Below are 139804 nucleotides of genomic sequence, written 5' to 3'. Positions count from 1 at the left end.
ACAATGTATGCATTCGTACCATTTCACGTCCTCATCATCTAGATGCCGTGCGTTAATGTGACCTTTCAGACTGCTTTTATCTTTGCACTTGTAAGGACACTCACTACAATGGTGCCACTTGATTTCGTTCATGTCCAAATGCCGCCGATTTATATGTTTCTTTAAAGCCTGAGGATATTTGGTTTTGAATTGGCACTTTTCACAATCATACCATTTAATGTCATATCGTTCCAAATGCAGCGATTTCACGTGCTTCGTTAAGGTTGAACAATCTCTAGTCTTGTATGGACACTGTTGACATTCATACCACTTGCCGTCCTTTTCGTCCATATGACAAACGTCCACGTGTCTCGTCAAGGACCTGTTGTGTTTACATCTAAATGAGCACTGTTTACATTCATACCACTTGGCGTCTTGGTCGTCCAGATGCCGTGCGTTAATGTGCCTTTTCAAACTGGTTCTGTCTTTAGTCCGGAAGGGACACTCAGCGCATTGCTGCCACTCTATTTCGCCCTCGTCCAAATGGCGCGCATTCATGTGTTTATTTAAAGCTTGTCGGTATTTGGTTTTGTATTGGCATTGTTCACAATTGTACCATTTGAGGTCGTGTTGGTTCGAATGCCGCGCATTCACGTGTTTATGCAAAACCCTCTCAAAGGTTGTTTTAAATGTACACTCGTTGCACTGATACCACGTGATACTTTTTTCATTCGAATGCTGGCTTATCAGGTGACGCCTTAAGTTCGAACAATCTCTAGTCTTGTACGGGCACTGTTGGCATTCGTACCACTTGCCGTCCTTTTCGTCCAAATGGCAACGGTTGACGTGTCTCGTCCAGGATGAGTTGTGTTTACATCTAAATGAGCACTGTTTACATTTGTACCATTTGGCGTCAAGGTCGTCTACATGGCGTGCGTTAATGTGCTTTTTCAAACCAGCTTTTTCTTTACTCTTGAAGGGACACTCAGCGCACTGGTGCCACTTGATTTTGTCCTCAACCAACTGACACTCATTCATGTGACATAACCATTTAAGAGAAAAATGCGTCTCAAATCCGCACTTTCCACAAACGTACTTTTCATTATTGTATTGTAGAATTAAATCGTCGTTGTTTTCTTGTTTGATTCCATGACGGTCTTTAATGTGTCGCTTCAAAAGCAACGTTAGTTCAGTTTGAAAATTGCAGTGTTTGCAATAGTAAGAATCAAGGGGGTTTTCACAGTTAAAAGATGCCAAGGGCGACTGATGCCGGTGAATGTGGTCCATCATCAGAAAAACCGATGTTGTAAAGAATGGGTAAATTTTACAATCATAGACTTTTTTTCCGGGGAAGGATTCTTGTCTGTCGTGTACGCAACGGAATATCTCAAAATTTCAGTTTCAACTAGTCTGAAATTCATGCGGTATTGTTACGTCAAAAGTTTTTTATAAAAACGAATCTTGTGTTACGTACCTGTAAATTAAATTAAAAACAATTCAAATTGTTTTCGACATAACCTAAAAATGTTGGTGCTTTTTACTTTAGTTGTTTTATGTTGGTGATAAATTCGCTAAAATGATCGAGACTATGCAACACGTTATACACGTTTGTTAGCATTATTGTGTTTATATATTTTTTTTTATTTCAAAACACTTGACAGCTTTTTCCTCACTTTGTTTTCCATAGTATATATAACCGTTACCTCTAAATGTACTGTACAACAGAGACTCCATAATTTTAGCTGTTGTTGTAGTCGGTCTAAGTTTGTAAATACGTCCAAAATTTGAAGCCATAACCCTAATTTCTCTTTCTTTTGCCCAAATGTGCCTGTTGCCTAGTATCTATTTCAATTTGGTCTAAATTCAAAGATAATTTTCTCAAAAAAACCTCTTTGGCTGTAACAAATGTTTCTACATCCATGTCAGGATTATCTAAAAAATATTTAAACAATAATCGCAGTCGGGACCACCATACATACATTTTTTTCCGACATATTTTTTTACGAATACTTTGTCTAAGACGAGCTTGTTTCATAGACGAACAATATTTTTTTGTTATTAAACAAGGACCGTTTTAATCACAATATATTTACTTATCCCCTCTAAAAAATTCATCACGTCAACTCAAAATTTTGCTGAATAAATCCTATCTAAAATCTACAAAATATGATGAGTCTCTTCTTATAATTTATCATCCCATTCATATTTTTTGGATTCGGATATTTAGGGTGACTCAAAAAATTTAATGAATGCGCAAATTTATTTTATTAGTTTAATCAGGAACTACAAAACCGAATGCTTTGAAATCTTGGAAATGTTTTAAATTTATCATAAGCATGGTAAATTTTTGATCAAAATATATTTACTCATCCCTCCTAAAAAATGGATGACGCCACCCCAAAATTTCGCTGAATTAATCCTATATCAAATGTATAAAATATGATGAGTCTCTTCTTGTGATTTATCATTCCATTCATGTTTTTTTGGATTTGCATTTACAGGATGACCCCAAAAATTAATGAATGCGTAAATTTATTTTATTGATATAATCAGGAACTACAGAACTTGATGCTTTGAAATCTAATGTGAAAGAAAAAACATAATAGGCATGCAGTCGTCACGTTTCCGATAGCGAGGGAAGTACTGTCTAAACTCTTTAGACTGATTTTTTTGATTTTCCCATTTCTCCATTTCTCAATTTTTCAATATTTCAATTTGGGATTTTTTCACTGTTTCGATTCTTTAATTTTCCTTCCAATTTTAGGTTTTTCAATATTTCAGCTTTGGATTTTTGCAATATTTCGTTTCTTCAATTTTTCAAATTTTTGATATTGTGTTTCCTCGGTTTTTAAATTTTTCGATGTTTTAATTTTTCAGTTTTTAAAGTTTTAGGTTTTTAGATTTCTCGCTATCTCGACTTTTCGATTTTTCAGTTCCATAATTTTTCAATTTGTCGAATTTTTAAATTTTAGATGTTTTGTTTTCTTTGATGTTTTGAGTTCTCGATCATTCGATTTTCTGAGTTTTCAGGCTTGGATTTTTTTTGTTGTTCAATTCTTGGATTTTTAAAATTTTTGTTTTTTAAATTTTCCTATTTATCAACTTACTGGGATTTCAATGTTTTGATTTTTTGATTGTTCAATTTCTCGATTTTTTGAATTTTTAGTTTTTGATACGATTTGTTTTTCAAAAATTTTCAGTTTTTCAGTTTATTAACTTTACGATGCTTCAGTTTTGCTCGATTTAGATTTCTCAATCTTTCGACATATTACTATTGGGATTTTTCAATTTATCGATTCTTCGATTTCTCGATTCATCGTATTTTCGGTTTCTCGAATTTCTTCATTTTTCGATTTCTCAATTTTCCGATGTTTCAGTTTTACGATTTTTAAATTTTTTTATTTTTCAGTTTTCAATTTTTGACTTTTCTAAATTTTTCGATTTCTCAATTTTTCGATTAACTGATTTTTTTATTTTCCCATTTCTATATTTCTCGATTTTTCAATTCTTTCTTCAATTGTGATTTTTCAATTTTTCGATTTCTGAATTTTTCAATTTTCAGTTTTGGATTTTTTCACTTTTCCGATTCTTCAATTTTCTTTCCATTTTTCAGTTTTTCAAGATTTCAGTTTTCCTTCCATTTTTCAGTTTTTCAGTATTTCAGTTCTGGGATTTTGCAATGTTTCGGTTCTTCAATTTTTCCATTTTTTGATGTTTTGATTTCTGGGTTTTTCAATTTTTCGATAGGTATTTTAATTTTTCAATTTTTAAGTTCTAGATTTTCCGTTAATTTTTTTGTTTTCCTTGATGTTTTGATTTGTCGATTATTCAATTTTTCAAGTTCTCGGTTTAGATTTTTTGGCTTTCCAGTTCTTCGATTTTTAAATTGTTTAATTTTTAGATTGTTCAATTTCTCGATTTTTAGATTTTTCAATTTTTAGATTTTTCAATTTTTCGGTTTACCGATTTTTTCTCATTTAAAATGTTTCAGTTTTTCAATTATTAACTTTTCGGTTTTTCAATTTTGGTCTAATTTGATTTCTTAATTTTTTGATTTTTTGACTCCTCTACTGTTGATGTTTTGATTTCTCGATGTTTCAGTTTTTGAACATTCCGATGTTTCGAATTTTCGACTTTTTGGCTTTTCGAGTGTTCAATTTTTTGATTTTTGAATTTTAGATTTCTGTTTTTTGATTTTTTTGGTGTTTCGATTTCCCAATTCTTCAATTTTTCGATATTTTAATTTTTCAATATTCCGAATTTTTAAATTTTCGATTTTTCCTTTCTTTTATTTCTCAATTTTTGGATTTTTAAATTTTACATTTTTCAATTTTACTATTTTTTGATGCTTGGATTTCTCAATTTTTCAAGTTTTCAATACTCAATTTTTCAGGATTTGAATATTGAGAACTTTTCAATTTCTGGATTTTCAATTTTCAGATATTTTGATTTTTTGATTTTTTAATGTTTCGATTTTTGGGTGTTTTGATTTTTCGATTTTTCCGATTTGTTGTCTAACCTTCTGTGACGTACATACTTTTGCCATTAAAAACGCATTTTCAAAAAGTATAAAAAGGAACTACAAAAATGTAAAATAACAATAAGAATAAGTGCATTGTAATGACATAGTCATTCTCACCGTGTTATTATAAACGACCAAAAGTAATAAATAAACTACAGTTAGTGTGACGTCTAGTTATCAATCCCATACCAACTCACTACATAATGTAAGCCTACACGAAAAAAAGGTGTATAACGTGTTGCATAATCGTGGTCTATTTAACGAATATACTACCAATATGAAACGACTAAAGTAAAAAGTACCAACTTTTTGAGGTTATATCGAAAACAATTTGAATTGTTTGTAATTTAGTTTACAGGTACGTTAAACAAGATTCGTTTTTATAATAACCTTTTGATGTAACAATACTGCATGAATTTCAGACTAGTTGAAACGGAAACTTTGAAATATTCCATAACGTACACGGCACACAAGACCTCTTCCCTGGTAAAAGTCCACGATTGTAAAATTTCCCCATGCGTTACAACCTCGTTTTTTCTGATGATGAACCACATTCGCCGCCATCAGTCGCGCTTGTCATTGTTTAAGTGTGAAAACCCCCTTGATTCTTACCATTGCAAACACTGCAATTTTCAATCCGAACTAACGTTGCTTTTCAAGCAACACACTAAAGAACATCATGGAATTAAACACGAAAACGACGATTTAATCCTACAATACAATAATCAAAAGTATGTTTGTGTAAAGTGCGGCTTTGAAACGCATTTTTCGCTTAAATGGTTATGTCACAAACGAGTGTCAACAATGTAACGAAAAAGCCGGTTTGAAAAAGCACGTTAACGCACGACATGTAGACGACCTTGACAGCAAATGGTACAAATGTAAACAGTGCTCATTTAGATGTAAACACAACTCATCTTTGTCTCGACACGTGAACCGTTGTCACTTGGACGAAAACGACGACAACTGGTATGAATGCGAACAGTGCCCGTACAAGACTAGAATCAGTTTGAACTTAAAGCGTCACCTAATAAACCAACACTCGAATGGAAAAAGTATCACATGGTATCAATGCAACGAGTGTCTATTTAAAACAACTTTCGAGGGGGATTTACAGAAACACGTGAAAACGCGACATTCGAACCGACACGACATCAAATGGTACAATTGTGAAAAATGCGACTACAAAACTGAATACCGGCAAGCTTTAAATAAACACGTGAATGCGCGCCACTTGGACGAGGACGAAATCGAGTGGCACCACTGCACTCTGTGTCCTTTCAAAAGCAAAGACAAAAGCGGTTTGAAAAACACATTAACGCACGGCATCTGGACGACCAAGACGCGAAATGGTACGAATGCGAACAGTGCTCATTTAGATGTAAATACAACAAGTCCTTGACGAGACACGTGAACGTTTGTCATTTGGACGAAAAGGACGGCAAGTGGTATGAATGTCAACAGTGTCCATACAAAACTAGAGAGGCTTCGACCCTAGCGAAGCACGTGAAATCCCTGCATTCGGAACAATATGACATCAAATGGTTTGATTGTGAAAAGTGCCAATACAAAACCAAATACCCTCAGTCTTTAAAGAAACATATAAATCGGCGCCATTCGGACGAGAATGAAATCAAGTGAGTGTTATTACAAGTGCAAAGATATGAGCAGTTTGAAAGATCACATTAACGCACGGCATCTAGATGATCAGGACGTGAAGTTGGTACGAATGCAGATATTGTCCACACAGAAGTGAGAGTTGTTCGAATTTAAACGACCACATAAAAAGGCGCCACTTGAATGCGAAAAATGTACTTTTGAAACCATGAATAAAAATTATATTTATTATTAAAAAGCGAACAAGATTGAAAAATTAAAGAATCGAAAAATCCCAACACTGAAACGTTGGAAAATTTAAAAATGCAACTCTGCATGTCTTGGGTAAAAATTCAACACAGAGTTATAAACCAGAAGCAGGGCAGTATGCCATTTTTTACAATTTAAGTAACATTTACTACTGTAAAATTTTTATATTACGCCATCTCATACGACACTCCTAATAAATATACACCTACTCTTTCGTACTCTGAAAGTCACGAAACATCAAAAAAATATGAAAATTGTAGTTTGTCCGATGAACTCGATTCGAACATGAAAATGACAAATCATGTATAACGTGTTGCATACCCTGGATCTATTTAACTAATTTACTACCAACATGAAGCGACTAAAATAAAAAGCACCAATATTTTGAGGTTATGTCGAAAACACATTGAAAACAGTTTAAATTGTTTTTAATTTAATTTACAGGTACGTAACACAAGATTCGTTTTTATAGTAAACTTTTAACGTAACAATACTGCATTAATTCCAGACTAGTCGAAATGGTGACTTTGCAGTTTTCCAAATCCGTCACGGCCCCCAAGAAACCCTCTCTGGTTAATGTCCACGCCTGTAAAATTTGCCCATACGTTACAACATCGTTTCTTCTGATGATAAACCACGTTCGGCGCCATCAGTCGCCTTTGGAATCTTTTAACTGTGAAAACCCCCTTGATTCTTACCATTGCGAACACTGCAATTTTCAAACTGAACTAACGTTGCTTTTCAAGCAACACATTAAAGAACATCGTGGAATTAAACACGAAAACGACGATTTAATTGTACAGCACAATAATCAAAAGTACGTTTGTGGAAAGTGCGGATTTGAGACGCATTTTTCGCTTAAATGGTTACGTCACAGGAAAGAGTGTCAACAACCAAATTCGAAATTGCAGCATTTTTTGGTTGAGGACAAAATCAAGTGGCTGCACTGCGCTGAGTGTACTTTCAAGAGTAAAGGAAAACGCGGTTTGAGAAGGCACATTAACGCACGACATTTAGACGACCTTGTCGCGAAATGGTACGAATGTAAACAGTGCTCATTTAGATCTAAATACAACCACTCTTTGTCGCGACATGTGATCAGTTGTCATTTAGACAAAAAGGACGGCAAGTGGTACGAATGCCAACAGTGTCCTTACAAGACTAGAGAATATTCGAAATTAAGGAGTCACATGATAAGCCAGCATTCAAATGGAGAAAGTATCACGTGGTATCAGTGCAACGAGTGTACATTTAAAACAACCTTCGACAGGGTTTTAGAGATGCACGTGAATGCGCGACATTCGAACCGACACTTTGTTAAATGGTACGATTGTGAAAAATGCCAATACAAAACCAAATGGCGGTTTAAATTAAATAAACACATGAATGCGCGGCATTTGGACGAGGACGAAATAGAGTGGCACCACTGCAGTGAGTGTCCATACAAGTCCAAAGACAAAGACGGTTTGAAAAGACACATTAACGCACGGCATCTGGACGACCAAGACGCGAAGTGGTATGAATGTACACAGTGTCCATTTAAGACTAGAAATTGTTCGGCCCTAAAGAAGCACGTGAATTCTCAGCATTTGGAACGATTTGACATCAAATGGTATGATTGTGAAAATTGCGAATTCAAAACCAAATATCCCCAGTCTTTAAGGATTCATATAAATCGCTGGCATTTGGACAAGAATGAAATCAAGTGGCACCATTGCAGTGAGTGTGCGTTTAGGAGCAAAAACAAAGCAAGTTTGAAAAGTCACATTAACGCACGGCATCTTAGCGACTACGATGCGAAATGGTACGAATGCACACACTGTTCACACAGAACTAAACATCCTTCAAATTTAAACTACCACATAAAAACGCAACACTTGAAAGCGAAAAGTGACCATCTAATAGCAGACAAAAATCGAGTTTGACGTCACAAATTAAAATAAACTGATTAATTGAAAAATCAAGAAATTGATCCAAAATTTAAATGTTTAAAAATTGTGAAAACGAAGACTCAAAAATTAAAAAATCGAACCATTGAGGAATCCCGGAACTGAAATATCGTAAAATTGACGAGTGAAAAAGTCGAACAATCAAAAAATCTCAAAGTTCGATTGAGTAAAAATTCAAGACGGATTCATAAACCAGAAGCAGAGCAGTATGTCATTTTACTCGGTAATTTCGGGTATTACCTGTCAACAGACTGACAGACGGAAACTGTGATATTTAATTGTTATATATATATATATTATCCCTAATATACTCTGAAGCTCTTTTTTAATTTTTGGATCTTTAGTGGCCAGTATTGCTTTGATTCTGTCTGAATCAGTTTCAACACCTTGAGACGAAAATATTTCACTGACTTAGTTTTCAATTGTAATTTATCTTTATTAAATGTAGCCCCCAAAAATTTTTTATTCATAATCTTGAGACATCCAAATGACTGTAAAAACACTTTTTATGACTTAAATGTTCGACAATACCTTTTAACACTTTTAATTAAATTTAACTTCGTAACACCTAGAATTGGGGTTACAAAATTGTCAATCGCAATAAAATTATCTAAAATCTCAAAATTTTTTGACGGACAATTCAGTGAGATTTTACCACAGACGAAGAATTCCTTATTGGTCTGTGGATCGTGCAAACCCTTAAACGTGCATAAAGAGTTACATAACCTTGATCGGTCACCAATTGACTACCAACATTAAGCAACTAAAGTATCAACGTGGTATCAACAGTTCTAGGTTATGTTTAAACCAATGTGACTTCTTGTTTTGTTTTTAATTTAACTCAGAGGTAAAAATTCAAGATTCTTTATTATGATCATCTTTGAATAAATTTCAGACTAGTCGAAATGGTGACTTTGCAATATGCCGAATCCGTCACGGCCCCCAAGAAACACTCTCTGATCGATGTCCACGCTTGTAAAATTTGCCCGTACGTTACAACATCGTTTTTCCTGATGAAGAACCACATACGCCGCCATCAGTCGCCTTTGGTACCTTTTAACTGCGAAAACCCCCTTGATTCTCACCATTGCAAACACTGCAATTTTCAAACCGAACTAACGTTGCTTTTCAAGCAACACATTAAAGAAAATCATGGAATTAAACACGAAAACGACGATTTAATTGTACAGCACAAAAATCAAAAGTACGTTTGTGAAAAGTGCGGATTTGAGTCGCATTTTTTGCTTAAATGGTTATGTCACATGCGAGAGTGTCAACAAACTAAAGAACAACCAAACTTGAAAATGCAGCATTTGGTCGAGGACAAAATCAAGTGGTACCACTGCGCTGACTGTACCTTCAAGAGTAAAGGAAAACCCGGTTTGAAAAACCACATTAACGCACGGCATCTGGACGACATTGTCGCGAAATGGTATGAATGTAAACAGTGCTCATTTAGATCTAAACACAACCAATCTTTGTGGCGACATGTGATCGCTTTTCATTTGGACGAAAAGGACGGCAAGTGGTTTGAATGCCCACAGTGTCTACACAAGACTAGAGAAAATTCGAAACTAATGCGTCACCTGTTAAACAACCATTCGATTAAAAAAAGTATCACGTGGTATCAGTGCAAGGAGTGTCGATTTAAAACAACTTTCGAGGGGGATTTACAGAAACACGTGAAAGCGCGGCATTTGAACGACCGAGACACCAAGTGGTATGAATGTAAACAGTGTCCGTTCAAAACTAGATATTGTTCGCCTCTAAAGAAGCACGTGAAATTGCAGCATTTGGATCAAAATGACATCAGATGGTATGATTGTGTAAAGTGCCAATTCAAAACCAAATACCCCCATGCTTTAAAGAATCATATAAATCGCTGGCATTTGGACGAGAATGAAATCAAGTGGCACCACTGCAGTGAGTGTTCGTTCAAGAGCAAAAACAAAGGAGGTTTGAAAGGTCACATTAACGCTCAGCATCTGAGCGACCAAGAAGCGAAATGGTACGAATGCACACATTGCCCATACAAAACTAAGAATCCTTCAAATTTAAACTCCCACACAAAAAGGCGCCACTCGAATGCGAAAAGTGACAACGTAATAGCAGACAAAAATCGAGTTTAATTGTGAAGTTCAAACAAAGTGTACAGTCGTGGTGAATGTCCATGCAGACTTACACTTTTCTCGTTCCATTGATATAGAAAATAAAAGAATTAAAAATTAAACGACTTGTAACTGTATAACGTGTTGCATAATTTTGAACTGTCACAAATTTGCTGCCAACAGTAAGCAACCAAAGTACCAACATTTTGAGGTTATGTTTCGACAAATTTGATTTCATCAATTATTTATTATTTAACGAAGAGGTAAAAAATCCAGAATTAGTGTTTATAATCGCATTGAAAAATGGAAACAACCAAAAGTTGAAAGATCGAAAAATCTAAAAATGAAAAATTAAAATCGGAAAATTTTAAAATTTAAACAACCGAAAAAGGAAAAATTGATGACGAAAAATCTAAACGTTTAAAAATCTGAAATAAAAAAAAAGTCGACAAATGAGAAATACATAAAAAAACAGAAACAAATTTTATTTATTTTAAAAAAATCTCTCGCAAAATCAGGTTCCTCCTTCTTCTTAAATCAATGATTTCGGGCAATAACGCGTCAAAGTAAAATCTGCAAGTTTATCTGTCATCTTTTTACATATTTCTTCGTTTTTTTCTATATTAATTCGTTTGGGTGTCCACACAACAAAATAAACTTGTGAAATACCCGTAACAAGCATTGGACTTGAAAGTAGTAACCATGATTTTTTTTACTTTCAATTCTCTGTCTGTCAATGTACAAAATTTGATTTTTTTTTTTCTAACCGCTTCTTCGGGAGACAAATCTTGCGATTTTGAGGGCATTTAATTTCGACTAATGCACTCCTATCCTCTAGCACCCTGTCTGGACTAGCAGCTATGTAAGGAAATTGTTTTGAAATAAAGACACACCATTCAGTTTTTATATTTTTATTTATTTCAAAACACTTGACAGCTTTTTCCTCACTTTGTTGTCCATAGTATGTATGACTATTACCTCTAAATGTACTGTACAACAGAGACTCCACAGTTTTAGCTGTTGTTGTAGTCGGTCTAAGTTTGTAAATACGTCCAAAATTTGAAGCCATAACCCTAATTTCTCTTTCTTTTGCCCAAATGTGCCTGTTGCCTAGTGTCTATTTCAATTTGGTCTAAATTCAAAGATAATTTTCTCAAAAAAACCTCTTTGGCTGTAACAAATGTTTCTACATCCATGTCAGGATTATCTAAAAAATATTTAAACAATAATCGCAATCGGGACCACCATACATACATTTTTTTCCGACATATTTTTTTACCAATACTTTGTCTAAGACGAGCTTGTTTCATAGACGAACAATATTTTTTTGTTATTAAACGAGGACCGTTTTAATCACAATATATTTACTTATCCCCTCTAAAAAATTCATCACGTCAACTCAAAATTTTGCTGAATAAATCCTATCTAAAATGTACAAAATATGATGAGTCTCTTCTTGTAATTTATCATCCCATTAATATTTTTTGGATTCGGATATTTAGGGTGACTCAAAAAATTTAATGAATGCGCAAATTTATTTTATTAGTTTAATCAGGAACTACAAAACCGAATGCTTTGAAATCTTGGAAATGTTTTAAATTTATCATAAGCATGGCAAAATTTTTGATCAAAATATATTTACTCATCCCCCCTAAAAAATGGATGACGCCACCCCAAAATTTTGCTGAATAAATCCTATATAAAATGTATAAAATATGATGAGTATCTTCTTGTGATTTATCATTCCATTCATGTTTTTTTGGATTTGCATTTACAGGATGACCCCAAAAATTAATGAATGCGTAAATTTATTTTATTGATTTAATCAGGAACTACAGAACCTGATGCTTTGAAATCTAATGTGAAAGAAAAAACATAATAGGCATGCAGTCGTCACGTTTCCGATAGCGAGGGAAGTACTGTCTAAACTCTTTAGACCGATTTTTTTGATTTTCCCATTTCTCCATTTCTCAATTTTTCAATATTTCAATTTGGGATTTTTTCACTGTTTCGATTCTTTAATTTTCCTTCCATTTTTAAGTTTTTCAATATTTCAGCTTTGGAATTTTGCAATATTTCGTTTCTTCAATTTTTCAAATTTTTGATATTGTGTTCCCTCGGTTTTAAAATTTTTCGATGTTTTAATTTTTCAGTTTTTAAAGTTTTAGGTTTTTAGATTTCTCGCTATCTCGACTTTTCGATTTTTCAGTTCCATGATTTTTCAATTTGTCGAATTTTTAAATTTTAGATTTTTTGTTTTCTTTGATGTTTTGAGTTCTCGATCATTCGATTTTCTGAGTTTTCAGGCTTGGATTTTTTTTGTTGTTCAATTCTTGGATTTTTAAAATTTTTGTTTTTTAAATTTTCCAATTTATCAACTTACTGGGATTTCAATGTTTTGATTTTTTGATTGTTCAATTTCTCGATTTTTTGAATTTTTAGTTTTTGATACGATTTGTTTTTCAAAAATTTTCAGTTTTTCAATTTATTAACTTTACGATGCTTCAGTTTTGCTCGATTTAGATTTCTCAATTTTTCGACATATTACTATTGGGATTTTTCAATTTATCGATTCTTCGATTTCTCGATTCTTCATATTTTCGGTTTCTCGAATTTCTTCATTTTTCGATTTCTCAATTTTCCGATGTTTCAGTTTTACGGTTTTTAAATTTTTTTATTTTTCAGTTTTCAATTTTTGACTTTTCTAAATTTTTCGATTTCTCAATTTTTCGATTAACTGATTTTTTTATTTTCCCATTTCTCTATTTCTCGATTTTTCAATTCTTTCTTCAATTGTGATTTTTCAATTTTTCGATTTCTGAATTTTTCAATTTTCAGTTTTGGATTTTTTCACTTTTCCGATTCTTCAATTTTCTTTCCATTTTTCAGTTTTTCAAGATTTCAGTTTTCCTTCCATTTTTCAGTTTTTCAGTATTTCAGTTCTGGGATTTTGCAATGTTTCGGTTCTTCAATTTTTCCATTTTTTGATGTTTTGATTTCTGGGTTTTTCAATTTTTCAATAGGTATTTTAATTTTTCAATTTTTAAGTTCTAGATTTTCCGTTAATTTTTTTGCTTTCCTTGATGTTTTGATTTGTCGATCATTCAATTTTTCAAGTTCTCGGTTTAGATTTTTTGGCTTTCCAATTCTTCGATTTTTAAATTGTTTAATTTTTAGATTGTTCAATTTCTCGATTTTTAGATTTTTCAATTTTTCGGTTTACCGATTTTTTCTCATTTAAAATGTTTCAGTTTTTCAATTATTAACTTTTCGATTTTTCAATTTTGGTCTAATTTGATTTCTTAATTTTTTGATTTTTTGACTCCTCTACTGCTGATGTTTTGATTTCTCGATGTTTCAGTTTTTGAACATTCCGATGTTTCGAATTTTCGACTTTTTGGCTTTTCGAGTGTTCAATTTTTTGATTTTTGAATTTTAGATTTCTGTTTTTTGATTTTTTTGGTGTTTCGATTTCCCAATTCTCCACTTTTTCGATATTTTAATTTTTCAATATTTCGAATTTTTAAATTTTCGATTTTTCTTTTCTTTTATTTCTCAATTTTTGGATTTTTAAATTTTACATTTTTCAATTTTACTATTTTTTGATGCTTGGATTTCTCAATTTTTCAAGTTTTCAATACTCAATTTTTCAGGATTTGAATATTGAGAACTTTTCAATTTCTGGATTTTCAATTTTCAGATATTTTGATTTTTTAATGTTTCGATTTTTGGATGTTTTGATTTTTCGATTTTTCCGATTTGTTGTCTAACCTTCTGTGACATACATACTTTTGCCATTAAAAACGCATTTTCAAAAAGTATAAAAAGTAACTACAAAAATGTAAAATAACAATAAGAATAAGTACATTGTAATGACATAGTCATTCTCACCGTGTTATTATAAACGACCAAAAGTAATAAATAAACTACAGTTAGTGTGACGTCTAGTTATCAATCCCATACCAACTCACTACATAATGTAACCCTACACGAAAAAAAGGTGTATAACGTGTTGCATAATCGTGGTCTATTTAACGAATATACTACCAATATGAAACGACTAAAGTAAAAAGTACCAACATTTTTAGGTTATGTCGAAAACAATTTGAATTGTTTGTAATTTAATTTACAGGTACGTTAAACAAGATTCGTTTTTATAATAACCTTTTGATGTAACAATACCGCATGAATTTCAGACCAGTTGAAACGGAAACTTTGAAACATTCCGTAACGTACACGGCACACAAGACCTCTTCCCTGGTAAAAGTCCACGATTGTAAAATTTCCCCATGCGTTACACCATCGTTTTTTCTGATGATGAACCACATTCGCCGCCATCAGTCGCGCTTGTCATCGTTTAAGTGTGAAAACCCCCTTGATTCTTACCATTGCAAACACTGCAATTTTCAAACCGAACTAACGTTGCTTTTCAAGCAACACACTAAAGAACATCATGGAATTAAACACGAAAACGACGATTTAATCCTACAATACAAAAATAAAAACTACGTTTGTGGAAAGTGCGGCTTTGAAACGCATTTTTCGCTTAAATGGTTATGTCACATGAACGAGTGTCAACAATGTAACGAAAAAGCCGGTTTGAAAAAGCACATTAACGCACGACATGTAGACGACCTTGACGGCAAATGGTACAAATGTAAACAGTGCTCATTTAGATGTAAACACAACTCATCTTTGGCTCGACACGTGAACCGTTGTCATTTGGACGAAAACGACGACAACTGGTATGAATGCGAACAGTGCCCGTACAAGACTAGAATCAGTTTGAACTTAAAGCGTCACTTGATAAGCCAGCACTCGAATGGAAAAATTCCCACGTGGTATCAGTGCAACGAGTGTCCATTTAAAACAACATTCAAGAGGGTTTTACAGAAACACGTGAAAACGCGACATTCGAACCGATACGACATCAAATGGTACAACTGTGAAAAATGCGACTACAAAACCGAATACCGGCAAGCTTTAAATAAACACGTGAATGCGCGGCATTTGGACGAGGACGAAATAAAGTGGCACCACTGCACTCTGTGTCCTTTCAAAAGCAAAGACAAAAGCGGTTTGAAAAAACACATTAACGCACGGCATCTGGACGACCAAGACGCGAAATGGTACGAATGCGAGCAGTGCTCATTTAGATGTAAGTACAACAAGTCCTTGACGAGACACGTGAACGTTTGTCATTTGGACGAAAAGGACGGCAAGTGGTATGAATGTCAACAGTGTCCATACAAGACTAGAGATGCTTCGACCCTGACGAAGCACGTGAAATCCTTGCATTCGGAACAATATGACATCAAATGGTTTGATTGTGAAAAGTGCCAATACAAAACCAAATACCCTCAGTCTTTAAAGAAACATATAAATCGGCGGCATTTGGACGAGAATGAAATCAAGTGGCACCGCTGCAGTAAGTGTCTTTACAAGTCCAAAGATATAAGCAGTTTGAAGGGTCACATTAACGCAAGGCATCTAGACGATGAAGACGCGAAATGGTACGAATGCACACTTTGTCCACACAAAACTAAGAATCCTTCAAATTTAAAGTACCACATGAAAACGCAGCATTTGAAAGCAGACAATAATCGAGTTTGACGTTACGAATGAAGTGTACGACTTTTCTCATTCCATTAATAGTATTAATACAGAAAATGAAAGAAATAAATATTAAATTGGACACTGTATAACGTGTTGCATAATTTTGATCTGTCTCAAATTTACTACCAACATCAAGCAACCAAAGTACCAATATTTTGAGGTTATGTTTACTAACAGTTTTTCTCAAAACTAAAAATGTCTCACTGTGCAGTGTCTGGTTGCTCAAACCGCCAACTGAAGTGTGTAAAAAACAGAGATATTAAATTTTATCGGTTTCCGAAAGCTAAAGACTTCTGTAAACAATGGGTTAAATTCTGTGGTCGGAAAGAAATAATTAATGTTAAAAACGGTAAGAAACAGCTATTTGAAAAATAAGTTACAACATATATGTATTTTAGCTCGAATATGCTCTGAGCACTTTACTGCTTCGTGTTCATATAAATCGCTTCAACACAAACTACTGCAGTACAGCCCCAAAAACAGACGAAGGCTAATGCCCGATGCTGTTCCAAGTGAAAAGGGACCTATATCTACAGAGGTAGGAATTGTGGAGCTAGCATCACCAAAAAAAATATCTTGCAGGAAAGACTTATTTGACGAAGTTCGTTCAATTGAGGTTTGCAACTGGGAGGAAAAATATAAGGAGCTACAACAGAAATTTAACGAACTTGAAAAAAAAATGGAAGCAATGAAGGCTGAGAATGTCTTGCTGAAGCAACAATTGCAAAAGAAGACAGACAACGCAGTGATAGCAAAAGCAGTGTCAATAGTGTTCACAAAAGGACAAATAAAGAAATTGTTTAGTAAGAAATAAATACAAGGTTTTCTAGAGACTGTTTACACATTTCGATTTTTTAAATTTTATTTTTTTAAGTTTCTAAATTAAGTCTTGAGTTTGCTTTTTCCCAATTTTTCAACATTTAAATTTTGGATCAACTTGAAAAATTTTTAATTCAAAAAAATTGAAACTCCCAAATGCCGAAACCGGGGAATTGAAAAAAAATCAATATTGAAACAGTAAAAAATCGAAAATGAAAAATTTTTGAAATCCAAACATGGAAAAGTAGGAGCTGAAAAAACGAAACTGGTAGATAAAAAAAGTGAGGAAGTGAAAAGTCGAAAAATGGGAAATTATAAATCCCAACAAACGTGTATGATGTGTTGCATAGTCTTGATCATTGTAGCGAATTTACTACCAACATGAAACAACTAAAGTAAAAAGTACCTGAAGGTACCAACATTTTTAGGTTACGTTTAGACAAATTAGGTTTCTGAGTTATTTTTAATTTAACTAATATTAAAAAAGCTAAAAAATACAAGATTCGTTTTTATAATCAAAAAAAGTCAAAAAATGAAAAGTTAAAAACAAAAAAAAAATAAAATTTAAATCGTAAAATTGAAGAAATGAAAAATCTAGTATTAAAATAAATTGGAAAAGCGAGACACTTAAAAATGTAAACTGTAAAAATCGAAAAATTGAAAATTCGAGAAAGCGAAAAGTCGATAAACCGAGAAATTGGGGAATCGCAAAATTCAAAAAATCACAGCAGCTTAAAATCCAAAAGCGATAAATCGGAAAATTAGAAATTAAAAAAGTTGAAAAATAAACAAATTAAAAAGATCGAAACACCAAAAAACCGAATTAGATTGAAAAATTGAAAAATCGAAAATCAAATAATCACAAACCGAAAGCTAAAAAATCGAATAATTGAAGAACTGACAAATCAAAAAATTGAAAAATAGAAGCAGCTCAAAATCCAAAAAGCGAAACATCGGCAAATTAGAAATTAAAAAACCGAAAAATCGAATAATATTGAAAAATTTAAGAATCGCAAAACCGAAATGTCAAAAAATCGAGAAATCAAAAAATCGAAACACAAAAACGAAAGCAAAATTAAAAAAAAAAAGAAAAATCGAGAAGGCGAAAAACCGAGAAATTGGAAAATTGAAAAATCGAGAAATTGAAATTTAAAAAAATAGAAGCAACCCAAAATCCAAAACGCGAAAACGCGGCAAATTAGGAATTAAAAAATTGAAATATTTACAATTAGAAAAACCGACGAATCACCGGAAAACCGAATTAGATTGAAATATTGAAGAATCGAAAATTCGAAATGTCAAAAAATTAAAACACGGACAAATTAAAAAATTTTAAAATTGACGCGTTGAAAAATAGAAAATCAAAAATATTGAAAATCGAAAAATGGAAAACCAAGATTTCGAAAAATCGAAAATCAAAACATTTGCAAAATCGAAACATCACAAAAACTAGAGCTTGAAAGTGTAGAATTTAAAATATCGAATAATTGAAAAACTAAAAGATCGAAAAATTAAAGAAATTAAAACAAGAAAATTCGAGAAATTGATCCAAATTTTAATTGGTGAAAAACTGAAAAAGGGAGAAGGCGAAAGGTCCAAAAACCGAGAAATTGAAATATTAAAATATATAAAAAAGTGAAAAACTGGAAAATTAGTAATTTAAAAAGTTGAAAAATTTAAAATTTGAAAACATCGAAAAACCGAATTAGATTAAAAAATTCTAAAAATGGAAAAATGGAAATGTCAAAAAATTAAGAAATCGGAAAAATAAAAAAAATCAAAAATTGAAAAAAAAATTAAACTGCAACCGTTTTTCCGGAATCGACCGTCGAAATATTGAGATTTTTAGAAATTCTCAAAAATTCGCATTTCGTAGCGATTCTTTCGAAAATGACCGTCAAAACCCTATATTTTTGGAATCAGCACGTCGAGATCTACGTCCCTAAATTTTTTCAGAATTATTAGACAACTTTTTGAAAAGTGAAATTTTTCCAACCTTCTACACATTTCGGTCAAATTTTGACATTTTCGAAACTCAGCTAAACACATTTTCTTGTAAAGTTCGAGCTCTAAAACTCAATTCCGGCTTCGTTTCTTTGATAACTGCAAACGTTTTTCCGGAATCGGCTTAAAAATCGGAAAACTGAAAAGTCGAAAAAAACTAAAGATTGAAAAATGTAGATTTTAAAAATTCGAAAAACCGAGAAATTTGGAAATCGAAAAATTGAAAAATTGGGAAATTGAAAAATCGACAAATCGAAACATACAAATTTTAAAAAATAGAAGCAGCGCAAAAGCGAAAAATTGGAAAATTAAAAATTAAAACTGTTGAAAAATTGTAAATTTAAAAAATCGAAAAAACGAATCAGATTAAAAACTTGAAGAATCGGAAAATGTCAAAAAATTATGAAACCGGGAAATGAGAAAAAATCAAAATTGAAACATTGAAAAATCGGAAATCAAAAATTTTAAAAATCGAAGAATGAAAAACCAAGAAATCGAAAATTCGAAACGTCGAAATTGAAAAATCATAAAGTTAAAAAATCGAAAAATTAAAGAACCGCAAAATTGAAATATCGGAAAATTGAAAAATAGATAAGTCGAAAAAACCGACAAATATAAGTAAGAAAAATCGCGAGAACAAAAAACAAAAATAAAAAAAATTCAAAGTTTGATTTTTCATCCAAATATCCGGATGTTAACAGTTTAAATAACATATTATTAGTTTTGTAAAATTTGGACATGACGTCATCTCATACGATATTCCTAAAAATTTTCAAAATTCGACAACATTCGATCTGGTAATTTAGAGAGATAGACGGAAACGAGAAACTTAATTTTTTGAGCTTTAAGGGTCACGAAGCATAAAAAAAACAGAAGAATAGTAATTACCGTGAAGACCTCGAATTGAAGCTTATAATGACAATTGACCTGTATAAGGTGTTGCCTAATCTTGACCTATTCACAGCATAGACACAGCATAGATATCAATCAGTAGAGACAGCTCGTGTCGGCGCCTTTGTTCTTTCTGACCCGAATTTTAAGCCGTCATGGGTGGTCGTTGCCTAAACTATTCCTAGATGTCGCCACCCAATTTAAAAAGTATCACTTCATTTACAATTTCAAAAATTGATTCGTGTACGCAATATTGCAAACTGTGTAGTTTGCTCAAATCGTATAATCGTGAATCGCAATAAGAAAAAAAAGTCGGTATTTAAATTATAAACACGATGATTTGTTACAGTTTTTATTTTATTACTTATACAATTTGACAATTCGCACATTCTTTCCCTGAATACTTGAGGTTTAATTATCATTGTAAAAATAATGTAATAAATACATCTAAAAAGAAAGAGGTTTATTTAAGAAAAAATAAATAAATAAAAATTAAATTACAAAAAGGAAAAAAGTTAATGCTGCCAAATTATTTTTTTTCTATTAATTTTTTTACCTTTGGCATTTGTAAATTTAAAGCTAGCATTTACAAATCCGGAAATGGTACACTTTGTAATGGACCGTAGGTAAAGGAGTATTTTATGAGGACTAAATATTTTTCGAGAATAGACTCTTTTAGTTATTAAAGAAAGTATCCATCTTATTTATATATATAGAAAACTAAAAAAAAAGTAGAGATATAAACAGACAGGCATGATAATGTAATTATGGTAATTACTTTATACAAGAATATATATAAAAATAAGAACAGCACCTGTTAAATTGTTTAATAATTTCAAAAATTTTACGAAAAAAACGCATTTTACCTAACAACTTAACCCGTAAGCGTAATATCATATAAAGTAAAATTTTTATTAAAAAAAATTATTACAAAAAAAATGTTAATATTTTTTAGATTTGGTTATACAGAGTGTCTCAAAAAAGTTAATGACTGATTCAATTTATTTTATTGAAGAAATCAAGAATAGCAAAACTGAATACTTTGAAATATTGCAGATGTTTTGAAGTTTTTGTAAGCATGGTAACTTTTTCGAAAATTTGATTAATCAAATATGCGCAAAATCAAAAATCGGAAAAACTGAAATTCACAAATGCAAAAAACAGAAAATCGAAAAATACAAATCGTAAAAATCGAAAATCTAAAAATGGCTAATCAAAAAATCGAAAATTCAATGAAATCAAATACCTAGGTCGATCGAAAAGTGGAAATTCACAAACCTCAAAAATCGAAAAATCGAAAATTGAAAAACGGGAAAACCAAAAAATTGAAAAGTGGAAAATCGAAAATCTGAATAAAGAAACTTGGAAATTCTGAAAATTGGAAAATCGAAAACCAAAAAATCGGAAAGTAACAAAATTGAAGTCTAACAGTTGAGAATGGAAAAATTGAAAAACCGAAAATTCTAAAAATCGACAATGGACAAATTGAAAATCGCAAAATTTAAATTGAAAAATTGAACATGGAAAAATCGATGAATTGAATTCGACTACTCAAATTTTCTAAAAATCATAAAACTGAAAAATCCAAAATTCTAATCATCGAAAGTCTGAAAACTGAAAATCGAAAATTCTGAACAGCGGAAAATAGAATATCTAAAAATTTAAAAGAAAGAAAATTGAAGTCTAAAAACCGAAGAATGGAAAAATTAAAAATCAAAAATTCGAAAAATTCAAAGATTTAAAGAGAAAATCGAAAAATCAAAAATCTGAAAATTGAAACTCGAAAATTTGGAAAATCGAAAAGTAAAAAATTGAAGTCTGAAAAATGGAAAACTGAACAATCGAAAATTCGAAAATCAAATATCGAAAAATCGAAAAGCCGAAAAATCGAAAATTTTATAAATCAGATATGCGAGAAACAGAAAATCTGAAAATACAAAACTGGAAAATCAAAAATCTAAAAATGGAAAAACCGAAAATCGAAAATTCAATGAATCTAAAATCGAAAATTTGCAAGATTGAAAAACCGAGAATTGAAAAATCAAAAAACCGAAAAATGGAAAAATCAAAAATCGAAAAATAGGAAAACCGAAAATTCTAAAATTCATAATATTGAAAACTCTAAAAGTCGACAATTCAAAAATCAAAAAACTGGAAAAAAATAATCGAAAAATCGAAAAGTAAACAAATTGCAAAGCCTAAAATCTGACGAACAGAAAAATCGAAAAATCGTAAAATCAAAAAGTGGAAAATCGAAAACTGGAAATTGAAAAATCGAAGATTGGAAAATGGAAAAATCGAAAATCGGAATATCGAGAATCGACAAATTAAAAAACCTAAAAATCGAAAAATTAAAAAATCGGAAATCGAAAAATTAAAAAAAAACGAAAATTCAAAATTCCAATAATCCGAAACTAAAATAATAGAAAAGTGGAAAAGTAAAAATTGCAAAGTCTCAAAACTGACGAACAGAACAATCGAAAAATAAAAAAAATCGAAAAATATCTATACATGGAAAATCGAAAAATCGAAAATCGGAAAATGGAAAAACCGAAAAATCGAAAATTCGATGAAACAAATACTCGAAAAAGCGAAAAGTAATAAAATTGCAAGGCCTAAAAATTGAAAAATCAAAAAATCGAAAAAACGACGATCGAAAAAAAATCAAAAAATCGAAAAGTGGAAAATCGGAAAGTAACAAAACTGAAATCTAAAAGCTGCAAATTGCAGAACCATAAAAACCGAAACAAACAGAAAAATCGAAAAACCACAAAAGCGGAAAAACGAAAATCGAAAAATCGCAAATTGAAAAATCGTAAAATCAGAAAATGGAAAATCGAATAATCGAAAGTTGAAAAAACGAAGGTCGAAAAATAAAACAACCGAAAAATCGAAAAATTTTATGATTAATGGAAAATCGAAAAATCGAGAATAGAATAATTAAAAAACCGGAAAATTGAAAAATCGGAAATCGAAGGAAATCGAAGAATTTAAAACGTAAAATCGAGAATTCAAAAATGCAAAAAAATTGCAAAGTCTAAAAACTGACGAACAGAAAAATCAAAAAATCTAAAAATGGAAAGACGAAAAGTCGAAAATTGAAAGAATGGCAAATTAAAAAATCGAAACATCGAAAAATCAAAAAAAACAAAAATTAAAAAATCGAAAAACGAAAAAACTGAAAACTCGAAAAATCAAAATACCGCAAATTTGAAAAATCAGAAAATTAGAAAGTAATAAAATCGAAAAGTTGATAGAAAAATGGAAACTGAAAAATCTAATTCGATGAAACTGTTGGTCGAAAAAACGAAAAATCGAAGTGACCTTTTTTTGACACAGGCTGTATAAGCAAATCTAAAAAATATTACTGCAATGATAAATCACAATATAGACTCATCATATCAAATATGATTACAATAACGGATTCATAATCCTTTTCTAATTTAAATTTAAATACATCAAGAACAAAATTATTGAATCGTATTTAATTTAATAATATTAATACATTTTTTTCATTCGCCACAATAATAAATACACTAATTTATACCTCGAACTGTCAAAGTATATAATATTTTTTCATCTAGACTTATTCAATATCACTGGTAAAGTAAATCAGCATAACCTCAATTCTGAATTAGTGTATGGAATTGGAACACACAATACCCAAAAGTTCTCACGTCTGCAACGTTACACAAGCAATTTAATTGATCGGTAATTCTTTCATCTCAAAACATGGAAATTTAGTTTTTCGTGGTGAAGATGTTGTCACATAACCTCAAAAGTTTGACGTTTCATTTATGCAACACACAATACACACCCCAATTATTGCAAAAATTTTATTAACAATATTGGAAAGTACACTTGACGCTTTAGTCCTCCAAATGCCGCGCTTTTATGTGTTTCTTTAAAGATGGGCGCGTTTTGGTTTTGTATTGACATTTTTCACAATTGTACCATTTGACGTCATTTCCATTCATGTGCCACGCATCCACGTGTCTCTGTAAATTCGTCTTCTGTACCGCTTTAAATGGACACTCCTTGCACTGATAACCCTTCACGCTATTCCCAACCAAATGCTGGGTTAACACATGCCTCCTCAAGTTCGAACAATCTCTACTCTTGTACGGGCACTGTTGACATTCGTACCACTTGCCAACCGTTTCGTCCGAATGACAAACATTCACGTGTCTCGTCAAATACGTGTTGCATTTACATCTAAACGAGCACTGTTTACATTCATACCACTTGGCGTCTTGGTCGTCCAGATGCCGTGCGTTAATGTGTCTTTTCAAACTGCCTTTATCTTTGCTCTTGAAAGCACACAAAGTGCAGTGGTGCCACTCGATTTCGTCCTCGTCCAAATGCCGCGCGTTTATGTGCGAATTTAAACATTGCCGGGATTTCGTTTTGTATTCGCATTGTTCACAGTTGTACCATTTGATGTCGCGTTGGTTCAAATGTATCGCATTCGCCAGATGTCTCTGTAAAACCCCCTCGTATTTTGTTTTAAACGGACACTCCGGGCACTGATGCCACGTAATTCTTTTTCCTTTCAAATGCTGGGTTATCACGTGCCTTTTTAAATTGGAAGTATCTCTAGTCTTGTACGGGCACTGCTGGCATTCGTACCATTTGCCGTCCTCTTTGTCCGAATAACAAACCAAGAGGTGTCGTGTCAAAGATTGGTTGTGTTTTGATCGGAATGAGCACTGTTTGCAATAGTACCATTTGGCGTCAAGGTCGTCCACATGTCGTGCGTTAATGTGCCCTTTCAAACTGGCCTTGTCTTTGCTCCTGAAGGAACACTCACTGCAGTGGTGCCACTTGATTTTGTCCTCAGCCAAGTGCCGCTTTCGTATGTGTCTACTTAAATATTTGCGATTTTTGTTTTGGTAGTCGCATTTTTCACACTTGTACAACTTGATGTCTTTTTCTTCGTGATGCACCTGAATGTGCCGTTTCGAATTTGGTTGGTCTTTACTTTGTTGACACTCTTTCATGTGACGTAACCATTTAAGCGAAAAATGTGTCTCAAATCCGCACTTTCCACAAACGTACTTTTGATTATTGTGTTGTACAATTAAATCGTTGTTTTCTTGTTTGATTCCATGACGGTCTTTAATGTGTCGCTTCAAAAGCAACGTTAGTTCGGTTTGAAAATTGCAGTCTTTGCAATGATAAGAATCAAGGGGGTTTTTACAGTTGAAATATGGCAAGGGCGACTGATGAAAGCCAATGTGGTTCATCATCAGAAAAAACGATGTTGTAACGAATGGGCGAATTTTACAAAGGTGAACTTTTACCAGGGAAGACTTCCTGTGTGTCTTGTAAGCTGCGGAATATTTCAAAGTTTCCGTCTTTACTAGTCTGAAATTCATGCAGCATTGTTACGTTAAAAGTTTATTATAAAAACGAATCTTGTGTTACGTACCTGCAAATTAAATTAAAAACAATTCAAAATGTTTTCGACATAACCTCATAACGTTGGTACTTTTAGGGGTTTCATGTTGGTATTAAATTCGCTAAATAGCTTCAGAGTATGCAACATGTAATACACGTACCTGTCATTTACATTTATGCGTTCGAATCAAGATCATTCAGCAGATAAGTAATTTAATGTTTTTTTAAGTTTCGTGACCCTTAGAGATTGAAAAATTATGTCTCTTGTTTCCGTCCGTAAGCCCCGCCCACCCGTCCTATCTCAATTCTGATGATTTTTTTTTCGTCGTAAGCCGAAGGACGGAGCTTAATTGTAAAATTTTTATTTTTCTACGAGAAATTACCATGTGAAATATATTCTTAAGTAATCGTGTTATGCAAAGAAAACTAAATGTATTAATTAAAAAAGAAAACCAAAAGAGAAACTCCACCCATCCGTCTCGATCTCAATCGTGATGAATTTTTCATTCGTTATCAGATCGAGAGGCGGAGCTTAATTGAAGATCATATTTGTCTACAAAAATTTACCATTTTAAACATGTTTTAAGTTTCTTGTTCCGAAAAGGCGACTACGTGTTACTAAGAGAAAAAGGCAAAATATAAGCCCCGCCCACCCACCCCATCTCAATTCTGATGATTTTTTTTTATTCGTCGTAAGCCGAGGGGCGGGGCTGAATTGCAAAATCGATATTTCCCTACACAAATTTACCATTTTAAATATGTTTTAAGTTGCTTGAGGTGAAAAGAAAGAAAACAATTTGGTTTTTCGGTGTTTCGATTTTTTTTAAATTTTAAGTTTTTCAGGTAAATTTTATCCCCAACATTTCACTAGAAATTTACCCTTTTAAACATGTTTTCAATTTATTGTCGTGAAAAGAAAACTATGTACACATATTAGAAAAAAGAAGGCATAATATGTATAAGTTGCTAATTTTTAACAACAAGCAAGTTAAAACATGTTTAAAATGGTAAATTTGTATAGGGAAATATCGATTTTGGAATTATTAGATAGGGTGGGTGGGTGGGCGGAGCTTATATTTTGTCTTTTTTTTCTGAGTATACATAACCATCTTTTCACAACTTACTGGGATTTCAATGTTTTAATTTTTTGATTGTTCAATTTCTCGATTTTTTGAATATTTAGTTTTTGATACGATTTTCTTTTTAAATTTTCAGTTTTTCAATTGATTAACTTTACCATACTTCAGTTTTGCTCGATTTCGATTTCTCAATTTTTCGACATATTCAATTGGGATTTTTCAATTTATCGATTCTTCGATTTCTCGATTCTTCATATTTTCGGTTTCTCGAATTTCTTCATTTTTCGATTTCTCAATTTTCCGATGTTTCAGTTTTACGATTTTTAATTTTTTTTATTTTTCAGTTTCCAATTTTTGACGTTTCTGAATTTTTCGATTTCTCAATTTTTCGATTAACTGATTTTTTGATTTTCGCATTTCTCTATTTCTCGATTTGTCAATTCTTTCTTCAGTTGTGATTTTTCAAATTTTCGATTTCTGAATTTTTCAATGTTTCAGTTTTGGATTTTTTCACTTTTCCGATTCTTCAATTTTCTTTCCATTTTTCAGTTTTTCAAGATTTCAGTTTCGAATTTTTTCACTTTTTCGATTTTTCAATTTTCCTTCCATTTTTCAGATTTTCAGTATTTCAGTTCTCGGATTTTGCAATGTTTCGGTTCTTCAATTTTTCCATTTTTTGATGTTTCGATTTCTCGGTTTTTCAATTTTTCGATAGGTATTTTAATTTTTCAATTTTTAAGTTCTAGATTTTCCGTTAATTTTTTTGGTTTCCTTGAAGTTTTGATTTGTTGATTATTCGATTTTTCAAGTTCTCGGTTTTCCAATTCTTCGATTTTTAAATTATTTAATTTTTAGATCGTTCAATTTCTCGATTTTTAGATTTTTCAATTTTTCGGTTTACCGATTTTTTTTCATTTATAATGTTTCAATTTTTGAATTATTAAGTTTTCGATTTTTCAATTTTGGTCTAATTTGATTTCTTAATTTTTTGATTTTTTGACTCCTCTACTGTTGATGTTTTGATTTCTCAATGTTTCAGTTTTTGAACATTCCGATGTTTCGATTTTTCGACTTTTTGGCTTTTCGAGTGTTCAATTTTTTGATTTTTGAATTTTAGATTTTTGTTTTTTTGATTTTTTTTGGTGTTTCGATTTCCCAATTCTTCAATTTTTCGATATTATAATTTTTCAATTTTTCGAATTTTTTAATTTTTGATTTTTCTTTTCTTTTCTTTTATTTCTCAATTTTTGGAGTTTTTAAATTTTACATTTTTTAATTTTACTATTTTTTGATGCTTGGATTTCTCAATTTTTCGAGTTTTCAATACTCATTTTTTAAGGATTTGAATATTGAGAACTTTTCAATTTCTGGATGTTCAATTTTTGAGATATTTTAATATTTTGGTTTTTTAATATTTCAATTTTTGGGTGTTTTGATTTTTCGATTTTTAAAGTTTTTGATCTTTTCACAACAATAAACTTAAAACATTGTCAAAATGGTACATTTTGCAAGGAAATATTCATTTTGCAATTATGGGGTGCACCAGATGGAAACACTATTTGAAAATCTAGAAAATAAGAAAAAAATTGCATGCCTTGGGTAAAACTTCAACACGGATTCATAAACCACGAGCAGAGAAGTATGTCATTTTATACAATTTAATAGCTATTTATGGTATAAGTGAATAAAAGTGAATTTTATCCAACGAAAAAACAGTTTAGCACACGAGGCGAAGCCGAGAGATTATATAAACATTTTATTCATCCTTACGATTAAACTATTGTTTTAATAGCGAGATTTAACATACGAAATGATCATTTTATTAGTAGAAATTGGAAAAATGACATTTACTATTGTAAAATTTGGACATGACGTCATCTCATACGACATTCCTAATAAATATGCCTGGATCACGAAATATAAAAACATGAAAATAGTCATTTACCCGATGGACTCCATTCGAACCTACAAATACAAACTTGTATAACGTGTTGCATAATCTTGGTCTGTTTAACGTGTTTACTACCAACATAAAACAACTAAAGTAAAAGTATCAACATTTTTAGGTTATGTCGAAAACAATTTGTAAGATTTGCAATTTAATTTACAGGTACGTTACACAAGATTCGTTTTTATAACAAACTTTTGACGTAACAATACTGCATGAATTTCAGACTGGTTGAAACGGAAAATTTGAAAAGAAGTCTTCCCTGGTAAAAGTCCACGACTGTAAAATTTGCCCAAACGTTACAACGTCGTTTTTTCCGATGATGAACCACACTCGCCGCCATCAGTCTCCCTTGGCATCTTTTAACTGTGAAAACCCCCTTGATTCTTACCATTGCAAACACTGCAATTTTCAAACCGAACTAACCTTGCTTCTCAAGCAACACATTAAAGAACATCATGGAATTAAAGACGAAAACGACGATTTAATTCTACAATACAATAATCAAAAGTACGTTTGTGAAAAGTGCGGCTTTGAGACGCATTTTTCGCTTAAATGGTTATGTCACATGCTAGAGTGTCAACAAAATCGATATAAAACGAAAGAACAACCAAATTCGAAGCAGCAGCTGGTTGAGGACAAAAGCAGGTGGTTTCATTGCGCTGAGTGTACCTTCAAGTGTAGACAAAAAAACGGTTTGGAAAGGCACATTAACGCACGACATATAGACGACCTTGTCGCGAAATGGTACAAATGTGAACAGTGCTCATTTCGATCTAAATACAGGCAATCTTTGAGACGACACGTGATTGTTTGCAAATGGTACGAATGCCAACAGTGTCCTTACAAGACTAGAGATAGTTCGAACTTGAAAACGCACGTGATAATCTATCATTCGAATGAAAAATATATCACGTGGTATAAGTGCAAGGAGTGTCCGTTTAAAACAACATATGAGAGGGTTTTACAGAAACACGTGGATGCACAGCATTTGAACCGACGCTACATTAAACAGCACAATTGTGAAAAATGTGAATACAAAACCACGTCCCGGTATAAATTAAAGGAACATATAAATCGGCGGCATTTGGCCGAGGACGAAATAGAGTGGCACCCCTGCACTCAGTGTCGTTACAAGGCTAAAAGCAAAGGCAATCTGAAAAGACACATCAACACACGGCATTTGGACGAAAAGGACGGCAAGTGGTACAAATGTCAACAGTGTCCTTACAAGGCTAGAGATTGTTCGACCCTAACCAAGCACGTGAAATCTGCGCATTCGGACGAAGGCGAAATAGAGTGGCACCCCTGCACTCAGTGTCATTTCAAGTCCAAAACCAAAGACGGGTTGAAAGGTCACATTAACACACGGCATCTGGTCGACCAAGACGCGAAGTGGTACGCATGCAAACACTGCTCACGTAAATATAGTTACAAGAGGTCCTTGACGAAACACATAAACATTTGTCATGGGGACGAAAAGGACTGCAAGTGGTACAAATGTAAGCAGTGCTCGTACAAGAACAGAGACCATTCGAACTTAAAGAGTCACGTGATAAGCCAGCATTTGGATCAGTATCACATCAGATGGTATAATTGTGACGAGTGCGAATTCAAAACCAAATACACCGCGTCTTTAAAGGATCATATAAATCGTTGGCATTTGGACAAGAGTGAAATCAACTGGCACCGCTGCAGTGAGTGTCCATTCAGGAGCAAAAGCAAAGACGGTTTGAAAAAACACGTTAACGCACGGCATCTGGACGATCAGGACGCGAAGTGGTACGAATGCAAACATTGTCCACACAAAACCAAGCATAGTTCGAATTTAATTTTTCACATGAAAACGCAGCACCTGAATAAACAGGAGCCAGAATGGTACGAATGCACTCATTGTCCACACAAAACTAAGCATCGTTCGAATTTGAAGTTGCACATAGAAAAGCAGCACGTGAAAGCGGAAAGTGACCATCTAATAGCAGACGAAAAGCGAGTTTGAAGTAACATGGGAAGTTTAAACAAAGCGTGTAGTCGTGGTGAATATTCATTTAGACTTGTAAGACATTTTTTATTCCATTAATACAGAAAATGAAAGAAATAAAAATTGAAACTGTATAACGTGTTGCATAATTTGATCTGTTGCTGATTTACTACCAACGTCAAGCAGCGAAAGTACCGTGGAAAGTACCAACATTTTGAGGTTATGTTTTCACCAGTTTTCTTTCATGAGTAATTTACAATCATTTTTGATTGAATTTAGACGACGTGATTAAATTGTTTCTTTATTTTATTGATTATTAATGAAGATTCAAGACGACTCCCTCCATTTTTTCTGAAAATTGTGTAACTGCATATATTAATAAATTCCATTTCCTCTTTTAAACATGTCATAGTTGAAAACATGTTTTAGACATAAGGGTGCCCAGTAGCAGACCGAAAAATGAGCTAAATAGATTTTCATTTTACGGGCGTAATTTCAACTTTGAAAAAAAGATCGACATTTCAATTGATAGATTATGTCTAAGTCTCTGGGGAAGACACAATATTTTTTAAAATAAATGATTGTTTGGTGTTTAATTAATCGTTCATTCTTCGAAGGAATTTGCATTTTTAGACGAGGAGAGAGCATTTTTCACTTCAACTTTTATATGTGCAAAGACAACATTGAGCTCTATGGGGAAGACCCGGTCATTTTTGTTTAAAATTTATATTTATCAAAATATTTGCTTTTTAAAAATTACTGACTAATGAAAATAAAGTGAAACTAGGCAACCCTATTTACAAAGTGTTCCGTTTCAATAAATGGCTGAGTTTTACACAGCAGGCAGCCTTGCCGACCGACCCTTCCAGGTAATCAGTCCAGGTATTTTAGGTCATAAAACTCATAAATACTCTTAGCTGACCAACATTGTTGAAACTCTTTTACAAATCGACTTCTTTCATTGCTGACATAATTTGATTTAAAAGTATGCAAATTTTTATAATTTTATATATTCTACTAAAATATTTTCTTTGAACTTATTTACCTGAACAATCATATTTATTTAAATTTAATTTTTTGATACTCTTTTCCGCACCTCCTATGAGGTAGAGTATTATAGGCACGTTTTTTACGTGATATCTCCAGTAAACCTATTCCAATATTACTATTTATTCCTGTGTGTGTTTATACTAAAAGGAAAAAAGATTTATATGAACTACACATGACGCGAATGCAAATAAAAAATTTTAATTGTACAATTTTTTCTTTACAATTTGTCTAATGGGTTGACTTGTTTAATAACGAGAATCTCCTCTCTCCGGAAGTAAGGCATATAAATAAAATTTTTCTAGGGCTCTATCATATTATTTTCCCAAAATTTATCATCTCGTTGAATTAAGCATTATTTAAATTGGACATTTTATATATTTCTACGATAGCGTTTTTGTTTATTAAGCCGTCTGGCGATGCCGCTAAAAATGTACAAACCGCATTGCCTTATTGTCAGTTTGCTGTTACTGCAAAATGCTTCAGTTGCCCTTGCTTCATTTTCTATGCAAATATTTTAGGAGAGTACATGCTGAACTAGATTTGCAGGGATGTAAAATGTTTTTCACAGTATAGTAGGATTAGCCGTGTTACTTGTTCTCTCATTTTGCAAATTTTATCAAAATAACGTTCGGTTAGTCTAAAGGATTTTTCTGCGCACCATTCTGGATTATTGCGTTCGCCAATTGTGTTTTGTTCGATTAAAAAGACATCAACGTTTGAAAGTTTTTTGAGAAATACTTTTTGCGCTGTGACATATCAGGTATTTCAACCGCTTCGTTAGATACATCGTCGCCCGAGAACTTGTATGATCCACAGACCGGAGCGCGCTCAGGCCAATGTCGACTCTATAAGCCTCCAAAAATTCTGCGGGAAATAGTTATTATTTAGATGCTTTTGTTTACACACGTCTCACATGTTTCACTCGATTTTGACACTCAACTATTTTTTTGTTTAACTAAGAATTAATACTTTCACTGCGTTTGATACTAACGTCCTAAATTAGCAATACTAGTGGAACAGTAATCATGCAATAGATTTTTTTGGGAAAGTACAATTATTTTTATGTTTTAGCAGCAATGTGTTCTATTTTCTATTAATTTTTACATATTTTTAGTCACAATTTTGGTAGTTATTTTTTACTTTTATTTTTAGCAATAATAAATGGTCCAAACATGCAAAAATAAAAAAAAATAAAATTGAAAAATCTAAAATTTAGAAATCGACAAATTGAACAACCGTATAATTGAAAAATCCAAACATCGAAAAACTGGAAAACCGAAAAATTAAAAAAAATGGAAAATCAGAAATTTAATGAATTCCGAAAATTGAAAAACTGAAATATGCATAGAAGAACTGAAAACTCGAGAAATCGAAAAATCTAGAATTTTAAAAATTGAGAAATTAAAATATCGAAAAGTTGAAAAATTGCGAAATCGTATCAGTGAAACATCGGACAATCGAGAAATCGAAAAATAAAAAAATGGAGACATCGAAAATTTGAAGAATGGAAAAATTGAAAATGTCAAAAATGAAAATACTGAAAAATTGTATTTATAAACCACAAGTTCAGGATTATGCTACTAAAAAATTGATAACGTCATCTCAAAATTTTGCTGAATAAATTCTACTAAAAATGTGCAAAATATGATGAATTTTTACTTGTAATTTATCATTGCATTCATATTTTTTTGGATTTGCTTATATACCTAGGTGGCTCAAAAAAATTAATGAATGTGTCATTTATTCTGTTGATTAAATCAGTTTCGACTCACTCCATTTTCCCAGAAATTTTTGGAATACTGTTATTTTTAGTCTAATCCACATTGATTTACGTGTCCTTGCAAAATATTGATGATTTCATCACAAAATTGTGTACCTAAAGTAAAAATTGAACTCGAAAATGCTGGATATGAAATTAAATTTTTCGAAACATAACCTCAAAATGTTGGTACTTTGGTTGCTTACTGTTGGCAGTAAATTTGTGACAGTTCAAAATTATGCAACACGTTATACAGTTACAAGTCGTTTAATTTTTAATTCTTTTATTTTCTATATTAATGGAACGAGAAAAGTCTAAGTCTGCATGGACATTCACCACGACTGTACTTTTTGTTTAAACTTCACAATTAAACTCGATTTTTGTCTGCTATGACGTTGTCACTTTTCGCATTTGAGTGGCGCCTTTTTATGTGCTCGTTTAAATTTGAAGAATTCTTAGTTCTGAAAGGGCAATGTGTGCATTCGTACCATTTCGCGTCTTGGTCAGCCACATGCCGTGCGTTAATGTGTTTTTTCAAACCGCTTTTCTCAAAAAATTAAGTTTCTCGTTTCCGTCTATCTCTCTAAATTACCAGATCGAATGTTGTCGAATTTTGAAAATTTTTAGGAATATCGTATGAGATGACGTCATGTCCAAATTCTACAAAACTAATAATTTTTTATTTAAAATGTTAACATCCGGATATTTGGATGAAAAATCAAACTTTGAATTTTTTTTTATTTTTGTGTTTTGTTCTCGCGATTTTTTTTACATATTCTTGTCGATTTTTCGACTTATCTATTTTTCAATTTTCCGATATTTCAGTTTTCCGGTTGTTAATTTTCGATTTTTTAACTTTGATTTTTCAATTTTTTAAATTTTAGTTTTTTTAATTTCTCAATTAAGTTTTGAGTTTTGGTTTTGTCAGTTTTTCAACATTTAAATTTTGGATCAATTTCTCGATTTTTGAATTTTCGATTTCTTGGTTTTTCATTCTTCGATTTTTAAAATTTTTTCCGACTTTTCAATGTTTCAATTTTGATTTTTTCTTATTTCCCAGTTTCATAATTTTTTGACATTTTCCGATTCTTCAGTTTTTTAATCTAATTCGTTTTTCAATTTTTTAAATTTAAAATTTTTCAACACTTTTAATTTTTAATTTTTCGCTTTTGCGTTGCTTCTATTTTTTAAAATTTGTATGTTTCGATTTGTCGATTTTTCAATTTCACAATTTTTCAATTTTTCGATTTCCAAATTTCTCGGTTTTTCGAATTTTTAAATTCTACATTTTTCAAGCTTTAGTTTTTCTGATCTTTCGACTTTTCAGCTTTCCGATTTTTAAGTCAATTTCGGAAAAACGGTTGCAGTTATCGAAGAAACGAACCCGGAACTGAGTTCTAGAGTTCGAACTTTACAAAAAAATGTGTTTAGTTGAGTTTCGAAAATGTCAAAATTTGGCCGAAATGTGAAGAAGGGGGGACCATTGGAAAAATTTTACTTTTAAAAAAGTTATCTAAAAATTCTGAAAAAATTCAGGGACGTAGATCTCGACGTGCTGATTCCAAAAATATAGGGTTTTGACGGTCACGGAGCAACATTTTCGAAAGAATCGCTACGAAATGCGAATTTTCGACAATTTCTAAAAATCTTGATATTTCAACGGTCGATTCCGGAAAAACGGTTGCAGTTTTTTTTTTTTTTCAATTTTTGATTTATTTTATTTTTCCGATTTCTTAATTGTTTGACATTTTTTAATCTAATTCGGCTTTTTCGATTTGTTTTAATTTTAAATTTTTCAACTTTTTTAATTACTAATTTTCCAGTTTTTCAGTTTTTTAATTACTAATTTTCCAGTTTTTCAGTTTTTTACATATTTTAATATTTCGATTTTTCGGTTGTTAGACCTTTCGCCTTCTCCCTTTTTCAATTTTTCAACAATTAAAATTTGGATCAATTTCTCGAATTTTCTTTTTTTAATTTCTTTAATTTTTCGATCTTTTATTTCTTCAATTATTCAATATTTTAAATTCTACATTTTCAAACTCTAGTTTTTGTGATTTTTCAATTGCTCGATTTTGCAAATGTTTTGATTTTCGATTTTTCAATATTTTTGATTTCCTATTTTTCAATGTCACAATTTTAAAAGTTTTTATTCAATTTTGACATGTAAAAAAACGTTTATTTTGCCGTCAATAGGCCACTAAAGCTTTGGTTTATCCGGTAGCACCATAAAATTTTTAAACCGCTAGCGAAATAAAATTTTTATTTTGCTGTTTTAAAACCATGGTTACCATTTCTGTAATTTTTCCAGTGTCTTGCTGCTCTTTCCATCTGAGGAACTTTTGATACACTTTCTGATCTGGTCTTTTCTGGGAGCAAGTTTTGTCGTTAGAATCTTGCATGATTTTGCAATTTTTCGATAATTTTAGTTTGTTTAAAATAAACAAACACCGTCGCCAGAGTCACATACTACACACCATGGAGGAAGGAATATATTCCTTCCTCCATGCTACACACACACACCTGATATTGTACACTAAATTCTACGCATATGTATAAAACTTTTATTTGGTCGCTGTCAATTCTGACGTTTCTCGAGTTTGAACTTTGAATCACCAATTTTTTCACAATTTGGGACTTGAGGTTGTCAAAATTGAATAAAATTTTGTATTATACAAGCGGTTAAAATGAATGTGTAACTCGCGGTCTTAAGGCGCTCGCGGCATACGCCACTCTCGCCTTAAACTGACCGCTCATTAAACATTCACTTTAACCGCTTGTATAATAAATAACTATTAATTTGCCGTTGTTTTAATTTTTTGACATTTCGATTTTTCGATTCGTCAATTTTTCAATCTAATTCGGTTTTTTTTTATTTTAAATTTTTCAATTTTTCAGTTACATGATTTTTCAATCTGTCGAATTTTTAAATTTTAGATTTTTTGTTTTCTTTGATGTTTTAAGTTCTCGATCATTCGATTTTCTGAGTTTTCAGGCTTTGATTTTTTTTGTTGTTCAATTCTTGGATTTTTAAAATTTTTGTTTTTAAATTTTCCTATTTATCAACTTACTAGGATTTCAATGTTTTGATTTTTTGATTGTTCAATTTCTCGATTTTTTGAATTTTTAGTTTTTGATACGATTTTTTTTTTCAGAAATTTTCAGTTTTTCAATTTATTAACTTTACGATACTTCAGTTTTGCTCGATTTCGATTTCTCAATTTTTCGATATATTACTGTTGGGATTTTTCAAATTATCGATTCTTCGATTTCTCGATTCTTCATATTTTCGGTTTCTCGAATTTCTTCATACTTCGATTTCTCAATTTTCCGATCTTTCAGTTTAGCGATTTTTAAATTTTTTTATTTTTCAGTTTTCAATTTTTGACGTTTCTAAATTTTTCGATTTCTCAATTTTTCAATTAACTGATTTTTTGATTTTCCCATTTCTCTATTTTTCGATTTGTCAATTTTTTCTTCAATTGTGATTTTTCCATTTTTCGATTTCTGAATTTTTCAATGTTTCAGTTTTGGATTTTTTCACTTTTCCGATTCTTCAATTTTCTTTACATTTTTCAGTTTTTCAAGATTTCAGTTTTGAATTTTTTCACTTTTTCGATTTTTCAATTTTTCAGTTTTTCAGTATTTCAGTTCTGGGGTTTTGCAATGTTTCGGTTCTTCAATTTTTTCATTTTTTGATGTTTCGATTTCTCGGGTTTCAATTTTTCGATAGGTATTTTAATTTTTCAATTTTAAAGTTCTAGATTTTCCGTTAATTTTTTTGTTTTCCTTGATGTTTTAATTTGTCGATTATTTGATTTTTCAAATTCTCGGTTTAGATTTTTTGGTTTTCCAATTCTTCGATTTTTAAATTATTTAATTTTTAGATCGTTCAATTTCTCGATTTTTAGATTTTTCAATTTTTCGGTTTACCGATTTTTTTTTCATTTATAATGTTTCAATTTTTCAATTATTAACTTTTCGATTTTTCAATTTTGGTCTAATTTGATTTCTTAATTTTTTGATATTTTGACTCCTCTACTGTTGATGTTTCAGTATTCGAACATTCCGATGTTTCGATTTTTCGACTTTTCGAGTGTTCAATTTTTTGATTTTTGAATTTTAAATTTTTGTTTTTTTGATTTTTTTGGTGCTTCGATTTCCCAATCCTTCAATTTTTCGATATTTTAATTTTTCAATTTTTCGAATTTTTAAATTTTTGATTTTTCTTTTTTTTTATTTCTCAATTTTTGGATTTTTTAAATTTTACATTTTTCAATTTTACTATTTTTTGATGCTTGGATTTCCGAATTTTTCAAGTTTTCAATACTCATTTTTTCAGGATTTGAATATTGAGAACTTTTCAATTTCTGGATTTTCAATTTTCAGATATTTTAATGTTTTGATTTTTTAAATTTTCGATTTTTAAAGTTTTTGATTTTTCGATTTTTCCGATTTGTTGTCAATTTTAAGTATATTTCATTTTTCAATTTGTGTCTTCTGCGGGAGTATTATTTGTTGTGCTGCACTTGGCGGGCGAGGGAAGTTCTGTCGAAATAACCTTCGACCAATTTTTATATTTAGCACGTAGGGTTCTTACTAAGCATTCCTTATTTAACCGAACAGTTATTAATTTAACTAAGCAGCTATTATTTCACCAAGCATATATTATTTTTACTGAGAATTTATTTTTTAACTGAGCATTTAGTATATAACTTAGCATTTATCATTTTTACCGAGCAAAAATACAGAGCGTTTAAAAATAGAACTGTGCATTTAATTTGTTCCCTTATCTAAATAACAAGAATACGGTATTAATAATACATTTATTAGGCGAACAAAGTAATGGACGGGCTTAATAAGCTTTGTTTGCTCTACAGTGTGTAAATTGTGTTGAAATAATATAATAATTGTGTCAAATATTAAAATTAATATGTCAAAATAATACGAGAAATGATTGTTCTGTGCTGAAGGTATGTTGTGGGCCGCCTGTCATAAATTATCACTATTCTGCATTATCGGCTTACGATGTTTTTATGACCCACGTCCGGTAGTCGTCTTTTCCAGCGCATCAGGTAGATTTAAAGAAGAATTGCTGGTTGCGTTTAAGGCAACAAATGGCGCCCAATTCAAACTTGTCTCTCGTCTAGCGTTCCCGCTTAATAGAATGAAAAAAGTCCAAAAGTCTGCATGCGACTATAATACACTTTATTTACACTTCACATGTGGTGTCAAACTCGATTTTTGTCTGCTATTAAATGGTCAATTTTCGCTTTCAAGTGGTACCTTTTTATGTGGTGTTTTAAATTCGAACTATTCTTAGTTTTGTGTGCACAATATGTGCATTCGTACCATTTCGCGTCCTGGTCGCTCCGATGCCGTGCATTAAAATGGTCTTTCAGCTGGCGGTGCTCTTTACACTTGTAAAGACACTCACTGCAGTGGTGCCACTTGATTTCATTCATGTCTAAATGCCGCCGATTTATATGTGTCTTTAAACAGTAGGGATATTTGGCTTTGTATTGGCACTTTTCACATTGATACCATTTTATGTCATGTCCTTCCAAATGCTGGGACTTCACGTGTTTCGTTAGCGACGAACAATCTCTAGCCTTGTAAGGACACTGTTTACATTCATACCACATGCCGTCCTTTTCGTCTAAATGAAAGGCGTTCACATGTCTCATCAAGGAGTCATTGTGTCTACATCTAAATGAGCACTGTTTACATTCATACCACTTCGCGTCTTGGTCGTCCAGATGCCGTGCGTTAATGTGTTTTTTCAAACTGCATTTCTCTTTGCACTTGTAAGGACACTGAGTGCAGTGGTGCCACTCTATTTCGCCTTCGTCCAAATGCCGCGCATTCATGTGTCTATTTAAACCAGATCAGTATTTGGTTTTGAATTGGCATTTTTCACAATTGTAGCATTTAATGCCTCTGTGTCCGTTGGAATGTCGCGCTTTCACGTGTTTCTGCAAAACCCTCTTGTCTCTTGTTTTAACTGGACACTCGTTGCACTGATACCACGTGATACTTTTCCCATCCAAATGCTGGCTTCTCCCGTCACTCCTTAAGTTTGAACAATCTCTAGTCTTGTCCGGACCCTGTTGGCATTCGTTCCACTTGTCATTCTCTTCTTTCAAATGACAAATCTTCATGTGTCCCAACAAAGATGATTTGCGTTTACATCTAAATGAGCACTGTTTACATTTATACCATTTGGCGTCAAGGTCGTCTACATGTCGTGCGTTAATATTCCTTTTCGAATTTGGTTGTCCTTTAGATTGTTGACACTCTCGAATGTGACATAACCATTTAAGCGTAAAATGCGTCTCAAAGCCGCACTTTTCACAAACGTATTTTTGATTATTGTGTTGTACAATTAAATCGTCGTTTTCGTGTTTAATTCCATGGTGTTTTCTAATATGTTGCTTGAAAAGCAGCGTTAGTTCCGTTTGAAAACTGCAGTGTTTGCAATGGTAAGAATCAAGGGGGTTTTCGCAGTTAAAAGGTACCAAAGGCGACTGATGACGGCGAATGTGGTTCATCATCAGGAAAAACGACGTTGTAACGTACGGGCAAATTTTACAGTCATGGACGTTGACCAGAGGGGGCTCCATGGGGGCGGTGACGGATTCGGAATATTGCAAAGTTACCAATTCGTCTAGTCTGAAATTCGTGTCGTATTGTTACGTTAAAAGATTATTATAAAAACGAATCTTGTATTACGAACCTGGAGATTAAAATATAAACAGTTCACATTGTTTAGACATAACCTCAAAACGTTGGTCCCTTCAGGTACTTTTAACTTTAGTTGTTTCATGTTGGTAGTAAATTCATGAATAGGTCACAGTAGAGATAACAATTGTTATCTATGCTGTGAATAGGTCAAGATTAGGCAACACCTTATACAGGTCAATTGTCATTTTAAGCTTCAATTCGAGGTCTTCACGGTAATTACTATTCTTCTGTTTTTTTTATGCTTCGTGACCCTTAGAGCTCAAAAAATTAAGTTTCTCGTTTCCGTCTATCTCTCTAAATTACCAGATCGAATGTTGTCGAATTTTGAAAATTTTTAGGAATATCGTATGAGATGACGTCATGTCCAAATTTTACAAAACTAATAATATGTTATTTAAACTGTGGACATCCGGATATTTGGATGAAAAATCAAACTTTTTTGTTTCTTGTTCTCGCGACTTTTTTTACTTATATTTGTCGGTTTTTCGACTTATCTATTTTTCAATTTTCCGATATTTCAGTTTTGCGGTTGTTTAATTTTTCGATTTTTTAACTTTATGATTTTTCAATTTCGACGTTTCGAATTTTCGATTTCTTCGTTTTTCATTCTTCGATTTTTAAAATTTTTGATTTACGATTTTTCAATGTTTCAATTTTGATTTTTTCTTATTTCCCGGTTTCATAATTTTTTGACATTTTCCGATTCTTCAATTTTTTAATTTGAGTTTAGTTGAGTTTCGAAAATGTCAAAATTTGGCCGAAGTGTGAAGAAGGGGGGACCATTGGAAAAATTTCACTTTTCAAAAAGTTGTCAAAAAATTCTGAAAAAATTCAGGGACGTAGATCTCGACGTGTTGATTCCAAAAATATAGAGTGTTGGTGGTAGTTTATTTTTTTTTTTCAATTTTTGATTTTTTTTATTTTTCCGATTTCTTAATTTTTTGACATTTCCATTTTTCCATTTTTAGAATTTTTAAATCTAATTCGGTTTTTCGATTTTTTAAATTTTAAATTTTTCAACTTTTTTAACTACCAATTTTCCAGTTTTTCACTTTTTAAAATATTTTAATGTTTCGATTTCTCGGCTTTTCGCCTTCTCCCTTTCTCAATTTTTCAACATTTAAAATTTGGATCAATTTCTCGAATTTTCTTTTTTTAATTTCTTTAATTTTTCGATCTTTTAGTTCTTCAATTTTTCGATATTTTAAATTCTACATTTTCAAACTCTAGTTTTTGTGATGTTTCGATAATGCAAATGTTTTGATTTTCGATTTTTCGAAATGTTGGTTTTCCATTTTGCGATTTTTAATATTTTTGATTTTCTATTTTTTAATGTTTCAATTTTTAAATTTTTTAATTTGTCCGTGTTTTAATTTTTTGACATTTCGATTTTTCGATTCTTCAATTTTTCAATCTAATTCGATTTTTCGGTGATTCGGTTTTTTTTAATTTTAAATTTTTCAATTTTTTTGTTCCTAATTTGCCGCGTTTTCGCTCTTCAGATTTTGGGCTACTTCTATTTTTTTAAATTTCGATTTCTCGAATTTTCAATTTTCCAATTTCTCGGTTTTTCGCCTTATCGATTTTTCTTTTTTTTTTGTTTTTTTTTAAATTTTGGTAATTTCTCTCTCGATCTTTGAGTTCCTCAATTTTTGGATTTTTTGAATTCTAAATTTTTCAAGCTTTCGTTTTTGTGATGTATCGATTTTTTTAGTTCTAGTTCTACATTTTTTCATTTTAAAAATTTTTGACATTCTGGTTTTGCAATTCTTCAATTTTTCAATCTAATTCAGTTTTTTGGTGTTTCGATCTTTTCAAATTGTATACTTTTCAACTTTTTTAATTTCTAATTTTCCGATTTATCGCTTTTTAGATTTTAAGCTGCTTTGAATTTTTCGATTCCCCAATTTCTCGGTTTATCGACTTTTCGCTTTCTCGCTGTTTCAATTTTTCGACTTTTTACAGTTTAGATTTTTAAAAGTCTCGACTTCCCAATTTTTTTATATTAGATTTTTCAATTCTTCGATTTTATTTATTTTATTATTTAAATATCAAAATTTTTTGTTTTTAACTTTTCATTTTTTGAATGTTCGATCTTACGCGGTTTCCATTTTTCGATTTTTCAAGATTATTATTAAAACTAATCTTGTATGTTTTACCTCTTTTATTTTTAGTTAAATTAAAAGTAACTCTGAAATCAAATTGTCAAAACGTAACCTCAAAATATTGGTACTTTGGATGCTTAATGTTGGTGGTATATTTGTGACGGATTAAAAGTATGCAACACGTTATACAGCTTCTTGCCGTTTAATTATAATTATTCACAATATATTTTGTTTAAACTTCACAAGTAGCGTCAAACTCGATTTTTGTCTGTTATTAAATTTTTACTGTTCACATTCGAATGATGATTTTTTATGTGGCGCTTTAAATTTGAAGGATTCTTAGTCCATCGCGTAAATGACTATTTTCATGTTTTTTTATGTTTCGTGACCCTTGGAGTCTGAAAAATTAGGTTACTTCAGTAGTTTGCCGATAGGAGCGCCGCTAAAATTTACGGAAGCGACCTTCCAGGTAAAACCCTTATCGCCTGCTCTACCATAAGCTGATTGTTAGAGTTCTCGGCTGATTTTTCTAATTTATGGCAAGGAACTCCGTTTTATAACAAGCCGCCAGGACCGGCCGTAGTAATCTATTGTTAAGGAAATTAACTTTTAGGCAATGAGGTACTATCATAAAACCGAATTAAAACTGGGGAACTATAATATTTTTACTCCACTCAGGATCCTGAATTCAATACACATGATTAATAAAAATTCATTGTAATATTATTGTTAATATATATTTTACTTTGTTAATTAATAAAACTAATAAACATATCTATAATAATAATAAAAAATATATAAAATACAGCTTTTGTTTAACACGTATAAGTAGCTAAGTGTATCCACTACTTATCCCAGAAAGGAGGTGTTTTAAAAAAGCCCTACGCCCAGTAACTTCTCCCTTCATTGTTTACTCGAAAAAAGTGCTCGTATATGTTTTCATTTGCCGAGAGATCATTTTCAAAATATATTTATAATAAAAATATGCAAGTCTCGGTGATGAAAAATGTACTCCTAATAAATTATTAAAGTGAATAAAAAAATAGAAACAAATTTTATTTATTTAAAAAAAATCTCTCGCAAATGCAGGTTCCTCTTTCTTCTTAAATCAATTATTTCGGGCAATAATGCTCCAAAGTAAAATCTGCCAAGTTTATCTACCATCTTTTTACATATTTCTTCGTTTTTTTTTCTATATTAATTCCTTTGGGTGTCCACACAACAAAATAAACTTGTGAAATACCCGTAACAAGCATTGGACTTGAAAGTAGTAATCATGATTTTTTTTACTTTCAATTCTCTGTCTGTCAATGTACAAAATTTGATTATTTTTTTTCTAGCCGCTTCTTCGAGAGACAAATCTTGCGATTTTGAAGGGCATTTAATTTCGACTAATGCACTCCTATCCTCTAGAACCCTGTCTGGACTAGCAGCCAAGTAAGGAAATTGTTTTGAAATAAAGACACACCGTTCAGTTTTTATATTTTTATTTATTTCAAAACACTTGACAGATTTTTCCTCACTTTGTTGTCCATAGTATGTATGACTATTATCTCTAAATGTACTGTACAACAGAAACTCCGCAGTTTTAGCTGTTGTTGTAGTCGGTCTAAGTTTTTAAATACGTCCAAAACTTGAAGCCGTAACCCTAATTTCTCTTTCTTTTGCCCAAATGTGCCTGTTGCCTAGTGTCTATTTCAATTTGGTCTAAATTCAAAGATAATTTTCTCAAAAAAACTTCTTTGGCTGTCACAAATGTTTCTACATCCATGTCAGGATCATCTAACAAATATTTAAACCATAATCGCAGTCGGGACCAGCATACGTAAATTTTTTTACGACATATTTTTTTTACGAATACTTTGTCTAAGACGAGCTTGTTTCATAGACGAACAATATTTTTTTGTTATTAAACCAGGACCGTTTTAATCACAATATATTTACTTATCCCCTGTAAAAAATTCATGACGTCACCTCAAAATTTTGCTGAATAAATCCTGTCTAAAATGTACAAAATATGATGAGTCTCTTCTTGTAATTTATCATTCCATTCATATTTTTTGGATTCGGATATACAGTGTGACTCAAAAAATTTAATGGATGCGCAAATTTATTTTATTGATTTAATCAGGAACTACAAAACCGAAATCTAATGTGAAAAAAAACATAATAGGCATGCAGTCGTCACGTTTCCGATAGCGAGGGAAGTACTGTCTAAACTCTTTAGACCGATTTTTTTGATTTTCCCATTTCTCCATTTCTCAATTTTTCAATGTTTCCGTTTGGGATTTTTTCACTGTTTCGATTCTTTAATTTTCCTTCCAATTTTAGGTTTTTCAATATTTCAGCTTTGGAATTTTGCAATATTTCGTTTCTTCAATTTTTCAAATTTTTGATATTGTGTTTTCTCGGTTTTTAAATTTTTCGATATTTTAATTTTTCAGTTTTTAAAGTTTTAGGTTTTTAGATTTCTCACTATCTCGACTTTTCGATTTTTCAGTTCCATGATTTTTCAATTTGTCGAATTTTTAAATTTTAGATTTTTCGTTTTCTTTGATGTTTTGAGTTCTGGATTATTCGATTTTCTGAGTTTTCAGGCTTGGATTTTTTTTGTTGTTCAATTCTTGGATTTTTAAAATTTTTGTTTTTTAAATTTTCCTATATTACTTACGGGGTTTCAATATTTTGATTTTTTTATTGTTCAATTTCTCGATTTTTTGAATTTTCAGCTTTTCAATTTATTAACTTTACGATATTTCAGTTTTGCTCGATTTCGATTTCTCAATTTTTCGATATATTACTGCTGGGATTTTTCAATTTATCGATTCTTCGATTTCTCGATTCTTCATATTTTCGGTTTCTCGAATTTCTTAATTTTTCGATTTCTCAATTTTCCGATGTTTCAGTTTTGCGATTTTTAATTTTTTTTATTTTTCAGTTTTCAATTTTTGACGTTTCTAAATTTTTCGATTTCTCAATTTTTCGATTAACTGATTTTTTTATGTTCCCATTTCTCTGTTTCTCGATTTTTCAATTCTTGCTTCAATTGTGATTTTTCAATTTCTCGATTTCTGAATTTTTCAATGTTTCAGTTTTGCATTTTTTAACTTTTCCGATTCTTCGATTTTCTTTCCATTTTTCAGTTTTTCAAGATTTCAGTTTTGAATTTTTTCACTTTTTCGATTTTTCAATTTTCCTTCCATTTTTCAGTTTTTCAGTATTTCAGTTCTGGGATTTTGCAATGTTTCGGTTCTTCAATTTTTCCATTTTTTGGTGTTTCGATTTCTCGGTTTTTCAATTTTTCGATAGGTATTTTAATTTTTCAATTTTTAAGTTCTAGATTTTCCGTTAATTTTTTTGGTTTCCTTGAAGTTTTGATTTGTTGATTATTCGATTTTTCAAGTTCTCGGTTTTCCAATTCTTCGATTTTTAAATTATTTAATTTTTAGATCGTTCAATTTCTCGATTTTTAGATTTTTCAATTTTTCGGTTTACCGATTTTTTTTCATTTATAATGTTTCAATTTTTGAATTATTAAGTTTTCGATTTTTCAATTTTGGTCTAATTTGATTTCTTAATTTTTTGATTTTTTGACTCCTCTACTGTTGATGTTTTGATTTCTCAATGTTTCAGTTTTTGAACATTCCGATGTTTCGATTTTTCGACTTTTTGGCTTTTCGAGTGTTCAATTTTTTGATTTTTGAATTTTAGATTTTTGTTTTTTTGATTTTTTTTGGTGTTTCGATTTCCCAATTCTTCAATTTTTCGATATTATAATTTTTCAATTTTTCGAATTTTTTAATTTTTGATTTTTCTTTTCTTTTATTTCTCAATTTTTGGAGTTTTTAAATTTTACATTTTTTAATTTTACTATTTTTTGATGCTTGGATTTCTCAATTTTTCGAGTTTTCAATACTCATTTTTTAAGGATTTGAATATTGAGAACTTTTCAATTTCTGGATGTTCAATTTTTGAGATATTTTAATATTTTGGTTTTTTAATATTTCAATTTTTGGGTGTTTTGATTTTTCGATTTTTAAAGTTTTTGATCTTTTCACAACAATAAACTTAAAACATTGTCAAAATGGTACATTTTGCAAGGAAATATTCATTTTGCAATTATGGGGTGCACCAGATGGAAACACTATTTGAAAATCTAGAAAATAAGAAAAAAATTGCATGCCTTGGGTAAAACTTCAACACGGATTCATAAACCACGAGCAGAGAAGTATGTCATTTTATACAATTTAATAGCTATTTATGGTATAAGTGAATAAAAGTGAATTTTATCCAACGAAAAAACAGTTTAGCACACGAGGCGAAGCCGAGAGATTATATAAACATTTTATTCATCCTTACGATTAAACTATTGTTTTAATAGCGAGATTTAACATACGAAATGATCATTTTATTAGTAGAAATTGGAAAAATGACATTTACTATTGTAAAATTTGGACATGACGTCATCTCATACGACATTCCTAATAAATATGCCTGGATCACGAAATATAAAAACATGAAAATAGTCATTTACCCGATGGACTCCATTCGAACCTACAAATACAAACTTGTATAACGTGTTGCATAATCTTGGTCTGTTTAACGAATTTACTACCAACATAAAACAACTAAAGTAAAAGTATCAACATTTTTAGGTTATGTCGAAAACAATTTGTAAGATTTGCAATTTAATTTACAGGTACGTTACACAAGATTCGTTTTTATAACAAACTTTTGACGTAACAATACTGCATGAATTTCAGACTGGTTGAAACGGAAAATTTGAAAAGAAGTCTTCCCTGGTAAAAGTCCACGACTGTAAAATTTGCCCATACGTTACAACGTCGTTTTTTCCGATGATGAACCACACTCGCCGCCATCAGTCTCCCTTGGCATCTTTTAACTGTGAAAACCCCCTTGATTCTTACCATTGCAAACACTGCAATTTTCAAACCGAACTAACGTTGCTTTTGAAGCGACACATTAAAGACCGTCATGGAATCAAACAAGAAAACAACGATTTAATTGTACAACACAATAATCAAAAGTACGTTTGTGAAAAGTGCGGTTTTGAGACGCATTTTTCGCTTAAATGGTTATGTCACATGCTAGAGTGTCAACAAAATCGATATAAAACGAAAGAACAACCGAATTCGAAGCAGCAGCTTTCAGTTGAGGACAAAAGCAGGTGGTTTCATTGCGCTGAATGTACCTTCAAGTGTAGAAAAAAAGACGGTTTGGAAAGGCACATTAACGCACGACATATAGACGATCTTGTTGCGAAATGGTACAAATGTGAACAGTGCTCATTTCGATCTAAATACAGGCAATCTTTGAGACGACACGTGATTGTTTGCAAATGGTACGAATGCCAACAGTGTTCTTATAAGACTAGAGATAGTTCGAACATGAAAACGCACGTGATAATCTATCATTCGAATGAAAAATATATCACGTGGTATAAGTGCAAGGAGTGTCCGTTTAAAACAACATATGAGAGGGTTTTACAGAAACACGTGGATGCACGGCATTTGAACCGACGCTACATTAAACAGCACAATTGTGAAAAATGTGAATACAAAACCACGTCCCGGTATAAATTAAAGGAACATATAAATCGGCGGCATTTGGCCGAAGACGAAATAGAGTGGCACCCCTGCACTCAGTGTCCTTACAAGGCTAAAAGCAAAGGCAATCTGAAAAGACACATCAACACACGGCATTTCGACGAAAAGGACGGCAAGTGGTACGAATGTCAACAGTGTCCTTACAAGGCTAGAGATTGTTCGACCCTAACCAAGCACGTGAAATCCGCGCATTCGGACGAAGGCGAAATAGAGTGGCACCCCTGCACTCAGTGTCATTTCAAGTCCAAAACCAAAGACGGGTTGAAAGGTCACATTAACACACGGCATCTGGACGACCAAGACGCGAAATGGTACGCATGCAAACAGTGCTCTCGTAAATATAGATACAAGAGGTCCTTGACGAAACACATGAACATTTGTCATGGGGACGAAAAGAACTGCAAGTGGTACAAATGTCAGCAGTGCTCGTACAAGAACAGAGACCATTCGAACTTAAAGAGTCACGTGATAAGCCAGCATTTGGATCAGTATCACATCAGATGGTATAATTGTGACAAGTGCCAATTCAAAACCAAATACACCCCGTCTTTAAAGGATCATATAAATCGCTGGCATTTGGACAAGAGTGAAATCAACTGGCACCGCTGCAGTGAGTGTCCATTCAGGAGCAAAAGCAAAGACGGTTTGAAAAAACACGTTAACGCACGGCATCTGGACGATCAGGACGCGAAGTGGTACAAATGCAAACATTGTCCACACAAAACCAAGCATTGTTCGAATTTAAAGTTGCACATGAAAACGCAGCACCTGAATAAACAGGAGCCAGAATGGTACCAATGCACTCATTGTCCACACAAAACTAAGCATCGTTCGAATTTGAAGTTGCACATAAAAAAGCAGCACGTGAAAGCGGAAAGTGACCATCTAATAGAAGACGAAAAGCGAGTTTGACGGAACATGTGAAGTTTAAACAAAGCGTGTAGTGGTGGTGAATATCCATTTAGACTTTAAGACATTTTTTATTCCATTAATACAGAAAATGAAAGAAATAAAAATTGAAACTGTATAACGTGTTGCATAATTTGACCTGTTGCTGATTTACTACCAACGTCAAACAACGAAAGTACCAACATTTTGAGGTTATGTTTTCACCAGTTTTCTTTCATGAGTAATTTACAATCATTTTGATTGAATTTAGACGACGACGTGATTAAATTGTTTCCTTATTTTATTGATTATTATTAATCAAGATTCAAGACGACTCACTCCATTTTTTCCGAAAATTGTGTAACTGCATAAATTAATAAATTCCATTTCCTCTTTTAAACATGTCATAGTTGAAAACATGTTTTAGACTTAAGGGTGCCCAGTAGCCAGTAGCAGATCGAAAAATGAGCTACATAGATTTTCATTTTACGGGCGTAATTTCAATTTTGAAAAAAAGATCGACATTTCAATCGATAGATTATGTCTAAATCTCTGGGGAAGACACAATATTTTTTAAAATAAGTGATTGTTTAGTGTTTAATTAATCGTTCATTGTTCATTCTTCGAAGGAATTTGCATTTTTAGACGAGGAGAGAGCATTTTTCGCTTCAACTTTTATATCAGTGCAAAGACAACATTGAGCTCTATGGGGAAGACCCGGTCATTTTTGTTTAAAATTTATATTTATCAAAATATTAGTTTTTTAAAAAAATACTGACTAATGAAAATAAAGTGAAACCAGGCAACCCTATTTACAAAGTTTTCCGTTTCAATGAATGGCTGAGTTTTACACAGGAGGGAGCCTTGCCGACCGACCCTTTCAGGTAATCAGTCCAGATACTTTAGGTCATAAAACTCATAAATACTCTTAGCTGACCAATATTGGTGAAACTCTTTTACAAGTCGACTTCTTTCATTGCTGACATAATTTGATTTAAAAGTATGCAAATTTTTATAACTTTATATATTCTACTAAAATATTTTCTTTGAAAAAATTATTCGCCAATTGTGTTTTGTTCGATTAAAAAGACTTCAACGTTTGAAAGTTTTTTGAGAAATACTTTTTGCGCTGTGACATATCAGGTACTTCAATTGCGTCGTTAGATACATCGTCGCCCGAGAACTTGTATGATCCACAGACCGGAGCGCGCTCAGGCCAATGTCGACTCTATAAGCCTCCAAAAATTCTGCGGGAAATAGTTATTATTTAGATGCTTTTGTTTACACACGTCTCACATGTTTCACTCGATTTTGACACTCAACTATTTTTTTGTTTAACTAAGAATTAATACTTTCACTGCGTTTGATACTAACGTCCTAAATTAGCAATACTAGTGGAACAGTAATCATGCAATAGATTTTTTTGGGAAAGTACAATTATTTTTATGTTTTAGCAGCAATGTGTTCTATTTTCTATTAATTTTTACATATTTTTAGTCACAATTTTGGTAGTTATTTTTTACTTTTATTTTTAGCAATAATAAATAGTCCAAACATGAAAAAAAAAAATAAAATTAAAAAATCTAAAATTTAGAAATCGAGAAATTGAACAAATCGTATAATTGAAAAATCGAAACATCGAAAAACTGGAAAATCGAAAAATTAAAAAAAATGGAAAATCAGAAATTTAATGAATTCCGAAAAATGAAAAACTGAAATATGCATAGAAGAACCGAAAACTCGAGAAATCGAAAAATCTAGAATTTTAAAAATTGAAAAATTAAAATATCGAAAAGTTGAAAAATTGCGAAATCGTATCAGTGAAACATCGGACAATCGAGAAATCGAAAAATAAAAAAATGGAGACATCGAAAATTTGAAAAATGGAAAAATTGAAAATGTCAAAAATGAAAATACTGAAAAATTGCATTTATAAACCACAAGTTCAGGATTATGCTACTAAAAAATTGATAACGTCATCTCAAGATTTTGCTGAATAAATTCTACTAAAAATGTGCAAAATATGATGAGTTTTTACTTGTAATTTATCATTGCATTAATATTTTTTTAGATTTGCTTATATACCTAGGTGGCTCAAAAAAATTAATGAATGAGTCAATTTATTCTGTTGATTCAATCAGTCTCGACTCACTCCATTTTCCCAGAAATTTTTGGAATACTGTTATTTTTAGTCTAATCCACATTGATTTACGTGTCCTTGCAAAATGTTGATGATTTCATCACAAAATTGTGTACATAAAGTAAAAATTGAACTCGAAAATGCTGGATATGAAATTAAATTTTTCGAAACATAACCTCAAAATGTTGGTACTTTGGTTGCTTACCGTTGGCAGAAAATTTGTGACAGTTCAAAATTATGCAACACGTTATACAGTTACAAGTCGTTTAATTTTTAATTCTTTTATTTTCTATATTAATGGAACGAGAAAAGTCATTCACCACTACTGTACTTTTTGTTTAAACTTCACAATTAAACTCGATTTTTGTCTGCTATGACGTTGTCACTTTTCGCATTTGAGTGGCGCCTTTTTATGTGCTCGTTTAAATTTGAAGAATTCTTAGTTCTGAAAGGGCAATGTGTGCATTCGTACCATTTCGCGTCTTGGTCAGCCACATGCCGTGCGTTAATGTGTTTTTTCAAACCGCTTTTGTTTTTGCTCCTGAACGCACACTCACTGCAGCGGTACCACTTAATTTCATTCTTGTCCAAATGCCAGCGATTTATATGATGCTTTAAAGACTGGGGGTATTTGGTTTTGAATTGGCACTTTTGACAATCATACCATTTAACACCATATCCTTCCAAATGCTCGGATTGCATGTGCTTCTTTACGGCCGAACAATCTCTAGTCTTGAATGGACACTGTGTACATTCATACCACTTCGCGTCTTGGTCGTCCAGATGCCGTGCGTTAATGTGTCTTTTCAAACCGTTTCTCTCTTTACTCTTGAAAGGACATAAAGTGCATTGGTGCCACTTTATTTCGTCCTCGTCCAAATGCCGCCGATTTATATGTTTCTTTAAAGACTGAGGGTGTTTGGCTTTGTATTGGCACTTTTCACATTCATACCATTTTATGTCATGTCCTTCCAAATGCTGGGATTTCACGTGTTTCGTTAGCGACCAACAATTTCTAGCCTTGTAAGGACACTGTTTACATTCATACCACTTGCCGTCCTTTTCGTCTAAATGACAGGCGTTCACATGTCTCATCAAGGAGTCGTAGTGTTTACATCTAAATGAGCACTGTTTACATTCATACCACTTCACGTTTTGGTCGTCCAGATGCCGTGCGTTAATGTGTTTTTTCAAACCGTCTTTGTCTTTGCTTTTGAAAGGACACTCGTTGCATTGGTGCCACTCTATTTCGCTTTCGTCCAAATGCCGCGCATTTATGTGTCTATTTAAAACGTACCGGTATTTGGTTTTGAATTGGCATTTCTCACAATTGTAGCATTTAATGCCTCTGTGTCCGTTGGAATGTCGCGCTTTCACGTGTTTCTGCAAAACCCTCTTGTCTCTTGTTTTAACTGGACACTCATTGCACCGATACCACGTGATACTTTTCCCATCCAAATGCTGGCTTCTCCCGTCACTCCTTAAGTTCGAACAATCTCTAGTCTTGTCCGGACCCTGCTGGCATTCATTCGACTTGTCGTTCTCTTCGTTCAAATGACAAAGGTTCACGTGTCCCAACAAAGATGAGTTGCGTTTACATCTAAACGAGCACTGTTTACATTTGTACCATTTGGCGTCAAGATCGTCTACATATCGTGCGTTAATATTCCTTTTCGAATTTGATTGTTCTTTAGACTGTTGACACTCTTGAATGTGACATAAACATTTAAGCAAAAAATGCGTCTCAAATCCGCACTTTCCACAAACGTATTTTTGATTATTGTGTTGTACAATTAAATCGTCGTTTTCGTGTTTAATTCCATGGTGTTTTCTAATATGTTGCTTGAAAAGCAGCGTTAGTTCAGTTTGAAAACTGCAGTGTTTGCAATGGTAAGAATCAAGGGGGTTTACGCAGTTAAAAGGTACCAAAGGCGACTGATGACGGCGGATGTGGTTCATCATCAGGAAAAACGACGTTGTAACGTATGGGCAAATTTTACAGTCATGGACGTTGACCAGAGAGGGCTTCTTGGGGGCGGTGACGGATTCGGAATATTGCAAAGTTACCAATTCGTCTAGTCTGAAATTCGTGTCGTATTGTTACGTTAAAAGATTATTATAAAAACGAATCTTGTATTACGAACCTGGAGATTAAAATATAAACAGTTCACATTGTTTAGACATAACCTCAAAACGTTGGTCCCTTCAGGTACTTTTAACTTTAGTTGTTTCATGTTGGTAGTAAATTCATGAATAGGTCAAGATTAGGCAACACCTTATACAGGTCAATTGTCATTTTAAGCTTCAATTCGAGGTCTTCAGGCTAATGACTATTCTTCTGTTTTCTTATGCTTCGTGACCCTTAGAGCTCAAAAAATTAAGTTTCTCGTTTCCGTCTATCTCTCTAAATTACCAGATCGAATGTTGTCGAATTTTGAAAATTTTTAGGAATATCGTATGAGATGACGTCATGTCCAAATTTTACAAAACTAATAATATGTTATTTAAACTGTGAACATCCGGACATTTGGATGAAAAATCAAACTTTGATTTTTTTTTTATTTTTGTTTCTTGTTCTCGCGACTTTTTACTTCCCGAGCGTAAGCAAAGGAAGTATTGTAATCGAGTCCGTCGGCCGACTCTCTACTTTTACGTTTTCTCGATCTTTCATGACCCCTAGAAGACGAAGAAATAGGTCTCCCATTTCCGTCTGTCTGTCCGTCCGTCTGTCCGTCCGTCTGTCCGTCTGTCCGTCCGTCTGTCCGTCCGTCTGTCCGTCTGCCGTCCCGGATTTTTATTAGACAGATAATCTCCGAAAGTACTGGACCGATTGTTGTGAAATTTTGTACTTATATTAGGAATATCATGTAGATGGTAAAACGCTAACCAAAATTTGTCTAATCATCCCCACCACTAATGCGATGACGTCACTTCAAAATTGTACATAGTAAATAGCACAGAACAGTCAATATAGATAGGTAAATAGGTCTTAAATTGTATAAAATAACATAGTCCTACACATGTAGTTTACGACTCCGAATTCAGTTTTTACCCGAAACGTCCAGATTTTTGGAAAAAAAATCAAAATTATAAAACAACATTTTGCAATTTAATTTTGAATCTGCTAACCCGAATGTTTTGAAATGTTGCAGATGTTTTAAGGCTCTAAAGAGCATAATAAATGTTTAGTCAAAATATATTTGCTTATCCCCTCCAAAAACTTGATGACGTCAGCTCAAAAGTTTGCCAAATAAATCCTATATAAAATGTACAAAATATGATGCGTCTGTGCTTGTGATATATCACTCCATTCATATTTTTTGGATTTGCATATACAGGGTGACTCAAAAAAATTAATGAATGCGCAAAATTTATTTTACTGATTTACTCATTAACTACAAAACCGAATGCTTCGAAATCTTGAAGATGTTTTAAAGTTATCATAAGCATGGTAAATTTTTTATCAAATTGTATTTGGTCGTCCCTCCTAAAAAATTTATGACGTCACCACAAAATTTTGCCGAATAATTCCTATCTAAAATGTACAAAATATGGTGAGTCTCTTCTTGTGATTTATCATTCCATTCAAATTTTTTCGATTTGCATATACAGGGTGACTGAAAAAAATTAATGAATGCGTCAATTTATTTTATTGATTTAATCAGGAATTACATAATCGAATGCTTTGAAATCTTGGAGATGTTTTAAAGTTACCATAAACATGGTAATTTTTTTATCAAAATGTATTTGCTCTTCCCCCCTAAAAAAATCGATGAAGTCACCCTAAAATTTGGTGAATAAATCCTATCTAAAATGTGAAAAATATGATGAGTCTGTACTTGTGATTTATCACTCCGTTCATATTTTTTCGATTTGCATATATAGGGTGACTGAAAAAAATTATTGAATGCGTCAATTGATTTTATTGATTTAATCAGGATTTACAGAACCGAATGCTTTGAAATCTTGGAGATGTTTTAAAGTTATTATAAGCATGGTAATTTTTTTATCAAAATGTATTTGCTCATCCCTCCTAAAAAATTGATGACGTCACCCCAAAAGTTTGCTGAATAAATCCTATCTAAAATGTACAAAATATGATGAGTCTGTACTTGTGGTTTATCATTCCATTCATATTTTTGGATTTGCATATACAGGCTGACTCAAAAAAATTAATGAATGCGTGAATTTATTTGATCGATTTAATCAGGAATTACAAAACCGAATGCTTTGAAATCTTGGAGATATTTTAAAGTTATTATAAGCATGGTAAACTTTTGTTCAAAATGTATTTGTTCATCCCTCCTAAAAAAATTGGTGACGTGACCCTTAAATTTTGCTAAATAAATCCTATCTAAAATGCAGAAAATATGATGAGTTTGTACTTGTGATTTATCATTCCATTCATATTTTTTAGATTTTCTTAAAGGGTGGCTCAAAAAAATTATTGAGGTCAATTTATTTTATTGATCAAATTAAAGGCGATACTTATTATTAGTATTACATTGGACCAACCCAATTTGGTAGACACAAAATTTTTTAAAGTTAAAACTCGGTTGAAACATAGCTGACTAGGTTTCGCGAATGTGGTATAGACATGTTTTAAATCAACCAATTGTGAATTCCACCGTCAAAAATTAAAATAAAATCCAATGTTTTATATAATAAGCGGAAGTCGACGCAATAAAACCGATTGTCGTTTTGTTTACAGTTTCTCTGTTTGACTCTCACGTATGCTGTTACGCCTGTCATCTTAAATTAAGAATGTTTATACATACACGATTTTCAGTTGCCTCTGATACGTATTCGTGAGTAAATTGTTTCGTTATTTTATTGATTATTACAAATCAATATTCAAAACGACCCAATTCATTTTCCCGAAAATTTGAGAATATAATAATTTTATTCTTAGTATTACACTACATCTATCCCAACTGATATACGTGTCCTTGCAAAAATGTTGATGACGTCATCGCAATTTTTTTTTAAATTCCCACTACAAAAATGTAATGAGAAAAAAAAACACAATAGGCATGCAGTCGTCAAGTTTCCGACAGCGAGGGAAGTACTGTCTAACCTCTTTAGACCAATTTTTTTACTTATATTTGTCGGTTTTTCGACTTATCTATTTTTCAATTTTCCGATATTTCAGTTTTGCGGTTGTTTAATTTTTCGATTTTTTAACTTTATGATTTTTCAATTTCGACGTTTCGAATTTTCGATTTCTTCGTTTTTCAATCTCCAATTTTTAAAATTTTTGATTTCCGATTTTTCAATGTTTCAATTTTGATTTTTACTTCCCGAGCGTAAGCAAAGGAAGTATTGTAATCGAGTCCGTCGGCCGACTCTCTACTTTTACGTTTTCTCGATCTTTCATGACCCCTAGAAGACGAAGAAATAGGTCTCCCATTTCCGTCTGTCTGTCCGTCTGTCCGTCTGTCCGTCTGTCCGTCTGCCGTCCCGGATTTTTATTAGACAGATAATCTCCGAAAGTACTCGATCGATTGTTGTGAAATTTTGCACTTATATTAAGAATATCATGTAGATGGTAAAACGCTAACCAAAATTTGTCTAATCATCCCCACCACTAATGCGATGACGTCACTTCAAAATTGTACATAGTAAATGGGTTTTCAATTGTATAATATAACATAGTCCTACACATGTAGTTTACAACTCTGAATTGACTTTTCACCCGAAACGTCTAGATTTTTGGAAAAAAAATCAAAATTATAAAACAACATTTTGAAATTTAATTTTTAATCTGCTAACCAGAATGCTTTGAAATGTTGCAGATGTTTTAAGGCTATAAAAAGCATCATAAATCTTTAGTCAAAAAATATTTGCTTATCCCCTCCAAAAACTTGATGACGTCAGCTCAAAAGTTTGTGGAATAAATCATATCTAAAATGTACAAAATATGATGAGTCTGTACTTGTGATCTATCATTCCATTCATATTTTTTGGATTTGCATATACAGGGTGACTCAAAAAAATTAATGAATGCGTAAATTTATTTTATTGATTTACTCAGGAACTACAAAACCGAATTCTTTGAAATCCACTGCGAAAAAAAACATAATAGGCATGCAGTCGTCACGTTTCCGACAGCGAGGGAAGTACTGTCGAAACTCTTTAGAGCAATTTTTATACTTAGCACGTAGGGTTCTTACTAAGCGTTCCTTATTTAACCGAACAGTTATTAATTTAACTAAGCAGCTATTATTATTTTTACTGAGAATTTATTTTTTAACTGAGCATTTATTATATAACTTAGCATTTATCATTTTTACGGAGCAAAAATACAGAATGTTTAAAAATTGAACTGTGCACTTAATTTGTTCCTTTATTTAAATAACAAGAAAACGCTATTAATAATACATAAATTAGGCGAATAAACTAATAGACGGGCTTGATAAGCTTTGTTTGCTCTACAGTGTGTAAATTGTGTTTGAATAATATAATAATTATCTCGAATATTAAAATGAATATGTCAAAAGAATACGAGAAATGATTATTCTGTGCTGAAGGTATGTTGTGGGCCGCCTGTCATAATCGATTTTTTTTGTTATATTATTTGCTATATTTTGACGAAACTGTAAAAATCAGTCTTGTCTAATCAAATTTTACAATACTAAACATTATTAAAATAGTGTAAAAATGACATAATCCTCTGCTTGTGGCTTATGAATCCGTGTTGAATTTTTACCCTAGGCATCCAGATTTTTGAAAAAAAAAAAATTCTGATTTTTTTTAATTTTTCGATTCTTCAGTGGATTTAGACCTCCAGAAGTCGTTTTCGATTTTATTTCTTTGAACATTTTTTGATATACGTACTTATTTTAAAAATTGGCTTTGTAACCAAATATTTTGAAAATCAGCTTACTATCGATTCAACTCGTCGAGATTTATATCCCAGAATTTTTTTAATAACCTATCCTCATAAAATCTTCGATCTTTTTTTACGGGCACTTTCAAAAATTACCAGAGATTCTTTAGTGAATTAGACCTCCAGAAGTTGTTTTTGGTTTTATTTCTTTGAAAATTCCTACCATTTCATCAACAAAACGAAATATGCAATTTTTGAGATATCTTAAAAAGTTGATTTTAAAACCGAATATTCTATATATATACACGTTCCATCGACACGGGCTATAGCCCGTGTCGATGAAACGTGTGGAGTGCCATAAGACATAACCTCAAAATGTTGGTACTTTGGTTGCTTGATGTTGGTGGTAAATTAGTGACAGATCAAAATTATGCAACACGTTATACAGTATCACACCGTTTATTTTTATTTCTTTCATTTCCTATATTAATGGAATGAAAAAGAAATGTGGTGTCGTGGGACACCAGGTAGGAACGAAGTTCCTTCGGCTAATGTAGAATCGACACAATTTGCAAAAAAAAAAACGTGCTCAATTTTATGTAGGTTTTCTTGATTTTTCTCTTAAATTTTGCTGATTAGTTTTTATTTAAGTACAGGAAAATATTTAGGAAATTCAGTATTTTAGGACATAATAAATTACGTAAAATAGGTAGAATTATCAAAATATATATATATATTTAAATGTTTGAAATTGAAGGGAGAATTTGTTTTAATTATTTAAAAAAATAATCAATAAACTTTTTAAATATTGTCACTAGTTTAGAGGATATCTTTGCTTTATATCGTACCTTTCTTGCTTATTTTCATTTTTTTTAGCTTTTTCGCGTTCCCTATACGCTTTTTGATACTCTGCTTTGCCATTGTTACTATATTTATTATTGTTTTAACGATTTGAAATTGTATGAAAATAAATGTGGCTACTCACGAGTAAAATGTATCTATAATGTGCGTATTCGCCACGTGCTTGTCCATGAATTAATGAGTATATACTATGCATTGGCGGGGTGGAGTGGTAATAAAGAGAGAAGTTTAGGACATTTTTTATATTTTGTCGGTGCGGTCTCCACGTGTTGGCGGTGTCTTTGTAAGGCAGCTGCACGTGTGTGGACCTTCAACCTTGTCTGGCGGCACAATAACACGTCGGTAAGCAGAGAATAAATAAGTCGTTTCGTGGTGTAGTGGTAAGCATACCTGCCCTGAGAGCAAAGGGACGTGGGTTCGAATCCCACCGAGGCACAACATTTTTTCTCTGCTTACCTACACTTGTAAGGCGGCCGCCGTCTGAAGTGCGGCTCGCACAAAACCTCTGGTCGCGCCTGCGCACGTCGCATTTAACGGTTTTATTCCACGGAATTTTTTCCACGGAGTTTTTCTTACGGTTTTAGGATCACATTTGTTTCAGTTCGGTCGCGTAGCAAAATCCCTATCTCCTCCAAGCCTGCCGTAAGGAACTTCGTTCCAAAAAGTCTAAAAGTCTGCATACACTTTGTTTACACTTCACATGTAGTATCAAACCCGATTTTTGTCTGCTATTAAATGGTCAATTTTCGCTTTCAAGTGGTGCCTTTTTATGTGGTTTTTTAAATTCGAACTATTCTTAGTTTTGTGTGCACAATATGTGCATGGGTACCATTTCACGTCCCGATCGTTCAGGTGCCGTGCGTTAATATGCTCCTTTAAAGAACGAGGGTATTTGGTTTTGAATTGGCACTTTTCACAATCATACCATCCATCGAAATGCACGAATTTCACGTGGTTCGTTAGGATCGACCAATCTCTAGTCTTAAATGGACACTGTTGACATTCATACCACATGCCGTCCTTTTCGTCCAAATGACAACGGTTAACATGTCTCCTCAAGGATTTGTGGTTTTTATATCTAAAAGAGCACTGTTTACATTCGTACCATTTCGCGTCCTGGTCGTCCAGATGCTGTGTGTTAATGTGTCTTTGCAAACTGCCTTTCACTTTGCACTTGTAAGGACACTGAGTGCAGTGGTGCCACTCTATTTCGCTTTCGTCCAAATGTAGCGTATTCATGTGTCTATTTAAACCAGATCGGTATTTGGTTTTGAATTGGCATTTTTCACAATTGTACCATTTAATGTCCCCGTGTCCATTGGAATGTCGCGCTTTCACGTGTTTCTGCAAAACCCTCTTGTCTCTTGTTTTAACTGGACACTCATTGCACTGATACCACGTGATACTTTTCTCATCCGAATGCTGGCTTCTTACGTCACTCCTTAAGTTCGAACAATCTCTAGTCTTGTCCGGACCCTGTTGGCATTTGTTCCACTTGTCGTTCTCTTCGTCCAAATGACAAAGGTTCACGTGTCGAGTCAAAGATGAGTTGTGTTTACATCTAAATGAGCACTGTTTACATCTAAATGAGTACTGTTTACATTTGTACCATTTGGCGTCAGCGTCGTCTACATGTCGTGCGTTAATATGCCGTTTCGAATTTGGTTGTTCTTTAGACTGTTGACACTCTCGAATGTGACATAAACATTTAAGCAAAAAATGCGTCTCAAATCCGCACTTTACACAAACGTATTTTTGATTTTTGTGTTGCACAATTAAATCGTCGTTTTCGTGTTTAATTCCATGATGTTCTCTAGTGTGTTGCTTGAAAAGCAGCGTTAGTTCCGTTTGAAAACTGCAGTGTTTGCAATGGTAAGAATCAAGGGGGTTTTCGCAGTTAAAAGGTACCAAAGGCGACTGATGACGGCGAATGTGGTTCATCATCAGAAAAAACGACGTTGTAACGTATGGGCAAATTTTACAGCCATGTACGTTGACCAGAGTGGACTCCATGGGGGCGGTGACGGATTCGGAATATTGCAAAGTTACCAATTCGTCTAGTCTGAAATTCGTGTCGTATTGTTACGTTAAAAGATTATTATAAAAACGAATCTTGTATTACGAACCTGTAGATTAAAATATAAACAATTCACATTGTTTAGACATAACCTCAAAACGTTGGTCCCTTCAGGTACTTTTAACTTTAGTTGTTTCATGTTGGTAGTAAATTCATGAATAGGTCAAGATTAGGCAACACCTTATACAGGTCAATTGTCATTTTAAGCTTCAATTCGAGGTCTTGAGGCTAATGACTATTCTTCTGTTTTTTTATGCTTCGTGACCCTTAGAGCTCAAAAAATTAAGTTTCTCGTTTCCGTTTATCTCTCTAAATTACCAGATCGAATGTTGTCGAATTTTGACAATTTTTAGGAATATCGTATGAGATGACGTCATGTCCAAATTTTACAAAACTAATAATATGTTATTTAAACTGTTAACATCCGGATATTTGGATGAAAAATCAAACTTTGAATTTTTTTTATTTTTGTTTTTTGTTCTCGCGATTTTTTTTACTTATATTTGTCGATTTTTCGACTTATCTATTTTTCAATTTTCCGATATTTCAGTTTTGCGGTTGTTTAATTTTTCGATTTTTTAACTTTATGATTTTTCAATTTCAACGTTTCGAATTTTCGATTTCTTCGTTTTTCATTCTTCGATTTTTAAAATTTTTGATTTCCGATTTTTCAATGTTTCAATTTTGATTTTTTCTTATTTCCCGGTTTCATAATTTTTTGACATTTTCCGATTCTTCAATTTTTTAATCTAATTCGTATTTTGGATTTTTTTAATTTAACATTTTTCAACAGTTTTAATTTTTAATTTTCCAATTTTTCGCTTTTGCGCTGCTTCTATTTTTTAAACTTTGTATGTTTCGATTTGTCGATTTTTCAATTTCCCAATTTTTCAATTTTTCGATTTCCAAATTTCTCCGTTTTTCGAATTTTTAAATTCTACACATTTCAAGCTTTAGTTTTTCTGATCTTTCGACTTTTCAGCTTTCCGATTTTTAAGTCCATTTCGGAAAATCGGTTGCAGTTATCAAAGAAACGAACCCGGAACTGAGTTCTACAGTTCGAACTTTACAAAAAAATGTGTTTAGTTGAGTTTCGAAAATGTCAAAATTTGGCCGAAATGTGAAGAAGGGGAGACCATTGGAAAAATTTCACTTTTAAAAAAGTTTTCTAAAAATTCTGAAAAAATTCAGGGACGTAGATCTCGACGTGCTGATTCCAAAAATATAGGGTTTTGACGGTCACGGAGCAACATTTTCGAAAGAATCGCTACGAAATGCGAATTTTTGAGAATTTCTAAAAATCTCGATATTTCAACGGTCGATTCCGGAAAAACGGTTGCAATTTAATTTTTTTTTCAATTTTTTATTTTATTTATCCGATTTCTTAATTTTTTGACATTTCCATTTTTCCATTTTTCGAATTTTTTAATCTAATTCGGTTTTTCGATTTTTTTAAATTTTATATTTTTCAACTTTTTTAATTACTAATTTTCCAGTTTTTCAGTTTTTTACATATTTTAACATTTCGATTTCTCGGTTTTTCGACCTTTCGCCTTCTCCCTTTTTCAATTTTTCAACAATTAAAATTTGGATCAATTTCTCGAATTTTCTTTTTTTAATTTCTTTAATTTTTCGATCTTTTAGTTCTTCAATTATTCGATATTTTAAATTCTACATTTTCAAACTCTAGTTTTTGTGATTTTTCAATTGCTCGATTTTGCAAATGTTTTGATTTTCGATTTTTCAATATTTTTGATTTCCTATTTTTCAATGTCACAATTTTAAAAATTTTTAATTTGTCCGTTCTTTAATTTTTTGACATTTCGATTTTTCGATTCGTCAATTTTTCAATCTAATTCGTTTTTTTTTAATTTTAAATTTTTCAATTTTTTTGCTCCTAATTTGCCGCGTTTTAGCGTTTGGGCTGCTTCTATTTTTTAAATTTCGATTTCTCGATTTTTCAATTTTCCAATTTCTCAGTTTTTCGCCTTCTTGATTTTTTGTTTTTTTTTTTAAATTTTGGTGATTTCTCTCGATCTTTCAGTTCCTCAATTTTTGGATTTTTTTGAACTCTACATTTTTCAAGCTTTCGTTTTTGTGTTTCGATTTTTAGATTTCGAAAATTTTTTTATTTCTCAATTTTTTAACATTTCTATGTTTCGATTTTTTTAGTTCTTAGTTCTCCATTTTTCCATTTAAAAAAATTTTGACGTTTTGGTTTTGCGATTCTTCAATTTTTCAAATTTTTTAATTTCTAATTTGCCGATGTTTCGCTTTTTGGATTTTGAGCTGCTTCTATTTTTTAATTTTTCCGTTCTTCAATTTTTCGATTTTTTAAGCTTTCGTTTTGTAATGTGTCGTCTTCTCAATTTTTAATATAAAAATAACTCTGAAATCAAATTGTCAAAACGTAACCTCAAAATATTGGTACTTTGGGTGCTTAATGTTGGTAGTAAATTAGTGACGGATAAAGATTATGCAACACGTTATACAGCTTCTTGCCGTTTAATTATTATTCACAAAAAATTTTGTTTAAACTTCACAAGTGGCGTCAAACTCGATTTTTGTCTGCTATTAAATGTTTACTGTTCGCATTCAAATGATGATTTTTTATGTGGCGCTTTAAATTTGAAGGATTCTTAGTTTTGTATCGACAATGTGTGCATTTGTACCATTTCACTTCCTGCTCGTCCAAATGCCGTGCGTTAATGTGCCTTTTCAAACCCTGTTTCAGTCTATTCTTGTGAGGACACAAAGTGCATTGGTGCCACTCTATTTCGCCCTCGTCCAAATGCCAGCAATTCATATGATTCTTTAAAGAAGGGGGGTATTTGGTTTTGAATTGGCACTTTTCACAATCATACCATTTGACATCATATCCTTCCAAATGCTCGGATTTCATGTGCTTCTTTAGGGTCGAAGAATATTTATTCTTGAATGGACACTGTTTACATTCATACCACTTCGCGTCTAGATCGCTCTGCCATAAGCTGATTGTTGGCGTTCTCAGCTGATTTTTCTAATTTATGGCAAGGAACTCAGTTTTATAACAAGCCGCCAGGACCGGCCGTAGTAATCTATTGTTAAGGAAATTAACTTTTACGCAATGAGGTACTATCATAAAAACGAATTAAAACTGGGGAACTATAATATTTTTACTCCACTCAGGATCCTGAATTCAATACACATGATTACTAAAAATTCATTGTAATATTATTGTTAATATATATTTTACTTTGTTAATTAATAAAACTAAAAAACATATTTATAATAATAATAAAAAATATATAAAATACAGCTTTTGTTTAACACGTATAAGTAGCTACTTATCCCAGAAAGGAGGTGTTTTAAAAAAGCCCTACGCCCTGTAACTTCTCCCTTCATTGTTTACTCGAAAAAAGTGCTCGTATATGTTTTCATTTGCCGAGAGATCATTTTCAAAATATATTTATAATAAAAATATGCAAGTCTTGGTGATGAAAAATGTACTCCTAATAAATTATATTATTAAAGTACATAAAAAAATAGAAACAAATTTTATTTATTTTAAAAAAATCTCTCGCAAAGGCAGGTTTCTCTTTCTTCTTGAATCAATTATTTCGGGCAATAATGCGCCAAAGTAAAATCTGCCAAGTTTATCTGCCATCTTTTTACATATATTTCTTCGTCTTTATAAATTTTTTCTATATTTATTCCATTGGGTGTCCATATAACAAAATAAACTTGTGAAATACCCGTAACAAACATTTGTCCCTGGACTTGAAAGTAGTAATCATGATTTTTTTTTACTTTCAATTCTCTGTCTGTCAATGTACAAAATTTGATTATTTTTTTCTAACCGCTTCTTCGGGAGACAAATCTTGCGATTTTGAAGGACATTTAATTTCGACTAATGCACTTCTATCCTCTAGAACCCTGTCTGGACTAGCAGCCAAGTAAGGAAATCGTTTTGAAATAATTCACACCGTTCAATTTTTATATTTTTATTTATTTCAAAACACTTGACAGCTTTTTCCTCACTTTGTTGTCCATAGTATGTACGACTATTACCTCTAAATGTATTGTACAACACAGACTCCACAGTGTTAGCTGTTGTTGTAGTCTGTCTAAGTTTGTAAATACGTCAAAAATTTGAAGCCGTAACCCTAATTTCTCTTTCTTTTGCCCAAATGTGCTTGTTGCTAATGTCTATTTCAATTTGGTCTAAATTCAAAGATAATTTTTTCAAAAAAACCTCTTTGGCTGTCACAAATGTTTCTACATCCATGACAGGATTTTCTAAAAAATATTTAAACCATAATCGCAATCGGGACCAGCATACGTACATTTTTTTACGACATATTTTTTTACGAATACTTTGTCTAAGACGAGCTTGTTTTATAGACGAACAATACTTTTTTGTTATTAAACCAGGACCGTATTAATCACAATATATTCACTTATCCCCTCCAAAAAATTGATGATGTCAGCTCAAAAGTTTGCCGTATAATCCTATTTAAAATGTACAAAATATGATGAGTCTCTTCTTGTAATTTATCATTCTATTCATATTTTTTGGATTCGGATATACAGGGTGACTCAAAAAATTTAATGAATGCGCAAATTTATTTGATTGATTTAATCAGGAACTACAAAAGCGAATACTTTGAAATCTAATGTGAAAAAAAACATAATAGGCATGCAGTCGTCACGTTTCCGATAGCGAGGGAAGTACTGTCTAAACTCGTTAGACCAATTTTTTTGATTTTCCCATTTCTCCATTTCTCAATTTTTCAATGTTTCAGTTTGGGATTTTTTCACTGTTTCGATTCTTTAATTTTCCTTCCATTTTTAGGTTTTTCAATATTTCACCTTTGGAATTTTGCAATATTTCGTTTCTTCAATTTTTCAAATTTTTGATATTGTGTTTTCTCGGTTTTTAAATTTTTTGATATTTTAATTTTTCAGTTTTTAAAGTTTTAGGCTTTTAGATTTCTCACTATCTCGACTTTTCGATTTTTCAGTTCCATGATTTTTCAATTTGTCGAATTTTTAAATTTTAGATTTTTTGTTCTCGATCATTCAATTTTCTGAGTTTTCAGGCTTAGATTTTTTTGTTGTTCAATTCTTGGATTTTTAAAATTTTTGTTTTTTAAATTTTCCTATGAATAATCAGGTAGTAATCTTAAATTAGTATTGTGGCGATTTTGATATTCTCCGGCCTTTTTTTATATATTGGGGGGTCCTTTGGGCGCCAGCTGGGTAGTTAACCCAACAAGGAAAGGGACGAACGGACAACAAACTAATTTTCAGTAACTTTATATTAACAAACGCCCTTCGCGAAATGGTACCACCTCTACGATCTTACATGCTAAGTACTTTCCGCAAATTTACGTAAGCTCTTTCCTGGTGAAGCACTTCGGAGCGATCCTCTTATGTTCAAAGCTCCCCTAGGAGATGTTACCATAGTATGGGACAGCAACGATGGAGACGGCAACCAACCACGAATCGACGAATATGGGACAGTGACGACGGAGACGGTAACCAACCACGAATCGACGAATATGGGACAGTGACGACGGAGACGGCAACCAACCACGAATCGACGGCACCCGTACAAAGAACCTAGTTCCTCCTTCTATTTAAATATTCTAGGCCAAATAGGGACTCACCTAGCTGTTCTTGGTTCCTTATTTTGCCAAAATCTCGATTTTCACAGCAATTCAATTCGCTCAAAAAACGCTCTTCACCTCCTCTTTTTCTCGCCGCCCGTAAAAACCGATCCCACTCTTCCGCGACCTTGCTCACCGAGCGCGCTTAGATTTAAAAATCGTTACAGTATTTTCATATTTACTGTTGTTTTAAGGTCCGGAAACTTCTTTTCTTAATATTACAATAGTTTTTTTTTTATTATTATTATCATATTTTTAATTCGTTTGTATAGATTCTAATCATCCCAAATTTTATTATTGTAACTTAGGGTAATAGGGGATGATCCTTGTAAAAAGTACCATTCGTAGAGTGGACCTAATACGTCCATGTCCTACCTATTTAACGCCAGACTTGCAATTAATCACTGACATTTAATTTAAGTTTTGTACTAATATTTTATTGATCAGAGATAGGAAAAGATTATTTAAGGATATTTCGAGTAGCGTTTTCGTTTTAAATAACTTTAACGAGACGTAGATATTTGGCCCTTTTGTAGCAACTGTTGATTGCCATATATCTAAATAATTGAAGTGAAGAGTAATTATTTTAGATTTGTATTATCAAGTAGAGATCATTATTATTTAGCGGACGCGTCAAATATCGATTTTCGGTTTCGTAGTCTTAAGAATGCAATTATATTTAACCTTTGTCTGGGACTTACAATTTTAACTATTAATTCTGTTAAATTTATACTTAATACATTTTTTAAATGAATTCCACATCTTACTTATTACCTCTCCCTGATTGCAATTTAGCTATCCATTTCCAAGGAAAGGGGCCTACACCCAAATAAATAATTTTGTTAGTGTCCATGCTTGGCCACCGATAATAACACGTATGGACACGACACATCAAACTCGATTTTTGTCTATTAGATGGTCACCGTTCACATTCAAGTGCTGCGTTTTTATGTGGTGGTTTAAATTTGAAAGATTCTTAGTTTTGTGTGAACAGTGTGTGCATTCGTACCATTTCGCGTCCTGGTCGCTCAGATGCCGTGCGTTAATGTGACTTTTCAAACCGCTTTTGTTTTTGCTCCTGAACGCACACTCACTGCAGTGGTACCACTTAATTTCATTCTTGTCCAAATGCCAGCGATTTATATGAATCCTTAAAGACTGGGGGTATTTGGTTCTGAATTGGCACTTTTCACAATCATACCATTTAACACCATATCCTTCCAAATGCTCGAATTTCATGTGCTTCTTTACGGTCGAACAATCTCTAGTCTTGAATGGACACTGTGTACATTCGTACCACTTCGCGTCTTGGTCGTCCAGATGCCGTGCGTTAATGTGTCTTTTCAAACCGTCTTTGTCTTTGGACTTGTACGGACACTGAGTGCAGTGGTGCCACTTGATTTCATTCATGTCTAAATGCCGCCGATTTATATGTTTCTTTAAACAGTAGGGGTGTTTGGCTTTGTATTGGCACTTTTCACAATGATACCATTTTATGTCATGTCGTTCCAAATGCTGGGATTTCAAGTGTTTCGTTAGCGACGAACAATCTCTAGCCTTGTAAGGACACTGTTTACATTCATACCACTTCGCGTCTTGGTCGTCCAGATGCCGTGCGTTAATGTGTTTTTTCAAACCGTCTTTGTCTTTGGACTTGTACGGACACTCACTGCAGGGGTGCCACTCTATTTCGCTTTTGTCCAAATGCCGCGAATTAATGTGTCTATTTAAAACGTTCCGGTATTTGGTTTTGAATTGGCATTTTTCACAATTGTAGCATTTAATGCCTTTATGTTCGTTGGAATGTCGTGCTTTCACGTGTTTCTGCAAAAGCTTCTTGTCTATTGTTTTAACTGGACACTCATTGCACTGATACCACGTGATACATTTTCCATTCGAATGCTGGCTTCTCACGTCACTCCTTAAGTTCGAACAATCTCTAGTCCTGTCCGGACCCTGTTGGCATTCGTTCCACTTGTCGTTCTCTACGTTCAAATGACAAAGGTTCACGTGTCCCAACAAATCTGAGTTGCGTTTACATCTAAACGAGCACTTTTTACATTTGTACCATTTGGCGTCAAGGTCGTCTACATGTCGTGCGTTAATATTCCTTTTCGAATTTGGTTGTTCTTTAGACTGTTGACACTCTTGAATGTGACATAAACATTTAAGCAAAAAATGCGTCTCAAATCCGCACTTTCCACAAACGTATTTTTGATTATTGTGTTGTACAATTAAATCGTCGTTTTCGTGTTTAATTCCATGGTGTTCTTTAATGTGTTGCTTGAAAAGCAGCGTTAGTTCAGTTTGAAAACTGCAGTGTTTGCAATGGTAAGAATCAAGGGGGTTTACGCAGTTAAAAGGTACCAAAGGCGACTGATGACGGCGTATGTGGTTCATCATCAGGAAAAACGACGTTGTAACGTATGGGCAAATTTTACAGTCATGGACGTTGACCAGAGAGGGCTTCTTGGGGGGCGGTGACGGATTCGGAATATTGCAAAGTTACCAATTCGTCTAGTCTGAAATTCGTGTCGTATTGTTACGTTAAAAGATTATTATAAAAACGAATCTTGTATTACGAACCTGTAGATTAAAATATAAACAGTTCACGTTGTATACACATAACCTCAAAACGTTGGTCCCTTCAGGTACTTTTAACTTTAGTTGTTTCATGTTGGTAGGAAATTCATGAATAGGTCTCTACTGTGATCAGGATCATCTTGGTTATGCAACCAGTTATACTTAAAAATTGTTTAATTTTTGTTAAATCCCATCTACAATTTCCGTCAGTTTTTGACGTAACTCATTGTATACTTAAAAAAAAACATAAACAATTGAGTTTTCATTCAAAAAATTGCTAATATACTTTTATTGTACACCCATCACTTATTCAATATTGTGTGCTTCTATGGTTTTCTAACCTACAAAGATTCCAATCTGTTAGATGCGATACAGGTGACAATTTCCAATTTTAACCGTTCCAACAAGCTTTAAATTAAGTAACCAAAATTGCATCTGCTTCTCTGGTGTAATAAAACGGTTTTAGGGAACCAAAATGTCCACAACTGCACTCAATGCTCTTATTTTACAACGTCACTATTTCTTATGATGAACCACGTGAGACGACACCGATCTCTGGAAAAATTTACATGTTCTAACTCCAAAATTGAAGTTTATTACTGCAGAGACTGCCGTTTTCAAACGGAATTAATGGTTGTGTTCAAACAACACTTTTTTCAATATCACGGCCTCAAGAGAGAATCTAGAGACGATTTATCAAGTGGGGACTTCACTGTACAAAATTACGTTTGCGAAAATTGCGACTTTCGAACGAATTTCTCGCTAAAGTTGCTTCGACACACTTTTGAATGCACAGAAAAAAAACGAAATCTTCAACGTGTGAGTTATATCAGAGAGAAACGGTATGCTTGTGATAAGTGTCCATTTAAAAGTGCACGTAACGAAGGCTTAAGAATCCACATAAATTGTGTCCATTTGGATGAACAAAATGCTGAATGGTACGAGTGCGAACAATGCCCATTTAAAACTAAATTCAAAAGAAGTTTAAAAGGGCACATAAATCGCTTACACTTGAACGAACGAGACGTTAAATGGCACCAATGTAAAGAGTGTTTATATAAAACTAAGGCGAAGTCAGACTTAAACGCACATATTATTAGGAAACATGTGAATGAAGAAGACATAAGGTGGTATGAATGCGAACATTGCCCATTCAAAACTAAACACTCGTATAATTTAAAAAAACACGTAATTGTGCAACATTTGGATGAAGAAGAAGTGAAGTGGTACGAATGTGGGGATTGTTCATACAAAGGTAAAACCAAAGCTAATTTAAAAAACCATCTAAAGGTCCATTTGGATTGCAAATCGTATCAATGCGAAGATTGTCGATATAAGGCGAAACGCAAGGGTGATTTAAGGCGTCATATAAATAGCTGCCATTTGAATGGGATTGAAGCTAAATGGTACGAATGCGGGCAGTGTCCTTACAAAAGTAAAAATAAATCATGTTTTTATACACACAAAAAAAAACACGTGTCGGATTTAGTTGATGTGTGATTGTATTAAGTTGTATTTATATAATTATATTTGAAATAAAATTTCAAATTGTGCTAGTTTGAATTTGACCTCATGACTTTTTTATGATTGGTTAATGACCATTCGCGACGTTGCCAGATGCCGTGAGCAAAAACGAAGTGTCATTTTTGACGTAAAAATTTTAGGTTAAGAACTGACTCATTTCGAAGTGTCATAAGATCCTATATCCTAAACCAAGTACCGCAGACGATGTCTTCCAGTTTTAACTGTCCCCAGGTAGCCGCAATGTAATAAAACGCTTTTAGGTCACCAAAATGTCAACTTCCTTAGAAAAATTTACGTGCTCAAAGGGCTTAATTGAAGTGTACTATTGTAAAGTCTGCAATTTTAGAACGGAACTGACGATTCTGTTCAAACTACACATTAATAAACATTACGACCCTAAAAGAAAACCTAGAGACGATTTATCGAGTGACGACTTCACCATACAAAATTACGTTTGCGAGAAATGCGGCTTCGAAACAAATCTCTCGCTGAAGTGGCTTCAACACACTTCAGCATGTACAACACGGAAAAAAAATCTTCAAAATGACGAAATGCGTTGGTATTACTGTACGGAATGCCCCTACAAAGCTAAATTCAAACGTAATTTAACCCGTCATGTAAGAAATCACAATTTGAACAAGCGCTATGCATGCAACAAGTGTCCATTTCGGAGTAAATATAACTCGAGTTTAAGAAACCACATAAATCAAATGCACATGGACGAACAAGATGTTAAATGGCACGAGTGTGTTAAATGTCCTTTCAAGACCAAAGCGAAAGGCAGTTTAACAAGGCACATTAAAACGTTACACTTGAACGACGAAGATGTTAAATGGTACGAATGCACTGAGTGTCCTTTCAGAGCCAAATATAAAACGTCTTTGAAGCTACACGTGACTGTTAGACATCTAGATGAAGAAAAAATCGAGTGGCATAAATGTGAAGACTGTTCGTACAAAAGTAAAACGAAAAGTAATTTAAAACATCACGTGAGGGTGCATTTGGAGATCAAATCGTATCAGTGCGAGTATTGTCCGTATAAGGCGAGACGCAGTGGTGATTTAAAGAGTCATGTGAATTTCCGTCATGTGGAACATGAAAGTGAAAGTGAAACTATATGGTTGAAGTGTGAACAATCTCCATAATGAAATTAAAAATTGATCTTATTTTTAAAAATATTTTTTAGCATTTGTGTAAGATTGTGAATAAAAGAGAATGTAATGTTTATTTTTTTATCTTACATGTTTCAAATAAATAAATAATAAAAACACTGCGCATTAAAAATCATTCATATCTTCGCGGTAACCTAACATTTGTCACTGTATTCCACCAACATCGCCGGTGAAAAACGTTAGGTAACACTTTCATTACATAAAATTCATTAATCAGTTGAGTTATTAAAAAGTTTTCGAAAAATTTTGATTACATTTGATAACAACTGGTGCATTGATAAGAAGCAAAAAGAAAATAATGTTCGTAATAAGAATTTAATATCTTCAGTTTTACATCATTTTATTATCATAATAGCTATCGTAAATTTGGTATCTGTCATGTGGCAACCATGGCGAAGTTACTAGACGACAATTGGGCCGAAGATTCCAAAGTTTTAAGGGCGATTACCAGAATGAGGAGAGGGTGGGTGGGCGGGCCTATCGCTTGCTTATAAAAGACTGTAGGAAAAAGTTACAGTTAGCCCCGCCCACCCACCCGTTCTCTCATTTTTCTTCTTTTGAAATAAGAAATAAATCTTATAGCAAGAAGTACAACAGAAAAAATTACGATGAGAGCTTTTTTTACTTCTTATTAATACACTTCTCACTCTACAAAAGAACAAACAGTTAACCCCGCCCACCCGCCCCGCCACCATTTCAGTGATTAATTTGATATGCTGTAGTTACGTTGTCATCGACGTTGACTTTTCAACCAATCAAATTGGGGTGGTCTGCAGTGCTGCCAACCTGAAGGAAAATCCCCTGAAGTAGCTGGGACATTTTTTCTGGTTGACAGCACTAATTCTACGAAAATCAAATTTTCATAGAGATAATGAGGTCCACTAATATTAAGCCATATAATCACCTGTTCACCGAAATCCGCATATTTTAAAGAGCTGTCATCCTTTTCTGCACTGTAGCTTTTAAATCTACTAGATTTATTGATATTTGTCTCAAAAACAGATTAGGTATTATAGCTACAAGGGCTTACATTTTACCCTTACACAACAAGAAAGGTAAATCATGTTTAAAATTGTAAATTTTTGTAGGCCAGTATCGATTTTGCAATTAGTCTCCGCCCCGTCAGTGTGACAACAAATGAAAAATTCATCACGATTGAGATCGAGACGGATGGGTGGGGTTTCTCTCTTGGTTTTCTTTTTTAATTAATGCATTTCATTTTCTTCGTATAACACGATTACTTAAGAACACATTTTACAATTAAGCTCCGCCCCTCGGCTTACGGCGAATAAAAAAATCGTCAGAATTGAGAGAGGGCGGGTGGGTGGGGCTTATATTTTGCCTTCTTTTTCTTAACATACATAGCCATCTTTTCACAACAAAAAACTTCAAACATAGTTAAAATGGTATTTTTGCAAAGAAATATGGATTTTCGGAGCTTAATTGCAAAATCGTTATTTCCTTATACAAATTTTCCATTTTAAACATATTTTAAATTTCATGTTATGAAAAGAATTTTAAAATAAAAAGGCAAAAATAAATTTAATTCATCACGAGGAATTTGGCAACACTGGTCAATTGTTTCATTTATTTTACTTGTTTTGTGATTCTATGGTTTCATAACCTACAAAAAACATTCAAATCTGTCAGATGTATCACAGGTGATAATTTCAACAAAATTTAAATTAAATAACCAAAATTGAACTGGTTTTCAGGTGTAATAAAACGGTTTTAGGGAACCAAAATGTCAACATTGGAGTTGGAATCTTCAAAGAAAAATGTTCACAACTGCACACAATGCCCTTATTTTACAACGTCACTTTTTCTTCTAAATAACCACGTGAGACGACACCGATCTAGGGAAAAATTTACATGTTCTAACTCCAAAATTGAAGTTTATTACTGTAAAGACTGCTATTTTCAAACGGAATTAATGGTTGTGTTCAAACAACACTTTATTAAATATCACGGCCTCAAGAGAGAATCTAGAGACGATTTATCAAGTGGAGACTTCAGCATACAAAATTACGTTTGCGAAAATTGCGGCTTCCGAACAAATTTCTCGCTAAAGCTGCTTCGGCACACTTATGAATGCAGGGGGATGAATTTAAATCGTCGACGTGTGATTTATGTCACAAAGAAACGGTATGCGTGTGATAAGTGTCCATTTAAAAGTGCACATAATACTAGCTTAAGAAACCACATAAATTGTGTCCATTTAGATGAAGAAAATGCTAAATGGCACAAGTGTGAACAATGCCCGTTTAAAACTAAATTGAAAAGTAGTTTAAAAATCCACATAAGTCGATTACACCCCAACGAACGAGACGTTAAATGGCACCAGTGTAAAGAGTGTTTATATAAAACTAAGGTGAAGGCAGATCTAAGAAAACATATAATTATGACACACTTGAGCGACGAAGAGGTAAGGTGGTACGAATGTGAACATTGCCCATTCAAAACTAAACACTCAAAAAATTTGAAAAAACATGTAATTGTGCAACATTTGGATGATGACGAAGTGCAGTGGTACGAGTGTGGAGATTGCTCGTACAGGGGTAAAACCAAATATAATTTAAAAAAACATGTAAAGGTCCATTCGGATTTCAAATCGTATCAGTGCGAAAATTGTCCATATAAGGCGAAACGCAAGGGTGAATTAAGACGTCATATAAATATCTCCCATTTGAATCAAATTGGAAGCTAAATTTAGTTGATGTGTGATTGTATTAAGTTGTATGTATATAATTATGTTTGAAATAAAATTTCAAATTGCGCTAGTTTGAATTTCACATCGACTTTTTTTATGATTGTTTTGGCAACGTTGCCCAGTGATCAATTTTTGAGGTTATGTTGTTGCAAAAATGTGGGGTTAGTACGTGTCATAAAACTTTTTTAGACAACCAAAATGTCAACATTGCAATATTCCGAAGCAGTTACAGCCCAAGGGAGATCTTCCTGGAAAAACGTCCACAACTGTAAACTGTGCCCCTATTTTACAACTTCGTTTTTCTTGATGGTGAACCACGTGAGACGACACCGCGCCCCCCTGGAACGATTTACGTGCTCAGAGGCCGAAATTGAAACGTATTATTGTAAAGACTGCGATTTTAAAACCGAACTAACGATTGAGTTCAAACAACACATTAATAAATATCATAGCGTTAAAAAAGAATCAAGAGATTTCAGCGTTCGCGAAAAATGCGACTTTGAAACAAATCTGTCGTTGAAGTGGCTTCTGGAGACGTCACCATATACTAGAGATTCCAATCAAATTGACAAAGTGTGTTCCTACAAAAGTAAACTCGAAAATCATTTAGATAACCAAGAAGAAAAATGGTACAAGTGCGACCAGTGTCATTTCAAAACCAGAGCGAAGACGTCTTTAAAAAGCCACATAAATAGCTTTCATTTGGACGAAGAATACGTTAAATGGTACGAATGCAATCAGTGTCCATTCAAAACTAAGCATAAAAACTCTTTAAAGTTACACGTAGTTGCGAAACATCAAAACCAAGAAAAAATAAAGTGGTACGCGTGTGAAAATTGTGCGTTCAAAACCAAACGGATAACGCAGTTAAAAATGCACGTGTTGGGTCTACATTTGGATGAAAAGGAAGTTAAGTGGCACGAATGCGAAGAGTGTCCTTTCAAAGCTAAACTTCGCAGAAATTTAAAGAGGCACGTTCGGATTCACCATTCGGAAAAACCAGAACGGTTTGAATGTGCAAATTGTTCATATGAAACTAACACTAAAGCTAAATTAAAAAGACATGGAAAGGTTCATGTGGATGTTAAATCATATCAGTGTGAACATTGTCCATACAAGGCGAAATGCCCTGAGTATTTGAAGCGTCATATGAATAACCGACATTTGGATGGGAGTGAAGCCAAATGGTACAAATGCGAACACTGTCCTTACGAAAATAAAAATGCGTCGTGTGTGTCCGCACACAAAAAAATTCATGTGTAATAAAAGTTAGTGTTAAGTTGAATTATTTTTGAGCATGTATTTATACAATTTAAAACAGAAAAGTTCAAGTGAGAAACCTAATCTGTCAAATTTGAATTCTAACACCTAGTCAGTAGTACCAACCCACAAAACAATGCTTGTAGAGAGTTTGTGGTGGTTTGTGATATACTGTGACATTGTTTTCAGAGGTGGAAGCGGTGTTTGAAAAAACACTAAATTATAAAAAAAAATAACATTAATATCTTCCCGATACCCAATCAATATTGATTTCGATAAATGTCAGCTATTAAACGTCAAACAATTTTCTACCAACCTCTTCGGTGAAAAACCCTACACAATATTTACGTGAAATGAGTCAAATGAGTGAATTCGTTCCAGACGCGTTACGACGCATCCTTTAACTCGTTGTCCCTGAAGGTGCCACTAAACAATACGAAACTGGTTCCCACATCGACATAGCAAAGACTATTCTAACGAAAAGTCGAGGAATTTTTAGGTTATGTGCCTATGAGTTTACGCTCTGCTTGAGTTCTTTGAGTAAGAAAAGCCAGTTTTCTTGCCTAGTGTGATGAAACGGTTTCAGGCCACCGCAATGTCGATTTTGGAGTACTGCAAAGCTTTCACGCTCGGTGGAAAATCTTCATGGAGAAACGTGCACACTTGTAACCTGTGTCCGTATTTTACAACATCGTTTTTTCTTATGACGAACCACGTGCGACGACACCGTTCATCTTTGGAAAAATTTACGTGCTCAAACGCCAAAATTGAATTATATTATTGTAAAGATTGCGACTTTAAGACAGAATTAACGATTGTGTTCAAACAACACTTTAACACCCATCACGGAATTAAAAGTGAACGTGGAGAAAATTCCTGCATCCAAAACTACGTTTGCGAAAAATGCGCCTTCGAAACGAATTTTTCATTGAAGTGTCTTCAGCATAATTTAGCATGCGTGCAAGACGAAATACGTTGGTATTACTGTACAGAATGTCCCTACAAAGCCAAACTCGACTCCAACTTAAAACACCATATCGCAAATCGACATTTAGACAAGCGGTATGCATGTGACAAGTGTCCGTATAAAAGTAGGTGGAAGGCAGCTTTTAAAATCCACGTTAATAGCAACCACTTAGCCGATGACGATGGTGAATGGTACGAGTGTGAAAAATGTCCATTCAAAGCTAGAATAAAACGTAACTTAAAAAAACACATCTACTACATGCACCCGAACGAAGACGATATTAAATGGTACGAATGCGAAGAGTGTCCCTTTAGAACTAGATACGAAAGGTATTTAAAGAATCACGTGATTGCGAAACATCTAGACGCAGACAAAATTAAGTGGTACGAATGCGAAAAGTGCCCATACAAATCTAAACGGGCTATGAATTTAAAAAATCATCTAACCTATCACCACGTAGACGAAGAAAAAGTGAAATGGTACGAATGTGAAAATTGCCCGTACAAAACTATGCAGCCGTTGTGTTTAAAACGTCACATAAAGAAACATTTAGACAAGTGGTACGAATGCGAAGAGTGTCCGTTTAAAACTAAATATAAGTCCTCGTTAGAGAAGCACGTGAACGCTAAACATTCACTAAAACCGAAAAAAACAAATCTAAAAAACGAACGTGATTTGGTTAAATGGTACAACTGCGAACAGTGTCCGTATAAAAATAGATACTTGAGAACTTTAAAAAACCACATGAAACTGGCGCATTTAGACGAACAAGAAGGTGAGTGGTACAAGTGTGACAAATGTCAGTTTAAAACCAGATTGAAGTCTAGTTTAAAACCACACATACGTAATCGTCACTTAGTAGATTCAGGAAACCCGAAATGGTATGAATGTGCCGATTGTTCATATAAAAATGAAAAAGAATGCAACTTAAAGCGACACATAAAAAGCCGGCATTCAGACGTCACGTTGCATCAATGCAACTATTGTCCATACGCAGGTAAATCGAATCGGCGCTTAAACGAACATATAAACAACCGCCATTTGGTTAAATGGCACAACTGTGACCAGTGTCCGTATAAAAGTAGATACGTAAGAACTTTAAAAAACCACACGAAACTGGTCCATTTAGGTGAAAAAGTGTGTAAATGGCACAAGTGCGAAAAATGTCTTTTTAAAACGAGACTAAAATCTAGTTTAAAACAACACATACGTAATTGTCACTTGAACGAGGAAGATGGTAAATGGTACCAATGTGATGAGTGTCCTTTCACAACTAAATTTAAACCGGCTTTAAAGGAGCACGTAAACGTTACACATTCACAAAACCCCGAGTGGTTTAAATGTGCCAATTGTTCGTATAAAAATAAAAGGAAGGGTTGTTTGAAATTACACATAACTAACCACCATTTAGATACCAAGTTGTATCAGTGCAAATTTTGCCCATATACAGCCAAAATGGGCGATACTTTAAAAACCCACATGAACATCTGCCACGCCGATGGAAAAGAGGCTAGGTGGTATAAATGTGAACAGTGTCCTTACAAAACTAAGAGTCCTACGTGTTTCTATAAACACAAAAAAAAACACGTGTAGAGAGAGGTGTTGTAGTATTAATTTATGTTTTAATTTATTTAATAAATGTGATGCTTGTAAAAAATTGGTCGAACGTTATTCCAAAAGAACTTCCCTCGCCTGGTGGTGATATATTAGATAATTTGAAAAATAAAAAAAAAAAGGGTTGAATTAGTCAATTTTTAATTTTTTTGGTTTTGGCGGGAACACTTGAACGTGACATTTATGGATACTGTTGTGTGATTGGTGGTTACGAATTTAAGGTTATGTACAAAAATTTCTAATAAATCTTAATTGTTTTGAGTTTTATCTGGTTACCCCAACGGGTTTGGGTAAGCAAAGTGTCACTTTTTCTCCTAGTGTGATATAACCGTTTTAAGTGGCCCAAATGTCAACTTTGGAATTTTCGCAAGCTTCCATAACCCGTGAAAGCTCCTCGTGGAAGAACGTCCACAATTGTAAACAATGCCCATATTTTACAACGTCGCTTTTACTTATGATGAACCACGTGAGGCGACACCGATCTCCGGAAAAATTTACCTGTTCGACGTCCAAAATTGAAGTTTATTACTGTAGAGACTGCCATTTTCAAGCGGAATTAATGGTTGTGTTCAAACAACACTTTTTTGAATATCACGGCCCTAAGAAAGAATCTACCGATGCCCCAGTGGGTGGGGACTTCAGTATACAAAATTACGTTTGCGAAAATTGCGACTTTCGAACAAATTTCTCACTAAAGTGGCTTCAGCACACTTCCGAATGCACAAGAAAGAACCAAAATCTCCAAAGTGTGACGAATCAACCATTTGAGTGCGACAAGTGTCCATTTAAAAGTGCACGCAAAGCAGGCTTAAAAATCCACATAAATTGTAGCCACTTGGACGAACAGGACGCCGAATGGCACAACTGTGAACAATGTCGATTTAAAACTAAAATCAAAGGCAATTTAAGAAGGCACGTAAACAGCTTCCACGTGAACGCAGAAGACGCTAAGTGGTACGAATGCAAACAGTGTCCGTTCAAAACTAAACGGGCGTCGAGTTTAAAGAATCACGTGATTTTTCGGCATCTGGATGACCGAGAGGTCAATTGGCACCGGTGCCAGGAGTGTTCGTTCAAAACCAAGGATAAGCGAAGTTTAAGCATACACGTGATGTTGAAACATGTCGACGAAGAAAAAATTAAGTGGTACGAATGTGACAATTGCCCGTTCAAAACTAAGCTTCCGAAGAATTTGAAGATGCACGTGATTCGAATTCATTCTAAAAACCGGTGTGGTATGAGTGTATGAACTGTTCGTATAAAAGTAAACGAAAACACGATTTAAAAGTGCATGTAAAGGTCCATTTGGATGTGAAATTGTATCGCTGTGGATGGTGTCCATATAAGACGAAACGCAGTGACACTTTCAAGCGGCATATGAATAAGCGGCATTTGGATGCTACGGGTGTTAAATAGGCAACCAAATGAAATTTTCGATAAAAACCACACTGGAGAAACTCGATTGTGATCAACAAAATTATATTGTATATAATAAAAATTCTTTTGCAATTTTATCTCCTCGTAGGAAATTAATTTTCGTTATTGCCGTTTTTTTGTCGTAATTTTATTTTATTATTGTATATTCATTAATAAAAACGTTAAAAACTTTTTACAATTTTGTAGAACAATAAAATGCAGTTATAAAATTGTTCACTGAAATGGAGGTGGGGTGGGTGGGCGGGGTTAATTATTTGTTCCTCTGGAGAGTGGGAATGGGATGAGAACTAATAGAATCTAGGCTGTAAAAAAGAAAAAAAGCTCAAATAGTAACTTTTTTTGTTGTACTATTTGCTATAAGAATTATTTCGTACTTCAGAAGAAACAAATGAGAGAACGGGTGGGTGGGCGGGGCTAAAATATTAGCTTTTCAACGGAGTCTTATAAACAAATAGTAGCCCCGCCCACCAATTATTTTTTTATTAGAGGACATATCATTTACTGAAAACAATCATATCTTAGCAAGTATTAGCCCCACCCACCCGCCCTCTTCTCATTCCAACGACAAATTTTGTTCCTCTTCAGTATGAGTTACACTTTTCATTCGGAGCAGATAAAATTAATCACTGAAATGGAGGCGGGTGGGTGGGCGGGATTAATTATTTATTCCTCTGGAGAGTGGGAATAGGTTGGGAACTAATAGAATCTAGGCTGTAAAAATGTAAAAAAAGCTCAAATCGTAACTTTTTTTCCGTTGTATTATTTGCTATAAGATTTATTTCTTATTTCAGAAGAAAAAGGAAGTGGGAACGGGTGGGTGGGTGGGGCTAAGTTAAATTTTTCCTTACAGAGTCTTTTATAAGCAAGCAATAGCCCCGCCCACCCACCCTCTCTTCATTCTCATGATCACCCTTAAAACTGTTATTTAATGACAACTTTATTATCTTATTAGAATCTTCGGCCGTATTGTCGTTTAGTAACTTCGCCATGGTTGCCACATCGGCAACAAATCTCTGTACAACATCCCGAGTCCTAAAATTAGAGGTACCAACTTTACGACAGTTATTATGATAATAAAATGATGCAAAACTGAGCATCTCAGATTCTCATTACGAGGATTATTTTCTTTTTGCTTCTTATTAATGCGTCAGCATATATTGTGATCAAAATTTTTCGAAAACTTTTTAATAAATCATCTAATTGATGAATTAGCCATGGTATGAGAAAACAGTCTTCTGCTTAAAATGCTACATTTTTGCAAAGAAATATGGATTTTGCGACTATAATAATTTGCCATTTTAAACATATTTTAAGATTCATGTTATGAAAAGATGGTTATGTATATTAAGAAAAGAAAGGCAATGTATAAGCCCCGCCCACCCACCCTGTCTCAATTGTGATAATTATTTTATTCTTAGAAACTTAAAACACATTTAAAATGGTAAATTTTGCCAACGAATAAAAACTTCATTGCTATTTAGATCAGGGCAGGTATGGGTGCAGCTTAATCTTCGGCTTTAATTTTTTCTTAATATACATAGTATTCTTCGAATAACACGATACTCAAAGGTAATTTCTTGTAGAGAAATAATGAAGATTTTGCAATTAAATTCCGCCCAGGCTCTCGACGATGAAAAAAAAAGATAATCACAATTGAGAGAGGGTGGGTGGGCGGGGCTTATATTTTGCCCCTTTTTCTTGATACACGTAGTCGTCTTTTCAGAACAAGAAGCTTAAAACATGTTTAAAATGGTAAATTGTGGTAAATATGGATTTTGCAATTAAGCTCCGCCCTTTGATCAGACAACGAATGAAAAATTCATCACAGTCGAGAATTGAGATCGGGGCGGGGCTTAATCTTTGGTTTTACTTTTTTCTTAATATACATCGTATTCTTTGGACAACACGATACTCAAAAACATGTTTTTAATTTTCTGTAGAGAAATAAGGATTTTTGCAATAAAAAATCATTACAATTGAGACAGGGCGGGTGGGCGGGGCTACATTTTGGCCTGTTTTTTTTTATATGTGCAGACAACAAAATCTTGTTGTCAACTTTTGAAGTTCAGGGGACTCGCTAAACGAGGTATCAATTTTCCGATGTTTCAGTTTTACGATTTTGATTTTTTTTTATTTTTCAGTGTTCAATTTTTGACGTTTCTAAATTTTTGATTTCTCAATTTTTCGATTAAATGATTTTTTGATTTTCCCATTTCTCTATTTCTCGATTTTTCAATTCTTTCTTCAATTGTGATTTTTCAATTTTTCCATTTCTGAATTTTTCAATGTTTCTGTTTTGGATTTTTTCACTTTTCCGATTCTTCAATTTTCTTTCCATTTTTCAGTTTTTCAAGATTTCAGTTTTGAATTTTTTCACTTTTTCGATTTTTCAATTTTCCTTCCATTTTTCAGTTTTTCAGTATTTCAGTTCTGGGATTTTGCAATGTTTCGGTTCTTCAATTTTTCCATTTTTTGATGTTTCGATTTCTCGATTATTCGATTTTTCAAGTTCTCGGTTTAGATTTTTTGGTTTTCCAATTCTTCGATTTTTAAATTGTTTAATTTTTCGATGTTCAATTTCTCGATTTGTAGATTTTTCAATTTTTCGGTGTACCGATTTTTTTTCATTTAAAATATTTCAATTTTTCAATTATTAACTTTTCGATTTTTCAATTTTGGTCTAATTTGATTTCTTAATTTTTTGATTTTTTGACTCCTCTACTGTTGATGTTTTGATTTCTCGATGTTTCAGTTTTTGAACATTCCGATGTTTCGATTTTTCGACTTTTTGGTTTTTCGAATGTTCAATTTTTTGATTTTTGAATTTTATTTTTTTGGTGTTTCGATTTCCCAATTCTTCAATTTTTCGATATTTTAATTTTTCAATATTCCGAATTTTTAAATTTTCGATTTTTCTTTTCTTTTATTTCTCAATTTTTGGATTTTTAAATTTTACATTTTTCAATTTTACTATTTTTTGATGCTTGGATTTCTCAATTTTTCAAGTTTTCAATACTCAATTTTTCAGGATTTGAATATTGAGAACTTTTCAATTTCTGGATTTTCAATTTTCAGATATTTTGATTTTTTGATTTTTGATCTGTCGAAATAACCTTCGACCAATTTTTATATTTAGCACGTAGGGTTCTTACTAAGCATTCCTTATTTAACCGAACAGTTATTAATTTAACTAAGCAGCTATTATTTCACCAAGCATATATTATTTTTACTGAGAATTTATTTTTTAACTGAGCATTTATTATATAACTTAGCATTTATCATTTTTACCGAGCAAAAATACAGAGCGTTTAAAAATATATTAATAATACATTTAGGCGAATAAACTAATAGACGGGCTTGATAAGTCTCGTTTGCTTTACAGTGTCTAAATTGTGTTTGCATAATATAATAATTATCTCGAATATTAAAATTAATATGTCAAAAGAATACGAGAAATGATTATTCTGTGCTGAAGGTATGTTGTGGGCCGGAGCCTAATTGCAAAATCGTTTTTTCTTTATACAAATTTTCCATTTTAAACATATTTTAAATTTCATGTTATGAAAAGAATATTAATATAAAAAGGCAAAAATAAATTTAAAATTGTTTACGGAATGTACCGAAATGTTCCGACAGATCTTACGATATTCATCACGAGAAATCTGGCAACACTGGTCTATTTTTCATTTATTTTAATTGTTTTGTGCTTTCATAACCTACTAAAAACATTCCAATCGGTCATATACATATTACAGGTGACAATTTCAACAAAATTTAAATAAATTAACCAAAATTGCAATAAAACGGTTTTAGGGAACCAAAATGTCAACATTGGAGTTGGAATCTTCAAAGAAAAATGTTCACAACTGCACACAATGCCCTTATTTTACAACGTCACTTTTTCTTCTAAATAACCACGTGAGACGACACCGATCTAGGGAAAAATTTACATGTTCTAACTCCAAAATTGAAGTTTATTACTGCAGAGACTGCTATTTTCAAACGGAATTAATGGTTGTGTTCAAACAACACTTTATTAAATATCACGGCCTCAATAGAGAATCTAGGGACGATTTATCAAGTGGGGACTTCAGCATACAAAATTACGTTTGCGAAAATTGCGGCTTCGGAACAAATTTCTCGCTAAAGCTGCTTCGGCACACTTATGAATGCAGGGGGATGAATTTAAATCGTCGACGTGTGATTTATGTCAGAAAGAAACGGTATGCGTGTGACAAGTGTCCATTTAAAAGTGCACATAATACTAGCTTAAGAAACCACATAAATTGTGTCCATTTAGATGAAGAAAATGCTAAATGGCACAAGTGCGAACAATGCCCGTTTAAAACTAAATTGAAAAGTAGTTTAAAAATCCACATAAGTCGATTACACCCCAACGAACGAGACGTTAAATGGCACCAATGTAAAGAGTGTTCACATAAAACTAAGCTGAAGGCAGATCTAAGAAAACATATAATTATGAAACACTTGAGCGAAGAAGAGGTAAGGTGGTACGAATGTGAACATTGCCCATTCAAAACTAAGCACTCAAAAAATTTGAAAAAACATGTAATTGTGCAACATTTGGATGATGATGAAGTGGAGTGGTACGAGTGTGGAGATTGTTCGTACAAGGGTAAAACCAAATCTAATTTAAAAAATCATGTAAAGGTCCATTCGGATTTCAAATCGTATCAGTGCGAAAATTGTCCATATAAGGCGAAACGCAAGGGTGAATTAAGACGTCATATAAATTGCACCCATTTGAATCGAATTGGAAGCTAAATTTAGTTGATGTGTGATTGTATTAAGTTGTATGTATATAATTATGTTTGAAATAAAATTTCAAATTGCGCTAGTTTGAATTTCACATCATGACTTTTTTTATGATTGTCTTGGCAACGTTGCTCAGTTTTCAATTTTTGAGGTTATGTTATAGCAAAAATGTGGGGTTAGTACGTGCCATAAAACTTTTTCAGACAACCAAAATGTCAACATTGCAATATTCCGGAGCAGTCACCAAGGGAGATCTTCCTGGAAAAACGTCCACAACTGTAAACTGTGCCCCTATTTTACAACTTCGTTTTTCTTTATGGTGAACCACGTGAGACGACACCGCGCCCCCCTGGAACGATTTACGTGCTCAGAGGCCGAAATTGAAACGTATTATTGTAAAGACTGTGATTTTAAAACCGAACTAACGATTGAGTTCAAACAACACATTAATAAATATCATAGCGTTAAAAAAGAATCAAAAGAAGATTTCAGCGTTCGCGAAAAATGCGACTTCGAAACAAATCTGTCGTTGAAGTGGCTTCTGGAGACGTCACCATATACTAGAGATTCCAATCAAATTGACAAAGTGTGTTCCTACAAAAGTAAACTCGAAAATCATTTAGATAACCAAGACGAAAAATGGTACAAGTGCGACCAGTGTCATTTCAAAACCAGAGCGAAGACGTCTTTAAAAAGCCACATAAATAGCTTTCACTTGGACGAAGAATACGTTAAATGGTGCGAATGCAATCAGTGTCCATTCAAAACCAAGCATAAAAACTCTTTAAAGTTACACGTAGTTGCGAAACATCAAGACCAAGAAAAAATAAATTGGTACGCGTGTGAAAATTGTGCGTTCAAAACTAAACGGATCACGCAGTTAAAAATGCACGTGTTGGGTCTACATTTGAATGAAAACGAAGTTAAGTGGCACGAATGCGACGAGTGTCCTTTTAAAGCTAAACTTCGCAGAAATTTAAAGAGGCACGTTCGGATTCATCATTCGGAAAAACCAGAACGGTTTGAATGTGCGAATTGTTCATATGAAACTAACACTAAAGCCAAATTAAAAAGACATGGAAAGATTCATGTGGATATCAAATCATATCAGTGTGAACATTGTCCATACAAGGCCAAACGTCCTGAGTATTTGAAGCGTCATATGAATAACCGACATTTGGATGGGAGTGAAGCCAAATGGTACAAATGCGAACACTGTCCTTACGAAAATAAAAATGCGTCGTGTGTGTCCGCACATAAAAAATACATATGTAATAAAATTTAGTGTAAAGTTGAATTATTTTTGAGCATGTATTTATGTAATTTAAAACACAAAAGTTCAAGCCAAGAACATAGAGAAGCGTCATAGTTTAAATTAAATGACGGTTGAGGACTCCTCGGCTTATGTTGGCAACAGTGTTCGTTTCTAACTAGGAATAAAATAAACTAGAGAAAATGTAATCACTCTAATTCAGGTCACACGAATTACAGTTCGTCGTCTGAGAACTTGTTTGATCTACAGACCAAAGCGCACTCAGGCCAATGTCGACTCTAATAAGCGTTCGGAAACGATTTGATTTATAAGCCACGATCCGTGACCCGATACACATCCTAACCGGCTTCGACCATAATTTCTTGCTGTTTCAACTTTCGAATTCTCAGTTTTTCGAAATTTTAGTTTGGGGACTTTTCAGTTTACTCCTATTTAATATTTGATTTTTAATTTCTGAATTTTTCAATTTCTCGGTTTTCAGTTTTTCTCTTCAATTTTACGATTTTCAAATATTTCGATTTTTCAATTTTTGACTTTTATAAACTCTTTATTTGTCGATTTTTCAATTAATTGATTTTTCAAGTTTTTTGGTTTTTCAATTTTTCTATTTTTTCAGGTTTCGATTTTTCAACTTCACTTTTTTGATTTTTCGATTTCTCAATTTTTCAATTTTTTAATTTCTCAGTTTTTCGACTTTTCAGTTTTAGGATTTTTCATTTTACTTATTATTCAATTTTTCGATCTTACGATTTTGCAGATTTTTGATTTTTCAATTTTTCGATTCGTCAGCTTTTCTTTCATTTTTCAGTTTTTCGATATTTCAGTTTTGGGATTTTTCAATATTTCTGTTCTTCGACTTTTCCATTTTTGACTTCTGGATTTTTCGATGTGTCGACTTTTTACTTTTTCGATTTTTAAATTTTAGATTTCTCAATTTTTTTGTATTTTAATTTTTCAATATTTAAAATTTTAGATTTTGATTTTTCATTGTAGCTCTTCCATATTTCAATTTTTCAAATGTTTCGATTTCTTAATCTTTCGATTTTTCGACTTTCCGGTTTTAGATTTTCTGTTTTTCAATTGTCGTTTTTTCAAATTTTCAATTTTTCAAATTTGACATTTATAAACTGGTAATTTTTCGATTTTTCAATTAATCGTTGTTTTGATTTTCCCATTTCTTGACTTTCGAGGGTTTCGATATTCCTGTTCAATTCTTTAATTTTTCGATTTTTCAGGTTTTTGATTTTTCATTTTTTAGTTTTTTTAAGGTTTCGATTTTTCGGATTTTTCGATTGCTCAATTTTTTGACTTTTTAGGTTCTCAGTTTTTGGATATTTCAGTTTTCGGATTTTTCAGGTTTTTACCATTTTTCAGTTTTTCTTTCATTTTTCAGTTTGTCGATATCTCAGTTTTGGGATTTTTCAATATTTTGATTCTTCGACTTTTCGATTTTTGACTCCTGGATTTTTCGATGTGTCGATTTTTCAATTTTTCGATTTTTAAGTTTTAGCTTTTTAATTTTTAAAGTTTTAGATTTTTCGAATTCTCGATTTTTCATTTCAGTTCTCCGATATTTCAATTTTTCAAGTTTTCGAATTTTTCGAATATTTCGATTTCTTGATCTTTTGATTTTTCAAATTCGCGGTTTTAGATTTTCTGTTTTTCACATGTCATTTTGTCAAATTTTCGATTTTTAATTTTTTAAATTTGACTTTTATAAACTCTCAATTTTTAGATTTTTCAATTAATCGATTTTTGATTTTCCCATTTCTTGACCTTCGAGTGTTTCGATTTTTCTGTTCTTCAATTCTTTAATGTTTTGATTTTTCAGGTTTTTGATTTTTCAATTTTTCGATTTTTTAAAGTTTCTATTTTTCGACTTCACTTTTTTGATTTTTCGATTTTTCAGTTTTTAGATATTTCAGTTTTAGGATTTATCAATATTTCTATTCTTAGGTTTTTCTATTTTTGACTTCTGGATATTTCGATGTGTTTTACTTTTTCGATTTTTGGATTTTTAAATTTTAGATTGTTCAATCTTTTGATATTTTAGTAGTATTTCTTAGTTTTTCGATTTTTCGACTTCCTGGTTTTAGATGTTCTGTTTTTCAATTTTTCGATTTGTTAATTTTTCATTCCCGATTTATCGAGATTTAATTGTTCAAGTTTTCGATTTATCAGTTTTTCAATTTTTTATTTTGGCCTATTTCGGTTTCTCATTTTTTCCAGTTTTCCATTTTTTCTTTTTTTTTATTTTTCCGCTTTTCCAATTTTTCAACTTTTAACTTTTTGTTTGTCGATTTCTCTATTTTTCAATTTTTCGACTTCATCACTTTTCGATTTCTCGTTCTTTTGATCATTCAATCTCTCAATTTTTCAATTTTTCGAATTTTAAGTTTTTTGATTTCTCGATTTATCGACATTTGGATTTTCCGATATTTTTATTGTCAATTTATAAATCGTTCAATTTTTAACTTTTCGATTTTTCGATTTTGGCCTATTTCGGTTTCTCGGTTCTTCGACTTTTCGACTCCATGATTTCTTGATCTTTTGATTTTTCGATTTCTCGGTTTTTCGATTTTCCAGTTTTTCGATGTTTCGATTTTTCAGTTATCCGACTTTTTAAATTTGGGAGTTTCGATTTCTCAATTTTTCGTTATTCGATTTTTAAATTTTAGATTTTTTAATTTTACATTTTTTCGATTTTCTGATGTTTCATTTTTCGATTTTCAGTTCTTCGATATTTAGATTTTTCAATGTTTCGGTTTTACGATTTTTTAAGGTTTCGATTATTTTAATTTTTCATTTGTCAATATCATACAGTGTATCGAAAACAACCACAAAAATGATCACTAAAAACATTTAAAAATTCATACAAAATACAACACAGTGTTTCCAAAACATTTTCCCGAAAAAATCCATTGGGTTATTACAATTTCAACAATATTCTAAGTTTAAGACGTTTTGCTAGTATAAAACACAAATAAAGAATTAATTCTTAGTTAAATAAAATATGTAAAATCATCTAAATATGTACCAAAAATATTCACCTAGTCGTTATAAAAACCGACCAAACAACTATTTCCCTCAGAAATTATAGTCCCAACCAACCAAATCGCTTCTGAACGCTTAGAGTCGACATTGGCCTGAGCGCGCCCTGGTCTGAAGATCAAACAAGTTCTCAGGCGACAAGTTGTAATGAGACAAGTTTTTTTATTGGCATCGATTATTTAAATTTGGCGCTTGCCTTTGACGGTTGAGGATTCCAATGTCAATAAGGTTGGTTTTGCAAAATCAGACTGTATGTCGCATCTATATTAATCTATGATACTGTTGTGTAATTGGTGGTTACGAATTTGAGGTTATGTACAAAAATTTCTAATAAATCTTAATTGTTTTGAGTTTTATCTGGTTGCCCCAACGGGTTAGGGTAAGCAAAGTGTCACTTTTTCTCCTAGTGTGATATAACCGTTTTAAGTGGCCCAAATGTCAACTTTGGAATTTTCGCAAGCTTCCATAACCCGTGAAACATCCTCATGGAAAAACGTCCACAACTGCAAACAATGCCCATATTTTACAACGTCGCTTTTACTTATGATGAACCACGTGAGGCGACACCGATTTCCGGAAAAATTTACCTGTTCGACTTCCAAAATTGAAGTTTATTACTGTAGAGACTGCTGTTTTCAAACGGAATTAATGGTTGTGTTCAAACAACACTTTTTTGAATATCACGGCCCTAAGAAAGAATCTACCGATGCCCCATTGGGTGGGGACTTCAGTATACAAAATTACGTTTGCGAAAATTGCGACTTTCGAACAAATTTCTCACTAAAGTGGCTTCGGCACACTTCCGAATGCACAAGAAAGAACCAAAATCTCCAAAGTGTGACGAATCAACCATTTGAGTGCGACAAGTGTCCATTTAAAAGTGCACGCAAAGCAGGCTTACAAATCCACATAAATTGTACCCACTTGGACGAACAGGACGCCGAATGGCACAACTGTGAACAATGTCGATTTAAAACTAAATTCAAAAACAGTTTAAGAAGCCACGTAAACAGCTTCCACTTGAACGCAGAAGACGCTAAGTGGTACGACTGCAAACAGTGTCCGTTCAAAACTAAACGGGCGTCGACTTTGAAGAATCACGTGATTTTTCGGCATCTGGATGAACGAGAGGTCAATTGGCACCGGTGCCAGGAGTGTTCGTTCAAAACCAGGAATAAGAGAAGTTTAAGCAGGCACGTGATGTTGAAACATGTCGACGAAGAAAAAATTAAGTGGTACGAATGTGACAATTGCCCGTTCAAAACTAAGCTTCCGAAGAATTTGAAGATGCACGTGATTCGCATTCATTCAAAAAAACCGGTGTGGTATGAGTGTATAGACTGTTCGTATAAAAGTAAACGAAAACATGATTTAAAGGTGCACGTAAAGGTCCATTTGGATGTTAAATTGTATCGTTGCGGATGGTGTCCGTATAAGACGAAACGCAATGACACTTTCAAGCGGCATATGAATAAGCTGCATTTGGATGCAACGGGTGTTAAATAGGCAACCAAATGAAATTTTCGATAAAAACCACACTGGAGAAACTCCATTGTGATCAACAAAATTATATTGTATATAATAAAAATTCTTTTGCAATTTTATCTCCTCGTAGGAAATTAATTTTCGTTGTTGCCGTTTTTTTTGTCGTAATTTTATTTTATTGTTGTATATTCATTAATAAAAACTTTAAAAACTTTTTACAATTTTGTAGAACAATAAAATGCAGTTATAAAATTGTTCACTGAAATGGAGGTGGGGTGGGTGGGCGGGGTTAATTATTTGTTCCTCTGGAGAGTGGGAATGGGATGGGAACTAATAGAATCTAGGTTGTAAAAAAGAAAAAAAAGCTCAAATAGTAACTTTTTTGTTGTACTATTTGCTATAAGAATTATTTCGTACTTCAGAAGAAACAAATGAGAGAACGGGTGGGTGGGCGGGGCTAAAATATTAGCTTTTCAACGGAGTCTTATAAACAAATAGCCCTGCCCACCAATTATTTTTTTATTAGAGGACATATCATTTACTGAAAACAATCATATCTTAGCAAGTATTAGCCCCACCCACCCGCCCTCTTCTCATTCCAACGACAAATTTTGTTCCTCTTCAGTATGAGTTACACCTTTCATTCGGAGCAGATAAATTTAATCACTGAAATGGAGGCGGGTGGGTGGGCGGGGTTACTTATTAATTCCTCTGGAGAGTGGGAATAGGTTGGGAACTAATAGAATCTAGGCTGTAAAAATGTAAAAAAACCTCAAATCGTAACTTTTTTTCCGTTGTATTATTTGCTATAAGATTTATTTCTTATTTCAGAAGAAAAAGGAAGTGGGAACGGGTGGGTGGGTGGGGCTAAGTTAAATTTTTCCTTACAGAGTCTTTTATAAGCAAGCAATAGCCCCGCCCGCCCACCCTCTCTTCATTCTCATGATCACCCTTAAAACTGTTATTTAATGACAACTTTATTATCTTATTAGAATCTTCGGCCGTATTGTCGTTTAGTAACTTCGCCGTGGTTGCCACATCGGCAACAAATCTCTCTGTACCAACTTTACGACAGTTATTATGGTAATAAAATGATGCAAAACTGAAGATCTTAGATTCTCATGACGAGGATTATTTTCTTTTTGCTTCTTATTAATGCGTGATCAAAATTTTTGGAAAACTTTTTAATAAATCATCTAATTAATGAATTAGCCATGGTATAAGAAAACAGTCTTCTGCTTAAAATGGTACATTTTTGCAAAGAAATATGGATTTTGCGACTATAATAATTTTCCATTTTAAACATATTTTAAAATTCATGTTATGAAAAGATGGCTACGTATATTAAGAAAACAAAGGCAAAATATAAGCCCCGCCCACCCACCCTGTCTCAATTGTGATGATTTTTTTTATTCGTCGTGAACCAAGAGGGCGGAGCTTAACTGCAAAATACTTATTTCTTAACAAGAAATTAAAAACATGTGTTTGAGTATCGCGTTTTTCAAAGAATACTATGTACATTAAGAAAAAAAGGCAAATATATTTCTCGTAGAAAAATAAGAATTTTGCAGTTAAGCTCCGCCCTCTTGGCTCACGACGAATATAAAAAAGTCATTACAATCGAGACAGGGTGGGTGGGCGGGGCTACATTTTGCCCCTTTTTTCTTAATATGTGCAGACAACAAAATCTTGTTGTCAACTTTTGAAGTTCATGTCCTCAAACTCAAATTCTTGCGGTTTGGATGTGGTGACTTTGCATATTGTTATGTTTGCGGCAGGCTTGCAAACCGATTTTTCACTGTCAAAATAATTAAAACGTCAAGTTTGACGTAAGACTGTTAGGTTAGTTTTGCAAGCATTTCAACTCGATTTAGGTAACGAAAGCTGAATTTGCTTCTCCGGAGTAATAACACGATTTCAGGCATAATGTCAACTTTGGAGTACTCCGAAGCTGAGGAAACTTGCAGAAAATCACCACCAAAAAACGTCCACAACTGCCAACAGTGTCCCTATTTTACAACTTCGTTCTTCTTTATGGCGAACCACTTGAGACGCCACCGTTTCCCTTTGGAAAAATTCACTTGCGACAACGCCAAAACCGAACTGTATCACTGTAAAGACTGCGATTTTAAAACCGACCTAACGCTCGAGTTCAAACAACACCTTAATAAAAGTCACGGCTTTAAAAGCGAATTGAGTGAGGACTTCATGATACGAAATTACGTTTGCGACAAGTGCGACTTCGACACAAACTTCTTGTTAACGTGGCTTCAGCACTCTTTAGTTTGTACAGAGAAGAAAAAATGGTACAAGTGTGACAACTGTCCTTACAAAACCAAAACGAAAAACTGGCTGAAAAAACACGTATATAATTTACACTTGAGCGACGAAGACGTTAAGTGGCACCAATGCGATGAGTGTCCGTTCAAAACTAAGTACAAAAGGTCGTTGAAGGTGCACATAATCAGACGACATTCAACCGAGGACAAAATAAAGTGGTACGAATGTGACAAGTGTCAATTCAGAACTAAACAAGGCTGGAATTTAAAAAGACACATAAAACGTCGACATTTGAACAGCGACAAAGTGAAGTGGCACGAATGCGTCAATTGCCCGTTCAAAACCGAACGACTGTCGAGTTTGATAAGTCACATGACGTATCGGCATGTGGGTGAAGACAACGTTAAGTGGTACGAATGCGAACAGTGCCCGTTCAGGACTAAATTTAGCTCGACGTTGAAGACGCACATGAAGTTTAGGCATTCGGAGAAGTCGAATTGGTACGAAAGTGCGAAGGGGATAAAAATGAATTCGGACACCGGATTATATCAGTGTAAATATTGTCCATACATGGCGAAATACAGCTACTATGTGAAAAATCATACGAACAACCGCCACTTGGAAGCTCGGGATGTTAAATGGAACACATGTGACCAGTGTCAATTTCAAACTAAATATAAACACGTGCTGAAAGTGCACGTAAATTGTATACATTTAGATGAAGGAGACGCGGAATGGTACGAGTGTGACGAATGCCAGTTTAAAACCCGGATAAAAAACACTTTGAAGAAACACATTTATGCGATACACTTGAGGGAGGAAGATGTTAAGTGGTACAAATGTGATCAGTGTGAATATAAAAGTAGGTACGTAAGGAATTTAGGAAATCATATTCGACAGACCCATTTAGATGAACAAGAAGGTCAGTGGTACAAGTGCGACCATTGCCCATTTAAATCCAGATTAAAAGGTAGTTTAACCGCCCACGTAAAGTATTTACACTTGAACGATGAAGACTCTAAATGGTACGAATGCGATCAATGCCCATTCAAAACCAAGTACAAAGACTCGTTGAAGCTGCACAAAGCCAAACACTTAGACGAAGAAAATAGTAGGTGGTACGAGTGTGGGAATTGCCCATTTAAAACTAAAGTTTTATCGGTTTTTAAAAAACATGTGGATTGTCCAGGAATTAGGTGGTACGAATGCAAGGAGTGTCCCTACACAACTAAATATAATTCGTATTTAAAAGACCACGTGAATATTAATCATACACAGAAACCCGAGTGCTACGAATGTGCCAACTGTTTGTATAAAACTAACAGGAAAACTAATATAAAAAGACATGTAAAAACCCATCTCAATGTGAAATTGTATCAGTGCGATTTTTGTCCATATAAGGCGAAATCCAATGGTAATTTAAAGCGCCATTTAATTAACCGCCATCTGGATAATAATAAATAAAGATAAAAATGACATGTGTAGCATTTACTATTATCTAGCAAGATTTTTAGTGGCAAAATGTGCTGTCATAAAAATTGAGGTTAGGAAGATCACTTCAAATTTGAAATTTTTTGTAGTACCAACTTGCCAGTGAAAAAAGAACCAGGTGACAGCAATCGGTAAATTGTAAACCTACGTGCTAAGTATAAAAATTGGTCGAAGGTTGTTTCGACAGAACTTCCCTCGCCCGTCAAGTGCAGCACAACAAATAATACTCCCGCAGAAGGCGCAAATTGAAAAATGAAATATACTTAAAATAAACAACAAATCGGAAAAATCGAAAAATCAGAAACTTTAAAAATTGAAAAATCAAAACACCCAAAAATCGAAACATTAAAAAATCAAAAAATCAAAATATCTGAAAATTGAAAAGTTCTCAATATTCAAATCCTGAAAAATTGAGCATTGAAAACGTGAAAAATTGAGAAATCCAAGCATCAAAAAATAGTAAAATCGAAAAATGTAAAATTTAAAAATCCAAAAATTGAGAAATAAAAAAAACGAAAAATCAAAAATTTAAAAATTCGAAAAATTGAAAAATTAAAATATCGAAAAATTGAAGAATTGGAAAATCGAAACACCAAAAAAATCAAAAAGACAAAAATCTGAAAATCAAAAATCAAAAAATTGAACACTCGAAAAGCCAAAAAGTCGAAAAATCGAACCATCGGAATGTTCAAAAACTGAAACATCGAGAAATCAAAACATCAACAATAGAGTCAAAAAATCAAAAAATTAAGAAATCAAATTAGGCGAAAATTGAAAAATCGAAAAGTTAATAATTGAAAAATTGAAACATTTTAAATGAAAAAAATCGGTAAACCGAAAAATTGAAAAATCTAAAAATCGAGAAATTGAACAATTTAAAAATTAAACAATTTAAAAATCGAAGAATTGGAAAACCAAAAAATCTAAACCGAGAATTTGAAAAATCGAATAATAGACAAATCAAAACATCAAGGAAAACAAAAAAATTAACGGAAAATCTAGAACTTAAAAATTGAAAAATTAAAATAATTATCGAAAAATTGAAAAACCGAGAAATCGAAACATCAAAAAATGGAAAAATTGAAGAACCGAAACATTGCAAAATCCCAGAACTGAAATACTGAAAAACTGAAAAATGGAAGGAAAATTGAAAAATCGAAAAAGTGAAAAAATTCAAAACTGAAATCTTGAAAAACTGAAAAATGGAAAGAAAATTGAAGAATCGGAAAAGTGAAAAAATCCAAAACTGAAACATTGAAAAATTCAGAAATCGAAAAATTGAAAAATCACAATTGAAGAAAGAATTAAAAAATCGAGAAATAGAGAAATCGGAAAATCAAAAAATCAGTTAATCGAAAAATTGAGAAATCGAAAAATTTAGTAACGTCAAAAATTGAAAACTGAAAAATAAAAAAAATCAAAAATCGTAAAACTGAAACATCGGAAAATTGAGAAATCGAAAAATGAAGAAATTCGAGAAACCGAAAATATGAAGAATCGAGAAATCCAAGAATCGATAAATTGAAAAATCCCAACAGTAATATATCGAAAAATTGAGAAGTCGAAATCTAGCAAAACTGAAGTATCGTAAAGTTAATAAATTGAAAAACTGAAAATTTTTGAAAAAAAAAAATCGTATCAAAACTAAAAATTCAAAAAATCGAGAAATTGAACAATCAAAAAATCAAAACATTGAAATCCCAGTAAATTGATTAATAGGAAAATTTAAAAAACAAACATTTTAAAAATCCAAGAATTGAACAACAAAAAAATCTAAGCCTGAAAACTCAGAAAATCGAATGATCGAGAACTCAAAACATCAAAGAAAACAAAAAATCTAAAATTTAAAAATTCGACAAACTGAAAAATCATGGAACTGAAAAATCGAAAAGTCGAGATAGTGAGAAATCTAAAAACCTAAAACTTTAAAAAGTGAAAAATTAAAATATCGAAAAATTTAAAAACCGAGAAAACACAATATCAAAAGTTTGAAAAATTGAAGAAACGAAAATTGGCAACACTGCACGCACTAATGCGTGAATACCTCCGGCTTACTTTCTGATTTCTCAGTGACGATAGTCATCTTTTATTTTTTTTTAGGGCTATAAACATAACAAACTGATTTTAGCAGCTACTAGCCCCACCCACCCATCCTCTCTTTTCTTAGAAGTTATCTCATTAGCCAAAATCAGTTTTATCTTAGAAGCTACTGCCCGCCCACCCACCCTCTCTTTTCTTGGAGGAAATGTCATTTGCCAAAATCAGTTTTATCTTAGCAGGTACTAGCTAGAATAAGACTGATTTTGGCAAATGACATTTCCTCTAACAAAAAAGAGGGTGGGTGGGCGGGGCTAGTACTTGCTAGGATAAGACTGATTTTGGCAAATGACATTTCCTCTAAGAAAAGAGAGGGCGGGTGGGCGGGGCTACTTCCTTCTAAGATAAGAGTGATTTTGGCAAATGAGATACCCTTTAAGAAAAGAGAGGGTGGGTGGGCGGGGCTAGTACCTGCTAGGATAAGACTGATTTTGGCAAATGACATTTCCTCTAAGAAAAGAGAGGGTGGGTGGGCGGGACTAGTACCTGTTAAGATAAGACAGAATTTATCAAATGACGTATCCTCTAAGAAATTTCATTAAATTATTATACGAAAATACACTCGAGGCTCCAAAGCAGTTTCAAATTCCTTCCAAACAGGAATGAATACCTAGAACCTCAAAATTAACTCAAAAACAAGTCAGGTCAGAATTTTCCAAAAATAGTCAGGTCAGCTTTTCCAAAAGCTCAACATTTTGAGTTTATCTTGAGCAATTTAAAAAATTGTCGAAAGAGATTTTTTTGTAGATTTCGATTTGTAGATATTATTTTCGGCTACATTTCTTTGAAACTGCTCACCATTTTTCCAGAATCGCCAACATGGAACATTTTTAGAAATTAAAAAAAAACGTAAATCGAATATTTTGAAAATCTTGATCCTGGATGATAAACATGTTATACTCTTCGAATCAGGCCGTCAAAATCTATACAATTTTAATTGTGTCAATTTTCAAAGAATTCATGAAATTTTTAATCTTTTTTGAGCAAGTTCAAAAATTACCGAAAGAAATTTTTTGTAGATTTCATCTCCAGACTTTATATTATTCAAAATTCCTGTCATTTTTCCAGAATCGCCAATGTGAAACATTATAATTTTTAGGATTTTGAAAAAAAATCTATTAAATCGAATGTTTTTAAAATTTTGATTCGGCAATATAAACATCTCACATTTTTTGAATTAGTTCGTCAAGATCTATATACATATAGCAGAATTTTTTGTGGATTATTAGTCATTTTTTCCGAAAGCTCAAAATGTTGACTTTTCTTTGACCAATTTCGAAAATTACCGAAAGTCATTTTTTGTAGATTTCGATCTCTAGGCTTTATTTTCAGCTACATTTCTTCGAAAATTACTACCATCTTTCCAGAATGACCAATACATATAGAAAATAGCATTTTTTTTATTTTAACCTTTAACCGAATATTTTGAAAATATATCATAAACATGTTACGCTTTCCACGCTGAAATATTGAAAAACCTAGAAATGGAAGGAAAATTAAATAATCGAAACAATGAAAAAATCCCAAACTAAAACATTGAAAAATTGAGAAATGGAGAAATGGGAAAATAAAAAAAATGGTCTAAAGAGTTTAGACAGTACTTCCCTCGCTATCGGAAACGTGACGACTGCATGCCTATTATGCTTTTTTTTTCACATTAGATTTCAAAGCATTCGGTTTTGTAGTTCCTGATTAAGTCAATTAAATAAGTTTTCACATTAATTAATTTTTGGGGTCATCCTGTACATGCAAATCTAAAAAACATGAATGGAATGATAAATCACAAGAAGAAACTCATAATATTTTATACAATTTAGATAGGATTTATTCAGCAAAATTTTGAGGTGACGTCATCAATTTTTTAGAGGGGATAAGTAAATATTGTGATTAAAACGGTCCTGGTTTATTAACAAAAAAATATTGTTCGTCTATGAAATAAGCTCATCTTAGACAAAGTATTCGTAAAAAAAATATGTCGTAAAAAATTGTACGTATGCTGGTCCCGATTGCGATTATGGTTTAAATATTTTATAGATAATCCTGACATGGATGTAGAAAGATTTGTGACAGCCAAAGAGGTTTTTTTGAGAAAATTATCTTTGAATTTAGACCAAATTGAAATAGACACTAGACAACAGACACATTTGGGCAAAAGAAGGAAAAATTAGGGTTACGGCTTCAAATTTTGGACGTATTTACAAACTTAGATCAACTACAGCAACAGCTAAAACTGTGGAGTCTCTGTCTCTCCGAAGAAATATGTAAAAAGATGGCAGATAAACTGGCAGATTTTACTTTGGCGCATTATTGCCCGAAATAATTGATTTAAGAAGAAAGAGGAACCTGCCTTTGCCAGAGATTTTTTTTAAATCAATAAAATTTGTTTCTATTTTTTTATGTACTTTAATAATTTATTAGGAGTACATTTTTCATCACCAAGACTTGTATATTTTTATTATAAACATATTTTGAAAATGATCTCTCGGCAAATGAAAACATATACGAGCACTTTTTTCGAGTAAACAATGAAGGGAGAAGTTACTGGGCGTAGGGCTTTTTTAAAACACCTCCTTTCTGGGATAAGTAGTAGATACACTTAGCTACTTATACGTGTTAAACAAAAGCTATATTTTATATATTTTTTATTATTGTTATAAATATGTTTATTATTATTATTAGTTAACAAAGCAAAATATATATTAACAATAATACTACAATGAATTTTTAGTAATCATGTGTATTGAATTCAGGATCCTGAGTGGAGTAAAAATATTATAGTTCCCCAGTTTTAATTCGTTTTTATGATAGTACATACCTCATTGCGTAAAAGTTAATTTCCTTAACAATAGATTGTACCACTAACAAACATGTAATGACTCTGTGGCCTGTAAAAAGTGATGTTTTATCCATGTGCGAATTTTCAAGCGATTCTATGATGGTTATGACTCAAAAAACTTGAAAAGAAACAACAAACCCGATAATATTAAAAGTTTTTTATTTATACCACATCGTTATAAATAGCTACAGCTATACAGTACACTGAGTATTCCAGCACTAATTAAATACAAAAGTAAAGTACATTTAAAAATTAAATTACACGATCCACTTCATATGGCAGTTTTAAATACTTAACCGTTCCTAAAAATTTCGTTGTCCCTGATTTTTAACAATATTTACAAAAGACATCTATTTTAGTTTTGTTCGATTAGCTTGAGTTCTCGGACTGGCTTAGCCAGCGTGCTTTCTATCCAATCGACGTCGGGAGCCACATAACCACCGATCTGTCCCTTCTGCTTACATCCCGTGTCCCAGGCGTAGATACCAGAAAGTGTGTACTGATTCCCGTCGGAACAAGCTAGAGCGCTTCCGTAGTCAACCTACAACGAACAGTCAAACCGTGTCGAGTACTACCAATATAATACAAACCCTGCATTGGTCGATATCCGAGTAGCCACAGAGCGTGTTCGGACTGTAGTTGCTCGACGCGTGTTGGAATGTATTGGCTAGAGTCTCTTGACATTGCTGGTTGTCCATGATCTTAACGTCTATCGAATGCATAATAGCCCCCTTTGCGTGAACTGCAACTTAAATCGGTAAAGTGACGCCGAATTTATGACTCGGAGTACTCACGTTGGAGGATTCTCTTGCCCCAGCCGGTTGCTATACAGTTCTTGGTGGGTATCTGGTTCGGAGGCGGCAAACACACCGTCCCGATGTTCTTGGCAGGCCGCAGCTTCTCCTCCAGGATGAGGAGAGCCAAGTCGTTGACGAAGGATCCCTTTTGGTACTGCGGGTGTCGTACCACTACCGACACCTTCACGATCTGGAAGGGTAAAGGTTCTTCGTCGATCCCCAGCTTCCATTCTCCTCCTTTGATCAAAATATCGCTGGTTTCTATCCTGGAGACAAATTGTTTATTATTGGATTAATTATTATTATTGTGGTGGAAGTACCCTTCTATGCAGTGAGCCGCCGTGAGGACTGCGTCCCTCCTAATGATAGCCCCCCCGCACAACAAACTCCTATTCGAGTCCCTCAAAATCATCGCTTGCCACGGGATCTCCGCGAAGTTGACGTCCAAAGGTCCAGGACCTGGAGGATTGGTGTTCTTGTGACGCTCCCCACACGTGGGTTGCACCTCCACGTTCGTGTTCCTCGTACTCGAAAAATCTTGTCGTGGCCCCCCTTTGTCCGACCGCACCGGCCGCTGCAGATCCGGCGAGTACTGTCCAAAGTTATTGTCCTCCTTGTACTGTCCGTCGTCGACGCCGTCCACCAGGTTCGCTGACGGCCAGGGGTCCTTGTAGTTGGGGTCGCGACAACACTTGCCGATGATCCCCGATTCTGTGTCCTGGCACACCGTCGTCGGTACTCTACTCAACTCTTGCTCTTTGGTCAACACTACAGGAACTGGGGAAATCACTCCTTCCGCCGTACAGTAGATCTCTTGGACGCACTTCAGGGCGGCGGCGCAACCCGGGGGCGGTGCTGTGTTGAGCTCGCCCTGGAACGACGTCCTCGGTGTCGTGGGGCGCACGAAAGCGCCGTCTACGTTAGCGGCTTCGTAGCTCTGGTCGGGGTTATCTCCGGGCTTCTTCGGGGGCGGGATGTACTGGTTGTTGACGTTGCTGTTTCCGAAGACGGGGCGCGAGGTCGACGGGTACCCGAACGACGGGGTGGGCTTGGGGTAGTCGTAGCCGCCGGCTGGGTTAGGGGCTGGCGTAGGCTGCGGCTGGTACGGTTTCGGCGTGCTGGGTTGGTACGGTCTGGGGGCCGGCGTACTGGGTTGGTACGGTCTGGGGGCCGGCGTACTGGGTTGGTACGGTCTTGGAGCCGGCGTGCTGGGTTGGTACGGTCTTGGAGCCGGTGTACTGGGTTGGTACGGTCTTGGAGCCGGCGTGCTGGGTTGGTACGGTCTAGGGGCTGGCGTACTGGGTTGGTACGGTTTCGGCGTACTGGGTTGGTATGGTCTGGAAGGCGTAGATGGTTGAATGAAGCTGGGCGGAGATGGCGTCGACTGCGGAATGAACGGATTGGGGCGTGGGGAGCTGGGGCTCGGACTGGGGAACGGGATACTGGGAGTGGGGTACTGGTATCCGGTGTTTCCTGGAGGCGGCGTGGGCCTAGGTGGGGAAGTCGGGCTGGGGAATTGCGGTCTAGGTTGTGGCTGGCTGGGACTGGGGAATTGCGGTCTAGGTTGTGGCGGGCTGGGGCTAGGGAATTGCGGTCTAGGTTGTGGAGGGCTGGGGCTGGGGAATTGCGGTCTAGGTTGTGGCGGGCTGGGGCTAGGGAATTGCGGTCTAGGTTGTGGAGGGCTGGGGCTAGGGAATTGCGGTCTAGGTTGTGGAGGGCTGGGGCTGGGGAATTGTGGTCTAGGTTGTGAGGGACTCGGGAATTGTGGTCTAGGTTGTGGAGGGCTAGGGCTTGGATATTGTGGAACTGGAGGTCTAGGTTGTGGAGGGCTCGGGAACTGTGGAACTGGGGGTCGAGGTTGTGGAGGGCTGGGGCTTGGGTATTGTGGAACTGGAGGTCTAGGTTGCGGGGGGCTCGGGCTCGGGAACTGTGGAACTGGAGGTCTGGGTTGCGGGGGACTCGGGCTTGGGAATTGTGGCGCTGGAGGTCTAGGTTGTGGAGGGCTCGGACTGGGGTACTTAGGAGCTGGGGGTCTAGGTTGCGGCGGGCTCGGGCTCGGATACTGCGGACGTGGAGTCGGCCTAGGCTGGGGGCTCGGACTGGGGAACGGGATACTAGGCGTGGGATATTGGTAGCCGGTGTTTCCTGGCGGCGGTGTGGGTCTAGGCTGCGGGGACGTCTGGCTTGGGAATTGTGGAGAGCTCGGGAACTTGGGAATGGAAGGCGTCGGTCTGAACGGAGGCGGCGTGGGCCTGGTCTGAGGGCGCGGCGTCGGGTACTGATAACCTGGAGTAGGCTTAGGTTGTGTGAAGGTCGGCTGAGAGAACGAAGGACCTGGGGTTGGTCTAGGTTGCGTGAAGGTTGGTTGAGAGTACGAGGGACCTGGAGTTGGTCTAGGCTGCGTGAACGAAGGACCTGGAGTTGGTCTAGGCTGCGTGAACGTCGGTTGAGAGTACGAAGGACCTGGAGTTGGTCTAGGTTGTGTGAAACTTGGTTGAGAGTACGACGGGCCTGGGGTTGGTCGAGGCTGCGTGAACGAAGGACCTGGAGTTGGTCTAGGCTGCGTGAACGTCGGTTGAGAGTACGAAGGACCTGGAGTTGGTCTAGGTTGTGTGAAAGTTGGTTGAGAGTATGAAGGTCCTGGAGTTGGTCTAGGCTGAGTGAAAGTTGGTTGAGAATACGAAGGACCTGGTGTTGGTCGAGGCTGCGTGAACGAAGGACCTGGTGTTGGTCTAGGTTGTGTAAATGTCGGCTGGGAGTACGAAGGGCCTGGGGTTGGTCTAGGTTGTGTGAAGGTTGGTTGCGAGTACGAAGGGCCTGGGGTTGGTCTAGGTTGCGTGAAGGTTGGTTGCGAGTACGAAGGGCCTGGGGTTGGTCTAGGTTGCGTGAACGAAGGACCTGGAGTTGGCCTAGGGTACGTCGTCGGTCCGCTGGGACTAGGATACTTATAACTCGGGGGTTTGGTCTGCGGTTGCTGGTACGTGGGCCTAGGAGTCGTGGGTTGCGTTATGAAAGGATTAGGCCTAGGAGTGGACGGTTGAGGGACGAACGGTGCCGAAGGTCTCGGAGGAAGGTACTCCCTACTGGTTGTGGGTCTAGACGTGGTAGGTTGATAAGATGGTTGATACGATGGTTGATAGGACGGTTGGAACGGACGAGGTGTGGTCGGCTGGTAGGGTTTCTGGGGAGTTATACTGGGCTGGTACGGTTTCTGAGGAGTCACGCTGGGTCTGTACGGTTGCTGAGGTGTAATGCTCGGTTGGTATGGCCTCTGTGTAGTTATCGCCGGCTGATATGGTTTTTGTGGAGTGACACTCGGCTGATATGGCTTTTGTGGTGTCACACTCGGCTGATATGGTTTCTGAGTGACACTTGGCTGATATGGCCTCTGAGTGGTGAAACTCGGCTGATATGGTTTTTGTGGCGTCACGCTCGGCTGATATGGTTTTTGTGGTGTCACGCTTGGTTGATATGGTTTCTGAGTGACACTCGGTTGATATGGCTTCTGTGTAGTGAAACTCGGTTGATATGGTTTCTGAGTGACACTCGGTTGATATGGCCTCTGTGTAGTGAAACTCGGCTGATATGGTTTCTGAGTGACACTTGGCTGATATGGCCTCTGAGTGGTGAAACTCGGCTGATATGGTTTTTGTGGTGTCACGCTTGGCTGATATGGTTTTTGTGGTGTCACGCTTGGCTGATATGGTTTTTGTGGAGTGACACTCGGCTGATAGGGTGGTACATACTGATTATTCGTGGTAGTCGGTCTCGGAGTGGACGGCCTCGGAGGCAAATACTCCCTGCTGGTAGTTGGGGCGGGTTTAAACGTAACCGGTGGCCTGTAAGAAGTAGAAGGCGCCGGCCTGAAGGTCACAGGCGGGGCGGGCCTGAAGGTAGTGGAAGGGGCCGGGGGCCTGTACGCGGGAGTCGTCGCCGACGGCGCCGGCCTGTAAGTCGTGGAGGGGGCGGGCCGGGGAGTGGTGGGAGCAGGCGGAATATATTTCTGAGTGGAGGGCCTGCTCGGGAAGTACTGTTGGTTGATATTAGGCTGCTTAGTTTCGAAGGGTCTGGGGGCAGGGGTGCTCGGACCCACCGGAGGCAGGTACCCCGGTCCTTGGAAAGTGGACGCGAAGCGCACGTTACTGTCGAACTGCGTGTCGCTGTAGTCTACAGTGCTAGAAAAGACAGAGTTGGGACTGAGAGAGGTATCTCGGATGGACTTGGACGTGGAGCTCGAGTGGTGGCCGTGCTCTCCGGCGAAGATGATATCGGGCTGCGGCTGCACGTGGATGAGGCCCGGACTGAAGCCCGAACCTCCGGCGAACTTGATCGTGGAGCTCTTCCCCGCAGTAATTTCGTTGAGATTGTTCATCTGGCAGCACACCTCCGTGTCCTCGCGGCAGTAGCTCACCTAGAGTGAAATTGGTCCAAGGTTATTTCGATAGAACTTCCCTCGCCCCTTTTGAAAAAGTACTCGAAAAATTAAGGAAACGAAACGATGACTAGATTATCTCACACTTGGTACATTTCTCTCGAACATAGACTTTCTGTCACGACTCGGGGATGACTTCCGCACTTTCCCCGGTAGACAAAGTCAAGGACGTTTTTGGGTCAAGCCGCTTCGCTTTCGTGGGTGGCTGGACGCCACAATGAGTGAAATCTCTAAGATCTCTTACGCAACGCGCGGATTGCGCCAAGTCATCGTGGGCGAGAAATTCGAGAATACGTCCCTGCGTTTTGAGGATTAGATAACGCCGTTACAAAATTGATTAGGCCATCTCAGCATGTTGTCACTTATTTGACCTCCGGGGTTCAAAAGGTGGCTCTTTTGCGCCGTCATTTTGAAATATTAAGCCAGATGCAATTAGCCAACCTGACAATGGATTTTTAGGTTACGTCACGGAGAAAGAGGCGCCGATTTGAGGGAAATTGGGGACCTCTGACCCTCCGTCGTAATCGGTAGCCGGTGCGGTAAATAAAACGCATTCTTAAATGCCGCGTTTCTATTAATTTAAACGTTTTAAAGGCGTTGCGTAACACGGCTTGATTATTTGCGAAAATGATTGTCACAAGGAGACGGTCAGTGGCGGCGCCCGAACTGTTGATTCAGGAGGGTTTCGTCATCGGTATTCCGAGCATTTATTACACAATGTTATTGTGTGATACACGCGTTTTTGTCACTTTGATCTTTGAAGAAAATCCGCGGTTTATAGTGGTCACTCACTAAGTGGTTGCGCAAATCTGATTAACATTTGTAATTGAAATACCACTTGCTTTATTTCATGACCGTTCTTAAAAATCGAATTTGTAATTACAACACTCGAATTCTAGAACGCATCTTCGCTTGATCGTGACATTTCCACGAAAATGCTTGCATCATCGGGGCTATAAAAATCAAGGATGGTTCGTCTCGTCAAAATCGATTCTTACTGGAATGTCGTCAAATTTGGAAAATTGGTTCGTAAATGTCATGACTCATTTGAATTCTGGTTTTTGCACTCGCCTGGGGTTTCTATTCTCTCTATTTTTTATCAGAGATGATTTATTTTTCCTCCATAGTTAAAAGTTATATAAATGTGTGCTAGTTGATTCGTGAGAACGCGCTCCCGGTGAAGTTCTTATTGTGGAGAAAGGTTACAACAAAAGTTTGTTTATGCTATAATAAATTCGTGTTTTGACACATTTTTATGACCGTTAATTAATTTTAGCAAAATCGCACTCTTGCGGATTTCTGGCTGATAAAAAAAACAAACTCTCGACAATCTGTGATGAACGTTATGTACATGGTAATTAAGAGATTGCCACACCGCAAATAACTTTCGTCCGCTAAACGAGCGAATCTCTGTGAACATGACGTAATTAAACTTAGAGCTTTTAAAAGAACTAGATTCAAATGCCACTAAGAGTTAATACCACGCTCATGCGTTGCAGTAATTATTATAAATACGCGATTAGCAATCACTGCCAAAATTACTCTCTTACTTTTATTTTATTTTATTTATTTTTTTGTGTGTCGGAATTCGCCGCAAAGTACGTGACGATACAAAGTTGGATAAGCAATTTTGCATAAATTCTTTTCTCGTTACTCTGTGCTCATTTTCAGTAAATAAAATTGCGCATTTATTAAATTGACGGACATTCCGGGGACCGTGAAGTCTTCATTAGCTAAATAAAGAAATTAAGGAGTTTAATAAATTGTTGAATAAATTTGAGCGAGTCTTGGCATTTTTTAAATTCGTGGCATTCGTGACTGGATGCATGCATGTGTTTTGGTTTGTAAAGCGCCCGAGGATGGGTTTTTGTGTGAAAGTCGGGGTCGGGCTTTGTTTTGAGTGTGGTTTTAAAGGCTTGTTTTTTGTTAATGAGTAATGACGATTCAGAAGTGATGTTTGGAGATCCGTAAAGCAAAGTTGTTTATGAAAGTTTAAAAAATTGGTTGGTTAGTAGTTTGAATTAAAATTCTAAGAAAATTGTTGTCCAAAATAGTTCGTCAATTAGTTGGAATTTTTCGTACTTGAGAAGAAAGTCGGTCAAGATTTTCAGAAATGTATCGATTTAAAGAAGAAATCTGAAGATTGTGGAGAAAATTAACCGTTCTGAGAAGAAATGCCAATATCCTTCGAAAGAAAAGCAAGATCTTAACAAAAATGTCGATTTCTTCAAAACATAAATCAGAAAGTGGAAAAGATACAAAGATTTTGAAACAATTTCATCCAAAATCATTTCCCAATTGGTTTTTTCTGTTTGTAGATAGTTCTTCAAAAGAGAGGGTGGGTGGGCGGGGCTAGCAAATGCTAAGATAAGACTGATTTTGGCGAATGACATACTCTCTAAGACAAGAGAGGGCGGGTGGGCGGGGCTAGTACCTGGTAAAATAAGACCGATTTTGGCAAATAAGATACTTTCTAAGAATTCTCAGAAAAGTCCTGTTCGAAAAAGAAATCTAAAATTGCGACGAAAATGAAAAATTCCGGGAAGAAATGACAGTATCTTAAGAAATAAAGGCAATCGTTTTAAAAAAATGAGAAAGTGGGAAAAGATATCAAGATTTTCAGAAAAGTCCGTATTTAAAGAAAAAAATTTAGATGTGAAGATAATTAAAAATTCTGAGAAGAAATGTCAAAAGTACATTGACAAAATAAAGGCAAGATCATGAAAAAATTGTTAATCTCTTCAGACAATATATAAGAAAGTCAAAATTTTTTAGAAAAGTCCAATTTAAAGAAGAAATTTAAAGAATTCTGAAAAAAAAAAATGTCAGTCAAGAGAAATAAAAGCAAAATCTTTAAAAACATTGTCAATCTCTCCAAAAAATGAAGAAGAAAGTCAAAAGGATATCAAGATTTTGAGTCAAAATTCTAGAGAACTTTTATTAATAATTGTTGGCCAATTTTAAGTTTTTTTTTTTTTTCAATTTACGGACAGTTCTTCAAGAAGAAGATCAGAATTTTTATAAAAGTCCCATTTTAAAGAAGGAATCTAACGATTTTGAAGAAAATGAACAATCCTGAGAAGAAATGACAGAATTAGGAGAAATAGAAGCAAAATCTTTAAAAACATTGTCAATCTCTTCAAAAAATGAAGAAGAAAGTCAAAAGGATATCAAGATTTTGAGTCAAAATTCTAGAGAACTTTTATCAATAATAATTGTTGGCCAATTTTAAGTTTTTTTTTTCAATTTACGGACAGTTCTTCAGGAAGAAGATCAAAATTTTTATAAAAGTCCTAATTTGAAGAAGAAATCTAACGATTTTGAAGATAATAAACAATTCTGAGAAGAAATATCAGAATCAGGAGAAATAAAAGCAAAATCTTTAAAAATATTATCAATCTCTTTTGAAAGTGAAGAAGAAAGTGGAAAAGATTTCAAGATTTTGACTCAAGATTCTAAGAAATTATATTCAAAATCGTTCACCAATTTTCATTTTTTTTTCAGTTTGCGGACAGTTTTTCAAGAAGAAAATCAAAATTTTATAAAAGTCCTAACTTAAAGAAGAAATCAAACGATTTTGAAGATAATAAACAATTCTGAGAAGAAATATCAGAATCAGGAGAAATAAAAGCAAAATCTTTAAAAATTTTATCAATCTCTTCTGAAAATGAAGAAGAAAGTGGAAAAGATTTCAAGATTTTGAGTCAACATTCTAAGAAATTATATCCAAAATCGTTCACCAATTTTCATTTTTTTTTCAGTTTACGGACAGTTTTTCAAGAAGAAAATCAAAATTTTATAAAAGTCCTAATTTGAAGAAGAAACCTAACGATTTTGAAGATAATAAACAATTCTGAGAAGAAATGTCAGAATCAGGAGAAATAAAAGCAAATTCTTTAAAAATATTATCAATCTCTTCTGAAAATGAAGAAGAAAGTGGAAAAGATTTCAAGATTTTGAATCAACATTCTAAGGAATTATATCCAAAATCGTTCACCAATTTTCATTTTTTTTCAGTTTGCGGACAGTTCTTCAAGAAGAAAATCAAAATTTTATAAAAGTCCTAATTTCAAGAAGAAATCTAACGATTTTGAAGATAATAAACAATTCTGAGAAGAAATATCAGAATCAGGAGAAACAAAAGCAAAATCTTTAAAAATATTATCAATCTCTTCTGAAAATGAAGAAGAAAGTGGAAAAGATTTCAAGATTTTGAGTCAACATTCTAAGAAATTATATCCAAAATCGTTCACCAATTTTCATTTTTTTTTCAGTTTGCGGACAGTTTTTCAAGAAGAAAATCAAAATTTTATAAAAGTCCTAATTTCAAGAAGAAATCTAACGATTTTGAAGATAATAAACAATTCTGAGAAGAAATATCAGAATCAGGAGAAATAAAAGCAAAATCTTTAAAAATATTGTCTATCTCTTCAGAAAATGAAGAAGAAAGTGGAAAAGATTTCAAGATTTTGAGTCAACGTTCTAAGAAATTATATCCAAAATCGTTCACCAATTTTCATTTTATTTTCAATTTACGGACAGTTCTTCAAGAAGAAGATCAAAATTTTTATAAAAGTCCTAATTTAAAGAAGAAATCTAACGATTTTGAAGAAAATGAACAACTCTGAGAAGAAATATCAGAATTAGGAGAAATAAAAGCAAAATCTTTAAAAATATTATCAATCTCTTCTGAAAATGAAGAAGAAAGTGGAAAAGATTTCAAGATTTTGAGTCAACTTTCTAAGAAATTATATCCAAAATCGTTCACCAATTTTCATTTTTTTTCAGTTTACGGACAGTTCTTCAAGAAGAAAATAAAAATTTTATAAAAGTCCTAATTTAAAGAAGAAATCTAACAATTTTGAAGAAAATTAACAATTCGAAGAAGAAATATTAGTATCTTTAGAAAAAAAAGATCTTAAAAAAATGTCAATTTCATAAAAAAATAAATATATAAGAAAGTGGCAAAAATTAACTTCTGAACAAAAATTCTATCCAAAATTGTTCCTCAATTGGTTCGAGTTTTTTTCAGTTTGCGAACACTTCTTCAAGTCGAAAGTCAGGTCCGTACTTAAAGAAGAAATTTTAGGGTTGTTACGAAAACTCATTTTCGAACTCTCCCCACCACCTCTTCAGTCAACAATTCCCCATAAATTCTTCTAGAATACATTTTTTCGCATCACTTCCAAAAATAGCAACAAACAGTCCCTGATATTTAAAAAAACCCGAACCCCCATAATTGCAAAGCAAACCTCTTTCTTCACCTCGGCCGTTTTCATTAACCTTGCGTCATTAGCACATCCCGCAAATCAAATATCTTTCAACCGATTACCCAAACTATTTACATTGAACACTTACGTCACTCCTGACCTGAAGAATTCCTTCTCCGTTCGTGTTGACCACTCCATTCAAACACTCGCTCTTCTCCACACAAGCGAACCCTTTGCCCTTGCACTCCACCGTGACGTTGTCGAAAATCAGCGCGCCCTTCTCCAGCGGGTGCGTCGTGGCGAACCCAGGCTTCTTGTCCTTCTGCTCCAGAGGGTGCGTCGTCGCGAACCCAGGCTTCTTGTCCTTCTGTTCCAGCGGGTGCGTCGTGGCAAATCCCGGCTTCTTCCCGAAGGGCTGCGCCGGCTGCACCCCCAGGAAGCCGCCCACGTCCTTGGTAACGGGGGCGCCGTCTCCCGCCGTCAGCACCGCCCCGTTCAGGAACGGGTTCTTCTTAATATCGATCTTAGGCTTGTCGTTGTAGGCGGCGTTGCCGCTCTGGGAGTTGAAGTCGCCGTTGAGGAAGGGGTTCTTCTTCACGTTGATGTTGACCGTGGGGACGAAGGGCTGCGGCGGCGGGGCGGCGGGGTCCACCGGCGACACGCAGTTGTTCTTGGCGGCGCATCGCTTGTAGTAGTCGTAGGCGGCCTTGAGGGGGGAGTCGGCGTCCATCCACCAGTACTGGGTGGCGAGGTGGTTGACGGCGTGGGGGGAGATGGAGTTGGGGTCGGGGGGGTGTGCCGAGCCGTCTAGTACGTGTTTGACATCCGCTGACGTGGATGCTATGACTAGAACCCCCACCAGGAGGAGCGCAGACATGGTAATTTATCTAAAAGAGTAAAAGTAAAAATTTTCGGTGAAATGGTGGTAAAAGTAAGATTCATCAAATTGAGGTTTAAAGTGGAAATTAATTAGCGACGACGTGCCAAAATTTAAACGTAAAAGGGAATCGAGGTGGCGCTGCATGTCAATGTGACTGACGTCACCGCTGTGTCGCTCCTACTTTCAGGGATAATTGCAGATCTGTGTAAACATTAATCAGCGCGGAATTTCTAATTTCCAGTATTAATCTAATTTGGGAAACGTTTTGAAATTCGCTGAATGTCAGCGGTTAAGTGGAAAACGTGCCAGCGATTATCTAGTCAAAGGTGGACGTAAATAGCTATTATTTTTATTTTTTGAGCTGCGTTCGTCGGGTTTATTTATTATTGGACACCACCATTATGGGAGAAATGCATGTAAATATTTAATCTTGATGCATAAATTTTCTCAGGTTTGCTATTTATTGTTGCAAAAGGTCAATAATAATGCACGTCGTGTTTAAATTGGCTATAGGTGCATACAAATTATGTAGTGACAGATTGAAGCTTTAGTAATTTGTTATTTTATTATTATTTCGTGATTAAGATTTCTCGGAGGTTTAGGTTTGCGTGATTATGAAATTTGCAGAGAAAAATTAAAGCTTACGAAATTTTGGAAAAGCATTTTGGATATCAAATTAGATTTTTTTGGTTTTCTTAATTCCGAAAATTTTTTGGCAAATTTTAAGATTATTGTTGTAGTCTTGGAAAATTTTAATAATTTCAAGAAAAACAAGAACTTTAAAAAAAAACTGTAAGATTTACAAAATATTTCTTTTTTTGAAATTTTGAGAATCTGTTTTGGAATTTTATCTTTCTTAATTGCAAACATTTTTTTTTTAATTTATAGATTATATTATTTTAAGATGATTTTCCAAAAATAGAAAAAACAATTTATTCAACGAAACTGAAATCTAATTTGATCTTTTTATTGTTGTACGATTTTATAAAATTTTAACGGAAAAGATCAGTGAAACAAAAGTGTTGCAAAGTAAACTGAAGAACTTAAAAAATATTTTACCGTTTGTCGAATCCAGAGATTTTATAAAATTTTGGGAAAAGGAAAACTCAAGCTTATGAAAATCTTGCAATGTTTTTTTTTTGAAAATGTGGGAAATTCTAGTTTCAAAGTCAAATTCTAAGGTTTCTGAACTTTCTTACTTCCAAAAAATTTCAATTTAATTTTCTTTTCAATGTTTGGATTGTTTCAAAATTATTTTCGAAAAACAAGAAAAATGGTAATTTAAGAAACTGTGAACGATTTGATTTTTTTTAATTGTTGAATCTACTTTAGTTTGTCGAATTTTAAGATGACTATACGTCCGGAAATTTCCAATATTTGCATGAAAAATTAGATCTATACAAAAAGGAAAACTGAAAAACTTACAAAATATTGCACAATTTTAAGAAATACTGCGATTTTATCAAATTTACGAAAATTTTGCAGTTATTTTTTTAGAATCTGGGGAAAACACTTTGGAAGTCAAATTTTAGTTTTTCTGTTATCTTTTTAATGAAAAAATTTTGAACTTTTTTTTTAATTTATGGAAAAAAGGTAAACTTAGAAACTTAAAAAATATTTTACTATATTTTTCGAATTCAGCGATTTATAAAATTTCGAAGAAAGAGATAACTCAAGTTTATGAAAATCTTGGAATGTTTTTTTTTTTAAATGGAGGAAATTCTAGTTTGAAAGTCAAATTTTAAGGTGTCTATGTTCTTACCTTCAAAAAAATTTGTTTTTTTTTCATTTTCTGAATTGGTTCTTTTTTTTCATTTTCTGAATTGTTTCAAATGTTAGAGAAGAAGATGACTCAAATTTACAAAAATTGTGCAATTATTTTTTTAGAATCTGGGAAAAACTGCTTTGGAAATCAAATTTTAGTTTTTCTATTATCTTTTTAATTCAAAAATTTTAATTTATACATAATTTCAAAATAATTTTCAAAAAACGAGAAATATGAATTTTAGAAAAGGTAATGATTTTAATAAAATTTTAAAGAAAAAAATAACTCATGTAAATAAAAATTTTACAAAAAGAAAAACAAAATATGCATGATTTTTAGAAACTTTATAAATTATTAGATAAAAAAGTTGACTGAAATTTACGAAAATTTTCAGTTATTTTTTGAGAATCTGCGAAAATTTTCTGTGAGAGTCAAATTTTAGTTTTTCTACATTCTTTTATTCCAAAAATTTTAAAGTTTTTTTTTAATTTATGGATTATTCCAAAGTGATTTTCAAAAAACAAGAAATATGAATTTTCCAAAAAAATAAACTTGGGAACTTAAAAATTATTTTATCATTTTTTGAATCCAGCAATTTTATAAAATTTTAAAGAGTAAGATAACTCAAGTTTACGAAAATTTTGCAATGTTTTTTTTTTTGAAAATGTGGGAAATTCTACTTTAAGGTTACTGTATTTTCTTACTTAAAAATTAATTAATTTTACAAAAAAGGTAAACTTAAGACACGTAAAAAATATTATACAAGTTTCGAATCTAGCGATTTTATAACAATAAGAAAAAAACAACTCAAGTTTATGAAAATCATTCAATGTTTTTTTGAAAATCTAGGAAATTCTACTTTGAAAGTCAAATTTTAAAATTTCTGTATTTTCTTTAGCGATTTTATAAAATTTTACGGAAAAACAGAATTCAAGTTTACGATATTTTTTTTGAAAATCTGAGTAACTCTGCTTTGGAAGTCAAATTCCTATGTTTCTGTATTTTCCTTACTTCCAAAAAAATTGTATTCCAAGGAATTGTAAAGAAATTAGAATTTTTTAACCGTGCTTTGAAAGTCAGATTTTACTTATTTTGTATTTTCCTCAATCCCAAGTGTTTTAAGTTTTTTACTAAATTATGAATTATCCCAAAATTATTTTGTTTTGTTTTACATGATCATTCCTTGTAAAGAAATAAGGATTTTAAGCTTCACCCTCTTGACTCACGATGAATAAAGAAAGTCATCACGATTGAGACAGGGAGGGTGGGCGGGGCTTATATTTTGCCCTTTTTTCTTAATATTCGTAGTCATCTTTTCCCAACAAGAAACTTCAAACGTGTTCAAAACAGGAAACTTGGATTTTGTAATTACGCTCCGCCCCCCTTGGCTAACGACGAACAAAGAAAAAGCGTCACAACTGAGACAGGGTGGGTGGGTGGGGCATATGTTTTGCATTTTTTTTTCTTCTTAATATATATTGTTTTTTCTCCATAACAAGAAACTGAAAACATGTTTAAAATGGTAAATTTTACCCCATACACTTCTCTACAAATTTTTGTATTTCAGGGGCAAGGGAAATTCTGTTAAAATAACTTTAAACCAATTTTTTACTTAAAATAATTTCTTATAGAGAAATAAAGATTTTAAGTTCCACCCTCTTGCCTCACCAAGAATAAAGAAAGTCATCACGATTGAGACAGGGTGGGTGGGCGGGGCTTATATTTTGCCTTTTTTCTTAATATTCGTACTCTTCTTTTCGCAACAAGAACCTTAAAACGTGTTCGAAGCAGGAAATATGGATTTTGTAATTGCGCTCCGCCCCCCTTGGCTAACGACGAACAAAGAAAAAGCGTCACAACTGAGACAGGGTGGGTGGGCGGGGCTTATATTATGCCTTAATAGACATAGTTATTTGTCTTAAATTTTTGTTGTGGAAAGATGACTACGTATATTAAGGAAAAAGGGGCAAAATATAAGCCCCGCCCATCCGCCCTCATTTCAGTTGTGGTAACGTTTTTATTCGTTGTGAGCCAAAGGGCGGAGTTTATTGCAAAATGCTTATTATACGAAACATGTTGTTAAATAACACGGTGTTGAAAGGAAAGTATACCTACATGTTAAGGAAAAAATAAGCTCAATTGTGATGAACTTTTCATTCGTTGTCAGACCAAGGGGCGGAACTTAATTGTAAAATCGATGTTTCCCGACAAAAATTTACTAGTTTAAACGTTTTATTGTCGTGAAAAGATTGTTACGTATGTCCAGAAATTGGTTAAAAGGAAATGAGGAGGAAAATAACTTATGGAAATCAAAATGTATAAAAAAACTCTTTAGTGTTCGAATAACATGTTGTCAATAATGAAATTGCTAGGGAAGTTCTGTCGAAACAACTTTCGGCCAATTTTTTTTTTTCGTATTTTAAGACGATTACAATTCTCGAAAATTTTTATATTTTCAAATAGTATAGAATTTATTTTAGAAAAAGGAAAACTTAGAGACTTCAGATTATTTCACGATTTTTAGAAATCTTGCGATTGTAATAAATTTCTGGGAAAAAGAATTTACGAAAGTGTGTTTTGGAGGTCAAGTCTAATTTTTTCTGTATTTTGATTTTCAAAAATGTTTAATGATTTTATTTTAATTTGATGATTACTCCAAAACGATCTCCAAAAAATGTGAAAAAATCGGATTTCAGGAAACTGAAAACAAATTAGATTTTTATTATTCTTGTATTGTTTTTTTAGTTTGACGCATTTTAAGAAGACTACAGTTCTCGAAAATTGTAATATTTTCAAATAGTATAGAATTTTCGAAAAAGAAAACTCAGAGACTCGCAGAATATTCCACGATTTTTAGAAATCATGCGATTTTGAAAAATTTTTGTGTAAAAGAATTTACGAAAGTGCTGCAAGAAACTGTTTTTTGGAAGTCAAGTCTAATTTCTTCTATATTTTTATTTCCAAAAATTGTTAAAATGTTGATTACTTCAAAACGATTTTCAAAAAATACGAAAAAATTGTATTCCAGGAAATTGAAAACAACTTAGAATTAGAAAAACTACGTTCTCGAAAATTTTAATATTCTAAAAAAATATACAGAGAAACTTTGAGATCCACAAGCAGTGAAATATTTTCAAGAAATGTGGCATTTTAAAAGAGGAAGACTTGAAAAAAACGACAGCGTTTTTCCAAAAATACAAAAATAATTTATTCAACGAAACTGAAATCTAATTTGATCGTTTTATTGTTGTACGATTTTATAAAATTTTAATGGAAGATATCAGTGAAATAAAAATGTTGCTGATTTTTTTTAATTTGAAAAACTTTGATATTCCACGATTTTTAGGAACCTTGCGATTTTATATAATTTCAGAGAAAAAGAAGTCAAATTTACGAATATTATTTTGCAATTATTTTTTGAGAATCTGCGAAAATCTGTTTTGGAAGTGAAATTTTAGTTTTTCTAATATCTTTTTAATCCAAAAATTTTAACTTTTTTTTAATTTCTGGATTGTTACAAAGTGATTTTCAAAAAAAAAAGAAATGTGAATTTTACAAAAAAGATAAACTTAGAAACTGAAAAAATATTTTACCATTTTTGGAATCCAGAGATTTTATAAAATTTTATAGAAAAAGATAACTCACATTGACGAAAATCCTGTAGTATTTTTTTGAAAATTTGTGAAATTTTGCTTTGAAAGCCGAATTTTGAGGTTCCTGTATTCTCTTACTTCCTAAAAAAATAAAGCTCTTTTTCAATTTCCGAATCGTTTCAAAATTATTTTCGAAAAATACGAAAAAATAGTTATTTTGAAAATTGTGAACAATTTGATTTTTTTAAATTGTTGAATTTGTTTTAATTTGTCGAATTTTAAGAAGACTATATGTATGGAAATTTTCAGTATTTTCATGAAAAATTAGACCTTTACAAAAAGGAAAACTGAAAAACTTACAAAATATTCCACGATTTTTAGAAACCTTGCGATTTAATAAAATCTTAGAGAAAAAAGATGTTTCAAATTTACGAAAATTTTGCAGTTATTTTTTGAAAATCTACGAAAATCTGTATTGGAAGTGAAATTTTAGTTTTTCTAATATCTTTTTAATCCAAAAATTTTAACTTTTTTTAATTTCTGGATTATTACAAAGTGATTTTCAAAAAAAAAGAAATGTGAATTTTACAACAAAGATAAGCTTAGAAACTGAAAAAATATTTTACCATTTTTGGAATCTAGTGATTTTATAAAATTTTATAGAAAAAGATAACTTAAATCAACGAAAATCCTGTAATATTTTTTTGAAAATTTGAGAAATTTTGCTTTGAAAGTCAAATTTTGAGGTTTCTGTATTTTCTTACTTCCAAAAAATTAAAGTTGTTTTCAATTTCTGAATTTTTTCAAAATTATTTGCGAAAAACACGAAAAAATTGTTATTTTAGAAATCATGAACATTTTGAGTTTTTTAAATTGTTGAATTTGTTTTAGTTTGTCGAATTTTAAGAAGACTATGTATATGGAAATGTTCAATATTTTCATGAAAAATTAGACCTTTACAAAAAGGAAAACTGAAAAACTTACAAATTATTCCACGATTTTTAGAAACCTTGCGATTTAATAACATTTTATAGAAAAAAAAATGACTCAAATGTACGAAAATTTTGCAATTATTTTTTGAGAATCTGCAAAAATCTGTATTGGAAGTGAAATTTTAGTTTTTCTATTATCTTTTTAAAAAATGTTTACTTTTTTCTTAATTTCTGGATTATTACAAAGTGATTTTCAAAAAAAAAAGAAATGTTAATTTTTTTCAAAAAAGATAAACTTAGAAACTGAAAACATATTTTACCATTTTTGGAATCCAGCGATTTTATAAAATTTTATAGAAAAAGATAACTCACACTGACGAAAATCCTGTAATATTTTTTGAAAATTTGGGAAACTTCGCTTTGAAAGCCAAATTTTGAGGTTTCTGTATTTTCTTACTTCCTAAAAAATTAAAGTTGTTTTTCAATTTCTGAATCGTTACAAATTATTTTCGAAAAACACGAAAAAATAGTTATTTTGAAAATTGTGAACAATTTGATTTTTTTAAATTGTTGAATTTGTTTTAGTTTGTCGAATTTTAAGAAGACTGTATATGGAAATTTTCAATATTTTCATGAAAAATTAGACCTTTACAAAAAGGAAAACTGAAAAACTTGCAAAATATTCCACGATTTTTAGAAAACTTGCGATTTAATAAAATGTTGGAGAAAAAAAAATGACTCAAATTTAAGAAAATTTTGCAGTTATTTTTTGAAAATCTGCGAAAATCTGTATTGGAAGTGAAATTTTAGTTTTTCTATTATCTTTTAATCCAAAATTTTTAACATTTTTTCAATTTCTGGATTATTACAAAGTGATTTAAAAAAAAAAAAGAAATGTGAATTTTACAAAAAAGATAAACCTAGAAGCTGAAAAAATATTGTACCATTTTTGGAAAAATTCTGTAGTATTTTTTTGAAAATCTAGGAAATTCAGCTTTGAAAGTAAAATTTGTATGTTTCTATATTTTCTGACTTCCAAAAAAATTGCATTCCAGGGAATTGTAAAGAAATTACATTTTTTTTTAAATTCTCTGAAAGTCAAATTTTACTTATTTTATACTTTCCTTAGTCCCAAGTGTTTTAAGTTTTTTCTAAATTATGAATTATTTCAAAATGATTTTGTTTTATTGTATTTCAGAGGCGAGGAAAATTCTGTCGAAATAATTTTGAACCAATTTTTTACTGAATATAATTTCTTGCAGAGACATAAGAATTTTTTTTCTTTATTCATCTTGACTCATGATGAATAAAGAAAGTCATTACGATTGAGATCGGGTGGGTGGGCGGGGCTTATATTTGGCCCTTTTTTCTTAATATTGGTAGTCATCTTTTCGCAACAAGAAACTTAAAACGTGTTCAAAGCAGGAAATATGGATTTTGTAATTACGCTCCCCCCCCGCTTTTTACTTTGACGCATTTTAAAAAGATTACAGTCGTCAAAAATTTTAACATTTTCAAATAGTATAGAATTTTAGAAAAAGAAAACTTAGAGACTCACAGAATATTCCACGATTTTTAGAAATCTTGCGATTTGGAAAAATTTTTGGGAAAAAAAATTACGAAAGTGTGGCATTTATTTCCAAAAATTTGTAAAATGATAACTTCAAAACTATTTTCAAAAAAATATGAAAACTTTTTTTTTTATTCTTGTAATTTTTTAGTTAGTCGCATTTTAAGAAAACTACGTTCTGGAAAATTTTGATATTTTCAAAAAATATACAGTGAAATATTTTCAAGAAGCGTGGCATTTTGAAAGAGAAAGAGCTGAAAAAAACGGCAGCGTTTTTCTCCGCGTAATAATGCTAATAAAATTACACGCCATCAACCGCAATCCGCCAGTTTAACCGATTACCACGTTTCCAGCACGCTTGTCAAAAATCAATAATCCCAGCAATTTATCGCATTCCGAGCACCACCTCCAGGAGCCGCGCTTAACAGACCATCGCGCTGACATTTACCGCAAAAAAACCCATTCAGATTCTCGACCCGATACTCGATGCTGAAATCCGATATTCAACAAACCCATTGTTTATTGCCCGGCTCAATGAAAGAGAAACAATGGACCGACGTCCTGACATTTATCTCCTCCGACTCGAAGAAAAGCAATCACTCAGAAAAAAGTCTTGAACTTGACACACTTCGCCTATTATCGCATTCGCCTGTGTTAATTCGGCCAGAAAACGAAAGCTCGAGAGTTCGGAACAGGTGTTAAGGTGACATATACAAATTTCTAAATTATCGCTATTCTACTCGTTGCAAAACCGCATAAATCCAGCGTCTCCATAGTGCACATCCTCCGTAAAGTCGAAACCAGTTGTTATAAAACACTTCATGCAACGCCGACCTTCGGGCCCACTTGTTTAGAAAGACATTTTTACGACAATAAATGGAGCATCTATTGACATTTCGAAAAAATTCGTATTCTAATCGGAGAGGATCCGGTTCAAGGTGTCAAGGTCGGCGCTCCTCACCACACAAAAAAAATAAATAGTGGAGAAAAAAACAGCGCCAACTCTGAGCCAGAAATTTCTCACTATCGGGATTTTCGCGGAGACTTCGACGGGCGGTGAGGCGGCGAGCCGCCCCCGACGGGTCATGGACTCATGGTATTCCGTACTTACGTAATTCGCGGCACACTGAACTAACGGACGGTTTACACTGGACACTCGGAGGCAGCACTGATCCGAGGCGGCTTTGGCTCATCACCTTTATACCTTGCGCATCTTGCGATCTTCGCCAGGTCGATGGGTGTCCCACCATGGTCGGGTGGAGGAAGGGTGAGGGCTTATCAAATTCCGATCGGTTTTATGGGGCTTTTCGCGGCTCAAGGTCCCGAGAAATGGTGATAATGAGGCGTGATGAGTCTTCGGAAAGTAAAAGTGTGATCGACCGGATTATTCAACCGTTCTATTTAGATGGTACTTTCGATTTTTAAGCAGGGCCGGCGGCGCGGATTTGCGGGCCCTTGACTGGAGGGTTGGAGGAAAGGAGGAATGGTTTTCTGAGTGTTTAATTTAATAATAATAAATATGATAAAATAAATTTTACGAGTTTATAAAATTTTTATTTTGAAAAATTCGCCTAAAAATCCGTAAACAATTCTAGGATATAGATTTCAAGGCGCTGATTCATAAAATATAGCTTTTTGTGGTCCCGGAACATGGTTTTAGAAATATTTACTTGAGAATTCAATTTTTATGAAAAATAAAAAAATTTCCATATTTCGATGGTCGATATCTATTTATAGCTATTTTATTCCCTGTTTTGTACCTTCTTTAATTGTTTTTTTGTTGCATTTTTTCCATATTTTTTGGCTTTTTATCCTATTTTTTTTCCTTTTTTTGTCGCCCTTTTTAACGTCTTTTTTCAAGCCTTTTTTTTAATTGCTTTTTAATTGATTTTTTGGCTTTTTATGTGACGGTTTTTTAGATGTCTTTTTTTCTTCTTTGCATTTTACTTCTTTAAGGCATTTTTATTGATTTTTTTCACATGTTACCTTTTATTCACTTTTTTCCGGTTTTATTTGTAATTTTGTCGTTTTTTTATTGTTTTCCTCTTTTGTTTTTTCATTCTTTTTTTGGTGTGTTTTTCGTGACATTTTTTGTCTCAGTTTTTTTTACGTTTTTGGTTTCTTTTTTTCCTTTTTGTCGCCTTTTTTTTACCTTGTTTTTTTTGTCTTTTTTTCGTCGCTTTCTTGTCGCTATTTTAGTTGACATTTTTAAACGTTTTTGGTGGCTTTTCATCGCATTTTCTTGTCAAAAAGTAAAAAAATTGAAAATCCGAAAATCGGAAGACCGAAAATTCGAACATCCAAAAATTGGAAATCGTAAAACCGAAAAATCAACATTTCGAAATTCGAGATTTCGAAAAATTAAAAAATCCAAGAAACTAAAAATAAAAAATTCTAAAATCGGAAAATAGAAAAGTCGAAAAATGGAATATTCCAAGTCGAAAAATTAAAAATCGAGAAATGAAAAAGCGAAAATTAAAAAAATTGGAAGAATGGAAACTGAGTAATGAGAAAAATGGAAAGGAAAAACTGAAAAATCGATAAAATGAAGAATTGAAAAGTTACAAATTCGAGAAACCGAAAAGAAAAAAAATTTACGTCTAGAAACTGAGGAATGTAAAAATTGAAAAATCGAAAATTCGATAATCTCCAGAAATCAAAAAATCGAAAAACAAGAAAAGTGAAAAATCGAAAAACTGAAGAATTGAGAAATTGAAAATGGAAAAGTAAAAAAATCAAATATCCAAAAAAGTCGAAAAATATAAAATCAAAAAGACTGAAAAATGAGAAAGTTGAGAAATGGAAAATTAAAGAAGTCAAAAATCGAAAATTTGAAAATTCAAAGAATTGAAAAATTGAAAAATAAAGAAATCAACAAGAAAATAAATTGAAAACTCGAATATTGCGAAATCGAAAAATGGAAAAATCGAAACATCAGAAAATTGAAAATAAAAAATTGAAAATCCGAAAATCGGAAGACCGAAAATTCGAAAATCCATAAATTGGAAATCGTAAAACCGAAAAATCAACAATTCGAATTCGAGATTTCGAAAAATCGAAAAATCTAAGAAACAAGAAATAGAAAATTCTAAAATTAATTGAAAAATAGAAAAGTCGAAAAATGGAACGACTAAAAATCGAGAAATTGAAATTGAAAATAATTGAAAATTAGTAAGTGAAAGATTTCAAAAATTGGAAACTCTTCAGTTTTCCATTCTTCAATGGGAAAATTGAAACTTCAAAAGTAAAAAACTTTAAAATCCGTAAACTGAAGAATGAAAACTTGAAAAATCGAAAATTCGGTTAATCAAAAATCGAAAAAGCGGAAAGTAGAAAGATTGAAATTTGAACAATGGATTCCCAAAACTCGAGAAATCAAAAAATCGAAAACCAAAAAAATTGAATATTCGAAAAACTGTAGAATTGAAAAATTGAAAATGGAAAAGTAAAAAATCAAACACAAAAAAACATCCAAGAATTGAAAAAATAAAAAATAGTGAAATCGAAAAGGAAACAAATTGAAAATTCGAATACTGAGAAATCGAAAAATGGAAAAATCAGGAAATTAAAATTACACAAATTGAAAATCAGAATATCGAAAGACCGAAAATTCCAAATTTCGAAAATTGAAAAATGAAAAAACGAAAAGTGAAAAAATAAATTAAAATGAAATAGGTAACTGTAGGATAGGAAAAGTAAAAAAATTAAACCTAAAAACTGAAGAATGAAAAAATTGAAAAATCGAAAATTCGGTAAATCAAAAATCGAAAAATCATAAAGTAGAAAGATTGAAATTCCAAATATCGAAACTCGAGAAATAAAAAATCGAAAAGCAAAAAATTGAAAAATCGAAAAATTGAATCGAAAAATTCAAAATGGAAAAGTAAAAATATCAAATATCGAAAAATCGAAAAATAAAAGAATTAAAAGATCTAAAAATTGAAGAATAAGAAAATTGAGAAATCGAAAATTGAAAATTTCAAAAACCGAAAATTTGAAAAATCCAAGAATTAAAAAAATGAAAAATAGAAAAATCGAAAAGGAAACAAATTGAAAACTCGAATATTGAGAAATCGAAAAATGGAATAATCGAAAAATTGCAATTAAAAAAAAAATGAAAAATAGAATATCGAAATATCGAAAATTCCAGAATTCGAAAATTGAAAATTTAAAAAATCAAAAATTCGAGATATTCAGAAATCGAAGGTCGAATAATTGAAAAATAGAAAAATCAAAAAGCGAACAGTAAAGACATTGAAAAATCGAAAACTGAAAAATAGTAGAAGAAAAAAAATTAATCCTAAAAACTAAGGAATGAAAAAACTGAAAAATCGAAAAATCGGAAAGTAGAAAAATAGAAATTCGACCAATGAATATCGAAAACTGGAGAAATAAAAAAATCGAATAACAAAAAAATTGAAATGTCGAAAAACTGAAAAATTAAAAATTGAAAATGGGAAAGGAAAGAAAATCGAATATCAAAAAGTCGAAAAATAAGAAAATTAAAAAGTCTAAAAAGTCAAGAATGAGAAAATTGAGAAATAGAAAACTGAAAATCGGAAAATTGAAAGAATGAAAAATAGAGAAATCCAAAAGGGAACAAATTGAAAACTCGAATATTGAGAAACTGAAATTAAGAAATTGAAAATTAGAATATCCAAGACCGAAAATTCAAGATTTCGAAAATTGAAAATTTGAAAAATCAAAAGCTCCAGATATCGAAAACTCGAAAAATTAAAGAACGAAATGTAAAAAAATTGAAAAAACGAAAAAGCTGATTAGAAAATCGAAAAACTGAATAAATTAAAAACTAAGAGTTCAAGAAACCGTGAAAAAAAATTGAAAAGTCAAAAACTCAAGAATGTAAAACTCGAAAATTCTAAAAATGGAAAAGTTGAAACATTGAAAATTCGAGCTACGAAAATCGAAAACTCGAGAAATCAAAAAATCGACAAACAAAAAAAAATGAAAAGTCGAAAATTTGAAAATCGATTAATCAAAAAGTAAAAAAATTTAAAAAGTCTATAAATAGAAGACTGGAAAAATTGGAAAATCGAAAATTAAAAAAGTGAAAATTCCGAAATTTTGAAAAATCGAAGAATTAAAAAAATTTTAAATCGAGAAAACTGAAAAAAAATGAAAATTTGAATACCGAAAAATCGGAAATTACAAATTTCGTAAACAAAAACTTAAAAAATCGAAAATTCTAAAATCAAAAAATCGAAAGTACTAAAATCAAAATTGGAAAAAAGTCCGCAAAAAATTCTGGGATCTATAGAGTTCGACGGGCTTATTCGTAAAATTGGTCCCGGAAAATGGTTTCAGAAATATTCCCTTTGGAATTAAATTTTTATGAAAAATCCAAAAATTTCCATGTTTCGATGGGCGATTCTCGAAAAATGGCCAAAGTTATGGAAGAAACGAGCTCGAAAATAACTTCTGAATGTCGAAAACGACAAGAAAATGTATTTAGGTAAATTTAGAAAATTGTCAAAAAATTATCGAAAATGTCATTTTGAGAAATTTTGATTTTAAAAAAGTCGCCTAAAAATTCGCAAAAAATTCTGGAATGTAGATTTCGACATGCTGATTCGAAAAATATGGTTTGTTTGTGGTTCCGGAGTACGTTTTAGACTAATTTCGAAAATGGTCAAAACAGAACCAAGCTATAAAAATTTTAAAATCTTGTCAAAACAATGGGATTTGCTAATTTTTCTTATTTTCTTAAAGTTTACAAATCCAACTTACAAAACAAGTGATAAATAAGTCACGTAATCTCCACACGGCCTTTAGTCACTTTACATTTTTAAAATTTTATTACCCCGTTTCAGGTAAAGGCCATCTAAAAACAATTAAAACAATAACAAACTCCTCTTATTTTCCACTCATCCGAAATGCCAGTAAATGTCAAACCCGCTAAAACCTCTCTCATTTTCGACTTTTTTCGACGCATTTCGGCCCCATCCAAGCGACATTTAAAAATAATCTAAACGATAATTATTAATTAAAACATTCTTGTATGCAATTTACGTGCAAAAAATGCAGTTCCCATTAAGTCTCCCCCCCGGCGAACCGTCTCCGCACAATTTGGGTCTCCGACCACTCATCTCCTGACGTCACGGTTGCAATTTCTAATCGGTTCAAGGCTCCATTATTAATAGACCATTTCTCCAAGCCTGGGCGCAGTGTTGCAATTCCGCAACCTTCGTCGAATCCGGGTTGAGTTTCCACCGGGAACTTTTGACCAAAATTATGGATTTTTAATTGATGGACAAGGATGCGCTTAACTCAAGCTAGAGACCGGTTGGAGATTTTCCGATTAGTCACTACGACTAAAAATAGAAGGACCCAAAAGCCGGTAAATCGCCAAATCGGCGGTCCTTCGAACTCCGAGAGGTTAAGGTTAAAGCCGGGTTGGTAATTAATTTAATGCGGAGGAAAGTCCTTCGATTAATTATGACTGCATTGTGGATTATGACCAGAGATGGGTTTAAATTAAGCGGTCTTGGAAGCGTCAGGCGGAGATAATAAATTTCCTCGCACTTTTAACTGATAATTAATTTCAGTTTTTTTTTTAAGCAAAGTTGGCAGCCGAATTGCCCCATAGTTGGTGAAGAAATAGCATTTGAAATACAACAAAATACTTTTATACTCTTAAGCGGATTGCATTTTGATAACGTCATGTTTACAATGTGAACTTTGCCTTTCGCAACGGTTAATAATTTTAAATATTTTAATATTTATCAATCAATGCATTTGATGTTGTACCACTTAAATCGCGTCGAAGGCCACTTTTTCTGATTTTCGGAGCAACGTTCGGTAACGTTTCACTTTTATTCGATAAATTGATAACGCAAATAAATATGTAACTCGGATGGTTTATTTTTATGAGGTAACGGATCGGTAATTTGCACCACAAATATTGGAACAATGTTTTTTTTTATAAAATTGTTTGTGTTTGTACGTAAGAGAAATTACTATTTCTTGTTACGTTGTTGTGTATTGTGTGTTTGATTCGTTTCCACTCGTAAAATTTAGTTGTGAGGAAATTGCAACTCCTTTTTTAGCGATAGGTAATGTTGGATAACCTTCGATTAATTTGCTGAGAAAGATTTTCCGTTTTTTTGATTTATGTGTTATTATTATGTGTGAGGTACTACACGTATTTTTTTTTCATGTTTTTTGTCACAATTTTTCTGGCGATTTTTGTAGTTTTTTATTCCTTCGTTTTTAATTGATATTTTGTCGTATTTTTTATGGCGTTTTTTATAAATTTTCGTTTCTCCCCCTTTTATAATTTTTCACATTTTTTTTTACTGTATATTTTTTATGTAGATGCTTTTTATCCTTTTTTCGTGCCTTTTTTCAACCTTTTTTTAATGGCTTTTTTAATAGTGTTTATTTGTAATTTTTTCGACTTTTTTATCGCTTTTTTTCTCGTATTTTTTGTCGTCTTTTCATTATTATTTATTTATTTATATTTCCTTTTCTAATTCTCCTTTTTATCACATTTTTTTCTTATTTTTACTTCTCGAACGTAGCTAAGGAAGCATAAAATAATCGAATCCACCCGACGAATGGCCACTTTTATGTTTTCTCGACGTTTCATGATCCCCAAATAACCTGTCACCATTTTTTAAATTGTTTTTTGTCTTTTTATGCCTTTTGTTAAGCGTTTGTTTTTTCCCCTTGTTGTTGCCCCCTTGTTTTTATAGCGATTCTTTCAACCTTTTTTTTACTTTTTTTTCAGTTTTTTCGTGGCCCTATTTTCCCTTTTTTCTCCTTTTTTTGTCGTTTTTTGCCATATTTTTTGTCATATTTAATTGGCGCCTTTTTGATCACCTCTTTTGTACCTTTTTTAATCGCTTTTTAAAAAATAAAAAAATTAACAATGGATTTCGAAAACTCGAGAAATCAAAAAATCGAAAACCAAAAAAATTGAATATTCGAAAAACTGAAGAATTGAAAAATTGAAAATCGAAAATTAAAAAATCAAACACAAAAAAACATCCAAGAATTGAAAAAATCAAAAATAGTGAAATCGAAAAGGAAACAAATTGAAAATTCGAACATTGAGAAATCGAAAAATGGAAAAATCCAGAAATTAAAATTACACAAATTGAAAATCAGAATATCGAAAGACCGAAAATTCGAGATTTCGAAAATTGAAAAATGAAAAAACGAAAAGTAAAAAGATAAATTAAAATGAAATAACTGAAGGATAGGAAAAGTAAAAAAATTAAACCTAAAAACTGAAGAATGAAAAAATTGAAAAATCGAAAATTCGGTAAATCAAAAATCTAAAATTCCAGAATTCGAAAATTGAAAATTTAAAAAATCAAAAATTCGAGATATTCAAAAATCATTGAAAAATCGAACAGTAAAGACATTGAAAAATCGAAAACTGAAAAAGTGAAAAATAGGAAAAAAAATAAATCCTAAAAACTAAGGAATGAAAAATCTGAAAAATCGAAAAATCGGAAAGTAGAAAGATCGAAATTCGACCAATGAATATCGAAAACTGGAGAAATAAAAAATCGAAAAACAAAAAACTGAAAAATCGAAAAACTGAAGAATTAAAAATTGAAAATGGGAACGGAAAGAAAATCCAATATCGAAAAGTCGAAAAATAAGAAAATTAAAAATTTTAAAAACTGAAGAATGAGAAAATTGACAAATCGAAAAACCGAGAAACTGAATTAGAAAAAAATTAAAATTCTAGATTTCGAAAATTGAAAATTTGAAAAATCAAAATTTCGAGATATCGAAAAATAGAAAGTCGAAGAATTGAAAAATGAAAAAACTGAAGAATAAGAAAAAGTTGAAAATTCAATAGTAAAACATTTAGAAAATCGAAAAAATGGAAAAGTTAAAAACAGAGTTCAAGAAACCGAAAAGTTAAAAAATTTATGTCTAAAAACTGAAAATTCGAAAAATTGAAAAGTAGAAATATTGAAATTTCGAGGAACGAAAATCGAAAACTCGAGAAATCAAAAAATCGGCAAGCAAAAAAATGAAAAATCGAAAAACCGAGGAATGCAAAAATTTTAAATGGAAAAGTAAAAAATCAAATAGCGTAAAGTCGAAAAATAAAAAAATATAAAGTCGAAAAACCGAAAAATGAGAAAACTGGGAAATTGAAATTAAAAAAATTAAAAATCCAAAAATCGGAAGACCGAAAATTCGAAAATCTATCAATCGTAGAACCGAAAAATCAACAATTCGAACTCGAGATTTCGAAAAATCGAAAAATCTAAGTAACAAAAAATAGAAAATTCTAAAATTAATTGAAAAATAGAAAAGTCGAAAAATGGAACAACTAAAAATCGAGAAAATGAAATTGAAAACATTAAAAATTAGAAGAATATCGAAAAATCGAGGAATGAAAAAGCGAGAAGTAAAAAAAATCAAAAATTGGAAACTGAAGAATGGAAAAATTGAAAATTCAAAAGTAAAAAACTAAAAAATCGATAAACTGGAGAACGAAAACGTGAAAAATCGAAAATTCGGTAAATCAAAAATCGAAAAATCATGAAGTAGAAAGATTGAAATTTTTTTCAGTTTTTTCGTGGCCCTATTTTCCCTTTTTTCTCCTTTTTTGTCGTTTTTTGCCATATTTTTTGTCACATTTAATTGGCGCCTTTTTGATCACCTCTTTTGTACTTTTTTTAATCGCTTTTTTATTGCTTTTTTAATTTTTTTTGGCTCTTTTGTCATATTTTTTTCTCTTTTTGTCGCCCTTTTCCTTGCCTTTTTCCTTATCTTTTTTTTATTAAATTTTTTTTCGTCTGAGCATTTTACTTTTTTGTTGCCCTTTTTACTTTGTTATTGTGTCTTTGTTTTGTCGCTTTCTTTTTTGTCCCTTTATTGCCCTTTTTATGGTCTTTTTGAAGGTCCTTTTTGTCCAATATTCCAAATTTCAATGAAAAAGCGAAAAGTAAAAAAATTGAAAAATTGAAAACTGAAGAATGTAAAAATAGAAGAATCAGAAAATAGAAATATTTAAAATTTAAACAATGGATATGGAAAAACAAAATTACAATTAAATATCGAGTCGAAAAATAAAAAATAAAAAAATCTAAATGAATGAAAAAATTAAGAGAACGAAAATTAAAGTGAAAAATCGAAAAATGAAAAAGCGGAGTCAAAAAAATTGAAAAAACGAAAAACTGAAGAATGGGTAAATTGGAAATCGAAAAATAAAATATTTGGAACAACGAAAACTGAAGAAATTAAAAACTGCAAGTTCAAGAAACCGACAAGTAAAAAATTTAAAAGTCCAAAAACTAAAGAATAAAAATTGAAAAATCGTAAATTCGAAAAGTCAAAAGTCGAAAAATCGAAAAGTACATTGAAAAATTGACATATCGAGCACGAAAATCGAAAAATCAAGAAATCAACAAGCCAAAAAAAAAAGTTAAGAATCGAAAACTGAAGAATGGAGAAATTGAAAATCGAAAAGGAAAAAAATTGAAAATTTGAATATCGAATACTCGAAAAGTAAGACTAAAAATTTAAAAAAGTCCACAAACTGAAGAATGGGAACATTGGAAAATGGAAAATTAAAAAAGTGAAAAATCGAGAAAGTGAAATTAGAAAAAATTGAAAATTAGAAGAATATCAAAAAATCGAACATTCCAAATTAAAAAAATTGAAAATTTGAAGTATCGAAAATTGAAGAATGTAAAGAATGTAAAAATTGAAAAAAGCGAATATTCCTGAAAGTCGAAAAATTAAAAAATCGAAAAATGAAAAAGCGAAAAGTAAGAAAACTGAAAAACCGAAAACTGAAGAATGGAAAAATTGCAAATTGAAAAGTAAAAAATTGAAAAATCGATGAACTGAAGAACTGAAAACTTGAAAATTCGACAAAACGAAAAGTAAAAATTTAAGTCTAAAAACTGAAGAATGTAAAAATTGAAGGATCGAAAATTTGATAAATCAAAAATAGAGAAATCGGAAAATAGAAAGATTGAAATTCAAATAATGAGTATAGAAAAATCGAGAAATCAAACAATCGAAAAGCAAAAAAATTGAAAATCGAAAAGTTAAAAAAATGACAAACAAACATCGAGCCGAAAAGAAAAAAAGAAAAATTCTAAATGAACGAAAAATTGAGAAATCGAAAATTAAAAAAGTCAAAAATCGAAAATTGAATAGTGAGAAATCGAAAAATGGAAAAATTGAAAAATCGGGAGATTGAAATTAATAAAATTGAATATTAAAATATCGAAAGACTGTAAATTCCAGATTTAGAAAATTGAAAATTTGAAAAATCAAAAATTCGAGATATCGAAAAATCGCGAGTCGAAAAATTGAAAATTTGAGAAATAAAAAAGCGAAGAGTAAAAAAATCGAAAAACTGAAGAATAGGAAAACTAGAAATTAAAAAGTAAAATAAATGGAGAATCGAAAAACTGAAGACATTAAAAACTGAAAGTTTATCAAAACTGAAAATAAAACAATTAAAAGTCTCAAAACCGAAGAACGTAAAATTGAAAAATCAAAAACTGACAAGCAAAAAAATGAAAAAGTGAAGAAAGGTGTAATTGAAACTCGAAAATTAAAATAATAGAAAATTTGAATATATCGACTAATCGAAAAGTAAAAAAAATTTAAAAGTCTAAAAACAAGAATGAAAGTCGAAAAATGGAAAAACTGAAAAATCAAGGAATTGCAATTAAAACAATTGAAAATTAGAATACGGAAAAATTGAATATTAGAAATTTGGTAAGTAGTGTCTAAACTCTTTAGACCAATTTTTTTAATTAGATTTTTTTAGGTTTTATCGGCTTTTTATGTCACTGTTTTTAGGCGTCTCTTTCTCCTGTGCATTTGACTTTTTTAACGCCTCTTTATTTATTTTTTTCACATTTTTGTTATCTTTTCTTCATTTTTTTGTAGCCTTCTTTGTAATTTTGTTGTTTTTTTTTATTGCTTTTTTCCTTGTTTTCTTATTTTTTTTATTCCCGGTTATGCTCTTTTTGCCCCTTGTGGACTTTTTTCGGTTATTTTTTAACTACATTTTTTATCTCTTGTTTTTGTTGTATTTTTTGAGTTGCATTTTTGACGGTTTTTTTTGAGCAGTTTTTTTCCGCTTTTTCTTCATGGTCGTCTTTTCCCTTTTTTACCCCTTTTTTCATTTTTACGCAAATTTTTTGCCGCATTTTTGGTGTTTTTTTGTCTCTGCCCCTTTTTTACCCCCTTTTATGAAAAAAAAAGAAAGAAAAATTAGGAAATCGAAAAATTGAAACATAGGAAAATCGAGAAATCGAGAAGTCAAAAGGTCGAAAAATTGGGAAACTGAAGTAGCGTAGTAGTAGTAGAAGAATCGAAGAGAAATTGAAAAATTTCCAAAAAAAAAACGATAAATCGAAACATCGAAATTTCGAGAAATCGAAAAGTTCTTCAATTGTTCGACTTTTCGATTTATCGATTTGTCAATTTTCGATTTTTTGAAGTTCTCCGATTTTTCAATTTTTCGATTTTTGGATTTGTTTGATTTCACGATTTTCCTAAATTTCAGTCTTGGATTTTTTCAGTATTTTGTTTCTTCAGATTTATAAATTTCTCGATTCCTTGATTTTTCGGTTTGTCCATTTTTCGAACTGTTTCTCGATTTTTCATTTTTTCGATTTTTCGAGTTTTCAGTTTCTCGAATTATCTTTTTTTTATTTTCAGAATTTCATTATACACATTTCATTTCTGGAATTTTTCAATATCTGGATTCTTCAATTTCTGGATTTCTTGATTTTTCCGTTTTCAATTTTTCGATTTTTCGACTTTTCGGTTAATCGATTTTTGACTTTTTAAATTTTCCCATTTTTCGGTTTGTCCATTTTTTGATTTCCCGGTTTCTCTTGATGTTTCGATTTTTTTTCTGGTTTTCGATATTTCAGTTTTGGAATTCTTCAGTTATTGATTTTTAGACTTTTCAATTTTTCGTTTCGATTATTAGATTTCTCAATTTCTTATTTTTGGATTTTTTGACATCTCTATTTCTGGATTTTTCGATTTCTCGAATTCGTGATTTTTTGATTTTTCAGTTTTAACGTTTAAAGTCGTGGAATTGAAAAATCGAGAAATGAAAAAGCGAAAAGCAAAAGAATTGAAAAATCGAAAACTGAAGAATGGAAAAATTGAAAACTGAAAAGTAAAAAACTGAAAAATCGATAAATTGAACAGTTGAAAAATTGAAAATTCGACAAACCGAAAAGTAAAAAAATTTAAAACTAAAAACTAAAGAATGTAAAAATTGAGAAATCGAAAATTCGATAAATCAAAAATCTAGAAATCGGAAAATAGAAAAATTGAAATTCAATGAATGAATATGGAAAACTCGAGATATCAAAAAATCGAAAAGCAAAAAAATTGAAAAATCTAAAAACTGAGGAACTGAAAAATTGAAAATGGAAAAGAAAAAAAATGACAAATTTCGAGTCGGAAAATAAAAAAATAAAAAAATCTAAATGAATAAATAAAATGAGAAATCGAAAATTAAAAAAGGCAAAAATCGAAAATTTAAAAATCCGAAGAATTGAAAAAATGATAAATAGAGAAAGCGAAAAGGAAACAAATTGAAAGCTGGAATAGTGAGAAATCGAAAAATGGAAAAATGGAAAAATCGAAAAATCCAGAAATTGAAATTAATAAATCCAAAATTTAAATATCGAAAGACCGAAAATTCCCGATTTTGAAAATTAAAATTTCAAAAATCAAAAATTTGATCGAGATACCGGAAGATCGAAAGTCGAGTTGAAAAATCGAAAAATGAGTAGTAAAAAAAAAACGAAAGCAGAAATAACTTCTACGGCCTGAAATCTACAAGAAAATGTATACTTTGAAATTTCGAAAATTTTGTTGAAAATTGGTGGAAAATTGGTCGTATTTTGTATGGATTTGTACTGTTCAATGGACGATTCTGGAAAAACCATTATAGTTATCGAAGAAACGAAAGCGGAAATGACTTCTGCGGCCTGAAATATACAAGAAAATGTAAACTTTAAAATTTCGAAAAGTTCGTTGAAAATTTGTGGAAAATTGGTCGCATTTTACATAGATTTGTACTGTTCAAAGGACGATTCTGGAAAAACCAATGGAGTTATCGAAGAAACGAAAACGAAAATGACTTCTACAGCCTGAAATCTATAAGAAAATGTATACTTTGAAATTTCGAAAATTTTGTTGAAAATTGGTCGTATTTTACATGGATTTGTACTGTTCAAAGGACGATTCTGGAAAAACCATTATAGTTATCGAAGAAACGAAAGTGGAAATGACTTCTACGGCTTGAAATCTACAAGAATATGTATACTTTGAAATTTCGAAAATTTCGTTGAAAATTTGTGGAAAATTGGTCGCATTTTACATAGATTTGTACTATTCAAAGGACGATTCTGGAAAAACCATTATAGTTATCGAAGAAACGAAAGTGGAAATGACTTCTACGGCTTGAAATCTACAAGAATATGTATACTTTGAAATTTCGAAAATTTTGTTGAAAATTGGTCGTATTTTGCAGGGATTTGTACTGTTCAAAGGACGATTCTGGAAAAACCAATGGAGTTATCGAAGAAACGAAGGCGGAAATGACTTCTACGGCCTGAAATCTACAAGAAAATGTATACTTTGAAATTTTGAAAATTTTGTTGAAAATTGGTGGAAAATTGGTCGTATTTTGCATGGATTTGTACTGTTCAAAGGACGATTCTGGAAAAACCAATGGAGTTTTCGAAGAAACGAAAGCGGAAATGACTTCTACGGCCTGAAATCTACAAGAAAATGCATACTTTGAAATTTCGAAAATTTCGTTGAAAATTTGTGTAAAATTGGTCTTATTTTACATAGATTTGTACTGTTCAAAGGACGATTCTGGAAAAGCCAATGGAGTTATCGAAGAAACGAAAGCGGAAATGACTTCTATGGCCTGAAATCTACAAGTAAATGTAAACTTTGAAATTTCGAAAATTTTTTGAAAATTGGTGGAAAATTGGTCGCATTTTGTATGGATTTGTACTGTTCAAAGGACGATTCTGGAAAAACCATTATAGTTATCGAAGAAACGAAAGCGGAAATGACGTCCACGGCCTGAAATCTACAAGAAAATGTAAACTTTAAAATTTCGAAAATTTCGTTGAAAATTTGTTGAAAATTGGTCGTATTTTGCATGGATTTGTACTGTTCAAAGGACAATTCTGGAAAAACCATTATAGTTATCGAAGAAACGAAAGCGGAAATGACTTCTACGGCCTGAAATCTACAAGAAAATGTAAACTTTGAAATTTCGAAAATTTTTTGAAAATTGGTGGAAAATTGGTCGCATTTTGTATGGATTTGTACTGTTCAAAGGACGATTATGGAAAAACCATTATAGTTATCGAAGAAACGAAAGCGGAAATGACTTCTACGTCTTGAAATCTACAAGAAAATGTATATTTTGAAATTTCGAAAATTTTGTTGAAAGTTGGTTGAAAATTGGTCGTATTTTGCATGGATTTGTACTGTTCAAAGGACGATTCTGGAAAAACCAATGGAGTTATCGAAGAAACGAAAGTCTAAAAACCGAAGAATGGAAAAATTGGAAAATCAAAAACTAGAGAAATCAAAAAATTGAAAATAAAAAAAATAGCAAATCGAAACGTGAAAAAAATTGCAATCAAATATCGAGTCGAAAAATAATAAAATTAAAAAATCTAAATGAATGAAAAAATTGAGAAATTGAACATTAAAAAAGTCAAAAATCAAAAATTTGTAAATCCGACGAATTGAAAAAATGGAAACATTCAAAAATCAAGAAATTAAAATCAAAAAAATTTAAAAGTAGAATATCGAAAGACGGAAAATTCGAGATTCCGAAAAATCGACCGTCGAAAAACTAAACATTAATCATTTTCTTTGTAAGTTCGCTGTTTTATTGTCTTTTTCTCGCTTTCTTTTTACAACCGTCCTTCCTCATTTTTTTATAGTTTTTTTTGGTCTTTTTTCTACCTTTTTTCGCCTTGGTTTTAGACTCTTCTGTCGCCCTTTTTGTTTTTTTTTAAGGAATATTTATCTGTTTTTTTGACACTCTGACTTCACTTTTTTTTTTGTTCCATTTTTTTAAATACTCTTTTCTTTGTCGGCGTTTTTTTAGATTATTTTCACCATTTTTCCGCGTTTTTTTATTTCATGGTCGAAGGTTATTTCGACAGAACTTCCCTCGCCCTTGAAGAATAACACGACAATTCCAGCTTCTTAAAAAAATATATAAAATTTTATTTTATCATTTATGACAAGAAAAACTGGATGCATTGTTTCCGTGTGACAACCTAAAATCAAATATTGAAAAATGCAAAGTTATGAGTATGACTTACGTTGGAAGGAAGAAGATTATTTATTTTAATTATTGTATCTCTAATTGACGTGCAATTACGTCGTACGTCGTTGTAAGCTCCAATTTCAAAAAACAAACAGTAAGGAAGTTCTTCTTCCACTAAACCCCGTTATTACTATAATGTCATAAATTAATCTCTGCAATCTTTTTTATTGCGAAAAAGCCATCCTCAGCCTCGCATCCTTCGCACTATTTGCTCGTGGTGCAGGTGCAGACAATTCTGTCGCTCGCTTCAGACAGCTAATTAATTAACGCTTCCTTGATGGGTTTATATTTAAATTATTACATCACTCTGAAGACATCGCCGCCGCTAAAAAGGCAAAAACTCCTCTTACTTATCGCACCGGGCCGTGACCGCCGCAACCCAGCACTCAAACCTGATGGGTTTATTGAAATTTAATCATCGACCACGACACCAAAAGGACACATTACATAATTTTCGGCCAGAGCCTCCATAACAGTAAATCACAGCCCAGCCACCGTGTCCGTGACTTTCAAAACACATTTATCATAATTTTAATGTGACACGGTGTCGTCGATTTTTTCCTCAAACACGATGGACTGTATCGACAGCGGTGACGTACGGGTTCAAGGATGGCAAAAAATCCTGATTTATTAGTTTAATCGTAAATAAATGAAACGCAGATGTGCCGGATTTGAGAGAATAATCAACAGTTACATAAACGTGCAATCACGAAATTTGCAAAATCCTGTTCGGCTGAGTCAGAGTTGAAGATTCGCTAATGAGCGAGGTGTTTTTGACGCCCTGTATAGGATTTAGAGATGCGCACTTGTCGCTGGAAATGTCACGTTTTATTAGCGGGGCCTTTCAAATGTCGTTGTTTGAATAATCGGTAAGCGAATTCCATTACTTAAAATAAACAGAATTGGTAGCTGAGACACAACATTCTGCGAATATTTCGTGGGAATTAACTGTACGGCTTTCGCTTTTGATGGGGCAGCCTTGTGTTGGCAAAAAGAAGCTCGACTGGATAGGTTTTTAATAATATTGGAAACGAGCTGGAGAACAACGGTTTTAACGAGTTTATGAAGTTAGTCGCCAGACTGGCATAATTAAGGGGACTGGCTAGACGAGGTACAATATTTTTTTGGTTTTTTGTATGAAAAAATGATATTAATATAGATGTATCATACATCAAACTGTAGCTTTTTTCAAATTCTAGAGCGCAGAGACCAGTTCAATCTATTAAAAAAATATGGCTGAGAAATATCTTAAAAAAAGCGCCATTGTATGTTTTCTTTTCAAGTTTTTTGAGTCATAACCATCGCTTGAAAATTCGCACATGGATAAAACATCACTTTTTACAGGGCGTTGCATGTACAGGATGACCCCAAAAATTAATTAATGTGTAAATTTATTTTATTGATTTAATCAAGAACTACAGAACCCAATGCTTTGAAATCTTGCAAATGTTTTAAGGTTATAAAGAGCATAATAAATTTTTAGTCAAAATATATTTGCTTATCCCCTCCAAAAAATTGACGAAGTCAGCTCTAAAGTTTGCGAATAATCCTATTTAAAATGTACAAAATATGATGAGTCTCTTCTTGTAATTTATCATTCCATTCATATTTTTTGGATTCGGATATACAAGGTGACTCAAAAAATTTAATGAATGCGCAAATTTATTTTATTGATTTAATCAGGAACTACAAAACCGAATGCTTTGAAATCTAATGTGAAAAAAAACATAATAGGCATCCAGTCGTCACGCTTCCGATAGCGAGGGAAGTACTGTTTAAACTCTTTTTTTTATTCTCCCATTTCTCCATTTCTCAATTTTTCAATGTTGCAGTTTTGGATTTTTTCACTGTTTCAATTCTTTGCTTTTCCTTCCATTTTTAGGTTTTACAATATTTCAGCTTTGGAATTTTGCAATATTTCGTTTCTTCAATTTTTCAAATTTTTGATGTTGTGTTTTCTCGGTTTTTAAATTTTTCGATATTTTAATTTTTCAGTTTTTAAAGTTTTAGGTTTTTAGATTTCTCACTTTCTCAACTTTTCGATTTTTCAGTTCCATGATTTTTCAATTTGTCGAATTTTTAAATTTTAGATTTTTTGTTTCCTCTGATGATTTCGATTTCTCGATTTTTCGACATATTGCTGTTGGGATTTTTCAATCGATTCTTCCATTTCTCGATTTTTCATTTTATTTTCGGTTTCTCGAATTTCTTCATTTTTCGATTTCTCAATTTTCCGATGTTTCAGTGTTTAATTTTTTTTATTTTTCAGTTTTCAATTTTTGACGTTTCTAAATTTTTCGATTAACTGATTTTTTGATTTTCCCATTTCTCTATTTCTCGATTTTTCAATTCTTTCTTCAATTGTGATTTTTCAATTTTTCGATTTCTGAATTTTTCAATGTTTCAGTTTTGGATTTTTTCACTCTTGCGATTCTTCAATTTTCTTTCCATTTTTCAGTTTTTCAAGATTTCAGTTATGAATTTTTTCACTTTTTCGATTTTTCAATTTTCCTTCCATTTTTCAGTTTTTCAGTATCTCAGTTCTGGGATTTTGCAAAGTTTCGATTCTTCAATTTTTCAATTTTTCGATAGGTACGAGTATTGTAATTTTTCAATTTTTAAGTTCTAGATTTTCCATTAATTTTTTTGTTTTCCTTGATGTTTTGATTTCTCGATTATTCGATTTTTCAAGTTCTCGGTTTAGATTTTTTGGTTTTCTAATTCTTCGATTTTTAAATTGTTTAATTTTTAGATTGTTCAATTTCTCGATTTTTAGATATTTCAATTTTTCGGTTTACCATTTTTTTTTTCATTAAAAATATTTCAATTTTTCAATTATTAACTTTTCGATTTTTCAATTTTGGTCTACTTTGATTTCTTAATTTTTTGATTTTTTGACTCCTCTACTGTTGATGTTTTGATTTCTTTGATGTATTGGGTTCTCGATCATTCGATTTTCTGAGTTTTCAGGCTTAGATTTTTTTTGTTGTTCAATTCTTGGATTTTAAAAATTTTTGTTTCTTAAATTTTCCTATTTATCAACTTACTGGGATTTCAATGTTTTGATTTTTTGATTGTTGAATTTCTCGATTTTTTGAATTTTTAGTTTTTGATACGATTTTTTTTTTAATTTTCAGTTTTTCAATTTATTAACTTTACGATACTTCAGGTTTGCCCGATTTCGATTTCTCGATTTTTCGACATATTACTGTATTATCATCCAGGATCAAGATTTTCAAAATATTCGATTTACGTTTTTTTTTAATTTCTAAAAATGTTCCATGTTGGCGATTCTGGAAAAATGGTGAGCAGTTTCAAAGAAATGTAGCCGAAAATAATATGTACAGATCGAAATCTACAAAAAAATCTCTTTCGACAATTTTTTAAATTGCTCAAGATAAACTCAAAATGTTGAGCTTTTGGAAAAGCTGACCTGACTATTTTTGGAAAATTCTGACCTGACTTGTTTTTGAGTTAATTTTGAGGTTCTAGGTATTCATTCCTGTTTGGAAGGAATTTGAAACTGCTTTGGAGCCTCGAGTGTATTTTCGTATAATAATTTAATGAAATTTCTTAGAGGATACGTCATTTGATAAATTCTGTCTTATCTTAACAGGTACTAGTCCCGCCCACCCACCCTCTCTTTTCTTAGAGGAAATGTCATTTGCCAAAATCAGTCTTATCCTAGCAGGTACTAGCCCCGCCCACCCACCCTCTCTTTTCTTAAAGGGTATCTCATTTGCCAAAATCACTCTTATCTTAGAAGGAACTAGCCCCACCCACCCGCCCTCTCTTTTCTTAGAGGAAATGTCATTTGCCAAAATCAGTCTTATCCTATCGATTTTTTTTTTCAAAAATTTTCAGTTTTTCAATTTATTAACTTTACGATACTTCAGTTTTGCTAGATTTCGATTTCTCAATTTTTCGATATATTACTGTTGGGATTTTTCAATTTATCGATTCTTCGATTTTTCGATTCTTCATATTTTCGGTTTCTTGAATTTCTTCATTTTTCGATTTCTCAATTTTCCGATGTTTCAGTGTTACGATTTTTAATTTTTTTTATTATTCAGTTTTCAATTTTTGACATTTCTAAATTTTTCGATTAACTGATTTTTTGATTTTCCCATTTCTCTGGTTCCTCGATTTTTTAAATTCTTCTTCGATTGTGATTTTTCAAATTTTCCGTTTCTGAATTTTTCAATGTTTCAGTTTTGGATTTTTTCACTTTTCCGATTCTTCAATTTTCTTTCCATTTTTCAGTTTTTCAAGATTTCAGTTTTGAATTTTTTCACTTTTTCGATTTTTCAATTTTCCTTCCATTTTTCAGTTTTTCAGTATTTCAGTTTTGGGATTTTGCAATGTTTCGGTTCTTCAATTTTTCCATTTTTTGATGTTTCGATTTCTCGGTTTTTCAATTTTTCGATAGACATTTTAATTTTTCAATTTTTAAGTTCTAGATTTTCCATTAATTTTTTTGTTTTCCTTGATGTTTTGATTTCTCGATTATTCGATTTTTCAAGTTCTCGGTTTAGATTTTTTGGTTTTCCAATTCTTCGATTTTTAAATTGTTTAATTTTTAAATTGTTCAATTTCTCGATTTTTAGAATGTTCAATTTTTCAGTTTACCGATTTTTTTTTCATTAAAAATGTTTCAATTTTTCAATTATTAACTTTTCGATTTTTCAATTTTGGTCTAATTATATTTCTTAATTTTTTGATTTTTTGACTCCTCTACTATTGATGTTTTGATTTCTCGATGTTTCAGTTTTTGAACATTCCGATGTTTCGACTTTTCGATTTTTCAGTTCCATGATTTTTCAATTTGTCGAATTTTTAAATTTTACATTTTTTGATTTCTTTGATGTATTGAGTTCTCGATCATTCGATTTTCTGAGTTTTCAGGCTTAGATTTTTTTTGTTGTTCAATTCTTGGATTTTTAAAATTTTTGTTTTTTAAATTTTCCTATTTATCAACTTACTGGGAATTCAATGTTTTGATTTTTTGATTGTTCAATTTCTCGATTTTTTGAATTTTTAGTTTTTGATACGATCTTTTTTTCAAAAATTTTCAGTTTTTCAATTTATTAACTTTACGGTACTTCAGGTTTGCCCGATTTCGATTTCTCGATTTTTCGACATATTACTGTTGGGATTTTTCAATTTATCGATTCTTCGATTTCTCAATTTTCCGATGTTTCAGTGTTACGGTTTTTAATTTTTTTTATTTTTCAGTTTTCAATTTTTAAAGTTTCTAAATTTTTCGATTAACTGATTTTTTGATTTTCCCATTTCTCTATTTCTCGATTTTTCAATTCTTCCTTCAATTGTGATTTTCCAATTTTTCGATTTCTGAATTTTTCAATGTTTCAGTTTTGGATTTTTTCACTTTTCCGATTCTTCAATTTTCTTTCCATTTTTCCGTTTGTCAAGATTTCAGTTTTGAATTTTTTCACTTTTTCGATTTTTCAATTTTCCTTCCATTTTTCAGTTTTTCAGTATTTTGAGTTCTGGGATTTTGTAGTGTTTCGGTTCTTCAATTTTTCCATTTTTTAATGTTTCGATTTCTCGCTTTTTGAATTTTTCGATAGGTATTTTAATTTTTCAATTTTTAAGTTCTACATTTTCCGTCAATTTTTTTGTTTTCCTTGATGTTTTGATTTCTCGATTATTCGATTTTTCAAGTTCTCGGTTTAGATTTTTTGGTTTTCCAGTTCTTTGATTTTTAAATTGTTTAAAACTTTTCGACTTTTTGGCTTTTCGAATATTCAATTTGTTGATTTTAGAATTTTAGATTTTTGTTTTTTTTGATTTTTTGG

General features: G+C 32.7%; 20 protein-coding genes and 2 long non-coding RNA genes across 29 annotated transcripts in view; 15 read left to right on the top strand and 7 right to left on the bottom strand.

Moving 5' to 3' along the window:
* Positions 1 to 1524, bottom strand: part of LOC135140479 (zinc finger Y-chromosomal protein-like) — a 1906-nt gene extending 382 nt beyond the window's left edge. The window contains exons 1-2 of the mRNA XM_064071054.1: positions 1454 to 1524; positions 1 to 1389 (exon numbers count right to left, since the gene is read on the bottom strand). The exon at positions 1 to 1389 is cut by the window's left edge and continues 382 nt beyond it. Coding sequence (XP_063927124.1) covers positions 1 to 1269 — 1269 coding nt within the window. The 5' untranslated portion in view covers positions 1270 to 1389; positions 1454 to 1524. The remainder of the gene's footprint in view (positions 1390 to 1453) is intronic.
* Positions 1525 to 4912: 3388 nt separating this feature from the next.
* LOC135140363 (zinc finger Y-chromosomal protein-like) lies at positions 4913 to 6208 on the top strand. The gene is made up of 4 exons (XM_064070857.1): positions 4913 to 5242; positions 5298 to 5802; positions 5844 to 6138; positions 6205 to 6208. The coding sequence occupies exons 1-4, from the start codon at positions 4913 to 4915 to the stop codon at positions 6206 to 6208; spliced, it is 1134 nt and encodes a 377-aa protein (XP_063926927.1).
* Positions 6209 to 6718: 510 nt separating this feature from the next.
* LOC135140438 (zinc finger Y-chromosomal protein-like) lies at positions 6719 to 8817 on the top strand. 2 transcript variants are annotated; one of them, XM_064070980.1, is made up of 3 exons: positions 6719 to 6811; positions 6876 to 7979; positions 8031 to 8817. In XM_064070980.1, exons 2-3 carry the CDS (start codon positions 6886 to 6888, stop codon positions 8290 to 8292), a joined length of 1356 nt encoding a protein of 451 aa, XP_063927050.1. In that variant the 5' UTR covers positions 6719 to 6811; positions 6876 to 6885; the 3' UTR covers positions 8293 to 8817. The 2 variants fall into 2 exon arrangements, with proteins under 2 accessions (XP_063927050.1, XP_063927049.1); XM_064070979.1 differs by having other exon boundaries at positions 6876 to 8816.
* Positions 8818 to 9088: 271 nt separating this feature from the next.
* LOC135140572 (zinc finger protein 711-like) lies at positions 9089 to 10528 on the top strand. The gene is made up of 2 exons (XM_064071179.1): positions 9089 to 9163; positions 9212 to 10528. The coding sequence occupies exon 2, from the start codon at positions 9222 to 9224 to the stop codon at positions 10443 to 10445; it is 1224 nt and encodes a 407-aa protein (XP_063927249.1). The 5' UTR covers positions 9089 to 9163; positions 9212 to 9221; the 3' UTR covers positions 10446 to 10528.
* A 3951-nt stretch (positions 10529 to 14479) lies between these two features.
* LOC135140548 (zinc finger protein 711-like) lies at positions 14480 to 16890 on the top strand. Its single transcript, XM_064071144.1, has 3 exons — positions 14480 to 14556; positions 14621 to 16389; positions 16439 to 16890. The coding sequence occupies exon 2, from the start codon at positions 14739 to 14741 to the stop codon at positions 16035 to 16037; it is 1299 nt and encodes a 432-aa protein (XP_063927214.1). The 5' UTR covers positions 14480 to 14556; positions 14621 to 14738; the 3' UTR covers positions 16038 to 16389; positions 16439 to 16890.
* LOC135140362 (THAP domain-containing protein 1-like) lies at positions 16236 to 16854 on the top strand. Its single transcript, XM_064070856.1, has 2 exons — positions 16236 to 16389; positions 16439 to 16854. Exons 1-2 carry the CDS (start codon positions 16236 to 16238, stop codon positions 16852 to 16854), a joined length of 570 nt encoding a protein of 189 aa, XP_063926926.1.
* A 6686-nt stretch (positions 16891 to 23576) lies between the features above and the next one.
* On the bottom strand, positions 23577 to 25265 carry LOC135140432 (zinc finger X-chromosomal protein-like). Its single transcript, XM_064070972.1, has 2 exons — positions 25186 to 25265; positions 23577 to 25121 (listed from the first exon to the last, which is right to left on the bottom strand). Exon 2 carries the CDS (start codon positions 25001 to 25003, stop codon positions 23624 to 23626), a length of 1380 nt encoding a protein of 459 aa, XP_063927042.1. The 5' UTR covers positions 25004 to 25121; positions 25186 to 25265; the 3' UTR covers positions 23577 to 23623.
* Positions 25266 to 28284: 3019 nt separating this feature from the next.
* Positions 28285 to 30276, top strand: LOC135140547 (zinc finger protein 142-like). The gene is made up of 2 exons (XM_064071143.1): positions 28285 to 28343; positions 28408 to 30276. Exon 2 carries the CDS (start codon positions 28501 to 28503, stop codon positions 30178 to 30180), a length of 1680 nt encoding a protein of 559 aa, XP_063927213.1. The 5' UTR covers positions 28285 to 28343; positions 28408 to 28500; the 3' UTR covers positions 30181 to 30276.
* A 7569-nt stretch (positions 30277 to 37845) lies between these two features.
* Positions 37846 to 39795, bottom strand: LOC135140558 (zinc finger Y-chromosomal protein-like). 2 transcript variants are annotated; one of them, XM_064071163.1, is made up of 3 exons: positions 39708 to 39795; positions 39214 to 39643; positions 37846 to 39096 (listed from the first exon to the last, which is right to left on the bottom strand). In XM_064071163.1, the coding sequence occupies exon 3, from the start codon at positions 38839 to 38841 to the stop codon at positions 38203 to 38205; it is 639 nt and encodes a 212-aa protein (XP_063927233.1). In that variant the 5' UTR covers positions 38842 to 39096; positions 39214 to 39643; positions 39708 to 39795; the 3' UTR covers positions 37846 to 38202. The 2 variants fall into 2 exon arrangements, with proteins under 2 accessions (XP_063927233.1, XP_063927232.1); XM_064071162.1 differs by having other exon boundaries at positions 37846 to 39643.
* A 6653-nt stretch (positions 39796 to 46448) lies between these two features.
* LOC135140410 (zinc finger protein 43-like) lies at positions 46449 to 48491 on the top strand. The gene is made up of 2 exons (XM_064070939.1): positions 46449 to 46519; positions 46584 to 48491. The coding sequence occupies exon 2, from the start codon at positions 46677 to 46679 to the stop codon at positions 48357 to 48359; it is 1683 nt and encodes a 560-aa protein (XP_063927009.1). The 5' UTR covers positions 46449 to 46519; positions 46584 to 46676; the 3' UTR covers positions 48360 to 48491.
* Positions 48492 to 50794: 2303 nt separating this feature from the next.
* Positions 50795 to 52695, bottom strand: LOC135140424 (zinc finger protein 142-like). 2 transcript variants are annotated; one of them, XM_064070961.1, is made up of 3 exons: positions 52620 to 52695; positions 52126 to 52555; positions 50795 to 52008 (listed from the first exon to the last, which is right to left on the bottom strand). In XM_064070961.1, exons 2-3 carry the CDS (start codon positions 52435 to 52437, stop codon positions 50827 to 50829), a joined length of 1494 nt encoding a protein of 497 aa, XP_063927031.1. In that variant the 5' UTR covers positions 52438 to 52555; positions 52620 to 52695; the 3' UTR covers positions 50795 to 50826. The 2 variants fall into 2 exon arrangements, with proteins under 2 accessions (XP_063927031.1, XP_063927030.1); XM_064070960.1 differs by having other exon boundaries at positions 50795 to 52555.
* A 6031-nt stretch (positions 52696 to 58726) lies between these two features.
* On the bottom strand, positions 58727 to 60363 carry LOC135140530 (zinc finger protein 711-like). Its single transcript, XM_064071120.1, has 3 exons — positions 60292 to 60363; positions 59798 to 60227; positions 58727 to 59659 (listed from the first exon to the last, which is right to left on the bottom strand). Exons 2-3 carry the CDS (start codon positions 60176 to 60178, stop codon positions 58874 to 58876), a joined length of 1167 nt encoding a protein of 388 aa, XP_063927190.1. The 5' UTR covers positions 60179 to 60227; positions 60292 to 60363; the 3' UTR covers positions 58727 to 58873.
* Positions 60364 to 64209: 3846 nt separating this feature from the next.
* On the bottom strand, positions 64210 to 68545 carry LOC135140529 (zinc finger protein 711-like). 3 transcript variants are annotated; one of them, XR_010282260.1, is made up of 3 exons: positions 68480 to 68545; positions 65894 to 68415; positions 64210 to 65846 (listed from the first exon to the last, which is right to left on the bottom strand). XR_010282260.1 is itself a non-coding variant. In XM_064071119.1 (3 exons), the coding sequence occupies exons 2-3, from the start codon at positions 68294 to 68296 to the stop codon at positions 66785 to 66787; spliced, it is 1395 nt and encodes a 464-aa protein (XP_063927189.1). In that variant the 5' UTR covers positions 68297 to 68415; positions 68480 to 68545; the 3' UTR covers positions 64210 to 66784. The 3 variants fall into 3 exon arrangements, 2 of the variants coding, with proteins under 2 accessions (XP_063927189.1, XP_063927188.1); XM_064071119.1 differs by having other exon boundaries at positions 64210 to 67867; positions 67985 to 68415; XM_064071118.1 differs by having other exon boundaries at positions 64210 to 68415.
* Positions 68546 to 70269: 1724 nt separating this feature from the next.
* Positions 70270 to 71145, top strand: LOC135140361 (zinc finger protein 626-like). Its single transcript, XM_064070855.1, has one exon. It carries the CDS (start codon positions 70270 to 70272, stop codon positions 71143 to 71145), a length of 876 nt encoding a protein of 291 aa, XP_063926925.1.
* Positions 71146 to 72781: 1636 nt separating this feature from the next.
* On the top strand, positions 72782 to 73964 carry LOC135140541 (uncharacterized). The gene is made up of 2 exons (XR_010282261.1): positions 72782 to 72833; positions 72888 to 73964. It is a non-coding gene; the product is annotated as an uncharacterized LOC135140541 (long non-coding RNA).
* Positions 73965 to 74080: 116 nt separating this feature from the next.
* On the top strand, positions 74081 to 75145 carry LOC135140360 (zinc finger Y-chromosomal protein-like). The gene has a single exon (XM_064070854.1). The coding sequence runs from the start codon at positions 74081 to 74083 to the stop codon at positions 75143 to 75145; it is 1065 nt and encodes a 354-aa protein (XP_063926924.1).
* Positions 75146 to 75505: 360 nt separating this feature from the next.
* Positions 75506 to 77766, top strand: LOC135140402 (zinc finger protein 729-like). The gene is made up of 2 exons (XM_064070931.1): positions 75506 to 75682; positions 75729 to 77766. Exon 2 carries the CDS (start codon positions 75738 to 75740, stop codon positions 77700 to 77702), a length of 1965 nt encoding a protein of 654 aa, XP_063927001.1. The 5' UTR covers positions 75506 to 75682; positions 75729 to 75737; the 3' UTR covers positions 77703 to 77766.
* Positions 77767 to 77944: 178 nt separating this feature from the next.
* Positions 77945 to 79280, top strand: LOC135140483 (zinc finger Y-chromosomal protein 1-like). The gene is made up of 2 exons (XM_064071057.1): positions 77945 to 78013; positions 78062 to 79280. The coding sequence occupies exon 2, from the start codon at positions 78070 to 78072 to the stop codon at positions 78970 to 78972; it is 903 nt and encodes a 300-aa protein (XP_063927127.1). The 5' UTR covers positions 77945 to 78013; positions 78062 to 78069; the 3' UTR covers positions 78973 to 79280.
* A 3558-nt stretch (positions 79281 to 82838) lies between these two features.
* On the top strand, positions 82839 to 84030 carry LOC135140500 (uncharacterized). Its single transcript, XR_010282257.1, has 2 exons — positions 82839 to 82915; positions 82974 to 84030. It is a non-coding gene; the product is annotated as an uncharacterized LOC135140500 (long non-coding RNA).
* A 222-nt stretch (positions 84031 to 84252) lies between these two features.
* LOC135140359 (zinc finger protein 335-like) lies at positions 84253 to 85221 on the top strand. Its single transcript, XM_064070853.1, has one exon. It carries the CDS (start codon positions 84253 to 84255, stop codon positions 85219 to 85221), a length of 969 nt encoding a protein of 322 aa, XP_063926923.1.
* Positions 85222 to 91561: 6340 nt separating this feature from the next.
* On the top strand, positions 91562 to 93524 carry LOC135140460 (zinc finger protein 208-like). The gene is made up of 2 exons (XM_064071012.1): positions 91562 to 91619; positions 91667 to 93524. Exon 2 carries the CDS (start codon positions 91672 to 91674, stop codon positions 93487 to 93489), a length of 1818 nt encoding a protein of 605 aa, XP_063927082.1. The 5' UTR covers positions 91562 to 91619; positions 91667 to 91671; the 3' UTR covers positions 93490 to 93524.
* Positions 93525 to 98598: 5074 nt separating this feature from the next.
* On the bottom strand, positions 98599 to 118823 carry LOC135140383 (mucin-2-like). 3 transcript variants are annotated; one of them, XM_064070890.1, is made up of 7 exons: positions 118740 to 118823; positions 109037 to 109775; positions 101065 to 103657; positions 99567 to 101019; positions 99244 to 99512; positions 99040 to 99191; positions 98599 to 98990 (listed from the first exon to the last, which is right to left on the bottom strand). In XM_064070890.1, the coding sequence occupies exons 2-7, from the start codon at positions 109763 to 109765 to the stop codon at positions 98805 to 98807; spliced, it is 5382 nt and encodes a 1793-aa protein (XP_063926960.1). In that variant the 5' UTR covers positions 109766 to 109775; positions 118740 to 118823; the 3' UTR covers positions 98599 to 98804. The 3 variants fall into 3 exon arrangements, with proteins under 3 accessions (XP_063926960.1, XP_063926959.1, XP_063926958.1); XM_064070889.1 differs by having other exon boundaries at positions 99567 to 101064; positions 101104 to 103657; XM_064070888.1 differs by having other exon boundaries at positions 99567 to 103657.
* Between the last annotated feature and the right edge of the window lie 20981 nt (positions 118824 to 139804).

The sequence above is a fragment of the Zophobas morio genome, unplaced genomic scaffold (genome assembly GCF_036711695.1).
Source record: "Zophobas morio isolate AGI-343-1 ecotype UQ-CSIRO unplaced genomic scaffold, CSIRO_AGI_Zmor_V1 ptg000040l, whole genome shotgun sequence".
Taxonomy (NCBI): Eukaryota; Metazoa; Arthropoda; class Insecta; order Coleoptera; family Tenebrionidae; genus Zophobas; species Zophobas morio.
The sequence above is the reverse complement of the archived record's forward strand: the minus strand, read 5'-3'. Positions and strand labels throughout refer to the sequence as shown.

What these genes read in the sequence shown, in the direction of transcription:
- LOC135140363 (XM_064070857.1), top strand. Translation starts at nt 4,913, where the DNA reads ATGAATTTCAGACTAGTTGAAACGGAAACTTTGAAATATTCCATAACG. An exon ending in ATAATCAAAAGTATGTTTGT is followed by an intron (nt 5,243 to 5,297) that starts GTAAAGTGCGGC and finishes GTCACAAACGAG; the next exon opens with TGTCAACAATGTAACGAAAA. An exon ending in CAAAAGCAAAGACAAAAGCG is followed by an intron (nt 5,803 to 5,843) that starts GTTTGAAAAACA and finishes TGGACGACCAAG; the next exon opens with ACGCGAAATGGTACGAATGC.
- LOC135140438 (XM_064070979.1), top strand. Translation starts at nt 6,886, where the DNA reads ATGGTGACTTTGCAGTTTTCCAAATCCGTCACGGCCCCCAAGAAACCC.
- LOC135140572 (XM_064071179.1), top strand. Translation starts at nt 9,222, where the DNA reads ATGGTGACTTTGCAATATGCCGAATCCGTCACGGCCCCCAAGAAACAC.
- LOC135140548 (XM_064071144.1), top strand. Translation starts at nt 14,739, where the DNA reads ATGATGAACCACATTCGCCGCCATCAGTCGCGCTTGTCATCGTTTAAG.
- LOC135140362 (XM_064070856.1), top strand. Translation starts at nt 16,236, where the DNA reads ATGTCTCACTGTGCAGTGTCTGGTTGCTCAAACCGCCAACTGAAGTGT. An exon ending in AATAATTAATGTTAAAAACG is followed by an intron (nt 16,390 to 16,438) that starts GTAAGAAACAGC and finishes TATGTATTTTAG; the next exon opens with CTCGAATATGCTCTGAGCAC.
- LOC135140432 (XM_064070972.1), bottom strand. Translation starts at nt 25,003, where the DNA reads ATGATGAACCACATTGGCTTTCATCAGTCGCCCTTGCCATATTTCAAC.
- LOC135140547 (XM_064071143.1), top strand. Translation starts at nt 28,501, where the DNA reads ATGATGAACCACACTCGCCGCCATCAGTCTCCCTTGGCATCTTTTAAC.
- LOC135140558 (XM_064071162.1), bottom strand. Translation starts at nt 39,594, where the DNA reads ATGGAGCCCCCTCTGGTCAACGTCCATGACTGTAAAATTTGCCCGTAC.
- LOC135140410 (XM_064070939.1), top strand. Translation starts at nt 46,677, where the DNA reads ATGATGAACCACACTCGCCGCCATCAGTCTCCCTTGGCATCTTTTAAC.
- LOC135140424 (XM_064070960.1), bottom strand. Translation starts at nt 52,437, where the DNA reads ATGATGAACCACATCCGCCGTCATCAGTCGCCTTTGGTACCTTTTAAC.
- LOC135140530 (XM_064071120.1), bottom strand. Translation starts at nt 60,178, where the DNA reads ATGGAGTCCACTCTGGTCAACGTACATGGCTGTAAAATTTGCCCATAC. An exon ending in GGCATATTAACGCACGACAT is followed by an intron (nt 59,660 to 59,797) that starts GTAGACGACGCT and finishes GAGAACGACAAG; the next exon opens with TGGAACAAATGCCAACAGGG.
- LOC135140529 (XM_064071118.1), bottom strand. Translation starts at nt 68,296, where the DNA reads ATGATGAACCACATACGCCGTCATCAGTCGCCTTTGGTACCTTTTAAC.
- LOC135140361 (XM_064070855.1), top strand. Translation starts at nt 70,270, where the DNA reads ATGTCAACTTCCTTAGAAAAATTTACGTGCTCAAAGGGCTTAATTGAA.
- LOC135140360 (XM_064070854.1), top strand. Translation starts at nt 74,081, where the DNA reads ATGTCAACATTGCAATATTCCGAAGCAGTTACAGCCCAAGGGAGATCT.
- LOC135140402 (XM_064070931.1), top strand. Translation starts at nt 75,738, where the DNA reads ATGTCGATTTTGGAGTACTGCAAAGCTTTCACGCTCGGTGGAAAATCT.
- LOC135140483 (XM_064071057.1), top strand. Translation starts at nt 78,070, where the DNA reads ATGTCAACTTTGGAATTTTCGCAAGCTTCCATAACCCGTGAAAGCTCC.
- LOC135140359 (XM_064070853.1), top strand. Translation starts at nt 84,253, where the DNA reads ATGGTGAACCACGTGAGACGACACCGCGCCCCCCTGGAACGATTTACG.
- LOC135140460 (XM_064071012.1), top strand. Translation starts at nt 91,672, where the DNA reads ATGTCAACTTTGGAGTACTCCGAAGCTGAGGAAACTTGCAGAAAATCA.
- LOC135140383 (XM_064070888.1), bottom strand. Translation starts at nt 109,765, where the DNA reads ATGTCTGCGCTCCTCCTGGTGGGGGTTCTAGTCATAGCATCCACGTCA. An exon ending in GCGGCTCACTGCATAGAAGG is followed by an intron (nt 99,513 to 99,566) that starts GTACTTCCACCA and finishes ATTTGTCTCCAG; the next exon opens with GATAGAAACCAGCGATATTT. An exon ending in CGGATATCGACCAATGCAGG is followed by an intron (nt 98,991 to 99,039) that starts GTTTGTATTATA and finishes TGTTCGTTGTAG; the next exon opens with GTTGACTACGGAAGCGCTCT.